This window comes from Bos taurus, chromosome 27, assembly GCF_002263795.3.
Source record: "Bos taurus isolate L1 Dominette 01449 registration number 42190680 breed Hereford chromosome 27, ARS-UCD2.0, whole genome shotgun sequence".
In the NCBI taxonomy this organism is placed as follows: Eukaryota; Metazoa; Chordata; class Mammalia; order Artiodactyla; family Bovidae; genus Bos; species Bos taurus.
The window spans coordinates 7,988,771-8,132,949 of NC_037354.1; the positions used below are offsets into that span (position 1 = coordinate 7,988,771).

Consider the following 144,179-nt stretch of genomic DNA (forward strand, 5'->3'; position numbering starts at 1 on the left):
GGGCAGAGGAGAATGACATGCTGTAGTCCATGGGGTCGCAAAGAGGTAGACACAACTTAGTGACTAAACAGCAAGAAAATGTGTTTTTCGTTTCTGGCATGTCTGGTATCTCCACCCTCCCCAGCACCTTCTCAAATTCAGGAAGCAGTAGGGAAATGGTGATTTATCTCACTGCCCTTGGGTAGAAATTCTTATAGTAGTGATACAAGCAATCTGATTAACTTTTCTGTCTTTTTTTCTTTTAAATAGACTTCGGAACCTCAAGGCAGAGTACATGTCCTTGAGAAAAGGCTTTTTTTTTTTTTTTTTTTTTTTTAGTTTCAATCTGTATTAATTTGGGCTTCCCAATGCAGGAGAACCAGGTTCAATCCCTAGGTCGGGAAGATCTCCTGGAGAAGGAAATGGCAACCCACTCCAGTATTCTTGCCTGGAAGACCCCATGGACAGAGAATCCTGGTGGGCTACAGTCCATGGGGTTGCAGAGTCGGACATGACTGAGCAACGTCACTTCTCAATCTGTATCCATGGAATAGCAAGAGCCAAGATTTCCTATCTAGACAATAGCAAAGAATATGCAATAAGAGCTGGGGATTTTCCCCCCAAATATGATTTTTCGATCATATTTAAGATTCCATGTGCTGGAAAAAGGAAGAAAAATTGGAGAGAGAAGAGGAGTCCAGGAAATGTATCTGTGTAGGGACTATCTCCAGAGTAACCTTTGGTGATTTAGCCTTAGGTTGAGAAACTGAGCTTTGAATAAAAATTTCAATTAAGAAAATAAATATGGAATTTAGAAAGATGGTAATAAAAACCCTGTGTATGAGACAGCAAAAGAGACACTGATGTATAGATCAGTCTTATGGACTCTGTGGGAGAGGGAGAGGGTGGGGAGATTTGGGAGAATGGCATTGAAACATATATAATATCTGTATGAAACGAGTCGCCAGTCCAGGTTCGATGCACGATGCTGGATGCTTGGGGCTGGTGCACTGGGATGGCCCAGAGGGAGGGTATGGGGAAGGAGGAGGGAGGAGGGTTCAGGATGGGGAACACAGGTATACCTGTGGCAGATTCATTTCAATATTTGGCAAAACTAATACAATATCATAAAGTTTAAAAATAAAATAAAATTAAAAAAAAAGAAAATAAATCTATGCAGAATTAATTAAACTGAAGAATTCTGAGTAAAACTAAAGTGAATATATCAATGTCTTAGCTTAATGTTAAATTAACTAGAATAGATTAAAGATAAGAATAGATTTTCCTGATTTGTTAAGAATCCATTTCATAACTTCCATAGTAAGTGAGAAAACTATATAAACATTTAACTCAGTCTCAGAATTAAAATGTATTATTATATCATAACATTGGGAATAATTTCATTATCTTATATTTTGTTGTTTAGTCGCTAAGTCATGTCCAACTTTTTTGCAACCCCATGGATTATAGCCTGCCAGGCTCCTCTGTCCATGGGATTCTCCAGGCAAGAATATTGGAGCAGGTTCTAATTCCTTCTCCAGGGGAGCTTCCCAAACCAAGGATAGAACCTGCATCTCCTCCTGCACTGCAGGCAGATTCTTTACCACTGAGCCACCTGGAAAGCCCATCTTTGTTATATATGTGGCTATTTTTCTTAAATTATTAATATTTTATATTATCTAGCAATGTTAACACGGAAACCTAGAGAAAGCAAAACGTGTGAATTAATATCTGCAGACTTGTAATAATTGAGTTACAATTTACTGAATGAATTTACAGTTTTTGTCCCTCTCCCCCAGCACAATGGTCTCCATGAGATTGAAACAGAAGAGTGCCAGGGCAGAGAATGAGGAAGGAATGTTGTCGACTGAACTGGTAAATGAAGCCTAAGACTAGAGGGAAAAGGAAAGAGATTTGTGTTCTCTATTCACGGTGAACATAACAGCCACCTGTGTACAGTTATGTCATCTCCAGTTTAAATTACGGTCTATCCTGGGGCCATCCTTGCAAATACCATGTGGCTTTGTCACGTCTCCATCCCCCTGCAATGGAGAAGTTATTTTTTATTCCCAGTTGACCTAGAAATCACACAGTTCTATCACGCAAAAAGGGTTTAAGAAATTTACTCATGTGTGTGTAGTCGTTGTTCTACAAGAAGCTGGTGGCGAGAACACACCAGGTGCTTCTGAGAGGTTTCTGCTTTGTGGCTGCACACTTAAAAATCAGAGCCAGTTTCCCGAACTTTGAAGCAGAGGCCATGAATCCATACCTGCAGCATCATGTCCAAGGGATTCCCATACCCTTTAAAAAAAATAATTTTGGGCTGTGTGGGGGTCTTTGTTGCTGTGCAGGCTTTCTCTAGCTGCGGCAAGCAAAGGCTGCCCTAGGTGCAGTGCGGGGGCTTCTCACGGCGGGGGCTTCTCTTGCTGAGGAGCACGGGCTGTAGGGTCCGTGGGCTTCAATATTTGCAGCACGTGGGCTCAGTAATTGGGTTCCTGGCTATAGAGCACAACCTCAACAGCAGTGACACATGGGCTTGATTGATCCAAGGCAAGTGGGATGGTCCCAGGGCAGGGATCAAATCCATGTCTCTGGCATTAGCAGGCAGATTCTTGTCCACCGTGCCACCAGGGAAGTCCTCCCATGCGCTTCTTTAATGTGGATCCATCCACTGCTCAGGTTTGAAACATGCTAGTCAGTGCCCATTCAGAGATTTGCCCATCAGCTAGCCCATCAGCTAGCTTTGATGTCTTGCCCCCATCTTTTGGGTCATATGGATCCTTTTAAAGATGTTATCCTTTTAAAGATGTTAAAGTTTTAGAGAAACTTCTGTCTCTCAAACTATCTTCCTTTTTAGAGTCTTTTCTGATTCAGAGTCTTTTAAAAATATTTGAGTATTATTATTATTATATGATAAATTAAATATGTTCTTATTTGGTAATTGTTAATTGTAAATTAATTATATACTAATACTGTAATTAATAAATTATTAATTATTAAATACATGGTTTAGGTGACAGGTTTTCTTATCTGTTTTTCTTACACAAAACAAAATGTCATATAAGATTTAACTAAGTCACTGAACATCAAGTGAATTTGCTTTTATCCCAATAGTTGTAAACAGACAAAAGTTGCAAAACCAAAGTATATTGCTAAGTGTAGACTGATCTCTGTGATTGCATGTTGCACTCCTTGTTCAGTGCTGAAGGGAACACAGAGATGCATGATATGCAGAGAGATAGTCAAGGAATGAGAAGTGAAAAGATATATATTAGCTTGTCTATAATGTGGTATTTAATGGAAATAAAGCTTATGCTATATTATATATAACATGATTTATTTTCAAAGTTTATATCACAGCAAAATTTACTCTGTCAAGGATGTTACATCAAAATATTAACCATGAGTATCTCATGATGACAGGATTAGAATGAATTTAAATTTTATTCCCATGTTCATTTATTTCTGAGTGTTTTAGAATGCAGTTATATTCTTGTTATAACCTGGTTTTATGTGAAAATAGTTTTTGAGAAGTTGTGGTGTTGCTAGGAAAGATAGTGACGTCACTCAGTCGTGTCCGACTCTTTGTGACCCCATGGGCTGTAGCCTACCAGGCTCCTCAGTCCATGGGATTTTCCAGGCAAGAATACTGGACTGGGCTGCCCTTAAAGATAAGCTATCACTAAGGTAAGCAAGAATCCCCAAACAGGAATGTGTAATGGTGGGAAAAGTGAAGGATACTGAGGAGAGTTGAGGTCCAGTCCAAACTTATCAAAATCTGGAAAGTAGTGGAAAAATGCTCTGGGGATTTTTGTGGAGCACTCTGAATGCTAAAGAAATGATTCTGCTTCTGATCTGGTAGGCAACATGGTAAATGCTTAGCAGGTAATATATTCAGAGTAGGGTTTTAGGAATATCAGTCCTAAAACATGGTATGAAATACAGTGAAAAATGTGGGAGAGGAGACTGATCAAATGATGCTAAGTTATTTGTTCTTATAAGGAGAAAAGATATTTAATTATGTGCAAAAACTAATTTGAGAGATCAGTTTTACAGAGGGTTTTGTTGTGTTCAGTTGCTTTGTCGTTTCCGACTATTTGTGACCCCATGGACTGCAGCACACCAGGCTTCCCAGTCCTTCACCGTCTCCCAGAGCTTGCTCAAACTCATGTCCATTGAGTCAGTGATGCCATCCAACCATCTCATCCGCTGAAGTCTCCTTCTCCTCCTGCCTTCACTCTTTCCCAGCATCAGGGTCTTTACTGATGAGTCAGCTATTTGCATCAGGTGGCCAAAGTATTGGAGCTTCACCATCAGTCCTTCCAATGAATATTCAGGACTGATTTCCTTTAGATTGACTGGTTTGACTCCTTGCAGTCCAAGGGACTCTTAAGGGTCTTCTCCAACACCACAGCTCAAAAGCATCAATTCTTCAGTGTTCAGCCTTCTTTATAGTCCAAATCTTACATCCATACATGACTACTGGAAAAACCATAGTTTTAACTATATGGACCTTTGTTGGCAAAGTAATGTCTCTGCTTTTTAATATGCTATCTAGCTCTGTCATAGCTTTCCTTCCAAAGAGCATGCACATTTTCATTTTGTGGCTGCAGTCACCATCTGCAGTGATTTTGGAGCCCAAGAAAATAAAGTCTCTCACTGTTTCCACTGTTTCCCCATCTATTTGCCATGAAGTGATAGAACTGGATGCCATCATCTTCTTTTTTTGAATGTTGAGTTTTAAGTCAGCTTTTTCACTCTTCTCTTTTACCTTCATCAAGAGGCTCTTTAGTTCCTCATCTCTGCCATTAACATGGTGTCATCTGCATACCTGAGGTTATTGATATTTCTCCCAGCAATCTTGATTCTGGCTTGTGGTTCAGCCATCCTGGCACTTCGCATGATGTACCCTGCATAGAAGTTAATAAGCAGGGTGACAGTATACAGTCTTGATGTACTCCTTTCCCAATTTGGAACCAGTCTGTTGTTCCATGTCCAGTTCTAACTGTTGCTTCTTGACCTGCATATAGGTTTCTCAGGAGGCAGGTAAGGTGGTCTGGTATTCCCATCTCTTTAAGAATTTTCCACAGTTTGTTGTGATTCACATAGCCAAAGGCTTTAGTGTAGTCAATGAAGCAGAAGTAAGGAGGGTAAGGAAGACAAATAATATAACATGTAACATCTAATCATACTATATTCTCCCTGAATTAGAGACTTGCCTGTTTCTCTGTGTGCACATGTGTGCTCAGTCATGTCCGACTCTTTGAGACCCCATAGACTGTAGCCTGCCAGCCTCCTCTGTTCATGGAATCATCCCAACAAGAATACTGGAGTGGGTTGCTTCCAGGGAACCTGCCTGACCCAGGGATCGGACCCCTGTCTCTGTGGCTGCTGCACGGGCAGGCGGGTTCTTTACCGCTGAGCCACTTGGGAAGCCCATGCCTGTTTTTCTGTAGACCCTAGGAAGACCACCTTACTTACACAGGAGTTAGTTTCTATCCTCTCAGTTTTCCTTAATAAAGGCTTTGTCAGGTAGAACTAGTTCTAGTTATAAAAAACTAGTAAAACTTCTGTCTTAACTTGTTAATTGACAAAGCATTTGTGACTGTTACTTTGGATTACTAGTGACTTGGAAATTGAAATACAGCTCTCAGACCAGCAGGTCTTATGTAGCTTGAGTTCTTTTACTGAAAATAAACTGGCCAATAAAAAGGAATGAGCAAAGAATCAAAGAGAATTTAGACAAAACATCTAAATAGGAAAATAATTTGCATTTATCTCTTAAAAGCTGATTTAAAATTTTATCTTAACATGTGTGAATCCTCAATCATTTATTTATTCATAATCATAACTCTAATTTTTAAATTCACCTATGTTTCCAAAAGTTAGAAAATTTCCAAAAATTAAAAAAAAACTTTAATTGGGAAATCAAATTTTAGTTTTCCTCAGTAATCTAATTCCAAATCCTTTCAGCTTTTTTTTTTTCCTTTCCAAACTCCAGTGACAGAAACTAGCTCTGTGCTTCCAAATTTCTGGAATAGTTGCAGATGAGTTGCTATAAATGCCAACTTTCTGGTCTGGTCTAGTATGATAATTTTGGTGGTAGTTTTTCATAGCTGGTGTTTTTGAATCCATTTACAGGAGAAATGTAGCTTTTTTTTTTTGGAGGAAATTGCACTTAAGCAAGGCATGTTTTTCTAAGCATTTTTTTTTTTTTCAGTATCTGTGGAAAAAAAAAACCAAAAAACCAAAATCTAGAAACATCTGTTTTCCTTCAAATCTCTGTGACTTTCCATGTCCATTCCTTAGTTATTACCAACAACTGAGTGTAAAGTGGGTGATTTCTCTAGGATGCTCTGTACAGAAAAACAGGAAAAAATAAACAGGAAGATAATATTTCTGAACCCATAAGATATGCACTTTGGATTGGCAAGCAGCTCTCAGTTCTTAAACCAAATTGTGATCTAGGTTAACTTGCTATTTGAATTTGTTTGGTTCCTATCTCATTTCAACAAAATCTCCATGCATTTTAGGGTAGAAAATTTTGGAAGAGGTGAGACTGACCCTGAAGGTAGTATTATGGCTCATGGATTTGTGTATGCCTTGGGGCTTGCTCTACAATAGGAGATGACTCTTCTGAAATTTTTCATATCCCGCCATTAACTTATTTAGTAATCCTGGAGAAGCTACTTAAATCATTCTCTTAATTTCATCAACAAAATGCGAGTAATTAGACTTATGTACATCATTGAAATTTTCTGAACTATGAAAAATACAGGAATTAGTAACTTACTTGGTGGCTCAAATGGTAAAGAATCTGCCTGCCAAGCAGGAGACCTGGGTTTGATCCCTAGGTCAGGAAGATACCTGGTGAAGGAATGGCTACCCACTCCAGTATTCTTGCCTGAAGAATCCCATGGACAGAGGAGCCTGGTGGGCTCCACTCCATGGGATTGCAAAGAGTCAGACACAACTGAGCGAAAACACTTTGTGATTAAAACCAGAGTCTACTTTCCAAAAAATAAGATTGTTCTATAAGTATAGTCATAGCTCATATGTAGTTTTATAGAAGAAGGGCAGACAGAGCTTGGGGATTTCTTTTGAGTGCTTGTTAGGGAAAAAACATAGGATGAGATCCATTTTACACTTAATTCTCACTTAATTCTCACACAAACCCTATGGAATATGTAGTATTTCCTCCTTTCGCCCCCAAATGGAGTGTGATAAATGGATACATCTGCCACTGCAGAGTTGGTCAGAGACAGAAGTGGAACTCAAAGTATGCTTTGACTCTGAAACTCAGAGCCTGTTGACAGGTCACAGTGCCTAAGAGCTGATATTGATAGTCGTACAGGGAGGGCTGAAAGTCAGTTTGAGACCTCTTCCTTTTTTTAGCAATGTGGTTCCACTGATGTTAGGATGACTAATTAGTTCACCTGGAGATAGGGAGATGGTGAAGGTGGCTGAATAGTCACATAAGCTTTCTCAACCTTCTCCAACTGGTTGTAAAAGAGAAAGTCACAGTGATTCTAAATGTGAAAGGGATGCTGTGTGAGGGGAGTTCACCACCCCTGAGAGGAGAGTCCTCTAGAAGGAAGCAAATGCTGCTAGCAACATGAACAGGCTTAGAAGCAGATTCTTCCCCAGGAGCCCTGATGGAGTCCAGCCCAGCCAGCCTTAGGCATCCAACCTGTGGGACCCTGGGTAGGGGACTCAGCCCCTCTGGACTTCTGGCCTTTGGAGTGTAAGTTAATAAGTGGGTGTTGTTTGAAGCTGCTTGCATTCTGATAATTTGTCTTTAAGTAACAGAGACCCAGTGTGCACTTGGTGACATGCTAGTGTTCCTCTCGATACAATTCCTTATTATGAACCTGGCTGCCTCCTTGGATAATTGCATCCATTTGTTATTATTCCTTAGGATAAGGAGGCTTGCTCACCTGGAAATCTTGTTCCCCTTAATTTGAGCAGGTACACATGTGTCAAGTCAGAATAATACACTGATTCTGTCACCTTTTAAAATGCTGTTTATAAAGAGGATATAGTTTGGTCTAAGACCTTGTATTTCTTATGCACAAAGAGTGCACCAAGTTTGCAGCAAAAGATGCGAAGACCTAGTCAGTAGTAGCACACTGTCTGCAAAGGGCGTCCATGTTTTTGTGAAGGAAACATATTATCACAGAAAAAGCATCTTGTGTGCTGTTAGGAATTTAAAATGCTGTGAGTCCATTGGAATATCTGGCAACTTTGCTATGAAGTCTTGTTTTCATTAAAATGGTTTGGGCTGAACCTTTCTTTGATAGTTTAAGATTCCTTTCCATTCTCCCCTCTCCCCACCTCCAACCCCCTCTCTTAAAAATCACTGGTATTTTGGCAAATCAGGCAGACTTAAAAACAAACTTGCTTAACATTTTGCCAAGCATCTCTCTAATAATGACACAGAACATTGGAGGGCATGCTTCCTCCATGCCGCTGTTGTGCATGTGTTTGGTTTTCGCATGTTAATCATGAACTGTGTATATTGCATGGAGAACTAATGGCCTCATTTATCCATTTCCAGGGCCTTTATATGTCACGAAAGCCCACTTGCTGATGTTGCTGAGGCATGTAAACAAACTCAGTTGTAGTATTAATATTTGTTTACCTCTCCAGCATTTCTTTAGTCACTTCTTCCTTGATTTTGTCCTCTTTGATCTATTCTTGTTTTGGTTACTGTGTAATAAAATATCTGTATTTATTACTGTAAAACTACAATACTTGTATTAAGGTCACTGATTCTACTGGTCAGGAATTCAGATGGGGCAGAGCAGGGATGGCTTGTGACTGCCACATAATGTCTGGGGCCTCCGCTGAGGGAGTTTCAAATATCTGAGGGCCAGAGTCATCTGGAGGGTTCCTCACTCAGATGTCTGGTGTCTGGCCTGGGGTGACTCAAAGGCTGGACTCAGCTGGGACTCTTGATGAGGGGCATCTACCCGATCCTCCTCCATGTGGGGTGGGAGACACATGGCACAGTGGGGAGGTTCTGGAGGAGGACACCGCGGAGGCAGAATCCAGAGAATGAGTCTCAGATGACCTGGACCAAAAGAGAAGCTGGATGAATGAGCCAGCCTCAAGGTCAGGTGGCCGCACCTGCGCTGTACTTGATGGACTGAAACCAGCACAGGCCCATCCAGACCGAAGGAAGAAGAACAGATTGCACTTCTGTTTTCTTTTTCTTTATTGACTTGGCTTAGTTATGGCACGTGGACTCTTTCGTTGTGGCATGGGAACTCTTAGTTGTGGCGTGTGGTGTCTAGGACCCCAACAAGGGATGGAACCTGGGTCCCCTGCGTTGGGAGTTTGGAGTCTTAGCCACTGGACCATGAGGGATGTACTTAGACTGCATTTCTTGATGGGAGTGTCACAAAGCACATTTCAGAAACACATTCTGTGTGGGATACATTTGGTGCCCATCCTCAGGAAATAGAATATGCTACATTCACTGTCAGGCTACAAGAGTTCAAATCTCACAGTCTGCAAATACAGTCACTGTCTTCTGAGACTCCAAAGCCTCACTCTATTTTGGCTTCTATCTCGGGCTCAAGCTCCAGATTCTTGTCATCTAAATCAGGTGACATGTAGATAAGACACCTTGGATGCAATTCCTCAAGTGTGGTTTCTCTCAATCTGATCTGAGAGTGAAAGAGTCAGGTTATCTGACTCCAGAGAGCAAACATGTGATGGTCAAACAGATTTAGGATAACACTAATAGACTGTCCTATTCAAAAACAGAATCTCCTGTCCCTAGCAATTCTGAAATCCAGCAGGGCCATGTTACTGGTTCCTTGATGAAGGCTCAGACCCACAACCTAAGAGATGCTCTCTGTGGCTTTTGGATTCATCCTGGGCCCTTCATTCCTCTCCCAGGACATTCTTCTTTTTCATAAGTGGTAGCCCACATTTATAGCTGAGCAGATGTTTGTTTATTTTGCTTTCATCCTGTATTTTGTCTGTAGAAGCTTGAGGAGTCAAAGACTCTTCATTTTGTGCTATCTCTGTTGCTTTCAGTTTCAGTGAACACATTTCCTTAAAACCCTGTGGGTTTGCTATATGTCAACTTACGAACCTAACCCTTTAGATGAAAATCTATATCCACACATCTCTTCTAAATAAGCCCATTTCTGCACTGGGCCACTTGTGCAACTTCTGTGGAATCCTTAAGACTGAAAAAAAAAAAAACAAACCTACTTTTCCCCTTAACGGAGGCAGACCCTGAAGAGCATTAGGAAGCTGTCTGCCCATCTGAATGCATCCGCAGATTATGAACGTAAATCTTTTTGAGGCCTTCACGAAGGCTTCCCAGTCACACATAAAGTTTCATCTTGACATCTCGACTCTGTGACAGTGTTTTTCTGTTAGCACTCTGTTTGATATTTGAACCGAAGATCCTTTCTTATTTAAGGTTTTTCTGTTGTGAACTGCTTTCCTACGGTCTCTACAGTTGCTCTTGAAAACCGAATATAGTTAGTTTTTCAGGTCATTGCTCTGCTGTGACCTTCTACCACAAGCTGCGAGAGAAGCCACGGGCACCAGCTCCTCTTCCAAAGCCTCGTTACCCAGCTTGCTGAGTTCATCAGTGTTTTCCTGATTTCCCCCAGGACTGTTTCCTTTCCTCTAGCTTCCAACAGCAATCTCCCCAGGCCTTCATGGATTGTCTGAGGGCCACCTGCATTCCGATGACTGTGCTAACAAAATACCACAAGCTGAGTATTTAAAACAGAGGTCCATTCTTTCACGGTTCTGGAGAACCAACCTAAAACTGGGTTTTACTGGCAAAACCAAGGTGTCAGTGGGGCTCAGTTCCCTCTGAAATCTCTCGTGGAGAATCTCTTCTTTGCCTCTCTCTCTTCTGTGGCCCTGCCTGCCTCACTTGCATCTCTGCTCGGGTTTCACATGGCCTCCTCTCTCTGTGTACAGCCTTCCTCCTTCTCCCTCTAATAGGACACTGTGACAGGCCTGGATAAGCTGTAAATGACCGGTCACAAGATCTTTCATCTTTTCTTCTGCAAGATTACACAAGGTTATATTGACAGGTGTCTCCTCAGGAATGGGGATGTGGGTGTCTCTTGGTGCTCATTTTTTAGTTTACCACAGGCTTTTCAGAGTTCTTGAAGAAGGAAACGGCACCCCACTCCAGTACTCTTGCCTGGAAAATCCCATGGACGGAGGAGCCTGGCGGGCTGCAGTCCATGGGGTTGCAAAGAGTCGGACAGGACAGAGAGACTTCACTTTCACTTTAGGGTTGGTTTTTGACAGTGTTTCATTTCATGGCATCCAGTTCTATTTAAATTACTATTATTGCCTAAACGCAGCACCTAAGACTTTGCACCCGTACCCCCCTCCCCCCCAAGAAAAATTCCCAGTAGACGCCTAATTTCTACTCGGTGGTATCGGGGGCCTCTGCTGGGGCTGGTCGGAAGGACCGCCGTTTGGAATCAGGCATGTGTCCGCTGCTGGGCTGCGCGCAGTGAAGGCGGGCTCAGCGGGAAAGCGGACGGATCACACGTGCGAGGCTTCTCCGTGTCGCTCAGGCTTCCCGTAGCGTGAGTGCCCTGGGGAGCTGTTCAGCTCACTGTGCTTCACTGACTCAACACAGTCACAGCCCAACCAGGCAGAAGCGGGTGGGACCCTCAACGGGGGTGATCGCACAGCACGGTATGGAGGACGTGGGAGGAGAGAGATTCCCACAGCCGTCTGTGAAAAATGCACACAGGACAAAATAAGAAATAGCAAGTACTGAATACACAGGTTATGTTATTAACTCAATTTTATTATTATTATTTTTAATTTTATTTTTTAAATTTTATTTTATTTTTAAACTTTACATAATTGTATTAGTTTTGCCAAATATCAAAATGAATCCGCCACAGGAAAAAATATGGAACGCTTCACGAATTTGCGTGTCATCCTTGCGCAGGGGCCATGCTAATCTTCTCTGTATCGTTCCAATTTTAGTATATGTGCTGCCGAAGCGAGCACTAATTTTATTTTATTTTTAAACTTTACATAATTGTATTAGTTTTGCCAAATATCAAAATGAATCCGCCACAGGTATACATGTGTTCCCTATCCTGAACCCTCCTCCCTCCTCCCTCCCTATACCATCCCTCTGGGTCGTCCCAGTGCACTAGCCCCAAGCATCCAGTATCGTGCATCGAACCTGGACTGGCATCTCGTTTCATACATGATATTTTACATGTTCAATTTTAAACTTACCTACTCCATGGCTAAGAGGACGCACATCCACACACACAGACACACACACAGTATGTGAGACCTTGAATCACGGTCTCATCAATTCCTTATGAAACAAAGATCTGAGGAACAGCTTGGTGCTGCTAGGTAGAAATGTGTGAGGGCTGTGCATTCATAAGAGGGTGACTTGAAAAGCCACTGAGGAACAAAAAGGAAATATTTTAAGAATACCTGAGTCATAAGTATTTTTTATTTTTTTGTCTCAATAATTCTCTGGAAGCTGGACTGTTTGGGAGGCGGAAACAACTCCCCAAGATGCCTGGAAGAATTCCTTCCACTTCGTTTATTCCTCAGGGTTAACTTTTTAATGACTTTGATGAGTAGAATTATTTCAACCTGGTGTTTTTCAATTGCAACTTTTAGAGAGGGTTTGGATAGTGTCCTCTGTCTTTATTTCCCCTGTGAGTAGTTGCTGGCAGAGAGCAGAGGGGCTTCTTCCATCACTTGGCATATTGTTTCTCTTTGCAAATAGGAAGGAATACTCTTATCATGGAATCAAACTAGAACAAGGCTTCCAACCACTCTAAAAATAGAGTGAAAATTATGATACTGTGAAAACTATTATATTAATGGGATTGAAGAAAAAAGTGCAGAGGGGGAAATATTGGGAAGAGCCATTTTCAGAATTTCCAAATGCAAGGCTTTACACTTTCTGAAGACTTAGATTAAATTTTTCATTTCATAGGAAGCTGGCCTCAAGCTTTGGCACTTGTCACACCTTTATTTCGGCTGGCATCGCTCTCCCTGTGGGTCACTTGGTTGTTTCACCTGTGTGCTTTCTTCATGCAGCCAGAGTCTCTTAGTTTGTTTGGTTTGTTTCCTTCCGTTGACATGTCTGAGTATCCTGATAGCCCTAGTTCTGCTGGGTGGTATGTGACTCTCAAAATGCTATTCGTGTACTTTGCGGCCAAAACGCCATGGAGCTGAAACGGAACATTGTTTTTCATGATTTATAACAACATGGGAGGAAGATTAGATATCTCACATAATTATTTTGGATTTGGCAGGTTCTTGAACTGGGTTTTAAATGATTAGAAGAAAAAAAAAGCCCCCTTTGAGCAAAATACTGCTTTGTCATCTTGATTTTAGAGTGTTCTTGCACTCAAAGCAGCGAAATGTGTGGAAATGTAAAAAGGAATACATATTTCTGAGCTTTAAGAAATTGCCTCATTTTTTTTTTTTTTTTCATTTCTATGGCACATTATTGGTAGGTAGGAAGTTGTCTGTTTCTGTAAAAACACCTGGAGGAATTCTACCTTCCCTGGACTCAAGGAAGATTCAGCTTTTCTTTTTTTCACTTTGGGTCAGATCAGTAGTACAGGACTCGGGCAGATTGCCCCACAGGCCTCCATAGAGCCCAGAAATCCAGGCTATTCTCAACATACTCTGTTTTTCAGTATTTGTCTCCAAAGTAGGATGCTACTCTCCAATTTCATGAGTAGTTAAGTGAGAACCCCACCTCTCTACCATTTCTCTCTGCCAGAACCTCCAGAGAGCCAAAGCCTTAATTCCATTCTATTTCATGTAGATCACTGTTTTCAGTTCAGTAGAGGCAAAGAACTTCGAGTTGGAAACAGTCAGAGAAAAGTGATTTTAGATCATCAATTTTGCAGCTAGATGTTAGAGAAAAAAAAATATCTGACCCTTCAATCTTGGAAATAGAAAGTTATAAAATATGCAACATATTGCTCAGCAAAAGGCACTAACCTATTGGTATCACAGCATCTCCACATAAAGGATAGCAGTCTAATTCCCGCTGAAAACAATTCTGAATTAAAGAGATTAAAACTGGAATTTTGTTGGCTTTTCAAAACCTAACATGTAAGGGGCAAGTCAATTATTTCATGTAAATTCCATGATATGGAAAATACTCAATCTGGAGACCTTTTCATCTCAATAAAGTTTTTAATAGCTTTTTAAAAAATGAGGCACCTGTTACATCCTAGGCATTACACTAGGTATTTTACAAAATTAAAAAAATAATTTCTCCCAATTCCTAACATTTTAGTTATAATTGTTCCCATTTCAAGATTTCTCAATTTATGCATAAAACTGCAAGAAAGGACAACCACCTTTGAAGCTTGAATTCTTTGATTGGAAGATCAAGTGCACAAATATTTCAAGACCCAGAAGAAAGAAAATATTAAAAAGTTGAAAATCAGGATAGAAAGGATAAGGACTTGAAAGGATAAACTTATGAAGCCAAACATGTGACTAATAGGAATTGTAAAGAAGAAAATGTAAAATGGTGAAAATACAATAAGTAACAATATTGTGTTAATTATCTATAATTCCTAAACTAACTTGTCACTCCAGTGATAAAAGATGCTACACGTCAATGCAAGATATTCACACCTCCCAAATAAGAATGGTATCCACTCTCTTTTTCCAGTAGTTGAACTTTCTTATATTCTTTTCTGTGGCTTGAGCTGATATTCAGTTGTGAGAATTTCATTTCTAGCTAAATCAGAATCTGTTACATGCAATAGCTCTATCAAGCAATGTACTGAAAATGTGAAACATTTCAATGAAATCCATCCTTTAGTCAAACAGCTGAGATTTTCATCTTAGATATTATCTCAAAAGTTAACTTATTGAGTTTTCTTGGCTATGGAGAAAACATTACAGAGAATATGCAGTTACATGGACATGTCCGGTTTAATATAAATATAAATAGACCTTTGTGGCACCGAAGCTCATGAGACCATGGGGGCTGAAAGTTATTCTAGAAAAGGAGGCTTGGTCAGACTGCACACAGGAAAGAACAAAGTCAGCCAGAAAAATGTGAGGATTGACAGTCTGGAAATATCCTTGCTGGGCCTGACAGGACACAAGATGGAAAAGGTGCTGTCTGAAATCCTGAAATGGCATTTCATCTGCAATAAACTTACAGACAGAATGAATAATCACATTCCTTTGGTATAAAGGAAAAATTGGCAAAATGTACTAAATATTTGTTAATTGAATAGATAAAATTAACCTTTGAATATTTCAGTTTACAGGACAAGCACAAAAATAAAATAGTGATTAGAGATTTATTAAAAATTATATCTGAAATCAAGCTTGTCTTTGAAATCAAGCTTAAGACTACTTTAAGCAATGGCGCCCCAGCAAATGGATGCACTCTGAGGTGGCTGCTTCTGAAGTTTTCTCAGAAGGTGAAAATGAAAAAAGAGGAAGACAGGCGGGCAGGAGAGAAAATTAAAATTTGAGGTGATTTGTGCTAAGTTTCTTCCTTTCAAATATGACCATTGTTTATAACATTATGTGAAGAAAAACACATGTCAGTCTACCATGTATAGTGTTTTAAATTTACTCTGTTACTTACAACTTATTTGACCTCTGTTTGGAAAAGGTATATTCATTGTTACTGGAAAAACCATTTCCTGGTTCAGAGAGGTCAGAGGTTACATTCCTGTTCCTTTATTATTTTTTATCCTGGGTAGCATTAGCTTTTAACAGGCATCACTCAGCTTTTAAGCAGGCACTTTATTTTGTAGTCTCCTAGGTTTGATAAGCTTAGAGCTGCCACTTAGGAGTTGAGGTGAGAGAGTAGGGTGCAGGACATAAAAGACTTGGGAACTAGAGGTTTGAGAGAAAGTAAACATGTTAATCCAGAGCATGCTCCGGGCACTAGAAGTCACCAGAAAGATATAAAATGAGAAAATACAGAAAGACCACTAGCACTTTCAAATTTAAAATGTTAGTTTTATGTTCTCTGCTTACAGGTGCTTGACTTGATGTTCTTGTTTGTATTTCCTTAGGGGCAATCTTTTTGAAGACTGAAAGAGTAATTATTTGAAGCTTCACAGTCCATAGTTCAAAATCTTTTAATCACACAAGTGTCTATTTTAGTTATAAAGGGAATGGCTTTTCTCAAGTTTATGTAATTATATGATCTAAACTTGGTCATCTCCTTATGGTGAATTACTCCATGAAATGAATGAATGTTTATTCAGTGTTTCCAATTAAAAACCATAATATAGGGAAAAATTGTTATGAATTATTAAAAAAAACTGAATGCTTTGGAAAGGCTCAGCCAAGGAGAGTCAGTAAAAAAACAATGTGTCCGTTTAGGTCTGGGAATGCCAACAACGGTCAATGTTTAGGGCAAATGTACCAGAAGAATTTTTTTTTCAGATTGCTTTGCAATTGACTTTCTCAATTCTTTTAATGAAATAAAAACTGCCAAACATACAAAGCATTTAAGGATTTGTATATAAAACTGATATCCAGCTCCAAAGACAAGCTCTTGTTTTTACACCAAAAGCCTAGTGAATCCATGTACATGCATAAAAAAAAAGAAATTATATTTAAGGCATGATTATATTATACTTAATTATCCTCATTCTAACTTTGTAGGTTAGCCAACCACCAACTGTGAGTTATGATTAACTGTGGTCAAATCTTTCCTTCCAATAGATTTCAACCTTGAGGCACAAATTACACCACAGGCAGAATCTAAAAAACTTCCTATTTAATGTCTTTAATTTGTACAATAAAAATTAAGCACCTCATGAATTCCATACCTATTGCTAAAGTTAATGCCAGGGAGGGTGTATAATTTGACAAAAAAGTCTCCGTTGAGATTCTGTTAACATTTTCATCCAGTGAAGTGAAATTTGCTCAGTCATGTCTGATTCTTTGTGACCCCATAGGGTCAGTGTTTGAATTCTCCATGGAGTGGGTAGCCTTTCCCTTCTCCAGGGGATATTCTCAATGCAGGGATTGAACCCAGGTCTCCTGAATTGCAGAAGGATTCTTTACCAGATGAGCCACCAGGGAAGCCCAATTCATCCAGAGGGTGCCATTTTTCTCACTCTAATTCTCCTCCCACCCAAATTGTTTTTTGCTTTAGCATAAAGATTTTATATATTTATCTAAAGATCGACAACCCAAAATGCCATTAGAGAGGAAGAAGTAATCTTACACATTTCTTAGGAGAAAATGTGTTCACAAGGATTCCTTGACTATTACCTGATTGGTGATGACAAGTGCGGGTTCTGGTCCTGCAACCATCTCTGAGTGTCCCTCCCATTCAGAAGTTGTAAGGCCATCTCCAAGTTCAAGTGTGCTCATCCTCAGCATGACAAGAGGACAGATTGTAAGATGTGACTTCCTCCAATAATCGTGTTCCATAACCATGGTCTGAAGAGGCAGTGGGACTTGGGGTTTAAATGTCACCTGTCCTCTTGGAGTCCATCACTCTTCTCAACTTTGTAATCAAGTTCCTATGAAGACCACTAATGAACGACACATGATAGGCAGTGTCTGGGAAGAAGTTACCCCAACTAGAGGGTTGAATAGTTAGATTTTTTTAAAAAGCTGGTGATCGGCCCAGTCTTTCACCTTCTGAGATAACACAGGCAGGTGGACCTAAATAAAATAGAAAGTCATGCTGTAATTCCTCCATAGAGTGACAGTTAGTTTGAGAGTTTGCTAAGGCACCAGGTAACTCTCCTCTTCTGTCTTGATGCTAATTTTGAAGTGAGTAGGCCAATATTCTCCCCTTGCTCCACCTTCATACATCCTTCTGAGATTATAATTTCCAGGAAATGCCAGTCAGGGAGGTTGTGGGATGACTGATAGTATGTCTTAGGAGACAGAATCCCTGTGGTTTTCAGGAGCTAAGAAAATTAGGCAAAAGAAGAGAAAGAAGGAACATTGTTGTACCTGCTGCTGCTGCTGCTAAGTCGATTTAGTCGTGTCTGACTCTGTGCAACCCCATAGACGGAAGCCCACCAGGATCCCCTGTCCTTGGGATTCTCCAGGCAAGAACACTGGAGTGGGTTGCCATTTCCTTCTCCAATGCATGAAAGTGAAAAGTGAAAGTGAAGTCGCTCAGTCCTGTCCGACTCTTAGCGACCCCATGGACTGAAGCCCACCAGGCTCCTCCATTCATGGGATTTTCCAGGCAAGAGTACTGGAGTGGGGTGCCACTGCCTTCTCCAATTGTTGTACCTAACAGAGATTAAAAATGTTTCAGGCTAAAATTTCACAGCACTGATGAAAGAATAAAAAATAAGTGGGTAAAAAAATAGACAGCCTTGGAAGCAACCAACAGTACATAAGAAAATAATACAAGGACTTCCCGGGCAATCCAGTGGTTAAGACACTGTGCTTCCAATGCAGGCGGTTGGGTTCCATCCCTGGTCGGGGAACTAGGATCCCACATGCTGCATCCCCCCCAAAAAAAACCCCACATAATTGATACATAGAATAAGAACACATACACACACACTCATTCACCCCACATGAGGAAATAATTATTCAAAAATATCAGTAGGGCAATTGACTAAATTATTGGGGCAAAAGTTAAATTAAGCCATACAGTAAAATAAGTTTTTGATGACTTAAAAAGTTAAATATTGCAAATTCTACCATTAAGGAACCATTAATTTTTTATAGGACATTCTTTTTTCTAACGTGAAATAATTAACATTTTATGTCACAGATTCTCTGGCAAATTTATTTGTAAGTTGTTTTTCTCCTTTGAATAGTTTTATTTTCTTATACAGATATTCTACAACTCTAGGGATTTTATATCTTAGGAACAAAGGAGGTTCAATGAAATTATCATTGGGATTACAATTCAAAGAAGCATCTGATTGCTTGACCAGGGCAGTCAAATGACTTCCTTGTAAAACCACGGAAGGAAAAGAGACTTGAAGTTAGACTTGCCTGTAACAAGTTTCCCCTCTCTGAGAAGTAATGACCTAGTTCATGTCCCAGGTTCATTGTTGTAGATGTTCCTTAGTGATACCATTTTCTCCATCATCTTCATAATCGTGAAAAATCTTCTGACTACTGTAAAGGGAAGGAGGCTTAACATAAATGACATGAAAAGAGCAGATAGAAAAAGTGGTTAGACTCCATAATATTTTTGGACAGAGAGACAACATAAACTCCATGACCAGTCCAACAGCAAACAAGGAGAGATATACGTGAACAAGTAGAAACATCAAAATTTAAATAACTCTTTAAAAGTTCATACAATTTGATAAGTAGAGGAACCTGATAAAAATTGATGAAGACTGAAGAGGATTGTCACAGAGAAATCATTTGTTAATATAGGAAAGTATATCCCACCTCACCATTACCCAGCCACCTTCAAACTGAAATATTATCTGCAAGTTTTTGTGGTTGTCTAATCAAAATTTTTTAGATGAGTGTTTTATTTCAAGTCCAGCTTAGTTCCCTGATGTGTGCAGACTAGAACAGTTTACACACATGGCTACATTTTACTGGCTACAGTAAAATAAAAGTATCATCCAAAACTTGAATCTTATTGATAACATTTAGGTTTTCTGAAGATTTGCAGTATTGAATACATGGAGGATTATCTATATTTTTATTAATATTATAGTAGGAGAAGGCAATGGCACCCCACTCCAGTACTCTTGCCTGGAAAATCCCATGGACGGAAGGGCCTGGTGGGCTGCAGTCCCTGGGGTCGCTAGGAGTCAGACACGACTGAGCGACTTCACTTTATTTTTTCACTTTCATGCATTGGAGAAGGAAATGGCAACCCATTCCAGTGTTCTTGCCTGGAGAATCCCAGGGACGGGGGAGCCTGGTGGGCTGTCGTCTATGGGGTCATACAGAGTCGGACACGACTGAAGCGACGCAGCAGCAGCAGCAGCAGAGTCCTATTTTACCTTTTATCACCGGAGAAGGAAATGGCAACCCACTCCAGTATTCTTGCCTGGAGAATCCCATGGACAGAGCTGCCTGGTGGGCCATGGTCCATGGGGTTGCATAGAGTCAGACAGGACTGAAGTGACTGAGCACATTTTTACCTTTTAATTTGCCTATTGGTATTTTTTTTTTAATCTTAACTTTTTAAAAAAATTATTATTTTTTTTTACTTTACAATATTGTATTGGTTTTGCCATACATCAACATGCATCCACCACGGGTGTACACGTGTTACCCATCCTGAACCCCCCCTCCCAGCTCCCTCCCCATACCATCCCTCTGGTAAAATTATATATCACACACTCTTTTTGGTCTGGTGATTTTTATAGTTTTATTTTAAAATTATTACCTCCCTTCCTCCAAACTCTCATAATTCTACACTTTAACCTTTCACCCTTTTCAACAAACTATGCTTTCAACAACCTTGATTGAGACTTCTGTTGTTCATCTTTTAGAAGAGGTACTTAGGATTTCTATAGATCTCTATAAATTTATTTTCTTTTGAGGGAAGAAAAAGTAAAAAAAAAAAAATTCCAATATGCTAGAAATGGATGAGAACTCCCAATATAGTTATTTCTGAGTTTTGGTATTTTTTTCTCCAACAACTGTTTAATAGCTACATTCAATCTTATAAGCAAGTTATATATTAAGGACACATTTTTGCCTCCTTTGTTCAATTTAAAGGACAGGAATTTTATGCATTTCTCAGTGACATTTTCCAGAGCATGTTCCCTTTAACAATGCAGTAAGAATTCTCTAGTTAATGTTTGAGAAGTGCTGATTTAAACTGAATTTCTAAGGTTTATGACTAAGGTTGTTGTTGTTCAGTCACCATGTCATGTCTAACTATTGTGGGAGAAGGCAATGGCACCCCACTCCAGTACTCTTGCCTGGAAAATCCCATGGATGGAGGAGCCTGGTAGGCTGCAGTCCATGAGGTTGCTAAGAGTCAGACACGACTGAGCGACTTCACTTTATTTTTTCACTTTCATGCATTGGAGAAGGAAATGGCAACCCACTCCAGTGTTCTTGCCTGGAGAATCCCAGGGACAGAGGAGCCTGGTAGGAGGCCTTCTATGGGGTCATACAGAGTCGGACACGACTGAAGCGACTTAGCAGCAGCAGCAGCAGCAGCAACTGTTTGTGACCCCCTGAACTGCAGCACTCCGTGTTCCTCTGTCCCCCACTATCACCCAGAGTTTGCTCAGTTTCATGACCGTTGAATTGATGACGCCATCCAACCACCTCATCCTCTGCTTTCCCCTTCTCCTTTTGCCTTCAATCTGTCCCAGCATCAGGGTCTTTTCCAGTGAGTCAACTCTTTGCAGCAGGTAGCCAAAGAATTGGAGCTTCAGCTTTAGCCCTTCAGGGTTGATTTCCTTTAGGATTGGCTGGTTTGATCTCTTTGTAGTCCAAGGGACTCTCAAGAGTCTTCTCCAGCACTACAATTCGAAAGCATCTGATTCTTTGGTGCTCAGCCTTCTTTATGCTCCGATTCTCATATCTGTACATGACTAACAAGGAAACCATAGCTTTGACTATATGGACCTTTGTTGGCAAAGTGATGTCTCTGCTTTTTAACATGCTGTCTAGGTTTGTCATAGCTTTTCTTCCAAGGAGCAGACAACTTTTAATTTCATGTCTGCAGTCATGGTCTGCAGTGACTTTGGAGCCCAAGAAAATAAAATCTCTGTAACTGCTTTCATTTTTCCCCTTCTGTTTGCCATGAAGTGATATGACTGGATGTCATGATCTTAGTTTTTTAATGTTGAGTTTCAAGCCAGTTTTTTCATTCTCCTTTCACGAAAGTGCATTTTATTAAAAATGAAGGAAATTCCTATCTCAATGATACAGGAAATGCTTAATCAAGTAGACATTTGAGTATAAAATTTATTTCCAATGTAATGTCATTAATATTCAGATGACTTTGAATTATTTCTTCTCATTTGTTTCCTTTTTCTTTCTATCTGTATGTTTTACAAAAACTCCCACATTTTAAAATTAAAAATGACCATTTCTCAGAACATTTATCTTGATCTCTCAAAGCTAGCCTCCAGTAAACTCTTTTACATGTTAAAGAGTGAAGGGTTGGAATTGATATATTTAAAGTACAAAGTTTAATAACCTAATTTGACAAGATATATGATTGAATTCTGTATTACAACATTCTTTTGTCACAGTCACAAGTCGTGATAAATTCAGATCCGAAAAGTTTATGCTTGGCTGAATCCTGACATTCTCTCAAGTTTTTGCTCTCTCAGAACTTTGCTGTGATTTTAAAATAAGGTTGAGGGAGGAGGGGGAGGGAGGAGGGAGGAGGGGGAGGGATGGGGAACACATGTATACCTGTGATGGATTCATTTTGATATTTGGCAAAACTAATACAATTATGTAAAGTTTAAAAATAAAATAAAATTAGAAAAAAAAAATAAAATAAGGTTGAAGTCTTGGATATTTTAATACTGGTTAAAAAGAGAATTTGACATTGAAAACTACCAAAGACTATATAAATTACTTATTGAGGGCTTACTGTGCTATTCTAAACACAAACATATCTGATGATTTTTCCATCAGCTGGAACCAAGGAATGAAGGAATGTCCCCTTGAAATCACGATTGTCTTGAAATCAGCTTGTGTCTTGTTTGGAAACACCTTTTCTGGATTTGTCACAGTTACCTCCAGATTTCATCTGACAAATTAAGGATGCATGGTGATTCCTGAAAGCAGCACACAGTTGTTCAGAACAAACCCATTACAGTACAAGGTATCTTGATGTTATCAACTCCAGAGGCAGGTGAATTTAAGACCCAAGTTGGGAGCAAAATCCAGCTGATTTCATTATTTTTACTTACACCTCAGTTGCTGCTGCTGCTGCTAAATCGCTTCAGTCGTGTCCGACTCTGTGCGACCCCACAGATGGCAGCCGACCAGGCTCCCCCATCTCTGGGATTCTCCAGGCAAGAACACCGGAGTGGGTTGCCATTTCCTTCTCCAATGCATGAAAGTGAAAAGTGAAAGTCGTGTCTGACTCTTTGCGACCCCATGGACTGCAGCCTACCAGGCTCCTCCATCCATGGGATTTTCCAGGCAAGAGTACTGGAGTGGGGTGCCATTGCCTTCTCCGACACCTCAGTTAGGTAGGCTATTTTTCACAAACTCTCTCAGGTTGAGTTTTAGGTGTAGCTTGAGGGTTCTTGAATTAGTTATTTTCTCTGCCGATCTCCTTTGCTCTCACACCAGCTCCCAACACTGTTAAGGCACTCTATCTGCCTTGAAATAAATTTCTTTGGTGTCAAAATGTTTGATTCACATCCAACTTTTTCTTGCCAATTAAAATTTGCAAGAGAGGCTGCTATGGACTGCACTGTGTCCCCTTCAAATTCCTATGTCAAAATCCTAAGCCCCAATGTGATTACATCAGAAAATAGGGCTGTTAGGGAGGAAATCGGGGTTAAATGAGATCCTAAGGCTGGAGTGCTGATCTGCTTGGTTTGGTGTCCTTATATGAAGAGACCAGAGAGTTCATTCCTTCCACAGGTACCTCGAGGAAAGACCACATAGGAATACAGTGACGACACATGGTGGCAGTGAGGAGCTAGGGAGAGAGATTGCATCAGAACCAACTCTGCTGGCCCCTTGATCTTGGACTTCTAGCCTCCAGAATGGTGAGAAATAACTTTCTGTCATTTAAGCCACCAAGCCTGTGGTATTCTGTTATGGCAGCTGACCAGATTGAGAGGGCAAAGTGTAAAAAATGAGCTGAGTTCATACCAACCTTCTGACAAAAATTGAGCATATCAGATGAGGGATGCTCCATATTTTTGTTTACAGATTCAAAGTCGTTGGTACAACAACTCTTCATAAGGTAAGAGAGAATCAAGCATGTGGACCTGGGCAAAGAATAATGCCTCACAGTTGAAGGTGTGTGTGTGGAGGGGGGCATTGCTTATAAATCCAACCCGGGGATGCTCCAGCCTACCTTTGGTCAAAGGCTGTCCAATAGGTGTAATTATTTTAAAAGCCTGAATGAAAGCCTACCCAGTTTTTCTCATAAATTCTCTCTTGTAAGCTTTATTCAAGCTGGGGCACTTTGCATGGGGGTTGCGAACTCTTTTCCTCTCCTGATAAGAGCACAGTGACCTTTCTTGGTGTCAGCAATCTGTTGGTTGAAGAGGGTTTTCAGAGCTACAGGGTTTTGACCAAAACTTTGGCCACAGCTGCTCCTCTGGAAGGTGATGTCTTTTGCAGAGAGCAAGAAGTTGTTAAAGTAATTCAATAAGGTAAATGTCATATTTCAGAGCAGTAATTTGAAGGAAGAATTTGCAAGGACTTTTATAAAAATTAAAATTCCCAAATGTCTTGACATAAAACAGATAGAAGCAGAGTTGCTCTGTGCAATGAGGCCTGGGGGTCTGGTGTCCAGCCTACGACTTTGTGGAGCACACACTGATTGCTACCGTAGAAGTGAGAAAACCGGTACACTAATGGTCACTTGCCCTGTGCTTTCACATGGACTCAAGAGAACTCTGCAACCTCTAGGACCTCCTCAGCTCCTTGAAGGTCTGGGTACCCCCAGCACAGGAGATGTGGGTCCTTACCACGTGGTACGGATGAAGTAAAATTCTCTTTCCCGCTAGCTCTGTCACTGCCTACTCTCATGAGACAGGGGTCACAGAGCTTGTCATTTCCTCACACAGCACAAACCTGTCATGTAACTTGTTATGAAACAATCATGATGGAATTCTCATGTGATAGGACATTAAGTGCAAAACCATCTGCTTTAAATCCAGAGATGAAGAGATTCTTTCTGTTTCTTCACTGTCTTCTTGAAAGCAAATTCGTCATGATATGATCGCTGGTGAATGATGTGACTTTCAGCATCCATGCCCATAAACAGAGATGGAAGTTATTTCCAGCCAAATGTATTTTAAGTTTTTTTTTTTTTTAATTAAAAAACTTCAGGGAAGCCCCATTCCTCTGATTAGTGCCCTCATTACGAGTAACTATTAATCATTAACAAAATCACAACAAAATTCTCATGTGATTGTTTGAAATGTTTCATGTCAGAAATTGTAAATGAAAATCTTTTATACTATAATTCTAATTCTTAATTACAACTACTTTAGACAACTTAAAGCGTTGCATTTCCTGATTTCTTCATATCAAAGGGGATCACACATGGAGACTCTGGAAATTTTCTTTCAACTGTTGGAAAAGTAAATATCTCAAAAAACAAACAAACAAAAAAACCAAACAAACCCAAAACAAAACCAAGCAACTTTCACAAGAAAGCAAAAATTGAGATTTCCTGTGCACTGCTTCCAAACCTCAGTCAGAGGCACACATACTGTATTTCATCCAGGCAAGGCTGTTGAAGCGAAACTGACTTCTGACAGTGTTTCCATCTGGGATTCTGATGATAGGATTTGATTAGGAACTGGGCCTGTAGTATCAGGATCTGGCATCTACATGTTCGTAAGTCCAGAAGTCAAAACACTTGGTGCTGCCCATGGATTGTCTACAGAGGCAACTGTAAATGTTTTGAGTTGAAAGAAATGGTTGTCTCACTAATCATAGGCGTGGTGCTTCCCTGAAGTTCTTAAAAGTTGTTCTTTTTACCTCCCCTCTGAAGGTAGCTTAGTACAGTGTCTGTAACCCTAGAGTTGGACATAATGCACAATTTCATTCAACTTACTACTTTCACAGATTAAGAAACTGAGACTCAGATTTTGGTGATTTGCTCAAGGACAAAGCAGAAAATCAGGATTAAAAACCTGGCTCACAATTCCCAGTCTAGTCCTCTTTCTGTTATGACATTTCTTTTTTTTTTTTTAAGCAATGGGTTGTTGGCTATAGAATGAAGAAAAAAGAGCATGTGAAACTTTTTTTTTTGTTTCAAACCATCAAACTCCACCTATTAGTACATGTCTATAAGTTAACAGATAGCTATTCTCTGCCTACAAAATAGCCAATATCTTAAAAATTCAAACACAAACAGATAGAGCAGTACTTACTTTATAACATATGTGCCATGGACTTTCCTAAGCAGTTCTCTGGGTGGACTCTCTGCTTCTTTAGGATACAAACATTGCATTTATTCACAACTTTTTACAGTTCATCTAAAAAATCAGACACATCAACACACTCTTCTACTGCAGTGAAGGGAAATACTATTTTTATGTTATACTCTGTTCTAAAGGTAAAATCACTAAAAAGCATCCTTTGAAAAGCCTGCTATTGGGAGCTCAGACCTTGGGGGATGGCACAGAATTGCAGATGAAGTGGAGTCAAGGGAGCTTGGTTCAGTGCTTTGCCCCAGCATTTCCTGGGAAGGCGAATATAGAAATTTGGTTACTTAAGGAGATGTGTAAACCTTAACAAAATACCAAAACAAGTGCTTCGGTATGACCTCCCTCACCTGTTGAATCTGCTGCTTCTCTCTCCTTCACTGAGTAAAATTCCTGCTGAGCAGGGTACCCCTGGAGGAAGCCTGGACTGTGTGGTCAGTGAGTGATGTTCTCCCTTCTCTGAAAGAAGTGCACACAGGGCTCACCACTAATGCTCACTTCTGCTTTGAGCAGTGTGGAAGTGGAGGGCAGAGTTGATTTTTAGAAATCCTAATAATGGAATCTGTTTCCCCCAAGAAGTTAGCAAATGTCAAAAGGTCAAAACCTCCTTCTAAAAAAAAAAAAAATATGTGGAAGCTAAATCTTGTAACTGCTCACCAAAATACTTTGTTCCTTGAGTCTTTTAAACAGAGCATATACAGTGTTACAGAGAAGGTGATAGCACCCCACTCCAGTACTCTTGCCTGGAAAACCCCATGGACGGAGGAGCCTGGTAGGCTGCAGTCCATGGGGTCATGAAGAGTCGGACACGACTGAGCGACTTAACTTTCACTTTTCACTTTCATGCATTGGAGAAGGAAATGGCACCCACTCCAGTGTTCTTGCCTGGAGAATCCCAGGGACGGGGGAGCCTGGTGGGCTGCAGTCTATGGGGTCGCACAGACTCGGACACGACTGAAGCGACTTAGCAGCAGCAGCAGCAGCATACAGTGTAGGTTTCTAGACATGAAGTTCTGTTTATAAACTTTCCAAGATTTGGATATAGTATTTGTTGCTTCAAGCTTCCAGTGTTCACTCATCTTTATTCTTAAGAGTTGACTGATTGGTAGTTGGAGACTCTTGTAGAATTTATGAACATCTTCACTGTATATTTTAGCTTCTTACTGAATCCTGTTTGTTAATATTAATATTTTAAATGACTGTTTAGCTTGATCTCTAGTCCACTTAACCACCACCACAAAATCTCAATTATTATAATGTAAGGAAGTGAGATTTTTATGGTCTACATAAAATTGTTTGCAAGAATCTCTGGCTAAGTATTGCTTTGTTGATGTTGTTTTTGCTTTTCATCAAAATTATTACACCTCCAGGGACAAATTAAATGTTATTTTTTCTGGCATGCCTTATACTTTATATTTTGGTCTAGTGATTTCTTTTTTTTTTTGACATACTCATATATTCTGAGGAACTAATTGTCAACACATAGTTTAGATTTTTTTAAACTGATAATTTGTAAGGGTCATTATATCAGATTCTAAGATTCTCTCCATGGCTTCAAGGGATTCATTGGAAACTTAGGTTTTTTTTTTTTTTTAAATTAGCTAAATAAATTAACATATTTAAATATATCAGGACTAAAAATGATGAATACCACATCAACATAACAGATTGTATCATGTTGGCTTATATTCTTGGCTGAAATGTGATGAAAAATTATTGAAACTGAATCTCGGATGAATTGTATAGACAGTGACCATGTTATGCACCAAGGGCTGTGGCTCTCTTTCAGGTGGAAGGATGTTATTTATTGTGATTCCATATTTCCTTTTGGTAATGACCCCTGAATTTGTTCTCTTGGGGAAGTTTTGATAAAACTATAGCTGTTGTCAAATTTACTTATATTTTACTTTTGTTTTACTATTATTATTAGTTTGGTTGCTGTTCTCAACTTTGAAAATTACCTACATCTTAGCTGCTTCACAGATGTACAGAACACGTATTTTCTGTCTACAGGCTCCAGATCCATCTTTACTTAAAAAATATAAAGATGATCCATAAATATATAATAAGAGAATTTCAGAAGACTGCCTTTTCTTCCCAATAGATAAAAAAAAGATTTGACTTTATGAACGAGATGTTAGAGTTGTCCAGAATATGTACATGTAATTCAATAAATTTTGGATATAATAGTGTTTTAAAAGTCAGTATTGAAAACAGTGTTTCAATATATTTAGGACATCAACATTTTAATAAAGTATTATAAAAAATAAATTATTTTGTAGCAAAACATATAGATACTAATGTTTTTATTGTACTCAGTAGTCACCTATACCTTTTCATTGTATTATATTTGCAAGTTTTAAAAGACTTATTTTTATGTTCACATAACTCTATAGATTCTTTTTTCTCCTTTTAGGACTACTTATTTTTATGTATTTGCTAGTAGTTATGTGGTTTTTTATTTTTGTTAGGAACCATGTCATACAAGCAAATAATCAATTCTCTTTCAACAAGCAAACCACTTATGTGGTTGTATTTATGTAAGCAAATATTTGTTCTCAGAAAAAAATATCTTAGTGTGTTGCCTTTAAAAAAAAATGAAATAAGTACTCTGTGTGACTGTTGCTTTTTAACATATGAGCATTTAAATGTCACTTCCAACTTATATGTGTTGGATAGAAGCACTTCAGCTTATAAAAAGTATTTAGCTAGTCACAAGGAATTAAATATTTGGAAAAGATTATTTTTGAGTAAAATATTTTAAAGCCATTTTAATATTAATACATAGTGATAGCTATTATACCAGGTTAAGTCTGAATGCTCCTGGGGCACTGAATAACTTTCAGTGATATAACCATGCTAAGCAGACTATCTAATAAGATGATATGTTTTCTGTTGATTCATTTGGCTATAAATTCAAAAGTACCATGTGCTAAAACATTTATACTCATTAAATATATTGAGATTAAAAATAAAATGTAATAGCAACTGCTATCTATCTTAAACTTTCTTTTACAGGAACATACTTTTTCTCAGCAATCATAATCTGATACCCAGAGACAAAAAAAAAACAGGGAGGACAGGGGGAGATGACTTTTCACAATATCAGGTTTTGCTGATAGCATAAGATGGTAACAGATTCAACTTACAGCTTATAATACAGTTTTCATTTTATTTTAAACATATTTTGCATGATATAAAAATATTGATCACAGTGAGCTTTACCAGTTGTTATTGCTATAAAAATGAATGCAGAAACAATATTTTTAGTGGAAATAAATTATATAGTCATTATTCTTTTTAAAAAACAATCACAAGAGAAAACCTCAGCTTTTGGTCATTGGCAGAAAACCAGTCTTTTAAAGAGGTCTTTTGCAGATGAGCTCCAGTCCATTTCTGTAACATTCTCCAGGTGGTTCAGGAAACTGACTTTTGTCTTTGTTACCCGGTCCACAAAGTCTCTGTGTTCATAGTTCTAACATGGCAGCATGGTTTCCCATGAAAGAACAATGACGAACTAGAAAAGATACAATCTTAGTTCACATGTGGTCTTTTCCAATATGAAGGGACACAGCGACATACTTCTTCACTAAATGAAAGTCCCTGTTCACAATGCTTGACTCGATTTGTACATGGTCGTCTGTAACAACTAGAGGAACAAAGAAGGACAGACTTCTGTTAAAGACCACGAGATGAATTTGTTATGCTACAAACGCACGTTCGTTTTTCTAAGTTTCAGACTGGAACAAAGTTACTCATTTTATCATAAAACGGTTGTCCAGTTTATAAATTGCTAAAGTTTGTGCCTGGAATTTCCAAATTTAAGAGGGATGGAAAAAGCCTAAAAAAAAAAGTCTTGCTTGCAGAAGTAACAAATGGAAGAATGGGGTGTTGTTAGCACTCATTCTTTTGAAGTGTCTGTGCTCTGTAGTTGAAAGTAACATAAAACAGAAATTTTGAAAGTGAGTATTTACGGTCTGCCGATTTAGCATGATCACATAAGCGTGGCAGAATTCTCAAGAATCTGGGATTTGGTTGGAACCCAGACTTCAGGGAGATTAAACCCAGCCATTCTGGCAGGGCTGTGGTCCACAGGAGGGCCCCACCCTTACTCTTAACTTGGGCTGGCACCTGGCTGCTGCACAAGGGTGGCCAGCCTCCCTCGTCCACCTGGACGCCATGCAAAAGCAGTGTGGGCTGGGAGAAGGGGCAGGGAGGGACAGTATTCACTGTGGGGGAGGTTCCTCTCCCCCCACCCTCAATGTCCAGTTTCTAGCGGTGGTGAAAGGACAAATGACTCAGCAGTCAATAACATCCACAGCCCTGTTGCTCCTGTGAACAGAACATCTTTGAAGGACTTTCTGAGGGATGAGTATACATAATGTACCATGGAGAAAAATGCAAGGGCACCTGGAAATCAGAAATGTACCACAGAAAAACTACAAAGAGGGTTTTGAAATATCATTTCTTTTGCTCCTGAAAGCATATCTAGTTAAAATTTTATTTATTTACTTTCATTTCTAAACACAAATGCATTAGTATAGGGATACTGGTAATCCTTTACTAAAAAGATATGATTTTCAGTAATCAATGAAAGTTGTTGACTAAGGTAATGAATCACAGAATAGGTACTCTGCCCAGTACACTTTTAGAATAAATATGATGAGAAAGTGAGGAGTATGTATTTTTTCAAAATATCAAACTATCTTTTTTTTGTTTCAGTATATGCATAAAATCTGGAATTACATGCTTAGAAAAATGAACATAGAAAGAAATTCAGTAAATAGAAAGCCGTTAAGAAACAATGTATTCTGTGAGGAGAAATACAATGATAGGGACGTTTTTTCTAAGTTAATGTAAGAACTGTGTAGAAAAATATAGTAACTGGTTAGTTTTATGTAAACAAAAATTTCAGGCTTTTCACTGTAAACTGGGTTCACTTGGATTCAATGTGCAAAATGGTTTAATGATCTTTAAAAAGATTTAGTATCTATATTTTTCTATAGTTTTGGTATATCCTTTTGGTAATTAGAATAGGATATGCAAGTAAAATTGGAATATCATTGCTAAAAAATACTCTAAAGAGGAAACATAAGGATTCCTATAAGGTTTTCTGAAATGGTAATGGAAGAAGAGATACCTAGGTTCATGGAAGTCTCCTCATGCAGTAGCTAACATGTTAGTGTGGCTGGATCATCAGAAAGATGAACTGAAATGGTAACACAAGCTCTTGAGAATCAAAAGAAGGACACTGTTTACTGAAGACAAAAGTAACGATTAACATTCATATAGACACTATATTGTAAATAATGGAAGGTAAGTGTTAAGTCCTGTGGGGGTTATCACCATCTGTAAAGAGTTGGTGGAAGAAGAGAACCCAGTGATGGTGACGGAGAACAGGTGGAGAGAAGACTAAAAGGACCACCAGGAAAGCACAGCGTTCTCTCGGCCCAAACAGAAAGCCCAAAGAGAAACTGCAGTAAGACCGGATTGTTTGTGAAATCTGACCATGAAGGGGCTACTGAAACCTTAAACAAAGCTGAATCATGGAGTCCTCAGGGCATAACAGGATTACAGCTGGGTGAATACAAGAGATGAAAGAGGTGAACAGATAAATGCAAAATGACCCATCATGGAGCAACTCAGAAGACAAGGACAGAGCTAGTTGCTGAAGAAAGTTCAACATTGCAGTAAGATGCCAATAAAGAAATTTGAGAACGTTTTTAAATTGGAGGGAGAAGACTACAGAGTTGAGGACATTAAAGGTGTGGAAGAGAAGGGGTGTGATTGGTGGAGCGATGCTGAAGCAAAGTGGGAGGCTGTGTCAAACACCTAGAGCTGGCTTATTCTTGGATCAGAGGGAGAAGGTCAGGGATGAACACTGAAAGGGTCTGAGTCCAGGAGACTTTTTTTTTTTTTTCTGTGATGAAGGAAGCCAAATCAGGTTTAAGGAATGCCTTGAGTAACCTTTAACAATATGTTAATATATTTCTCTAATTCTCATTAAATACTTAGCCTTACTATTTTCATTTCTAGATACAATTCCACAGTAAATGGTATTATCCTGTCCTTTGTGAACTTCGCACAACATTTTCTGCACTTAGAACATTTGTCCAAAATTACATCTGACTGCACTGTCATTTTTGGTGGGGGTAGGTGTGTGCTGCCTGGGTGTATGTTGAAGATGCTCCAGAAATGACTGTCCTATGCATCTGTCATCTAACTCCTGTTGCGAGCTGCTCTCTTAGCCTCTGGGACAAGGACTTAGTGCAGTCTGAGCTTGGATCTCATTTTGGTTTCCAGGGATCTCATCTTGCTTTTTCAGGAGCAAACAGTCTCCCCCAAATTTAGCATTGTTTACAAAATATCATAATTCATCTTACAGAACTTAAATGGTCCCATTCTAATAAACCAGTATTTTGGCTGAGAAAATTGCTTTGAATTGAGAAAACTATCCCCAATATAAGATAAATTAATACTCTTTATGAAGGTTTCTCACCTGCATGTTTGATGCTGAAACTTCTTTCCTTTTAAGAAGCATTTCTGTGGATTTTCTGTACATTCACAGGCACATTTTCCAGGGTTTAAGGGCTGATTTCTTGGGCAGGTTTTTTTACATATGCACTGGCATGTGTTTTCATCAAATTCTCTGTTGGCCCCACATGAGCTGGGGAAAAGTTTGTTTTTACAGACACACTGGCATGAGTCTCTGTCTAGTTCCTTGTGGGGTCCACAGCTGGAAGCCTGAAGTCCCCCTTTGCAGACGCATTGACAGGTCTCTTCATCCAGCTCCTTGTTGGGCCCACAGATGTCATGGAATCCGTCTGCAGAGTCTAGACAAACACAGTCAGGACAGCTTTACTATCCCTTACTCGGTTCTGGGTGTGGAGTGAAACAATGAAGAGCACTTAGAAGTGTCTTCCTTTCCACAGGTAGCTTCCTTTACAGAGAAGTTCAAAACAATACCAGAAGCAGAAAGTGAAGCAGAAAGTGTCCTATTTTGTAGTGACTTATTTCAAAGCTTGAGGATGAATATTGTATGTGTGATTTTAATATTAGGTATTTGTTAATCAACAGAGAGACCCTTGGCATTTAGTCTTAAAGCATCATTTGGCTTACCATCTCCAGCACTGGGGGAAAAAATAAAATCATGCTGAGCCAGGCATCTGCAGACGTGGTTATTCCAAATGTAATCTGCGGGGCAAGTCTTGTTTGCAGCCTGGCACCTGTGGAGAGACAGGTTAACAATAAGTGGTACACGGAAGGGATCATCTCTTTTCTTACCTGTGTATTACAGAATCAGTGATGCTTATGAAAAAGCATTAAGATGATATAAGAATACATAAAATAAAATGCAAACATTCCCTCTCAAACTACTCCCACCCACAGGTGCTGTCCAATTCTAATGGTTTTATATAATTTCAGATTCATTTTTTTAAGGCAAATACATTTGTATGATCACATACAGTTTTAGTTGATGAGAAAATGGGATAAAGCCTTTCAGACCATTCTGAAATTTCCTTTTTCCATTAAACAATCTATTATGGACATCTTTATATGTCACTTCATAAAATTTGCTCCATTATCTTTATTAGTCCACAAGTGGGTACACTATTACTTATTAATCTCCTGTTGGTAGCCATTGGGGTTTCTTCCAGATTTTGGGTTTCTAAACAATCCTACAGGAAACGTCCTTATACATGCACTTTACTGACTTATTTCTGAAGCACAGATGGCCATAACTGTAAAGGGTCCATTAACACAGAGTTCCCACTCCATACTCCCCAGAAAGGAGTCAAAGATCATGGTTTTTACTGTTACCTGTAAACAGGTATTCCCTTTTTGAATATCATCCATGCAGTTTCATCCTCAACTTTGTCATCCCCGACACAGTCCCCAAGTCACACGCTTTCTTATATTTCTTAAAATATCTTTCCACACCCATTTCTACTGTCTTGGTTCCCACTCATGATTTCTCTCTTGGATTTTTTCAGAAGCTTCCTCTCCACTTTTTCCAACTCCTGTTTTGCTTCTCTGATCCACCTACTATATTGCCACCAGGCCGTTCTTTCTTTCTCTCTCCATAGCCTAGCACTACAGTGGTACCTAGAAGGCACACAATAACTTTTTCATTAAATGACTGAATGAAGCAGAGCATAGTGTATTATATGCTTCTTATACTAGATATATATGTCTTTATTTGCACTCTGGTACATGAGTTACTTTAGTTGAGAAATTATATACCATTAAAAATATCCTACATTTCCGAGCACAATGCTATGCACATAGAAGACTCAACATAAATATTCATAAATGAATAAACACTGAGTAGAAAAATCTAGGGTATCACTTTTTAATCATAAATGGCTCCCTCCATTAAAAGAGAGTGTCTATCATTAAAGGGACCCTAGAAATACATGGAATTCAACCTGAAGGAAAATAGAAGAGGAAATAATTGGAAAAAAGAGAATATGAAAACACCAATATAAATATTGATATTTAACCATTTCTGTTAGAGATAATCTCTTCTACCTGTGGAACTTATAATATTTTTTGGTGCTGCTGATATTGAGACTTGAGATCTTTTCGTAAATACTAGAAATGATGCACACTATTGAGGAAAGCACAGAGGTAAGAAAAAGAGACACTTGGCTTTTTATCTCTCTCTGGCACTTCTTTTAAAGCTGTTTAGCTTTGTATATGCAAATTAACATTTCCCAGACTCGATTTTTCCACTTGTAAAATGTTAGTAAAAATAGAAGCCAGTGTTTATTGAATGCTTACTGTATGTCAGGAATTGGGCTAATATTTAATGCAAATACTGATTATAAACATCACTACACATCTATGAAGTAGATCTGTCATCATTATCATCACTGTTATTTTAGTATGCTATGCTATTATAATCTTAGATTAACATGCAATATAGTATCATGTTGTTGAATAGATTGTGAGGATTTGATCATAAATGTTATGCTATATGAACATTTCAATTTAATTTTAAAAGTGAGGAAAATCTGTCACAAAAGTTTTTAGAACTTAGCAAAACTCAGAGAGCTAGTGAGCAGAGAATGAATTTTCAAACCAGGAAGCCACCTGCAGGAAGCACCCTCTTCTTTGGTGTCTGCCATCATGGCAGCCACCTGGTGTCAGGAGTTAGGAGCATGGGCCATGGGTGGCAGATACATGGTGCATGGTAACATTTGGTAAAATTAAAAAAATATCAATGTAACATGCATTGCCCTTTGACTCTGAATGCTCAGAGGTTAGAGGCAGTCAAGCTCATCTTTGTCCTTCTCTCACAGTACCCAGAAGAAACATTCTTTGTCCATTCCAGAGACTCCATAATTATATTATGAATGACTCATTTTGCAAAAGATTCTTTTAATTAGTTATACTTGTTCACAGATAATGTAAAAAAAAATCTGCTACTTAGTTAACATCATAGTAATGTAAATGTAACACCAAACATTTAGGAAAGACAAGACTTGTTATCTTGCTGGCAGTGGTGGGTGGGAGCCAGGGTGGAGCAGAAACAGGACATTGTTGCATCTGAGCGAAATTTCAGTCTCTGTAGAAAGGAATGCTGGGAAGCCCTCCCTGGAAGGAATCATATAATCTTGACTTAAAGTGTCACCAGAAAGGTTTGAAGACATCTACCACTAATTTAAAAATTATAGTTAATGAAAGGGTCTTTTTCATTTGGCATTAGAAAGAATCAATTTTACTGAGGAATAATTTGCCCATAATAAAATGCCTACATAGCTCCTATTTTAAATTCATGGCCTTTTCCCAAATTTATACACCTGTGTAACTCTCATTAGGGTTTCCCTGGTGGCTCAGTGGTAAAGAATCTGCCTGCCAATGCAGGAGACGTGGGTTTGATCCCTAGAAAGATCCCCTGGAGAAAGAAATGGCAACCTGCTCCAGTATTCTTGCCTGGGAAATCCCATGGACAGAGGAGCCTGGTAGGCTGCAGGCCATGGGTTGCAAAGAGTTGGACGTGACTTAGTGACTAAACAACGATATTCCTTCCTCTGAGTCTAGATTATATTCATTTTTTCTAGGGTTTCATGTAAAATGAATCCTATAGTATGCATTTTTTTTAGCCTAGCTTCTTTCACCCAATTGAATGTTTTTGAGATCGGTTTATGTTGTTATGTGCATCCACAGGTCATTCTTTTTAGACTGCTCAGTAATATTCTACTTTATGGATATAATGCAATTTGTTTGTTCATTCACCTTTGATTGATGTTGGTTTGTTCCCAGTTATTGGTTACAGAGCTTATATGAACATTTGTCTACAAGTTATGATATGGAAATATATTTATAGTTCTCTTGGGTAAATACCTAGAAGGGGAAGTTATTAATCATATTGTAAGTGTGTATTTAAGCTCATAAGCATCAGCCAATATATTTTACAAAGCAGTTGCACAATTTTACATATTTATCTGTGATTCCCATTGTACTACATCAACTCAAACACTTAGTTTTCTCTGCCTTTTTATTTTAGCCATTGTGGTGGTGGTTCCTCTTAACTCTTGTTAACAAAGGTAATGATTTCAAAACATAGTTATGTATTCATCATATATCCATGATCACTGTGGTAGTTTTCCAGTTAAATTGTGGGTCACAACTTATAATAGGTTGAGACCAACATTAAAAAAAAGAGAGAACAATAGGAAAAAAGTATTTAAGTGCACCACACGTAATAAGACATGCATTCATAATGAGAAAAATATCATCTGTAAGAGGGTAAAAATTAGGTATTGAGGAGGAGGAATCTTGGATCTGATAACAGTTTCTGGCTCTCCAAAACCAACAAAGTCTCATTCCTTATTATTTAATTTCTATTAGGTTTTATTGGCTACCACACAAGCCTTGGCATGGGTAACATATCTAAAGTGTATACAAAATAAGACTACAAAAGTACAGTGAGTAAATGGCTGTAACTGAAAGAATTCCTCTTGACCTTATCTCAAAGTCATACACTGAGCGGTACCCTGTGGGCTGCTCTGTGGCTTCTGCTTGATCTGTTTTGTGTGAAACCTGAGCTTTGAGAATTAAAGAGTTTACATTTATTAGTTAATTCTACAAAAGTTAATCAAAACATTAGCATGTCAGATGCCAAGAAGAAACATTGTTGACACCCTCTACGTGAGTATCTGGTAGTTATACAGGTTATTATTGTTTTCTCATAGAAAGCAGAAGTTCAAAAAAATTAATTTCTCAAAAAATTTTTTAAAACTTATTTTTAAAAATATTTTACTTTTGCTGGAAAATTATTATTTTAAATGTTTGAAAATTTTTATTTGTATTGTACATTTATATCAGTTGCTACTTTCCACATGTAATTTGATATATTACCATTTATAAGTAAATGTATTACTTTATATGTTTCCCAGCACATAGTTATAAAGTTATATTCAGTTTTAACAGATTTTACATTGTTTTTTAACTTTTCACTATAAAATTTTTATTTTGTCCTTTTTAATCCTATACTGAATAAAAAAACAAACCTTTATATTTCCTCTTTAATGTATAAAGGCCAGACATATTTAAGATATATAAAGAGATGTAAATATGTCTGCGGCATTAAAATTTCATGGGGTAGGTAATTAGGAAAAAACGTCTATAAAAGGATCCTTAAGGGATGATAATAAAAAAAAGAAGGTTGAATAATAAAGGAAATAATTTAAAACAAAACTTTGTTTTATTTTTATAGTTTTATATGGCTGCATAACTATAGGTAAAGTAATACAGACATCTACTTTAAAATTTTATATATATTATGAATATCACAAACATATATACACAGCTCAGTTCAGTTCAGTCTCTCAGTCGTGTCTGACTCTTTGTCCCCATGGACTGCAGCACGCCAGGCCTCCCTGTCTATCACCAACTCCCAGAGCGAACTTATGTCCATGTAGTCGGTGATGACATATACATAATTAGATATTGCTATACACACAGTTTTGTGTGTACTGGCTTGGAATATAAAATACAATTCTTAATTTTATGCAGTAAAACTCACTGAAAAACACAGAGACAAGGAAATGAATTCAACATGAATCTTCATGATGATAATAAATCTGCCCCTTAATGACTATCTCTCAGATGCTAGACACCATTCTCAGCACAGTAGAAGTATGCCGCATTTCCTTCAACCCTTTTTATATCTTTACATTTTATATATAAGCAAACTGAAATTCAGAGACATGAAATGCCCAATCTTAAAACGCTAATTAGTGGCAGACCTCATTCAGCTCTGGTTTACCCCAAGACCCAAGATCTTTTTGCTCTTTTTCTCTCTTCTTGACCTTGAACAGCATGCAGTGTGCAAGTAATGATGAAGAAATGAGTAAAATACACAAATGCTATGAGATATATACAGATGAGTAAGTTATTTAGCAAGCATTTGTTGATGAGTGTAGTATATGTGTTTACAGTCCCCAAGTTTGGGGTGTGATTATCTGCTTCATCGGTAAAATAAGGCTAATCCTACCACCAGCTTCATAGATGTTTTGGTGAGCATTAAGCGAGACAATGTCTGCTCGGACCTGAAGTAGGCATGGCTCAGTGATTCTTAAGTGTTATGAGCTGGACATTATAGAACACATAAACCTGCCTAAAATAATCTCACAAACCAGTTTCACATGCAACTTTTACAGAGCCCTAAAAATCTGTGCAAGGACAGAGTAAATACAGTCATTGCTGTGGGTATTCAAGAAGCAAAAGGTACCTGTGATGCTTGGACAAGACAGGGGCAGGAGAAAGACCACCACCTGAACTCTGAGAAATGGATAGGACTTTGGAAAGGCAGAAAAGAAAGGACATTTATTTTAAGCTAGGCCAGAATAGAAACAAGATACAGAGCAGGAAATGAGCTTGGTCTTCAGGGAATCAGACTTTGTGAAACACAGACTTGGAGAAGAATGGGAAGCAAAACAAGAAAGGAAGGCTGATGCCAGATGACAGAGGTGGAAAATCGGTGTCCAGTTCTTTGGGAAGTTGAAAGTCACCAAAGGATTCTGGTCAGGTGAATGAAATGATGCCTTTTAAAGCTAACTTGTGACATTACTCAGCAACTGGAGACATATTTGGTACAAGAAAGACAGTACTTAAACCACTTCATTAAATCAGAAATCCATGCAGAAAGAAGTAGATGGGATGGCAATGATGGAAATGAAATGGTCAGTTTAGGCTGGAGTGGCTGTCTCCCCTCTCCCCCAAAATAATCAATAGCATTTGGATATGATACAAGGAAAAGAAGTAATTAGTGACAACTGTGTGATTCCAAGGCCTCAAAGAATGTGAAAGATCATTACTATGAATAATGTAGAGGTAAATAAACAGACATAATAAATCTTTGATTCTGTACCTATTACATCTAATATGATTATAAATAAACACAGTTATATAAAAGGGTGGCACTGGAGAAGGAAATGGCAACCCACTCCAGTATTCTTGCCTGGAGAATCCCAGGGACAGAGGAGCCTAGTGGGCTGCCGTCTATGGGGTTGCACAGTCAGACACGACTGAAGCAACTTAGCAGCAGCAGCAGCAGTGGTAAAGAACCTGCCTACCAATGCAGGGGATGTACGAGATGTGGGTTCAATTCTTGGGTGGGGAAGATCCCCTGAAGAGGAAATGGCAACCCACTCTAGTACTCTTGCTTGGAGAATCCCATGGACAGAGGGGCCTGGTGGGCTATAGTCCATGGGGTTGCAGAGTCAGACAGGAGTGAAGTGCATGCATGCATATAAAAGGGACTTCGATAAAATATTAACTATAATTAATATAATCAGAAAAATGCTCAGATCTTGCATTGTAATTCTTGAAACCATTAGCACAGAAATTATGACTGAAGTGCTTAGATTAGATGACTTGCCAAGGGATACAAGTGACTAGAATTCCCAGGACTGTGTGAATGAAATCTCTCTACTACTTCAGGGAGCCATTGTCTGTACTTGCATCAGTGTGAATTTATTCACAGATGCCTGTAAGATCTTTTCCTTTCTGTCAGTCAAAGTAGGCTACCCAAGAGTTTTACCTAAAGTGTCTCTGGAAAGGTAAGGACTTCCACCTCTCACACTAAGTAAAGCAGCACAAAGAGATGCAGCAGGGGATGCCATTAGCACATCACGCTTATGGTCAAGTCCCCTAAAAGGGAAGGTTCCTAGAAAAGTTTTTGGTGATGCATATGTTTACTCATCAATTTATTTATACTTTTATTATAAATGTTGGAGTTATACAAGGTTTCTTTACATGCCTGTGCTATATGCCCTGGCCGTCCTAAAGAACAAAGTTCTGGGTTCTCATTTGGGGATAGAAAGTTCCTAGGCCTCAGGTGGCAATGCGTAACAATTCGTTATAAACTGTTCACAGTGTCAATCCATTATGCTCTATCCAGGCTCTTTATAAGATCTAATGAAGCATATAGTGCCGTATATGCTAAACCATAAAACCAACTAAAAAATAGGATGGGAAATTATGTTGAATAACAAATGTTTCTTTGAGAGTGAATATGAAATAATATTAAGAAAAAATTTTTAAAGTATTAATATTTCAATATCCAATCCTTGCTGAAATAATATGAATTGATATGTTGTGAAAAACTAATTGAGATGGAAGAAAGGCAACTGAATTTGCTATAAAAGATATAAAATAATATATTCATGTTTACTTTTTGTTTTGGGCCAAAAATCTTAAGACTCAAATGTTTTTAGTTTTGACATCCATCTATGAATTTGCACACCTGATTGTATGAGTGTTAAATGTTGGTGGCATCTGTGTCTTTCCACAGACAAATACTTACTTTATATGGTAAGCTATTTTGTCTATAACATAGGTTTTCCTGTTTCAGTTTAATTTTATGTTCACAGTGCATTTTCAAATTTGTCTTGTTTTATTTGATAGAGAAATATAGCACATTTCACAAAAATTCTTTTAATCACCTGTGTTTACTTGCAAGTAATTTTATGTTAGTAGAGGATGCAGAAAAAAGCAGATCAAAGTCATACTCACTGTGGTAGTGCTGCTGGCAGGGAGCGTCTAATAATTGAATGGACTTGTCTGTAAACATCCAGCTTAGACATGCATCGGCAGGAGGTGTGATTGGCAAAACTGATTGTTACTGGTTTGGGGCCTTGAGAGAGAGGCACTGTAATTTCAAACAACTACAAAGAAGGGACAAAAAGAAGAAAAATTATATAGATACTGTAAAGCATTTCTGTGGTAAGTGTTGGAGCCCAAAAAGAGCGAGCTTAACTCTTCATGATTAGGGAGTGCCATGTAATGTATGCAGGATGCTAAAGTTTTTTATGATTACAAGTAAAAACTGTTTTGTGTCGAATCAATATCCTGTATCAGAACAGTAAACAGTCCATGTGCTTATCTCATGCCCCTATTATTAAGCATATTAGAATTTTGATAACCAACTAATGATTACAGAGATGTGACAGACCAATGTGTTCAAGGAAGAAAGGATTGTTTCAGTCTTTGATTATTCCAGGGGGTTAAAAAATGGCACAGATATAAATATCTTTGTGGTGTAAGAGCAAAGCTAATGGCCACAAAACCTGGAAATGTTTGGTTAAGTCTTATTTTCTATAACCTGAGTACACACACATAAAATACCTAGGTGTAAAATTGATTTTCATTCCAAATGAAATTTCAACTTCAAACTAGCTTTATATTTTCTGATATATCTAATGAGTTTATTATGTTTAAAAGAAAGATACATTCATTAATAGATAAAGTATCATTTCTGCTGTTTTTACAAAAGCATTATGAAAATATAAGTGTAGAATAGGGTAGGACATCATACATGAGGGTGGATTAGAGTCTCAAATTTTGTTTAAAATCTTTTCTGAATGCCTTATTAATGGAGAAGTTCAGTTTTTCTCTTCCTTCCACAAAAACAATGTTTTAAGTTGAATATACAAGTAAATTAGAGATTAATTAAAACTAAGGATTTAAATCCCAAAGTTTCTTAAAATCTAAATTATGATCAGTAATAATACAGACTGGTTCCAAATAGGAAAAGGAGTACGTCAAGGCTGTATATTGTCACCCTGCATATTTAACTTATATGCAGAGTACATCATGAGAAACGCTGGACTGGAAGAAGCACAAGCTGGAATCAAGATTGCTGGGAGAAATATCAGTAACCTCAGATATGCAGATGACACCACCCTTATGGCAGAAAGTGAAGAGGAACTAAAAACCCTCTTGATGAAAGTGAAAGAGGAGAGTGAAAAAGTTGCCTTAAAGCTCAACATTCAGAAAACGAAGATCACAGCATCTGGTCCCATCACTTCAGGGGAAATAGATGGGGAAACAGTGGAAACAGTGTCAGACTTTATTTTTTGGGGCTCCAAAATTACTGCAGATGGTGACTGCAGCCATGAAATTAAAAGACGCTTACTCCTTGGAAGAAAAGTTATGACCAACCTAGATAGCATATTGAAAAGCAGAGACATTACTTTGCTAACAAAGGTCCGTTTAGTCAAGGCTATGGTTTTTCCAGTGGTCATGTATGGATGCGAGAGTTGGACTGTAAAGAAAGCTGAGCGCTGAAGAATTGATGCTTTTGAACTGTGGTGTTGGAGAAGACTCCTGAGAGTCTCTTGGACTGCAAGGAGATCCAACCAGTCCATTCTAAAGGAGATCAGCCCTGGGTGTTCTTTGGAAGGAGTGATGCTAAAGCTGAAATTCAGTACTTTGGCCACCTCATGCGAAGAGTTGATTCATTGGAAAAGACTCTGATGCTGGGAGTGATTGGGGGCAGGAGGAGAAAGGGACGACAGAGGATGAGATGGCTGGATGGCATCACTGACTTGATGGACGTGAGTCTGAGTGAACTCCGGGAGTTGGTGATGGACAGGTAGGCCTGGTGTGCTGCGATTCATGGGGTCGCAAAGAGTCAGACACGATTGAGCGACTGAACTGAACTGAATAATGGTAAAAGCGAAATCCTGGCCATTACCTGCTTGAAACTATCAGTTTATAGTATTTTAAGTACAGTTACACCATGTGTTACTTGGTATCTTTATGGATGTTTGAGTAGTGCTAAAAAAGACAACACTCTAGAGCCTTGTGAATCCATCTTCTGCTGTAATTTCATGGCAACCATTAAAGATCATGGCAAATATTTAGGGAATAGAATTAGTTGTCCGTTTTGTTCATGCCTAGAGGGAGATTTATTGAAATGAAGTTTGAAGAATGAAATACAGAAATACCTAAATAATAAATGTACATTTTCTTCACTTGAAATGTACTTATTATATATTCATGTAAAACTTCAGCTACTTTCTTAGCATCAGTGCCTTGGGAGGAGTTTGGGCACAGGCTCACATACAGAGAGGGCACTTTATCAGCAACCACACTTATAAGTTGTGTGATCTTGGAAAAGTCATTTAAGCTTCTCGAAGCTGAGTATTTCTTTTAAAATCAGTCAATACAGGACAACATTTCACCCATTAATTCATGGGACTGTTTTAAAAATTATATAAGCTCATGTACATGATTGTGATACATATTTTGATTGCTCTGTAGATGGGAGTTATTTCCACACATTCTCAAGAATTTAGATATTTTCCAGAGTACTTTCTATTCTGCAGAGAAATCTCAACATACGATCTCAACATATCCTAGTATTATAATTTTGACCAGTTTCTTCTCTAAAAAGACATTTGTCTATGTAGTTTGGAGGAAACCTCTTTTTTTTTTGGTAAAATACCACATTGGCAGAAATCTTTTGCACTATGCCTAATTATTTTAAGAGAATATAATTCTGTACTATCTATATATACTATAGTTTTTCTACTTCTTATAACGTCTCTGGATCCTACATTAGGAAACAGCATCATAGAAAAAATATAAAGTGGTTTAGAAAATAAGCATTTTCTAAACTCATTTAATTTTATTTAATTTTTATATTTACAAATTAATTAAACCCTGTCATAGTGGAAATGATAGGAAGATGTATAGGTCAGCTCACAGAAACCTAAGAATTTATGTCTAATTCTTCTGTACCCAGATATATGTACCCAGAGCTTAGGAGAGCCACTTAAAGGCCATTGGTATTAAGACTGGAATTAAAGTCTTGGACACTGATGACATTACTTGGTGAGATCATTCTGAATGAAAACAGAACATGTCTAATAATAGAAACCTGGGCAACAGGGAACATGTAAAAGATGAAGAAAGATACATGAACTAGTAAACACACCTGGGAAGAATTATGACCTGACGTGGAGAACCAGGATAGGGTACTGTTGAGTGGAGGGAAGAGGACCCTGTGTGGTCACAGGGTCACACGTCCTCAAGTGTGATAAGGACTGAGTGGAGATAACTGGGTAACAAGGCAGCTCTGTGGGCTGTAGCAGGCAGGGGTCAAAGGGCAGGATCAGGTGGGGATGGAGAAACAATAAAGGTTGCCTCATATGATTGGGGCGGGAGGGATCAGACATTTCAGACCACAAGGGCATTTCTGCATATAAAAAACACTGCAAGATCTGGCATTATCTCAAGTGACACAAGGCAGAACAAGGCCTGACAGTGAAGGATAAGGCCCCATTTGAGATAACAGCTATTGCAGAAGAGTGCATGATGGTTTCCCACCCCCAGAGCTCAGCTGCATCCTTCTTCCATTCAATGATTATTGCAAAACCAGGTTCCACCCTGGCATGACCTCCAAAGGGGAGACGGCACAGTAAAGGAGCATGATCAGTGATCACGTACAGACTTCAGCCATTCCTGGGTGGATAATGTCCACAATCAGGACCCACCCCAAAGCACCAGGTGTGTACCAGGGAACAGAAGTCTGTTCTGGTGAGACAGAGATCAGTAAAATGCACATTGAGAAGCATATTCCCAGTGAAGTAAGCCTGGCCCTATACTTTCAAAGGGTGGAAGGGATTCTGGTTGGTGAATAGACTAGCTAGCTATAAGGATAAAAGGACAGGTGAAGGGGCACTAAAAAAAAAGTCACTACAGAGAACTGTGTATTTCCTGTAAATTAAACATTTTCATAAGCATTAGAACTGTGGAGGAGTTTAGGAGAAGAAATTATTTATAAATAAGGGAAATAAAAATTTAATTATTGATATTATAGGAATGTTTCTTGTTTGAGTCTACATAGGTAATTGGCCAGGTGAATTAAGTTAATTTGATCAAAAGGAAGAAATAGGCTGAAAATTAAAGTAAAACACCTTTTCTTCTCTTGAAACACATTTTCCACCTCCAAATTTTGACCTGAGAGTTTTCAAGTGGTTTCCTTAATTCTCTACTTGACTGTGCCAGCGTGGAAACAATTTAAGGGCCCAGAGAAAGATGGCTCTGACCAATATTAAAAGGAGAAAGATTTTTGATAATTAGTTTTAATCATCCATCAACTTTAGAAAAATTAGAAACATTCACTGAGATGTGCTGTAGGTGTGGGCATTAATGAGTAATTGTACCTATGTCAGCTGAAGATAACAGTTTCATCAATCAATGACTGAAAACCATAGTTAAGTAAAACTAACAATAAGAGCGAATTTGGAAAATAAATCTCTGTATATGTATAATGAGATTAGGTTAGAATTATAAACATACCAAATAATTTACCACAAATGCTGCTGGTAAACATGAACCTGCAGTTTAATTCCTTTATGGACTCTTTGCCTGCTATTTACATAACGGCTGAAACCCACACAGTGACTATAATTTTCTTTCAAAAGAGTTAAGGTGTAGCCAAACATATTAGTGTTTCAAACAATAGATTCTTTATACTTTAATACAATAAAAATCTTTGTACTATCGTCAGATTGTTTAATGTGTGCACAACAGTACTTTCTACTTTAAATTTAAACTCATAGAGTGCAAAGTTTATGCACTGTGTTCAGTTTTAGCTAATAATTCTATGAATATACATATACCTAGTAAATACTAATTGATGATGATAATTATAATTTGATATTTTGGACATGAGTTTCCCAAAATAGTTTGATGTCATACAGTGAATTGTTCTTGAACAATGGATGTTTAGCTTGTATATAATTTCACATCTAAATAATAATAAAACTCACCATGGGGATTGATGCTATACTATCAGTATATGCCTTTCATTAAGAGTCACGGGTTTGAGAAGATGAAAAGAATTTACATAAAGATGGCATTTAAACATGGATGGAAATTGAAAAAACTTTTTTGATTGCGTATTCAGTAAAACTGTAATAGGAGGAAATGACAAACATTTCCAACTGAGAGGTCCTCATTTGTTATCAACTGGAATTCTTTAATAAGAATATTTAATGGTCCATTCCCACCAACAAGAATGGACTTCAAATAAAGCTTTAAACAATAGGTTGTTTACCCCAGCGTAGCAACAGTTGTAAAGCAACAATTCCTTTTTCTACTTCTCTTGCAGGCTATGTAAGATAAAGGTATGCTGCTGCTGCTAAGTCGCTTCAGTCGTGTCCAACTCTGTGTGACCCCATACACGGCAGCCTACTAGGCTCCCCTGTCCCTGGGACTCTCCAGGCAAGAACACTGGAGTGGGTTGCCATTTCCTTCTCCAATGCAGAAAAGTGAAAAGTGAAAGGGAAGTGCTCAGTCGTGTCTGACTCTTAGCGACCCCATGGACTGCAGCCTACCAGGCTCCTCCGTCTATGGGATTTTCCAGGCAAGAGTACTGGAGTGGGGTGCCATTGTATAGGATTTCCTTTTTTGAGAAGATCCTGGATTACAGGTTAGTACCAAATTCTAAAGAATGTTTGAATATTTAGCTACAGATATGACACACACAAAAAATGCCTTTCTTTACAACATCCTTTTATCTCAAAATATGACCAGTTTTTCTTCAGAGACTAGTATCTCACTACCGGATTTAATTTAAATATTCCAACTTTGAGCCTGTTAATTAAACGTAGACACAATGTGTAGCCCCAGAAAGCATGGCTAATAACTGCAGAGAAAGTGAAATGAAGTTGCTCAGTCATGTCCGACTCTTTGTGACCCCATGAACTGTAGCCCACCAGGCTCCTCTGTCCATGGGATTCTCCAGGCAAGAGTACTGGAGTGGGTTGCCATTTCCTTCTCCAGGGATCTTCCCCACCCAGGGATCAAACCTAGGTCTCCCGCATTGTAGGCAGACGCTTTACCGCCTGAGCCACTAACACGGCTTAAAGACTAATAACTGCAAAATCCAATAGAAAAATGACACAACATTTAAACAAATCATCCTCCAAATGGGAAAGAGGAAAATTGAGGGTTTATTTTTAACCTTTCAACTGAGTATATTAACCATATGGCCAGGTATCAAGAGGTTATGGAACTTAAGTTAGGTCTGGGAAGACAGCAGGTCCTTATTAGGACATCTGATATTGAATTCATTTTACATGTTTTTATACATAAAATGTACATACAGTAATACAGTTAAAATAAAAATGCCAATTCAGGAGTTTTAGAATTAATGAATAAAACTTGTGGACATGATCAGTACCTTAAGTCGGAAAAAAGTGTTATGTCTAATAGATGCATTAATTTTCTTCTGAAGGCAAATGTTATTCTTAAAGAAACTTCTGATAACTGGTATTGGTCTAGAGTTCTTTTCCCACATCTGGAAAAAACCTGATTTCCAACAACTGTTCTTGCCAAATACTACTTAGCTAAAGATTCAAAACAAATTGCGTTCCACTTGTTAAATGCATATGAATGTAATAAATGAATCCTTCAGACTGCTAGTGTTCTGTTTAATTAATGGAAGAACTATCCCTGTCAGCAGTGCAAAATAATCCTCCTAAGTTTCACTCCACTGCTGCAGTTTACTTAGGATTAAGTGCCTTTTGCAGTGAAAGACAATTTTAGGAAACATTTACTTGAACTCCAACATATCTGTAGCAGTTTTGCTAATCTGTATGCTTAATTTCCTTATAAAATAACAAAAAAATAGAATGGCTGTTTCTTTTTAAGATGGCAATATGGAATTTTAAATAATGTGGTTCTTGTACACAAGAATGAGGAAAGGAAGTTTAGCGCCCAGACTGAGCCGCTTCTTCTGTCAGCATGAATGAACATGCACTGTTTCTTTGGTTCTAACTCCAAGATGTCCACGGGAAACCCATGGATTTAGCAATTCTTTTTTCATTCCCATCTTCAGTGAAGCTGCTTAATGGCAATACCAACATTTAAATAACTTTTTATTCAAATGTTGGCTCGAAAGCAGATGCCTTCTGTTTCTGCCATCAAATAATTTACATTCCTCAAAACCTACTTTCTGCTTTTTGGTTATCTGTCTTAAACATACAACTTCTCATGAGAAAATACACTTGAAGCATATGTTTAGGAACGAGGTCAGGAGGACATCCGATCTGTGTGACTTTTCAAAGTTGCTTAGATATTGTTTGGGGAGGACTTTGAAGCAGTTGTTGTCGATTAGCTCACTCTGGAATGCTTAGTGCATGTGGTTTTACTTTGCAGCTCACGGCTGGCTTCCTCACATATGCTGATAACCTGCCCCCTTCGTGAAGCACCATAAAAATGCTCTGTAAATTTCTACTAAAAACTTGGGTTGTACATTACTTAAGGTACATTGTCCTTACAGTTTATATGATTCTAGTTGGTGATTTGGTGCCAAAAGATGTCTGGAATTCCTGTAACGAAACAAAACCTTTTTTTTTTCTTCTTCAGAAAATATCAGTAAGAAACTTCCTTTTATGTTTGAAAACAATCATCACATGCTCCCATTTATACTACTCTGAAAATAAAACAGATAATTATATTAGGTCAAATGTCAAAGACAGAAACAGTGCCTTCAGCAGTTTCATGTCTTGCTCTCCTTGGTTTGTGAACCTTCTTGATAGGCACTGCATAGTAGGTGCTTCGCCACACTTGCTTAATTGAATTCAAATTCAAATTCTCCCTTTTCCTATAAAAAAAAATCTGAGTGGATTCTTCAGGTTGGAGAAGGGCATGAAGTTACAAAACCAAAGAGAGAAACAGATGGGACTATCAACGACTGAATGTTGGCCATCCCTCAGCATTGGCTTTCAATCGTCCCTCCTGATATGAGAATTCTCTAAGCAGTAACAACCACATCAAGGCTCCAAAAAACCATTCATCAATGTGAGGTTTCTTCCCAGATCTATAGCTGAAGATCCAATCACTGCTGTAGGATTCTAAAATTATGTGCCCAATATTCCTCTGGTTGGAGAAGGAAATGGCAACCCACTCCAGTGTTCTTGCCTGGAGAATCCCATGGACGGAGAAGCCTGGTAGGCTGCAGTCCATGGGGTCGCACAGAGTCGGACATGACTGAAGCGACTTGGCAGCATTCCTCTGGTATCTCCACCTACTTACCACTCAGATGATTCAAAATCAGCCTATTTAAAACTCTACCTTTGACCTCAAATCTGTTCCTTTTAATCTAAGGATTCATTCTATTTAGTGCCCAGTGTTTACTGTGTACCAACTACTGCACTGTTATGCCCCATAGTGATAACCAAACACAGTCTTTGCTTTCTTAGGGTTTAGAGCATGGGAAGTAAAATGATCTGACTGGTAAGGTGATGATGCTATGTTGGATGAGCAATAAAGACTGCTACTGAAGCATAGGACAGGATGCTGTGAAGATGACATTTATGTCCAGGCTTGAGGACGAGTAGAAATTAGCTAGACAAGTGGGGATATGGAGTGGTGTGTAAGGAGATGTTTCAAACACAAAGACAAGTTTACCTACACATTTGCTGTATGCTGGCTCAGTGTCAATAGGCAATGTTACTGGAGAGTTTTGAGCAGTGTCAGATTTATCATTTAGAAAGAAGAAACACTGCTATAATGTGGCAAAGAGATTGAAGGGAAGAAGGAAGGGGGCTTTGACATCAGTTTGCAGCTGGTCCATGCGTAATGGTCCTGGTAATGGATGGATGTGGTCCAGACCAGGGTGAGGTCAGCAGATTAAAGGCACTGACGGATCCCAGAGATGTTGGAAAGGTATTGGGCTTTTAGTGAAAGGAAGAAAAATCAGATCAATGGACTAATAAAAGAATGGCATTATTTACTAAGACTGAGAATACTGAAGAAAGAAAAAGATTTATTTACTTATTTGTGAGGATGTGATTGGGGGCAGGGATAGGATGGGATCTAGTGTGTGAGGGATGGGATAGGATGGGATCAGACTGACTCTGACTGTCTGGGGGAAGCCCAGTCAGGAGGTTGAGTAGGTTGTGGGGAAACCACGAGAGAAGTCTGAGGTGGAGATGAAGACTTGGGGGAGGGATCCCCAGAAGAGCAGAGAGAGAAGTTGAGGAAGGAGAGCATGTGCAATCAGAGGAGGGTGCCCAGGGCAGGACCTAGAAGACTAAGTGCCTCCTTCCCAACTGACTTCAAATTTTTAATTGTAAACTCCTGAAAATCTTTTAAAAATTGAAGTACTAAAATGAAAACTACCCTACTATTTATAGTTACACAGTTAAAAACTGCTGCTTTCAGATCAGAATTTATAAGAACTGTGAAAAGTGATTATTGTAAGTATCAAGTCTATTGAAAAGGATCCAAACAAAATGGGAAAACAACATAAACCAACAACAATAAACCAGACAGACATCTAAAATGGTGCAGCAAATTCCGATTGTTTTTCTTGTGAGCAGATAATAGGGAGGAAGCAGGTAAAATGAATAGTAACATCATCATAAATGTATTGTAAAATAATCCTAAATTCTGTGGTCTTGAGGTGAAAGAAGGTGAAATACAGCCAGAACTATTTCCATATGATATAAAGTAGACTTAATTTTCTTCCAGGAAAAAGATACCACATTTGATGTTTAAGTACTGAGGCTACTGGATCAAATTCTGTTTTACTTAAACATAGCACTTAAACTGGAGAAGGCAATGGCACCCACTCCAGTGTTCTTGCCTGGAAAATCCCATGGACAGAGGAGCCTGGTGGGCTGCCATCTATGGGGTCGCACAGAGTCGGACAGGACTCAAGCGACTTAGCAGCAGCAGCACTTAAACTTAGCACTAAATGCTCTTAGCCCTGGAGACTTAGAATTTCTGAAGCCTAAACCCCTTTAGCAATGGAACCCCACTCCAGTACTTTTGCCTGGAAAACCCCATGGATGGAGAAGCCTGGTGGACTGCAGTCCATGGGGTCACGAAGAGTTGGACACGACTGAGCGACTTCACTTTCATTTTTCACTTTCCTGCATTGGAGAAGGAAATGGCAACCCACTCCAGTGTTCTTGCCTGGAGAATCCCAGGGACGGGGGAGCTTGGTGGGCTGCCATCTATGGGGTCAAACAGAGTTGGACACGACTGAAGTGACTTAGCAGCAAACCCCTTTAAGGCCTCCAACATGGCAGAGCAGTTTGTATGCTGTGTTAATACTTGTCCGTACATAAAAACCTTCACTCTGATACCAATTAGGTGAATATGTGACCTAATTAGACCAGTGACCTAATTAGAGAATAAATATGCAGCGGTCACAGAAAACTACTAATGGTTTGTTGAAGACTAAATATGTTTGTTTTGCTTACTAACAAAGAACTGATTTTTTGTTTCTCAAATTCAGACTTTTACCTAAGGGACTCCAACTTAGCACACATGTAAACACATATTTAGTAAGCTGATAGTAAGAGAAATAGAATGTTGACTTTTGCTTGTATTAAATATAAATGGGAAAAAAAGGAAAAATTTATTTTCAATTTGTTAAAGAAATATATCTTTTTAAAAGATGGAACTGCGGAAAAAAAAAAAAAGATGGAGCTGCACTTTATAGTATACACTTTTGGTTGGTAAAAGAATCACTTAAAAATTACACAAGTGAGTTAATCAACTGTTTTAATATTATTAAACATTAAGAAATTGTTTTAAAGTCTGATTGAACACTTAAGGATTAAGGGTCAGAGAACCAACTCCCTAAAACTGTAGGGCAAATGCTGTGGGTGTGTCTGTATTTTCATTTCTTTTCTGGTGAGAGGGTCCATGGTTTTTTGGGGCTCCTATAAGGGGGTGTGCACTCCTTCTGTGGCGGGCACCTGGATGATTAGTGCTGTGGACGTGTCTATATCTTCATCTTTTTTCTGGTGAGAGGGTCCACGGTTTTTGGGGGTCCTATAGGGGGGTATGCACTCCCTCTGTGGTGGGCACCCGGATGATCAATGCATGAAACAGACCTGTTCTTCCCTTTGTGGAGGTGATAGACATTAATCAAATAATAATGACCCTATATTATGAACTCAATTATTATAAGGTATAGTTGTTGCTTTGAAAGAAAAATATTAGAAACCACAAAGAATTTTCAAGAATACTGAGTGTAAACCAGTCATAAAAATCTCCCCCAGGACTTCCTGGAGCCACGCGATACTTGAGTTGAGGTCTGAGGAGCTGGATCTTAGCAGGAGGAGACTAGAAGGCCAGGACGGCTCAGAGGTGTGTGCAAAGGTCTGGGGTGGAGGGGGAACTGAAGGAAGCCGAGAACACAGGGACTAGAAAGAGGGAGGTCAAGGGAGAGTCGTGTTAGAGGATGCGGTGGAGGAAGGCAGAGGTAATGATAGAGAATTTGGTCTCATTGTAGGAGCAACTGGGAATCGCTGAAGGCCTCTTACTCTGGAAACCGATAGCATCAGTCTTATGTGTTTGAAAATATCCTCGGGGGCGGTGTAGAGGATGGTTACGAAGCAGGGACGGGGAAGCCGGGAGAGCAAGGAGGATGGTGTTTCCTAAGTCGGAAAGTGCATCAGAAGCGTTTTGGATGAGAGACATGGTGCTGGACATGGGGATTCGAGACACTTAGGGGATAAAATTAACAAATTAACATCTGATTTGGTGACAGTCCCGTTAGAGACGATTTCCTTCTTTCTGACTAGAAATGACGTCATGCAGTAAGAGGGAAAACTAGAAGGTGCTTTTTATGGTGGTGGTGGTGTTTGGGCTTTGTTTGATGTCTCAGAGAAAAAGCCTGACTGAGGAACTTTACACAAAATGTTGGGCATCGGTATCTAAAGGATATATTTTGAATTACTTAATGTAAATATTAAAGTAATCATTAATGTTACTCTATAAAGCTTGAGACATTGTAAAACCAGATTCATTTAAAACACTCTCTAATTAACACACAGTAGAAGAATTTGTGGGGATTAGTAATGAAACAATAATATGAAACAACAGACTGGTTCCAAATGGGGAAAGGAGTATGTCAAGATTGTATATTGTCACCCTGCTTATTTAGCTTATATATGTGGAGTACACCATGAGAAATGCTGGACTGGATGAAACACAAGCTGGAATCAACATTGCTGGGAGAAATATCAATAACCTCAGATATGCAGATGACATCACCCTTATGCCAGAAAGTGAAGAGGAACTAAAGAGACTCCTGATGAAAGTGAAAGAGGAAAGTCAAAAAGTTTGCTTAAAACTCAACATTCAGAAAACTAAGATAATGGCATCTGGTCCCATCACTTCCTGGCAAATAGATGAGGAAACAATGGAAACAGTGAGAGGTTTTATTTTCTTGGGCTCCAAAGTCACTGTAGATAGAGACTGCAGCCATGAAATTAAAAGACACTTACTCCTTGGAAGAAAAGCTATGACCAACCTAGACAGCATATTAAAAAGCAGAGACATTTCTCTGCCAACAAAGGTCCATCTAGTCAAAGCTATATGGTTTTTCCAGTAGTCATATATGGATGTGAGAGTTGGACTATAAAGAAAGCTGAGTGCCAAAGTATTGATGCTTTTGAACTGTTGTGTTGGAGAAGACTCTTGAGAGTCCCTTGGACTGCAAGGAGATCCAACCAGTCCATCCTAAAGGAAATCAGTCCTGAATATTCACTGGAAGGACTGATGCTGAAGTTGAAACTCCAATACTTTGGCCACCTGATGTGAAGAACTGACTTATTGGAAAAGAATCTGATGCTGGGAAAGATTGAAGGTGGGAGGAGAAGGGGATGACAGAGGCTGAGACGGTTGGATGGCATCACCGACTCAATGGACATGAGTTTGAGTAAGCTCCGGGAGTTGGTGATGGACAGGGAGGCCTGGCATGCTGCAGTCCACGGGGTCGCAAAGAGTCGGACACGACTGAGTGACTGAACTGAACTAAGTAATGAAAAATATCTTTGGATGTTGTCAACCGTTTACTTATTTTCGCCAAGTAAATAAGTGAACTATTGAAAACACAGGAATTTCCAGAAATGAACAATAAAATTCTAATACTACAACAGCTGTCATTCAAATCTATATGATATAAGCACTTAAAAAATAAAATTTCATCAACTAAATCCAATAAGGCAGTTCTAAAATGATAAATTATGAGCTCTTAATACATTTTGTTTTATTTGGTAAAATAATTTTTCAAAAATCTATCCTTTGAGTGTATTGCATATCATCCTAATTTTAAAAGAGACATAGCCCTTTATTCTTTGGAAAACTCAATTGGTATATCTATGCCTTTAAAAAAAAATCAATGCAAGTTGATATTTCATTGAAATGAAGTACCACAGTAATAAACAATATTGTCTAGGACGCATATCACACCACTTGACTGAAATATTTTTAAATATACACAACTAAAGATATTAAAAAAATGTATTTTACAATAATTCCTAAATTCCTCATGTTTATTTTCTGTAACTTTAAAAAAAGTCAACGTTTTTTTCATCAGACTCAGAATACCAAAATTCCTTTTAAATAAGAGTTTAACTTGAATATAAAAACAGCATTATTTTTAATCTTAGTATCTTTTAAAAATCAATACTACCTTTTGGAGAATATGATACTGTCATTAAGTTTTTCCATTTGATTTTTAAAACGTGGCTTTGATGCCACTATATAAACAGAGTTCACAAAGTATCAGTTACTTTTTTGGTGATAGTCTCTCATCAAAAACACAACTATTGAAAAATTAACTTCATTCTTCACAGACAATAGAAGCAGCTCTGAATTGAGCTAATTTATTTTAAAAATCTTTTTCTTTTGATGTGGACCATTTTTAAAGTCTTAATTGAGTTTGTTACAATATTGCTTCTTTTTTTTTTAATGTTTTAGTTCTTTGGCTGCAAGGCATGTAGGGTCTTAGGTCTTCGACCAGGGACAGAACCCACGCCCCCAGTATTGGAAGGCGGAGAGTTGCAACCACTGGACTTCTGGGAAGTCCCTGAACCAGGGCTCCTTGAAAGGGAGCAGAGGTGAAGCCGGGCCGGGGAGCGCCCTGCCGGAGCCGCGCACCTACCGTCTTGCTGAGGTAACTTGTGCTGGTGTTCATGCACTGTTGCCCCTCGCTGTTGCAGCAGCCCCCACATCTGTAGACGGACACACATGGAGGTTTAAAGAAGGTGTTTGTTGCTGCTCCAAACTCCTTCCCCACATCTATACACACCTCCCGTGGCATGCATTGAGTCTTTCTCCACTCATTATCAATACCTGTCGGGTCACAGGGAAGGCCGTAAGTTACTCAGATGCCAAAGTGGAAAAACCCACAGCAGTTGGAAGTCACTCACAATGGATTGCAGAGTTAAGATTTAGATATATAATACTTTAAAGAAATAGTTGACGGGATCCTACATTGCCTTGTGAGCTGGAATAGGATATGGTCTTTAACAGAGCAGCTAAAGGTATTTTCTATTAAAAAAAAAACAAACAAACACTAATGTCTAGTACCATGTAACAAGCTACATTAGTGTTATGCTTCCTTACAATTAGAATAATTCTACCCTACAAATATCGTAGATTCTACAAGACAATTAGAATAGATTCTACAGTACTTTACTTGTCCATGTGTGCTCAGTCATGTCCGACTCTTTATGAATCCATGGACTTAGCCTCCAGGCTCCTCTGTCCATGGGTTTTTTTCCAGGAAAGAATACTGGAGTGGGTTACTATTTCCTCCTCCAGGGATCCTCCCAACTCAGGGATCGAACCCTTGTCTCTTGGCTCCTGCACTGGCAGGTGGATTCTTTACCACTGAGTCACCTGGGAGATCCCTGAAAATTTAACATGTAGATGCTTATAAAACCCATGGAGATAGAATCATGCTCATTTGCTATTATATGTAGTATTTTTAATGTTGCAAAACAAATATAAACAACATGTTTAATTTCTCTTTTTAAACTGAGTTGTGAATGAGATGATGGCTTTGGTTTGGAAACTCATTTTTAGGCTGGTGACCATGTCTTGGTGATAGCTACTTGAAATGAGAAGGTATTTTCTAGCAACTGGGACATGTATCCTGAACAAAGTTTTTTTTCAGGGAAGTCAAAACTTCCTATTCCTTTCATGCTTTCTCTTGGAATTCTGTTTCCAGTGAGTTGGTGTTTTACCTATGGCACTGTTGACTCTTTAAAGACCTCATTACAGATGATGTACTTCTTACATGTTCTAGTTTATTTTTCTCCTATTTCCCCTAATATAAAGTTTCTAGGAAAAAAAGATATAAACTGTGGGTTATTCAGTCATGAAGCCATTTTGTTTGTTTGCTTTTGTTTTCAAAATAATTTGCAATCTCAAACCGTTATATCAGTTAATATCTAACAACTGAAAGGAGTTATTTTTTAAGTAGCCCAACAACAGACCACCAGGGGGTCTATGCCACTTTGTGCAACACCATAATTTTTTGTGACTGCTGCTTAGAGATGTCTCATTAACTTTACCAAAGTCTAGCTCTCAAGTTAAGTTCCATCCAAAGCAACAAGAAACAAATAGCAGTTGACAAGATGATTTTGGATGATGTGGAAAGTAAACATTTCTATATCCAAAGCAAAAGAAAAGTTATGTGCAATTATTTTTTGTGATATAGAATGTTTAAGTGATTGAAGTGTTATAGTGTATAAAATTTGTTTGTATGTTTTAAAATTTTTCTGATGGGGTATCATCTCAATTAAAAAAAAATTAGTGTGCTGATATGCATGCACTTGTCTTTATTTTTTAAGAAACCACTTTAACCACTCACAGTGAAATCTTAAAGTTCTGTATTTGGAAAATAATTCTTTATTTTCTGTTTTACTTTTGGCCTTAAAGGTATTCAATAGTACTACAAATGCTGAAATTAAAGGATCAGAACGGCAATTTGCACTGGGTTGACATATGAAGCTTATTATATATTTTCTTTTCCCATACTTACTTCTTAAGATCTCTGTATTATAATGTGCTGCAGCAAATTTTAGAGTCTCTCCTGTCCTTATGTTGGTGTTAGCCTGTTCTGTACTATGTTGCCAGCCTCCTTTCCTTAACTGACACTTGTACATTTTCCAATATTCAGGGTAGAGCACAGTCATGAGTTCATCCACACTGGACACTGACCGCAGCTGCTCCTCCATTTCTTTGCCTGCATAAGCCTGTGGAAGAAGAATGCAACATAGTACTTCTCAGATTAAGGAAACAGATGCACTAGAAAACCTTCAGGCTTGTTTGATATAAATATGTATATGTGCATATATATATAAATACATGATAGATTTCTATTAAAATATTATTTTCCCCAAATTGCTTAACTTTTCTTGGTAAAATTATATTCATCTTTTGATTTGAATCAATAACACAATTTAAATTAAATATCACAATTAAAATATAAAATACACATTTGGTCATTAGGATAGAAAATTTTGAGACACAATTTTTAAAATAATTTCTAAAGTAGCTTATTTTATTTCTCATTGTTTTACAAAGTTGATGAATGTGTAAGTTTAAAAGTTATCTAAGCTTCTATTACCCTCCAACATAAATAAGATTAGATAAAAATCCAGTCTATGATAATTCTTTGTTTCACTTTTAGTAATTAACACCAATAAAATATAATTAAGCAGGATGCTTGAAATTAGGAATTTTAGTTTATGAAAACTATTTTAGAACAAAAGATCCCATTGATTTTAATAACAGAATCACAATAAGGTTTACATTTTGGTGGAGCCTTCCAGTATTTCCAAAAAGTCTGATCATCAAGATTTATTCTGCCAGTAAAAAGACATGCTACAATAGCTCAGAGAACATGAATTCTGCTAATTAGTTAACGGTCTATATTGGTGTATTCAATTAAGTAGAACATTCCAAGTTATACTGAAGTAGTTACCATATCTAAAAAAAATACATTTTTTTTTCTAAATTATACCTCGAAACTATGGTAAATGGGACATTGTTTAACTTTATATGCAAAGTGAAATACATCATCAAATGTTTATTTTTATATTTCCATGATTATCCCATCTTAAGTCTAACTATAGAAATAAATACTTTGGACATTAAGTCTCAAAGAGGTGTTAAAAATGCAGATACTTGCCCCCTACCTCCCCTGCCAGGTATCTTGTATGACATCAGGAATCTACATTCCAACAATTTACAGATTTCCCTTTCTAATTTCTGAAGTACAAAATTCATTCATTTGCTTTAAAAATCAAAATACAGTTAAAATGAAAGTCTTTCCACCACACTCCAAGTCATTCTGATGTAGGTGATTTTTGTACTACATTTTGAGAAACATAATCTAAGATAGTTTTCTTACATTATCACAGAGCCTCCTAGGCAGTAGCTTATGAAACGGGTTCCTTCCTATTAGATAATAAAACTGGCCGTGCAGTTCAGCATTTCCCTCTTCCTCACTGTTGTGTGAATTGAGCATATGGATTCATCTCTTCAAGCCTGGTGTTGATAGTAATCCATGGTTTTCTTGAAGATTACAGGATGATACACCAGGCAGTTATACAAAATACTACTCTACTGAATACATCAAGAGTCAGGTGGACAAGAGATCTTAGCTTACACAAAAGTGACAAAAAAAAAAAAAAAAGTGACAAAATATCCTCTCACAGTCTCCCAATTAAATGTGTATGAAATATCTTTCTCAGGAAAATGGCACATGAGACACAAGATTCAAGAATCATCAACACTTCAGAATCTGAAAGGATTACTACTGAAGAGAAAGATGGCAAAATGCATAGGTGTATCTGTGTCACTGCCACCTGGAGGAACATGTCATGGGTGGGGTTCTGTTTGCCTGTTTGCATGACTAGCCCTTGAATACCAGAGTAATGCGAGACTGTGTAACTGGTGGGTCCCTGGGCCCTGGGGTACTACTTTCCCCCATGACTCAGCTGGAATCAAAGCCAGGTTTTGACCTAACCTGATCACATGAGTCTCACAAGAAACAGGCAGGAATGTTCTCTTTACCAAAAGGAGCAATACAACACCAACATTGTGTGACACGGTGAAAGGTACACACCAAACTATTGCTTGAGAAGGCTGTTGGTGAAGAGGGCTTTCAGTTAAGTATTATGTGAAGTTTCATGGCAAATCACTTTTGTACTTTAAAATTTAAAAAGGAAAATAACTCTAACAATAATTACATCTGTAAGAGAAAACAATTGATTACCCAGTAGAGAAACAGAAGAAAAACATAAGCATATAAACTCACAACAGAGAAAATGCAGTATAAAAAATGAAAAAGATACTAGAAAATAAGTTACGCTATTTATACTCTTAGATTGAAAAAAGGCCTTTCTAGAAGTGAACAGGAAAACAAAATGTAAACTATTTTTATGGTAGAAAACACTAAACAAAAGACAGACAATAAAGTAGAAAAATCACTGGCAATACACATGACAGATAGAAAAGGGCTAATATTCTTAAAATATTATATGAACATATTAAGAAGATATAAGCAGACACTTCAATAGAAAACTAGACAAAGTGCTTGAACTGCATATTCACAGAGAGTAAATACAATTCATGTGTACTTGACAGCAGAAATGAAGGAAACTAGCGTCCCTTTCAGTCCTGGTGAGAGTATAAATTTGTATAGCTATTCAAGGAAAATGTGCTATTTCAACTTAGAAGGCCTTAGAAACAAGCTCCATTTTAGACAGTGAATGCACTTTGGAATTAAATTCCCTATCTAACAGGAGTGATAATATAATTATGCCAGAAATATGTACATATTTATCATGAGGCTGTCTATGATAATGAATATAAAAAACAGCTTTACATACAATAATTAGGAATTGATTGAATAACGTACAATACAGAAACTAGCGCAGAAAGTAATGTCACTATAAACTGATGATATGAATATGTAATCTAGATGTGAACAGAGGCTCATAATACAGTCTATGAAAATGGAGAAAACACAGCTTATATATAATATACCTCTATACACACTGTTCATATATGTACATATAGGTACAATTTTTATTTCAGAAAACAATATATCTAGACAGATTGCATGCATGTGTGTATGTATTCTCAAGAGTAAAATATATGTGGCAAAAAAGTTATCTTCTTCAAGTTGTAAGATTAAGTTAATTATTATGTTCTTTATCTATTTCTATGGCTTCCCAGGTGGCTCGGTGGTAAAGAATACGCCTGCAACGCAAGAGACATGAGTTCAATCCCTGGGTCGGGACGATCCCCTGAAGTAGAAAACGGCAATCCACTCCAGTATTCTTGCCTGGGAAATCTCATGGTCAGAGGAGTCTGGCTAGAGTCTGTGGGGTCACAAAGAGTCAGACATGATTTAGGGACTAAACAACAACAAAAATATTTCTATATCTTAAAATTTAAATGTAAAGCTTTATTATCTGAATAAATATGTAACAGTAATCATCTCTAAGCATGTTGGAAGGCTACAGTATTTGCTCTCATTTCAGCCTTTCATTTACTTCACTCTTCTTATATCTGCACAGACCATGCCTTTGATATACTATTTGATTTAAAACAAATCCACTTCTGGGACTAGAGCCCCTGAATAAATAATATAATTTTATAAGACCAAAAAACCATTGGCAAAAGCAGAAGCTATCACAGGCAAATGTTATAAAAAAGCTTGATACTGAGTAATTTACTTATTCCCACTAGATTTTAGTTGCCATATTTGCATGGAAGAAAAATAAGCTGTAGTATCAAAAGATCCAGATATTCATGTTGGCTGCAGACCTTTTTGTTATTGTAAGTTAAAAAAAAATAATACATATATATATAGTTAATTGATTGATGACTGCTTTACAACGTTGGTTTGCTTTCTGTCATACCTAACATAAATTAACCATAGGTGTACACATGTCCCCTCCTTCTTGAATCTCCCTCCCACCTCCTGCCCTTTCCCACCTCTCTGGGTTATTACAGAGCCCCAGTTTGAGTTCCCTGAGTCATACAGTAAATTTCCATTGGCTACCTCTTTACATATGTTAGCGTATATGCTTCCATGCTGCTCTGTCCATTCAGCTTACCCTCACCCTCCTCTCCCCTACCACTGTCCATCAGTCAGTTCCCTATGTCTGCATCTCCACTGCAAATAGGTTTGTCAGTACCATCTTTCTAGATTTCATATATATCCATTAATACATGGTATTTGTTTTTCTCTTTCTGACTTACTTCATTCTGTATAATAGGTTCTAGGTTCATCCACCTCATTAGAACTGCCTCAAATGTGTTCCTTTTTATTGGCTGAGTAGTATTCCATTGTGTATATGTAACACAGCTTCTTTATCCAGTCACCTGTCAATGGACATCTAGGTTGCTTCCATGTCCTAGCTATTATAAATAGTGCTGCAATGAACATTGGGGTACATGTGTCTTTTTCAGTTTTGGTTTCTTCAGGGTATATGCCTAGAAGTGGTATTGCTGGGTCATATGGTGGTTTTATTCCTAGTTTCTTTTTTTTTTTTTAAAGAATCTCCATACTGTTTTCCATAGTGACTATATCAATTTACATTCCCACCAACAGTGCAAGAATGTTCCCTTTTCTCCACACCCTCTCCAGAATTTATTGTTTGTGGATTTTTTGATGATGGCCATTCTAACCAGTGTAAAGTGATATCTCACTGTAGTTTTGATTTGCATTTCTCTAATAATGAGTGATGTTGATCATCTCTTCATGTGTTTATTAGCCATCCATATGTTTTCTTTGGAGAAATGTCTGTTTAGGTCTTTTGCCCACTTTTTGATTGGGTTGCTTGTTTTTCACTATTGAGTTCTATAAGCTGCTTGTATATTTTGGAAATTAATTCTTTGTCAGTTGTTTCATTTACTATTCTTTTCTCCCATTCTGAGGGTAGTCTTTTCACCTTGTTTATATTTTCCTTTGCTTTGCAAAAGCTTTTAAGTTTAATTAGGTCCCACTTACTTTTGTTTTTATTTACATTATTCTAGGAGGTGGGTCACAAAGCATCTTGCTATGATTTATGTCATACAGTGTTCTGCCTATGTTTTCTTCTAAAAGAGTTTTATATTTTCTGGTCTTACATTTAGGTCTTTAGTCCATTTTGGATTTATCTTTGTACATGGTGTTAGGAAGTGTTCTAATTTCATTCTTTTACATGTGGTTGTCCAGTTCTTCCAGCACCACTCATTGAAGACACGATCTTTTACCCACTGTATATTCTTGCCTCCTTTGTCACAGATAAGGTGCCCATAGGTGTGTGCGTGTATCTCTAGGCTTTCTATTTTTTTCCATTGGTCTATATTTCTGTTTTTGTTCCAGTACCATATTGTCTTGATGACCGTAGCTTTGTAGTATAGTCTACAGACTTAACTGAGTAACATCAGATTTCATTCCTCTGAACCTCATTTTACCCCATAAATGCCAATAATGGTATCTTCCTCATGGAGTTTTTGTGATGATTCAAATAGACCTTTAATATGAATGTATATTATACATTTCATAGTTGGGAGTGGGATTACTTGTCATTTTACCATCTTTGGGGAACAGAAGCACAGTACGGAGACTACGGTTTTAGATAAACTGTTTCAAACTGTAACTCTGAGTATTGTGCCAGCTCTAGGGCAGAACTTCTTTAGATCTGCCTTCTGCAATTTTGTTCTAAATGAGCAGTGATCTAGATACTGAGTTGTTAAGCATTATAGTGCTTTCTGTAAATCCAGGAAGAACAAAATCTTGAGAATAGGTATTACCTGCTAACCATGGCACATTCACATTGATAGTTTATTTTCAAGAAGTAAAAGAGGCTGCAGCAACCTAGAATGAGTTCTGAACCAAGGAAACACTAAATTCCTTCAAGCAGAAGTTCTATCCATATGAAAAGCTGGTCCTTTGTCAATCCTTTCTTGAATCTTTACTTCACCAGTGTTTTCCAGAATGCTGAGGTCATTTTCTTGAATATTAATATATTCCTTTTATTTTCCAAAGGGATTTGGTGTGTCTTAAAATAGTGTCTTACTAATGGATATTCAACTGTAATGGAAAGCCTAACATAATCTAAGAATGAATCCAACTTTGCATTCTGTCTTGGAGGGATCAATTAGGAGAATACTGTAATTACTCCTTTGTATCATCAGCAAGTATACATTTGTAGACTATAACCCATGTGACAGTTTTTGGAAGATTTTGAGATGCTGTGGCAATAAAACCTGAGAGTGCAGTGTTGAAAGCAGAGCTACAACCAAGCATAAACTCCTTTGGTGATTCCTACAGCCAAAACACACCTCCTTCTTACTCTGCCAAGAGCCAGATGAAGCAAGATCTCTGATTCTAGAAGTTACATGATGAGAAAGAGCTTTGGGATTTTACCCACACTCTACAATTCTCTGTAACATAAGAATCATAACATGAAATGAACACCTGAGATGATATTGAAAGTAGGCTCTGATCAACTATATACACATAGTTGGTAAAAACTAGTTTTCCTCTTGCTGCTCTGTGATCACTAGGAGTTATTCAGAGGTAGGAAGAAGACCCAAGTGCATGTAGGTTGCCCTTCCTCCAAGACCTGAGTGATTCCAGAGAGTCAATGAGAGGTGAAAGCCATGGCATTCATCTAGGATTGTTGGCAGTGGTCCTAGATTTGCCAGTGAGTAGAAATTAGCTGTTAATAAAACTACAGTCCCTTTGAACAACAATCTTAAGTTAATTACTATGCTGTATATAAAGTAGGCATTTATTTAATACTTTTATGAAGTTAAAAATTCATGGGGAAATGCACATAATTAAATTATGGAAAATTTCCTTTCACCTAAAAGCATATACTCTTATCAGATATTCACAATCAGAATCAAAAGAATGGCAAGAGTCCATCAAAGAAAGTTTTGACCATACTACTGGATTTTCATGAAGTGACCATAAAAGGATCATAGGTAAATCTGATTAGCTGTTTAATATATCTATATTGGGAAGACAGGGAGAAAAATTCCTTAATGTTCAAACTAGAAAATAAGGGACACACATTATTTCTTAAACTGTCCATATGTCATTTTTAAAAGTCTGGCTCAAGTAAAATTTTATATTTGAAATAAGTGTATGTTTTCATAGACAAATTCATAAGATAAAGCAAAGGGAGGATGATATGATTAAATTATCAGTTTAATAAGAAACCAACTAAAAAGTTTGGAAAGGAATTATTTGTCATATTAGTAATCATATACAATCATGTTTGTCCTATGAAACCAAAATAGCAAAAAAACATAAAGCAGTTACCAAGATAAAGAGCTTTACACTATTATTCGGTTTTCTTCCTTTCTTTGAAAATAGGGTATAATCAAATCAGTTGAATAAGTGCTTGCATGGTGCATGCTAAGTCGTTTCAGTCGTGTCCGACTCTTTGGGACTGCTAGGCTCCTCTGTCCATGGAATTCTCCAGGCAAGAATACTAGAGGAGGTTGCCATGCCTTCCTCCAGGGGATCTTCCCAACCCAGGGATCAAACTGGAGTCTCTTATGTCTCCTGCAGTGGCAGGCGGGTTCTTTATGACTAGTGCCATCTGGGAAGCTCTAGAATAATCTGTTACTGAAGTTATTTATTTTGCCCCTAAAATAGCAAAGGAACTTGCTTATGCAATCTTTCTTATCTAATTATGGCATTTATTAGGACAGGTGAACGTGTGGATCATTCTGTTTCCTTCAGGTAACCACCCACTGTGGTCAAATTTATAAACTGTAAAAGTATGTTCTAATTATTTAAAGGCTTTAAAAACAAAATTTGGGCTAAGTGGCATCCTGGAGAGAGTTTAGATTTGAGAAATTGTCCAATACATAGTTATATAAATCACTTTAAAAATCATCCTTTGGTAAAAATCACAAATAATTCCGGAAAATCAAATGGCATCCTTCTAAGGAATAAAAGTTTATAGATGTTTTACATAACCTTAGCAAATCATGTTACCTAATGTCTCAGTGAAGGTGTCAGGTTGGGATTCTCTTTCCCACGGGTCACCCATCATCCATGTCTACACCAACCTGATGTGCCACAGATAGGTAACCCTGGAAGCAGGTATTTAAATTTGAGTTTAATACTAGAAGTTACTAATTGGAAGTTTTAAATTTTGCCTAATCCTCTGACCTTTTTATTGTAAGTGCTGAAAAACAGTGCCATAAAAAGAATGCATGCATGTCTGCTCAGTCATGTCCAACTCTTTTGAAACTCCATGGACTGTAGCCTGCCAGTTCCTCTGTCCATGGAGTTTTCCAGGCAAGAATACTGGAGTGGGTTGCCATTTCCTTCTCTAATAATAAAGAATGGATTCTTTAAAATCCATTACAAGTAGCATAAGCTTTTTTTAAAAATAAAAATTACTTTTCTGGTTTACCAAATATATGAATTAAATAAAAAGTCAAATATGTTTCATTAAAATCTAAGTTAGACTCTTAGAAAATATTTTAAACATTCATTTTTAATCATGTTATTTTTGAGACAACTTTCTCATGTCAGTGTAGACTGACAAGTCTGCATTATCAGCGCAATGGGTATGATACTCTGTACACAGATCCTTGCACTGAACACTGAAAACCTCTTACTTGTCTTTTGTTCTCAAATGAAATTGACTTTTCCCCCCTTAGGATAGTGAAAAGATTGCAAAAATATTAATTCCAACACTAATAGCAACAGGTAGTTCACGTGAAGCCATAAATAGTGAATGCATTTACTGACTACTAAAGAAATGCCAAAAAACTAAAACTTACTATTCAAATAGGGCTTCCCCGGTGGCTCAGAGGTAAAGAATCCACCTTCAATGCAGGAGACACCGGAGACATGAGTTCAATCCCTGGGTTGGGAAGATCCCAAGGAGGGGGTCCTGGCAACCGACTCCAGTATTCTTGCCTGGAGAATCCCATGGACAGAGAAGCCTGGCAGGTTACCAGCCAGTGGATCACAAAGAGTTGGACATGACTGAAGTGACTGAGCACACACCTTATTCAAATATTCTTATATACATACTATAGAGAGTAGCTTTCAGCCAGGAATGATCTCCCCTACCCCAGCGTTATTTGGCAGAGCCTGAAGATTTCTTCAGGTTTTGGTAAATAGGCCAGTGTTTGTTTATAGTAAGTTTTTAATAAGTGTAGAAAATGATATTAATAATATCCCAAGCCTGTGGTTTCCCATTTATAAATGTAGATAATAAAATGTGTTGTGCAAAGCTTCTCTGTGTTAAGAAGACAGTACTTAGAAAGGTGAAGTACAAAGGAAGAAGGCTGGTATACTAAGCAGTTGCTTGTCCCTAATAAAATATTTTAAATAAATAGCAAAGAAGGGAAAATTTTTATGATTTTAAAAACTTTTATTGAATGACTCCTATGTGCCAAAGAACTGTTCTAGGCATGCTATTTATAACCAAGATTTCTTCTTTTTTTGAGTCTACATGCTAGAGATTATAATTTTTAAGAGATGAGCATATTAATTGTAAGATTCTCAAATTTGTTTTTGCCCAAAGAATTTGCTAATGTTAAGGCGTACCTATTTTGTATGTTGCAATTAATTCCAGACGAATTTCTTGTTCCTTATGTACTTCTATGTCTAAAAGATTCCAGATTATTTACCAAAGTGTCAGGGAGGGGAATTTGTTGCTATGAAACAATGTTGAGTAAAGTAAAGTTGAATTATTTAACCAGAAGTACTGTGTCTGAAAAACACAAAAATTTCATTTTGCATTTTCACTAACCCTTGAGCTGCTAAATTCTTTATAATTAAAACCTATTCAAGGATTTTTTTTTAAATAGCAAAAGCATAAATTCTATGCATTCTTTTATTTATAAATTCATTTACTCAACTACTTATCTCCTTTGGTACTGATTTTGGACCACAATTGAATTCTGGCTCTGGAAGGGGGTACATGTATGTGTTTGTGGTGGGTGGTTAGAGTATGCAAAGGATATACACTCAGTAAATAACCAAGTTAGAGAAATGATGACAGTCTGTTGCCAAATCTAATGCAATAGGATTTGGAATGTTTTTCTGAGGGCAGTATCTCTGAGCTTTGGGGAAACCACAGCCACTTCTTATCAAGACTTACAGATCCCTCACTGCTTAGTTCAGGAACAACTTGGCTTGACCCTGATCAAGTCCTGAAGAATAATCTTCCTTCCTATGCATTTTAACAAGTGTGAGAATAATTTTTTCTTTATCAATGCTCACCACCGGTCCATTTATCACATGCCAATTTATTTCCATGCTAATTTCAAACCGTTTTCTCAATCTCGCATCCAGTGGACAAACAGCAATTTATATACAAAATGAATAAAGCGCTTCTCCTCATCCTCTGCAAAGCCAGTAACTCTGCAGGGCCTTGGGTTCATCTTTGTCTAGGAACGCATCTCCTCATGTTAAGTCTTCCTCTGTCTCTCTCTCCTGTAGTGTTCCTATTAGCTTAGGCAACTGTATACAAAGAAAGCTATCAAAAGTAGACGAAAATGCTTTTTAGGCCCACATCCCTGCCTAGCTGCTGTCATTTTTCTGCCCTCGGTCACGGCTTCCACGTTGGAGAGCGCTGTCTATATCTGTGCTATTCTTTGTCTCACCTGTCAGTTCAGTTCAGTTGCTCAGTTGTGTCCGATTCTTTGCCACCCCATGGACCACAGCACGCCAGGCCTCCTTGTCCATCGTCAACTCCCACAGTTTACCCAAACTCATGTCCATTGAGTCAGTGATGCCATCCATCCAATCATCTCATCCTCTGTCGTCCCCTTCTCCTCCCACCTTCAATCTTTCCCAACATCAGGGTCTTTTCAAATGAGTCAGCTCTTCGCATCAAGTGGCCAAAGTATTGGAGTTTCAGATTCAGCATCAGTCCTTCCAATGAATACCCAGGACTGGTCTCTTTTAGGATGGACTGGTTGGATCTCCTTGCAGTCCAAGGGACTCTCAAGAGTCTTCTCCAACACCACAGTTCAAAAGCATCAATTCTTCAGTGCTCAGCTTTCTTTATGGTTCAACTCTCACATCCATACATGACTACTGGAAAAAACCATAGCCTTGACTAGATGGACCTTTGTTGGCAAAGTAATGTCTCTGCTTTTTAATATGCCGTCTAGGTTGGTCAAAAATTTCCTTCCGAGGAGTAAGCATCTTCTAATTTCATGGCTGCAGTCACCATCTGCAATGATTTTGGAGCCCCCCAAAATAAAGTCAGCCACTATTTCCACTGTTTCCCCATCTATTTGCCATGAAGAGATGGGACCAGATGCCATGATCTTAGTTTTCTGAATGTTGAGTTTTAAGCCAACTTTTTCACTCTCCTCTTTCACTTTCATCAAGAGGCTTTTTAGTTCCTCTTCACTTTCTGCCATAAGAGTGGTGTCATTTGCATATTTGAGGTAATTGATATTTCTCCCAGCAATCTTGATTCCAGCTTGTGCTTCATCCAACCCAGTGTTTCTCAACTGTCAAGGCCCCCACAGTCACTACACTGGAACTGAGTCCCCACAACTTCTGTGTGAGCCCTTGTGACCTGTCACACTTCACTTCTGTCTTGGGGATCACCCTGCTCTTATTCCATCAAATGTGTTCTTCTCCTCCCTGAGCCATGCTCTTCTGCTATTCCTTCTCCCTTACTGGCAGTTATTATCGGTGACCTTTGCTGACTTATCTTGTACATTATCCTGAATGTCTGAATTCTCAGGGCTCAGAAATAGTTTTCCTGACATTCTCCTTATACTTCTTTCCAAGTATCCTCATCTCTCCCCAACCCTGAAAAACATGATCAGATTTCTCAAGGTCTCATTCTTAACATAAGTAAAATGGAACTGGGCTTCCCTGGTGGCTCAGTAATAAAGAATCTGCCTGCAAAGGCAGGAGGTGTGGGTTTGATCCCTGAATTGGGAAGATCCCCTGGAGGAGGAAATGGCAACCCACTCCAGTATTCTTGCTGGGAAAATCCAATGGACAGAGCATCCTGGCAGGCTACAGTCCATGGAGTCACAAAGAGTTGGACAGGACTGAATGACTGAGCACACGCAAAACGGAACTGATGAATTTCCTCTCCAAATGCATTTCCTCTTGGGCTTTTCCCAGTTCATTAAAACTTACTAACCTGTTGTTTAGTTAGGAGTCTGGGAATTAACCCTTATTTTCATTCCTTCCCTTACTTATATCATATTAAATATGGTCTATCAGCAAGTACTAATAATTTTCCTCTAAAATACAGTAGTTTTTCTCCATGTTCACTGCTGACCTCCAAATTTAAGCTGCCAGTATCTCTCACCTGATTTATTGCATTACCTTCATAACTGATCTGTTCCACTCCTCTGTTTACCCCTCCAATTGACTCTTCATCCACAAATCACAAGAATCCTCGATAAACACCTATTGATTGAATGATCCCATACACCTGTGTTTCAGTGGCTTAGACTTCAAATAAAATCCAACTCTCCTTCAGATAAAATCCAGTCTAAGGCGATGAGTGATATGACTCCCATCAATGCTCCAATCTTATACCCTTGCCACCTTAAGTCATAGAACATAGATATCTTCACAATGTCATGATGTGTTCAAGTTTAAAACCTTAGACAACTTTATTCCATTCCTAGAATTGTATGTCTCGGCACTATACACAGCTGGTGCTTTCTCTTTATTAAGACATCAGCTGAAAGGTCACGTAATCACTGCAGCTTTCTATCCACTGTAGTTAAATAACCTGATTGACATATGCTTAGCAACTTTTTGTTTCCTTCATATTTATTTCAGACATTGTAAACACTAGCATATTTATTCTTATTTACTCCCTATCATGCTTATTTTATTGCCTACCTTTTGCAGAATATCTGGTATATGGTATTTAGTCAAAGAATAAATGAAAGAGGATGGAATAAAAGCAGTTTCCTATCATTTTTCATGTCATGGAAGAACTCTACAAATAAGACTTGCCTAAAACCAAAGAGAAACATTAGAAAAATATTTAAAGGTAATTCAATTGAAATCTTATTAAAATAGTCCCAATGTAATTATTGACAATGATATATATTTTTTCTTAAGTGACTAAGGTATCATTTAGGAAAATGTTCCTGTTTAGTCTAAATCAAGGAATAAGAAAAAAACCACAATTTTCTTTTAAAAGTAATATTGAAAAACAGTACATTTTAACTATTTAAACATGCTGACAAGGTTAAGTCAATGGTTAGACAGTAATATAAGAAATCCATACCCTTTTAATCTGAATTATTTTCCTCTATTTTATTTTCACATTCAAAAATCAAATACAATCAGTGCTTAGGGAAAAATTTAAAAATCCAGAAATAAGAAAGAAAGAAGGAAAAAAGAAAGTCTGATTCACACAGATCTCATAAAAAGTTACAAAAGAAGTGATTATTCATGCAAAGATTAATAAGTGAAAATTGGATTAATGAAGATCCCATTCATTTTATATTTTAAGTGGAAAGTTTTTTAGCACTTGATTGCATTTCTCCCTTGAGGTGATGTAAGGTGAATTAAACCACATAGCCTCAAAAATACATTCTGAAGTCAGTAGCTTGGGGCATGAATAGGAAAGACAGAATTATGTTGCAACTGAAATATTACACCTGTAGCTCCTTTTCCCCCCCACATTACCAGTTCAGTTCAGTCGCTCAGTCGTGTCTGACTCTTTGCAACCCCATGAATCACAGCACGCCAGGCATCCCTGTCCATCACCAACTCCCGGAGTTCACTCAAACTCACATCCATCGAGTCAGTGATGGCATCCAGCCATCTCATCCTCTGTCATCCCCTTCTCCTCCTGCCCCCAATCCCTCCCAGCATCAGAGTCTTTTCCAATGAGTCAACTCTTCGCGTGAGGTGGCCAAAGGACTGGAGTTTCAGCTTTAGCATCATTCCTTCCTTCCAAAGAACACTCAGGACCGATCTCCTTTAGAATGGACTGGTTGGATCTCCTTGCAGTCCAAGCGACTCTCAAGAGTCTTCTCCAACACCACAGTTCAAAACCATCAATTCTTCGGCGCTCAGCCTTCTTCACAGTCCAACTCTCACATCCATACATGACCACTGGAAAAACCATAGCCTTGACTAGATGGACCTTTGTTGGCAAAGTAATGTCTCTGCTTCTGAATATGCTATCTAGGTTGGTCATAACTTTTCTTCCAAGGAGTAAGTGTGTTTTAATTTCATGGCTGCAATCACCATCTGCAGTGATTTTCGAGCCCCCAAAAATAAAGTCTGCCACTGTTTCCCCATCTATTACCCATGAATGATGGGACCAGATGCCATGATCTTAGTTTTCTGAATGTTGAGCTTTAAGCCAACTTTTTCACTCTCTTCTTTCACTTTCATCAAGAGTCTCTTTAGTTCCTCTTCACTTTCTGCCAAAGGGTGGTATCATCTGCATATCTGAGGTTATTGATATTTCTCCTGGCAATCTTGATTCCAGCTTGTGCTTCTTCCAGCCCAGCGTTTCTCATGATGTACTCTGCATATAAGTTAAATAAGCAGGGTGACAATATACAGCCTTGATGTACCCCTTTTCCTATTTGGAACCAGTCTGTTGTTCCATGTCCAGTGCTAACTGTTGCTTCCCCACATCATAAAGGTTATCAAATGCAGACTCTGTAAGACTACCATTGATTTACTGCATTTCCCTGAAACTCAGGAATTAAAAGTCCAGGATCTTGGAGAATCATCTCCTTTCCCTGCCTTGATGTCTCTAGTACACAGAGCCTGACTGGACCGTCACGTTTCCTGTCTGGCCCCAACCTCTTATTAGCTAGTAAAAGTAACTATCCCCATTTCATCAGAATGGAAGTCTTGCCACACCACAAAATAAAGGTGAAAAGGACATAAAGATAGAGGTGGCTACAAAAAACTCAAAGCAAAAGGGTACCAAATGAGAAAGCAAAATCAACAACCACAGGGTTCACAGAAAATTTGGGGGTAACAATCATGAGTTCAATATCAGTGAGAATTAAATATTTAATTTATCATCCTTCCCTTTGTGATGATACATCATGATGGACATAACATTTCTAGTGTGTCAATTTTTAGATCAGTTGATGAGCAAAAGCAATCAGGGGTCATGACAAATGTATGCTGCTGCTGCTAAGTCGCTTCAGTTGTGTCTGACTCCATGTGACCCCATAGATGGCAGCCCACCAGGGTCCTCCGTCCCTGGGATTCTCTAGGCAAGAATACTGGAGTGGGTTTCCATTTCCTTCTCCAGTGCATGCATGCATGCTAAGTCACCTCAGTCGTGTCTGACTCTGTGCAACCCTATGGACAGCAGCCCACCAGGCTCCTCCATCCACAGGATTCTCCAGGCAAGAATGCTGGAGTGGGCCGCCATTTCCTTCTCCAAATGTATGATGAGGTACTAACAATATAAAAATCAGGTGTCTAGTTGCTTTTACTTTTTCCTATAGAACAGATGCTTCTACATGCATTTTTTTCAGTTTATTAACAATATTCATTGGAAACAGAGCTACAACCAAGTCAGTCATGAATGAAAAATTAATCTTTCAACTTCAGTTAAATTTGGCAAATTTAAGTCAAGTGTATAGCTCTGCTTCCTCCCAGAACTTCGCTAAAATAGGGGTAATGTATCATTGCCACAGAGGTAAAAAGAACAGGATAGGAGAGAATAAGAGATGAAAGAAAGATACTGTTTTTTTTTTTTTAAGAAATACATAGAGGTGTTATCAGAGGAGACAGAGCTGAAAACCATGCTGGGAATAGCTGGGGATGGCTAGAAGAAGCAAGTCATTTTATGCCTCAGATCCTCAAATAGAGCTACGCACGGGTACTATGCAAAATGGAGGTGAAGAAACAGATAAAATGGACAGACGGGTTTTAAACATAAAGACCAAATTTAACCCTCAGATTCTCCATTTACGAAGTGTATCCAGTTAAGCAACTAACCTTTGAAACCCTAGCCTGATCCAGAGGCTCATTCCAGGGTCACCAAGTACAGCAAAGAGCAGGACAAGACTTATGAAAGCATAAGGGGATGAAGAAAAAGCCTGCACTGAAAAAAGTAAATTTTCACGTTTCTTACTTTGCTTGGTACCATGCTAGCTAGGACCTCAACGGCCCTCCACCACTACTCACGCATACCTACTTCCCTCCCCGAGTCATAGAATGCTTTTTCTCTGTAGAGTCTTTGTGGCCACAGGGAAAAGATATATATATATATATATATACAGAGATGTTTCCTCCAGTGGGAAATTAAAATTAAATTAAATTAAATAAAATTAAAAAAAAACAAAACAAAAAACCAAAACCAGATCTCTATCCACTTGCTCTGTATTAAATCCTATCTATTGACTAGTTCTACAATCCAGAATGAACTTCTATTGATTTCTTTCAGTGATTCAACCTTAAGAATAAACAAAAACAACAACAAAGGATGATAAGAAATTTGAGGAAAATCTCTGAAGTAAAAAAGAGAAAAATCAAACAAACAGAATCTAACAAAAACAGGAAATATGGGAAGTAAAACTCTTAGAGAAAAACCCTACAGTATTATTAGAAATTGTTAGAGAAGAATTACACTTATGAAACATTAACATCAGAAGAAATAATACCAAACGTACACAAACACTTTGAAGAAATAGTGTTTTTTTTTTTTTCTAATTTTATTTTATTTTTAAATTTTACATAATTGTATTAGTTTTGCCAAATATAAAAATGAATCCGCCACAGGTATACACGTGTTCCCCATCCTGAACCCTCCTCCCTCCTCCCTCCCCATACCATCCCTCTGGGTCGTCCCAGTGCACTAGCCCCAAGCATCCAGTATCGTGCATCGAACCTGGACTGGCAACTCGTTTCTTACATGATATTTTACATGTTTCAATGCCATTCTCCCAAATCTTCCCACCCTCTCCCTCTCCCACAGAGTCCATAAGACTGTTCTATACATCAGTGTCTCTTTTGCTGTCTCGTACACAGGGTTATTGTTACCATCTTTCTAAATTCCATATATATGCGTTAGTATACTGTATTTATGTTTTTCCTTCTAGCCACTATGGAGAACAGTGTGGAGATTCCTTAAAAAACTGGAAATAGAACTGCCTTATGATCCAGCAATCCCACTGCTGGGCATACACACTGAGGAAACCAGAAGGGAAAGAGACACATGTACCCCAATGTTCATCGCAGCACTGTTTATAATAGCCAGGACATGGAAGCAACCTAGATGTCCATCAGCAGAGGAATGGATAAGAAAGCTGTGGTACATATACACAATGGAGTATTACTCAGCCATTAAAAAGTGGTTTTTTTTTTAATTTTTAAAAAATACAGTACGAAAAATACATGACCTACTTTATTCAATGAGACCATTATTACTGATACCAAAGTGAGATTAAACACATACAAGCAATTTCTTAGAGGCATTTTTGTTTTCTCTAGCTATTTAAGCAATATTTTTAAGTTCATCACTTGGCTCTTGCTTATCCACTTTTAACAAGGGATCAAATTGTAGTCATCATCGTTCAACAAGTACTTAACGTCGCCTTGTGTGTGACAGACTGTTCTCTGTGTGGACGTGGAGTCTGGTAAACTGTGGCAAACCTCAAAAAAGTTTGAGGGCTACTGGGTACTAAGACCTAGAGTATTTGGTTTATATTTGCACAGTGAGAAAGAGGGGAAAATGTCCCTGTGAATACCAGTTTCTGGTGTGCGTGACACAGGATGACTAGAGAACACTATGGGGGGATGCGTTTTGACTAGGGGAAAATGATTTATTTTAGACATGTGAGAGTTGGGGGCATTTAAGGCATCCATGTGGAAGTGAGGAAGCAGGATATGTGGTTCTACTGATCAGGAAAAACCTACTTGACAGTTGTCTGTGTGTCTGGTTGGAAAATGAAGCCACGTGTGCAGTTAAGAAGGCACAGCGTGAGCAGAGGGCAGCACAGAACCTAGGCTGGGGAACTATAAAACCTGACACTCAGAGTCCTGGGGGTGAACCAGCGACACAGCCAAGTGAGAGGCAGAAACAGGCATTGTCATGAAATCTGCAGGTAACAGAGTGTTTCTGAAAGGAAGGAGTGGTTTGAAGTCTAGTTCTTCTGCACACCCTGTAAAATGAAACTGGAAAGTCTGGTCACTGGGCACCTGAGCAAGGGCAGTGACTGATCCAGGAGGGTGCAGTGCAGGTAACAAAAAGGTGGTGACTCACTGACAGGTGACTTACCCGAGAGATGAGGATTTTCCTAACCAGTTCTTGCTAATTTGCCGAAAGAATGAACTTGGGTTTGGGGATTTCAAAGACATAGGTTTGAGGAATCCTAACTAGAAAGAGACTACTAAAAACACAGCAGCAGGAGGTTTTCGAGGGAGCGAATGACTAATAACAATCACAAAATCCAAGATCTGAGACTCTCCAGTTATTGAGAATAGATTTCAAAACCATCTGGCCTTTTAGCGGAATCCATGAAAGTGGATGAAAAAGGCATGAACAGCTAACTTAAAACATATCTGATAAAACTTGTTTCCAAAATATAAAGGAACCTTGGTAAAATAGGTGATTGCATGTTTTATGTTAACAATTTAAATTTCAACATTATAGAATAACTTACATTATTCAGAACAGTGTAAATCTGTCCAGATTTGGGGGATAAAAAGAGAATTCTGACTCACAGGTATTCGACCCAGTTCTATTTTTTACATATGATAATACAGAAAGGAAAAGAAAAAGAAAAAAGATATTCGTTGATATATATAAGACCTAAATCAAATCCCTTATGATTATACAGTGGAAGTGCCAAATAGATTCAAGGGACTAGATCTGATTCAGTCCTGAAGAACTGTAGACTTAGGTTCGTGACATTGTACAGGAGGCAGTGATCAAGACTACCCCCAAGAAAAAGAAATGCATAAAGGCAAAATGGTTGTCTGAGGAGGCCTTACAAATAGCTGAAAAAAGAAGAGAAGCTAAAGCCAAAGGAGAAAAGGAAAATTATACCCATTTGAATGCAGAGTACCAAAGAATAGCACAGAGAGATAAGAAAGCTTTCCTCAGTGATCAGTGCAAAGAAATAGAGGAAAACAATAGAATGAGAAAGACTAGAGATCTCTTCAAGAAAATTAGAGATACCAAGAGAACATTTCATGCAAAGATGGGCTCAATAAAGGACAGAAATGGTATGGACCTAACAGAAGCAGAAGATATTAAGAGGAGGTGACAAGAATACACAGAAGAACTGTACAAAAAAGATCTTTGTGACCCATATAACCACTATGGTGTGATCACTCACCTAGAGCCAGACATCCTGGAGGCCGAAGTTAAGTGGGCCTTTAGGAAGCATTGCTATGAATAATGCTAGTGGATGTGATGGAATTCCAGTTGAGCTATTTCAAATCCTAAAAGATGATGCTGTGAAAATGCTGTACTCAATATGCCAGCAAATTTGGAAAATTCAGTAGTGGCCCCAGGACTGGAAAAGCTCAGTTTTCATTCCAATCCCAAAGAAAGGCAATGCCAATAGCGCACAACTGCACTCATCTCACACGCTAGTCAAGTAATGCTCAAAATTCTCCAAGCTAGGCTTCAACAGTACGTGAACCAAGAATTTCCAGATGTTCAAGCTGGATTCAGAAAAGGCAGAGGAACTAGAGATCAACATTCCTTGGATCACAGAAAAAAGCAAGAGAGTTCCAGAAAAACATCTACTTTTGCTTTGCTGACTACTCTAAAGCCTTTGAATATGTGGATCACAACAAACTGTGGAAAATTCTTCAAGAGATGGGATTACCAGACCACCTGACCTGCCTCCTGAGAAATCTGTATGCAGATCAAGAAGCAACAGTTAGAACCAGACATGGAACAATGAACTAATTCCAAATTGAGAAAGGAGTACATTGAGGCTGTATATTGTCACCCCACTTATTTAACTTATATGGAGAGTACATCATGTGAAATGCCAGAATGGATGAAGCACAAGCTGGAATCAAGATTGCTGGGAGAAATATGAATAACCTCAGATATGCAGATGACACTACCCTTATGGCAGAAGTGAAGGGGAACTAAAAAGCCTGTTGATGAAAGTGAAAGAGGAGAGTGAAAAAGCTGGCTTAAAACTCAACATTCAAAAAACTTAAGATCATGGCATCCGGTCCCATCACTTCATGGCAAATAGATGAGGAAACAATGGAAACAGTGACATGCTTTAATTTCTTGGGCTCCAAAATCACTGCAGATGGTGCGTGCAGCCATGAAATTAAAAGGCACTTGCTCCTTGGAAGAAAAGCTATGACCGACCTAGACAACATATTAAAAAGCAGAGACATTACTTTGCTGACAAAGTTTCATCTAGTCAATGCTATATGGTTTTTCAGTAGTCATGTATGGATGTAAGAGTTGGACCATAAAGAAAGCTGAGCGCCAAAGAATGATGTTTCTCAGCTGCGGTGTTAGAGTGCCTTGGACTGCAAGGAGACCAACCAATCCATCCTAAAGGAGACCAGTCCTGAATATTAATTGGAAGGACTGATGCTGAAGCTGAAGCTCCAATACTTTGGCCACCTGATGATGCAAGGAACTGACTCATTGGAAAAGACCCTGATGCTGGGAAAGACTGAAGGTGGGAGGAAAAGGGGACAACAGAGCATGAGATAGTTGGCTTCACTGACTCAATGGACATGAGTGTGAGCAAGCTGTGGGCACTGGTGAGGGACAGGGAAGCCTGGCATGCTGCATCCATGGGGTTGCAAAGAGCTGGACATGACTGAGTGACTAAACTGAACTGAACCACTACCACCTTTTCTTTTTGTCAGCACTGGATGCATTGGACAGAGGCACTTAGAGGAAATCTTCCAAGAAACTAAATTCTTATCTTTGCCTATTCAGTGCATAGGAACTCAATGGAGCAAGAGATTGTGAAACATGTAAGAGCTTGTAAATGCTTTCTTACAACTGCTGATGGTTTGAATAGAATACTGCAAGGTTTAATCTTGGAGGACCTAATACTGACCTGAAAGTGTGAAGGGACCTTGGATCAACTAGCATCACAGGTACTCTTCAGGAGCTGCTTGCCATTTGGCTCAGTTCCAAAATTATTATTTGAAAGGACTATAAAATTGTTTCTGTGAGGTATGTAAAACTCTTTCTCATAATCTTTTGAAATCTATCTTATATAACTGGCACATTTAAATAGCTTTCTGTAATATCTAAAATAGCAAAGGCTTTGGAAACTAATTGGCCTTATTTGAAAAAGGTGTACTTGTTTATTCAAAAATGAATTTACTTTACTTATTTTCTGCTAGAGAAGAGGCACTAGCTCTACCCCAAGCAATATCTCCCCAAAGAAGATTTACACCTTTATTTTTGTAAGCAGAGAATTTTCTAAGGGGTCCAGTGCTGAAAATCATTTCTTGAATAAGAAGAAAACTATTGGAATAATTTGCACCTAAATTGCTAATACAAAAATAAAAGGTTGCATGCTTTTGGACAATGGATAGGTTTTATTATTTGTTAACGTTCACCCATATTTCAAGCAAACTTTTCAAATAAAGTGACTATATTTTGTTTAATGAGCCAATAGTTAGATTTTCTGTTGTTTTTCTTGAATTGTAACTGCCAATAACCATTAGTCTGTCTATTCACTCAATATATAAAAGCCTAGAGTTTTAGATCTAGCCTCAAAAATTAAAAACTTAGTTGCATCTACATTATTTAGTCTTTCTGTGCCTCAAAGTAGTTTGAAATTGCGTCAGCATTTTTCATATTCCTAAATAGGGTAATGTTCACCAAGTTAAAAACAATTCTTAGCTAAACACATAGAGATAGAAGAAAACTATAGACTAAATATTTATCAATGAACTACATAGTGAAGCATAACTCATTTTATTTTTAAAGATGCATTTTAAAATGATTCTTCTAGCTCAACAAATGATAATTGTTTCTTAAAAAACTATTTTTAAAATATCTAATGTATCAGTATACAAATTCTAGTTACACAAAACATGCCCTATTTACAAATGTAGTAGTATTAATTAAAAGACCACCCACTTTGTCACATTAACTACTAAACACCCTTACATAAAATGTAATTAACATAGAAAAACAAAGGTAAATGAACCTAAAAAACGCACTAAGGAGGTGGGAATTATTATAAAAGAAATGTGTTTGAAAATACTCTGTGATTGTTAGTGTAACACAAAAATGTTAAATTTCAAATGTTTTTCAGATCACTAAGATATAGACTAATTCAGGATTTATTCAAATTAAAAAATCTTTTAGTATTCATGTAATGCTAATAATTAAAAAATATTTGAAAAGGAGTAATGTCTTTTTTTACCTCATAAAAAAAGACCACAAGTAGCAATATAAATTAGTGTTCTAAACAGAATAATCATAAAGATAGTTTGGTTATAAAACTTTTGCAGGATAACTTCACTTTTTTTCCCCAATAAAACACACTCTAGAAAATCATACCAATTCCTCATAATTTATTTTTTCACATTTCTTAGTGACTATATAAAAATAATCTATATTTCCCATGATATGAAATTAGAGCCTTTTACCAAATTTAGTTCAAAATACATTACTGTATCTTTATGAGCTGCAGATGCATAAAGCAAAAAATGAGCAGAATGTTTTGCAAACTTTGAAACTGTTCCATATTCTGTCGTTGCTGAATAAGTTTCTTGGTTATGAGGATGATAACAAAGTCTCTCTAATGTCTACTTGCACTTGGCAGAATAAGATGCTAGTTTCACAGGAGTTTTCACCAGTTCAGTTCAGTTCAGTTGCTCAGTCGTGTCTGACTCTTTGCGACCCCATGAATCGCAGCACGCCAGGCCTCCCTGTCCATCACCAACTCTTGGAGTTCACTGAGACTCATGTCCATCGAGTCAGTGATGCCATCCAGCCATCTCATCCTCTGTCGTTCCCTTCTCCTCCTGCCCTCAATCCCTCCCAGCATCAGAGTCTGTTCCAATAGCACAATTAACTACATGGTGACTTGGTAGTTTCCACACCGATTTATAACACTATCCATTTGTTTATAGCTTGATGATGAAGAATCAGTTCCTCAAATAAATTAACCCCACGGTCCCTTAATCTTGTGCAAGAAAATGTAAGAAAGCTTTAGGCTAGGAATAGTGTTCCTCCACAAGAAAATTAGAGATACCAAGGGAACATTTCATGCAAAGATGGGCTCAATAAAGGACAGAAATAGTATGGACCTAACAGAAGCAGAGGATATTAAGAGGAGGTGACAAGAATACACAGAAGAACTGTACAAAAATGATCTTCATGACCCATTTAACCATGATGGTGTGATTACTCACTTAGAGCCAGACATCCCGGAGGCCGAAGTTAAGTGGGCCTTAGGAAGCACTGCTAAGAACAAAGCTAGTGGAGGTGATGGAACTCCAGCTGAGCTATTTCAAATCCCAAAAGATGATGCTTGAAAGTGCTGCACTCAATATGCCAACAAATTTGGAAAACTCAGCAGCGGCCCCAGGACTGGAAAAGGTCAGTTTTTATTCCAATCCCAAAGAAAGGAAATGCCAAAAAATGTTCAAACTACTGCACAATTGCACTCATCTCACATGCTAGTAAAGTAATGTTCAAAATCCTCCCAAGTTTGGCTTCAACAGTACATGAACCAAGAATTTCCAGATGTCCAAGCTGGATTTAGAAAAGGCAGAGGAATGAGAGATCAAATTGCCAACATCCACTGGATTATAGAAAAAGCAAGAGAGTTCTAGAAAAACATCTACTTTTGCTTCGCTGACTACTCTAAAGCCTTTGACTGTGTGGATCACAACAAACTGTGGAAAATTCTTCAAGAGATGGGAATACCAGACCACCTGACCTGCCTCTTGAGAAATCTGTATGAAAGTCAAGAAGCAACAGTTAGAACTGGACATGGAACAATAGACTGGTTCCAAATTGAGAAAGGAGTACGTCAAGGGTGTATATTGTCACCTTGCTTATTTAACTTATATGCAGAGTACATCATGTGAAATACTGGGCTGGATGAAGCATAAGCTGGAATCAAGATTGCTGGGAGAAATATCAATAATCTCAGATATGCAGATGACACCACCCTTATGGCAGAAAGTGAAGAGGAAATAAAGAGCCTGTTGATGAAAGTGAAAGAGGAGAGTGAAAAAGCTGGCTTAAAACTCAACATTCAAAAAACTAAGATCATGGCATCCACTCCCATCATTTCATGACAAATAGATGAGGAAACAATGGAAACAGTGACATGCTTTAATTTCTTGGGCTCCAAAATCAGTGCAGATGGTGCCTACAGCCATGAAATTAAAGACGCTTGCTGGAAGAAAAGCTATGACGAAGCTAGATAACATATTAAAAAGCAGAGATGTTACTTTGCTGACAAAGTTTCATCTAGTCAATGCTATATGGTTTTTCAGTCGCCATGTATAGATGTGAGAGTTGGACCATAAAGAAAGCTGAGCACCAAAGAATGATGTTTCTCAGCTACAGTGTTGGGGAAGACGCTTGAGAGTCCCTTGAACTGCAAGGAGATCCAACCAATCCATCCTAAATGAGATCAGTCCTGAATATTCATTGGAAGGACTGACGCTGAAGCTGAAGCTCCAATACTTTGGCCACCTGATGCAAAGAACTGACTCATTGGAAAAGACCCTGATGCTGGGAAAGATTTAAGGCTGGAGGAAAAGGGGACACAGAGCATGAGATAGTTTGTTGGCTTCATCAACTCGATGGACATGAGTGTGAGGAAGCTATGGGAGTTGCTGATGGACAGGAAAGCCTGGCATGCTGCAGTCCACAGGGTCGCAAAGAGTCAGACACAATGAACGACAGAACTGAACTGAGTGTTCCTGCTCTTATAATTTGTCTGGGGAATTTCCCTCAGAGTCTGAAAAGGGCTAGGAACAAGTGACAACCATCGATGTGAAAATGTTTTCAGAACGCAAATGAAAAAATTATCTCATCACTTTATAGTTACAGAGGTACTTTGATCAAACCTGTAGTAATTGGCATACTCACAGTATTTAACACCCTTGGCTCCAAATAACCTGGCAGTTATTGTATATGGTATCATTTAGATTACTGAAAAGAAATAAACTGCTATAGGCATTGGAGACATTTTCAAAAGTAAATGCTCCAAAAATGCCTTAAGCAAAAGAAAACATCTCATTTGTTCCAATTGCAGGTAATTTTTTTTTACTGCCCCTTAAATAGTTCTTTATATACAGTAGGGCCTCATTTAAGTAGGACTTACTCATTTAAATAACTCAATGACTGATAACTGAACAGCAAGTGCTCAACAAATGTTTGCTGTATCCAGTTATTAATCCATTAATTAATCTCAATCAGAACTCCCTGAATTTGGCAGATAAACCAAAAACATACAAAGAGCTAATAAATATTTTGTTTTTCATTCTTAATTTCTCACTGTCACTATCCAATATCTTTCATAATTTGATGTTTTTGACACATGGAAAAGTCTTCATTTTTAGACCAGAATCTTCATATGTTGTACTATCTATGTCAAATCATCATCTTACAGTAAATTGGAAAGTTATAGAACATAGGGAAGGATGTATTCATTTGACTTCAATCCTAAATCTGTAGCATGAAAGCATTCATAATATAAGAAACAGAAAAAATTCTTATACTAAGTCCAGCTGTTTTAATTGTTGGAATAATGACTTAGTTTATGTAAATCACTTTAGTGCCCAGGACTGCACCAGCTGAACAATCAGTGTGGATCAAGATCATACTGGGACCCTCTGCAGGCACATTAAAATGTGAGAAATCCAGGCTGTCTACTCTGGGGCTTGATTTATCTGGCATGGTTATCTTTAGTATCACAGCAAACTGGGAAACTGCCAAATTGCTACTGAATTATGCTGTGCATGTGATGACTTAGACCTCTAGCTCCTAATTTTAAACTAATAAGAATGTGCACTGTCCCAGACATCTTAAAACACACTATGCTGTGAAGAATAAAAAAGATAAAGTGTAACCTTTACTTGAAAAGTTGTTCAATGTGTATTTTAAACTGAAATGTTGAGTGCAACTGTTACTGATCATACTGTTCATTCAGTTCAGTTCAGTTCAGGCACTTAGTCGTGTCCGACTCTTTGTGACCTCATGAATCACAGCACGCCAGGCCTCCCTGTCCATCACCAACTCCTGGAGTTCACTCAAACTCATGTCCATCGAGTCAGTGATGCCATCCAGCCATCTCATCCTCTGTCGTCCCCTTTTCCTCCTACCCCCAATCCCTCCCAGCATCATTAGAGGATAAAAATTATGGACTGTACCCAAGATCTCCATAATGGGAAAAAAAGGTGAGCCAGAGTGATCATTATGTTTTTCCTTGACATAAAACCACCACATTTAGGAACAAAATCTATACATGATGTAGGATCAAATTGATTCTCTTATTTAGTGAAGTGTTCCTTCTGTTTTCTTCTCTTTCTTCCTTATCTTTAAGTGCATGATGTAGGGGAAGATCATGAGTTTGGGATCAGATATATCTCAGTTCAAATACCAGTTTTCCTACTTACTTTTTGATTTATCTCCAAATCACTATTAATAACCATCCTGAGTCTTACAGTTTTATTATGTCTAAATGTTTCATAATAACTATCATCTGGGCTGTTCTGAAGATTAAATGCTTAGTGTGTTCCATAACTGCATGTCATCATCCTCATGCATTTTCTTGGCACTAATTATTGTTGCAAAATTTTAAAAACAACTCTACTCTTAGGAAGTTCTATTCAAATTCTTCCATGATAGGCAGCATAAGTTTTGCCTATAAAGATGTGAAGGGCCAAACATTAAAATTTGTTCCAATAAATATTTATTTGGCAAGAATGGGGCCAGGTGCTAGAAATGGCAGGTGGTGAATGTCTCTTAATTTGAGACCGCAGTAATACCAGCATAAGAGCAATGAAGTCAGCTAACCCATGATCCACCCGTACGATCACCCTTCTAGGAATTCCAAACTTATAAAGAAAATATGGAGGAGGACAGTCTTTGGAACTGAACAACTGGAATGTCAATATATCAGAGAAAGACATGACATTCTACTGCTGAGACCAAAAAGCAGGCAGGAACCTTCCAGAATCTTGATCGTGCAGTTTTTACTTGGTCCTCTGCAGTACACCAGTCACAGGTTTTTTAAGGGGGGGAAAAATCCCTTTTAACTAAGTTTAAGTTAGCAGTTAGTAAGATTCAGTTTCTGTTACTTGTTGAATGATATCTTTTTGAAAACTTCTCTCTCCTCATCATCATTCTTATATTTCATTGACTTGTTTTCCCTCTTGGTGCTAATATTTTGGAAAGTTGTGCAAGGTAGAGTATCTGTGTTAAAACTGAAGGCTTCACAGATGCTGTGATTTCCAGCACGAGTAAAGTGCCAAGAGAATGCTGATTACAATATCAAAATCCACAACAGCACACCAACACTATGGATCCACTACTGAAATTTTAAGCAATCCCTCAATTATTAAAGGTCACCAGGCATCAGTTATTCATATAAAGTCAGTAAAGTAAGGCAGACACCAGATGCTGACAAGCTCCTGTTTGCTTAATTTATGAACCAGACACAGACATTTACTCTCTGCTTGAGCGCTTAGCTTCCAGGGAGACATGCACTTTGAGAACATGTAGATGGGGGACACACGGCATCACCTCCCTGTGCAGCACGCTGCACAGCACACATGCAGAGTAAGGCATATGCTTCTGCCTCATGGTTCCCGGTTCATAACTCAAGGCTTTGGCATCATGAAAATGTATCGTGGGACTGTATCCTGTGACAGTGTGTGTGAAATTCGACACCATGTTTGTGTATGCTTTGAAAGTGGAAGCATAGGGACGTGTGATGCACTTTTTAAAAACTAATCAAGATGGATTCAAATTGAAGTTTTGAGTCGAATAGGATCTTCATGAGGGCAGTGCACTAAAATAGACTGATTTGAGTGACACACACAGGAATGATGACAACAGTCTTATTTTCAATAATTAATGACAGCAAAAATAAAAGGAGAGATAAATTAGCTAAAAACAAATCCACCATTTTTTAAAGAAATATCATAACCCAGTCTTCCTTCAAAAACTTTCTGCCAGCCTGTTCAGTGAATGGGTTAGTTACATTTATTGATGAAGGGCTGGGACTAAACACATGGAAACAGGTCCAACACAGCTGACTGATACTGACTGCAATGAACTCAAATCCATAAGAAGGAAAATTTTCTACATACCCTGGCCTTCTCCGCCTCTTGCTGCTGCCTCCAGCCCATCCTGCTGAAACACTAAGTGACAGGTGTGAAGCTGTGGGTCACTAAGGGCTGTCTGATGGTCCTGCTGTCTAAAACTCAAATAGCAAGTTGTTTATTATTGTTTTGTTTCGGGCGTGCTTTTGGTAGGGGTGGGAAAAGGCAAGACATGTCAAAGAATAATGATGCGTCGCCTACAGGGTGAGAAAAGCTGAGCACCAATGCTCTCTGTCTAGGACTGAAGAAGCGAGAAGCCAGCAACCGCCCCTCTGCTGTCCGCTGGTGTGTGTGTGTTCCTCACCTCTGGGTCCCTGTCTGTCTGGAGTCTGTGTGAAGCTGCTCAGCAGGCAGCTCTGTTGGTCTGGCAGCGAGGATGACCCTTTCATCAAAGACAGTTTGTTCTTTCTGTGTCCCCAAAGAATTTCTGCTAATGTTAGGATAGATGCAAAGGAAGACTCAGAATCTGATTTTGCCAAAGTTTTAGAAAAGCTATGAATCAGAACCCAGTCTTATAACCCCTCCAAAGTAGATGATGCAGAGCTCAGTGTCTGATAGACTGCTGAGATGCTTTTATTCCTACGTTAATGAATTGGTCTGAAACGTTTCTAATGAAGGGATGGAAAAAATGCAATTTTAAAATGTATAATAGAAAAATACGTGATTTTTCACTCTCCTTAAATAGCCAATCTTTTAACATAGTCATTGCTTATTCAGTGTAAATATAATATACACTTGCCATAGTTGTTCAGAAACACTAAAATCATGTATCTTAACTTGTATTTTTTGTATTTTTGATTTCTGAGATTCTCTTTGGCACTACCATTTGGAGTAAAGACAATTAAGACTGCATGCACTATTTTGTGGTCTAGTACGTACTTTCATGTCAATTGTCTAAAGTGATTCTTACAACAAACTCCTGAGAGATGCAAGAATATTACTGTCACCAGTTTCCAGATGATGAACTTAAAGCGAAGAGATATTAAACATTAACGGAGATCAAATAAGAGAGTAATTAGGCAGAATTCCAAACCAGTTCTGCTTTCTTAAAATCCAAATTCTTTCCAATATTCAAAACTCAGTATTTACCACCACAGATATATTTGGAAATTGATCTGATTTTTGAAATGCAGGTCAAATTTTCTTTACTCAAGGTGACACAAGCAGCCATGTGTTAGATTAGGTAGCACGTGATTTTCCCATTGCTGCTGGGGTAAATCACTGCTCATTTTAGTGCATGTTCTACACTGTTTCCCAGAGTTCCCCAATGGAGTTAAACCCCAGACGCTCATAGCAGTAGCTTCCTTGATAAAGGGCCATTTATTGGACCCTCTCCTATCTTGTCTCTTCTTATCATTTCCTTATCAGTGTGCCCTGGGATGATCTCCCAAATAAACTCCTTGCCTCAAATCCCCTTCTCAAAGTCTACTTCTCTGGAAGCCCAAATTAAGACAGTTAGAAATAATGTGATTCCATGGATATACACATATTCATAGTCATGTAACTATGAAAAATCCATAAAAGTGAAAGCTTAATTTCCCTGGACATTGTATTTCATAAATCTGAAATTATGTATTCCACGTCTTGGCACTATCACATGGCCATTGCTAGAAGAGATCCTGGGTCTTGCATGCATTAGTCTTGACTGGCATTTTCTGGGTGCTGTCCCAACCTTTGTAAGGTCATCCCACAGTTGTCCAAACCCAGTGATAGGACAGCCAAGATACCTCCTGTTCAAATTCATTGTTACCGAATTATATTTTAAATTCGCTAGAAGAATTTCCTATTGAAATGATTAAGAGGCTTTCTGAAATGCTAAGGAACTCCCTCTGAAAGGACAGTTTTCAATGTTATGAAAATTATCCACCTTTCTGAAAGAGAAAGCCAGTTCACAGTTTACAGCTGAACTGAAAAACTTTATAAATACAGAAAAGCTAAAATAATATCTCATCCAAGTAAAAACTCAATAACTATAATGTTTTTTGAATTTTAGAACTGTCAGGATAAATATTTCTCAATTTATATTTAGATATTAAATTTAATAGGCTTCTCTTTGGGAAGATTTATTACATCTGGTATTTTGGGGGTTGAGCCAATTCACTTAGTAGAGTAAGGGAATAAAAGATATTTGTGGAAAAATCTAACCGCTAGGATATTTTATTTTAAAATGAGTGAAGCGTTTGAAACAGTTCATACATAGATATGTTTTATTTTCACATTATAATCTTATATATGACATATACAGATGTGACTTGAGTATATATTTTTAACTCCATTCCTCTAAGATTCTCACTGAATGTAAATATAGAGAGAGGGAGTTTTAATTGTATAAAACAAGGGACAGAAGCTGAAAGAATTTAAAGCTCTTACAGCTATGTTCTTGTTTAACCGGGCCTAAAATGTTCTGTTTAACAGGAACTCATATATCCTCTAACAAAAGCCACCTCAACTTCCATTATGGGTTAATTTTCATTCATTTATACGCTGAAGATTAGAGAAAATGATCAGCTGTGAAATTACAAAACAGCTTCAAAAAATTCATTTTGAAAATCACACTAAATGACTTTTTTATAAAGCTATACAACACAGGAGATTATTTCAAAATATCACACTGTCTCCACAAAAAGGGCCCAAAGTAAGATAACTGTCGAATTGCTTAATTCAAAATCACTAATGAGGCATTCTGTGGGGGGAAAAAAAAATCAGTGAAGTAAAAATAATCCTTGCAAAGTCTTTCAAAATTAAGAGGAAAATGGTGAATTATAAAAATAAGGAAAAAAAATAGAAATATTATAAACAATTCTAGGAGAATTGGGAATTCCATAGAAAAAGAGGAGTTGGAGACGAGGCATCACTTGAGGAACTAATATTAAAGTTAATAATAATATCATAAACAAAACATTTAAGTAGAAATGAGGTAATGCAGTCATTAAAATTCTTATTCTTAAGGAATAGTTCAGGATATGGATAATAGTGAATATTATACTTTAAAAGTGGGCTATGAATTAATACTTTAAGCATGAGTTTATTTTCTCTGAATACAGCTTGAGAATATGTAGGCGCTAATGGTAATGTTACAGGTAGTTATTTTAATATATTTCTGCTTTTAAAAAATTACCTACAAAGCCCTTATATATTTTCTATATTTAGGAAAACCATTTAAAGTGAAGGCTATTTTTAATTGAATTGTATGCTGACATTTCAACTAAGTTACTAAGCACTGGGCTTTCTCCAATAGCTACTTCCAAAGAATAAAAAATTTCTCCAGACCAAACCAGATTTTAATGCCTGGTAGGATTAATCTGATTAAAACTAGCTAACTGTCTTCTGATGATTATAGGTTACACTGTCTATACATTTTTAATAAACATTTATAAGCCAACGCACTTTTAAAGGGTACTCAGAGTAGTGCGTCAGAAGGAGCTGTAACAAGAATTCCACACTATAGCAAGTTTTACTGTGTCCTTTTCTTATCCAGCACTTGAAAACAAGTCTACTTTGGAAGTTTTTCCATATAACCTAAAGTTTCTGGATGAATATGGAATGAAAGAAATATTTCTTTCTCTGGACAACATTTTTCCCATGCATGAGCTTTCAAAAAGTTCTATTTATTACCCAGAAACATGCCATTCATTAATAATCTGCTGATTTCAAAACAAAGAATTATATTTTATTTATTATATATTTATTTTTAAATAAATTTATTCATTTTAATTGGAGGCTAATTACTTTACAATATTGTAGTGGTTTTGCCATACATTGACATGAATCTGCCACAGGAGTACATGTGTCCCCATCCTGAATCCCCCTCCCACCTCCCTCCGCATCCCATCCCCCTGGGTCATCCCAGTGCACTAGACCCTAGCACCCTGTCCCATGCATCGAACCTGGACTGGTGATCCGTTTCACACATGATAATAATATACGTTTCAATGCTGTTTTCCCAAATCATCACACCCTCGCCCTAGAGTTATATTTTACAGCATTGAACAAATGCCACATTGAGGCAGCTGCAAGCAGCATCTATCTTGGTTGAGATGTCATTTAAGCTTAATATTACAGGACCAGTACCAGTACCAGTGGTTTGCATATGACAAAAATCACTCAAGGTCAGTATAAACAAGGTTGGAATTGTGTAAGTCCAGCCCAATGAGCAAGGTCAGGGATCCTAGGAATTTAGGATGATTTGTTCCCTAAAGTGAAAGTATCCTGCTATTGATCTAACAAAAGCAAATGACAATTAAAAACAATAAAGAAAGAAGTCTTATGACTACTGACCTATGGAATTGTCCTATAATTGCTTGCAAATTAATACAATTGATAAGCAAACATACTTCTTCTTGTTATACCTTTTCCCTCAAATATCAGTGGACATTCTAATATAAGTATCTTTAATCTACTGTCAGTGAATATGATGATATCACATAAACTCTTTAGTAACATATGCATATGTTAGTTTTCTGGGAAACAAATATACAGTTTCTACAGGTGTTAACTAAAAAATGAAAAAGCAACCCCCAAAACTCTCACAGATTTATGAAGATTTCAGGATTTGTAATGTTGAATATTGCATCAAGGACAATAATGAAAATCACTGTGTGTGTGCGTGCAGTCTCTGCCTTGGTCAATCAGCTCCTCCATGAACATTATATACAGCATATGTACCAGTAAAAAAATAAACATACTTAGCACCAATGTTACTTACATATTACAGGACACAAAAGGAAGAACTTGCAAGCTTCTCTTGGACAGATGAGAAGATCGAAGCAGAAGGGCATGGAGTATAAAATAAGATGACTGTGGGTACTAGAATTCAGTCCGAATTGGAAGAAATAATTGGGAAGAAAATCTGGTCAGAGGAAGATAAAGTTGAGAAAGTGATAGGGAGTAGACTCAGCTGTCTCTGACCTGTCTATTAGTTTTATTTAGCATAAATTTATTCACCACAACTAAGCAATCTCCCACATTTCCCGTGCATTTGGGCCAACCAAGCTCAGAGAGGAAGTGAGAATCTTCTATTTCACACTATGTCTATGATTAAAGATGCTCAAAGCTGTGCAGTTGGCATCTGCACACTACAGTTGATGTCAGAGGCAGGCTCTGGGTCTTAAAGTCAGCAGATCATAGGAACAATCCTAAAATCTCTTGTAAATTGGTTACTTATGTTTCTGACAGATTGGTAGAACAGATTATTTCTGAAAAAGTAGATCCATCCATCTTTCTGTCTTCACATACATATACACATATATACATATATGTGTATATGTATGTGTCTCCTTAAATAGTGAATATCTAGTAAGAAAGTGAGTGTTTTTAGGAAGCAAAAATTGAAATTAAAGAGGGAAATCACAGACTACATAAGCACGCAAGTCATACTCACCTTGGACAAAAAATTATGTCCATTTTTTCCCAATTTAGTCTCACAAAAATCTAAAAAGGTCGGTTTTTTAAATTACAGATGATAAAATTGAACTTTCAATGGGTAAACATCTCAAACACAGTAAGTAGAATTTAAACCATGAACCTATCAAAAACCTTGTTCCTTTAGTCATTAAGCCATACTAACCTCACGATAATTATTAAGATGGTTTACTGAGTGAATTCCACTTCTAACCATGGTCAAAACCCTTGTTCCCTTAGTCATTAAGCCATACTAACCTCAAGATAATTATCAAGACGGCTTACTGAGTGAATTCCACTTCTAACCATGGTGGAACAGCTTGTGACAAAATGAAAACTAGAAAATGTGAGATAAAATTAAAAACTACATATACCTACTTGAAGATAAAACTGTGAAGGCACTTGGGCTTTAGTGGCCAAGATTTTCAGGGGGGAAAAATAGCTGAGAGGGGTGAATGGACATTTTAAGGGCTACTTTCTCCCTCAGGTAACATGCGGTCCATGAATGCGAAAAAGTTTGAGAATCCAGGCAAAGAACAAAGACATTATTTAAAAAAAAGTGAGACTTGTGGCATTCTGTCTGTCTGGCACAATATCTACTTTGACTAGAGAGACAGAACAGTGACATTTGAGGCTGCAGTCAGGATTTGAGGGGCTCAGATCCTGGAGAGAAGGTGAGATAAGAGATGTAAGTCTGAAACTTATGGTCTTTTCTCTTGAGGCACTGGCTTAATTTTTGAACTGCTTATGGAAAGAAGCAAAGTAGCCATGTAAAAATCTGAAAAGAATAAGAATGTTTTCATCAGTATCACTGTGCTGAGGAAACCAAAATCGAAGCTTAGGACTTAGCCAGGAAGAGGGAGTGTATAAACCCATGGGCTCTCACGTGGTTCTTCTGCATGACAGCTCCCTAGGATGTGGGGAAATGGGAGCAGAATGACCCCTGCAAAGACTAGAGACGAGCCTCCAGCCACATCACACTCTGACTGGAGTTGTCTGTCCCTAACCTACCTGATGATCAGTGCGCCCAGTGAAAGTCTCTCAGTTGAGTCCGACTCTTGGTGACCCCACGGACTCGACAGTCCATGGAATTCTCCAGGCTAGAACACTGGAGTGGGTAGCAGTTCCCTTCTCCAGGGGGTCTTCCCAACCCAGGGATCAAACCCAGGTCTCCCATATCGCAGGAGGATTCTTTACCAGCTGAGCCACAAGGGAAGCCAACCTGATGATCAGAGGATGCAGTAAACCCTCTGTGGGATAAAAACACTATTTTATGACCGTTAAAACTTTTCATGTACAATGTGAGACACTTAGTAAAAATTTCAACCATACTACAAACAAGACTAAGAGGAAAGAAACCTAGAAAAAAAAAGACAGTACAAATCAAAACACAGATAAGTCAGATATTGAAACAGGTACTGTAAAACATGGTGACTAGTGTGCTTAAGAAAACGGATGACAAAATGAAGAATGTTATCAAAAAAACTGAATTTACTGAAAAAACTGACATTTGAAAACTGTAAGATGCAATAACTGAAAGTAGATCTCAACAGATTGGATTGATAGTATTAGAGGAAAAGAGAGGATTAGTGAACTGGTATGTAGATCAGTAGAGAACATCCTGAGAAAACTAGAGAAAAAGCGCAACAGACACAGACCACACAGAACAGGGCACAGAGGGGACAGTGGAGAGGACCAATGGACATTCAATTGGAGGGTAGAGACTGGAGGGCAGAAGAGATATCGGAAGAAATAATGGCATTTCTGTCCCAGTAAAGGCTGCGGTCTCAGCTTTCCCCTCACCCCTGCTTTCTGCCTCTTCACCAGAACCTCCCCAGGACCCCTTCCTACTGGGAGGACAGACTTTGTCTTCCTGTGCCTCTCATGTGACTCCTCTTGTGGCCCCACACCTGGTGGACCATTGTGTAAACCAACATGGAATGTGGAGTTCTGATCACTGTACGCTGGCTTTGGCAATGGGGAGGTCAGTGCTATGTTGAAAAGAACAATGTGTTATTCATATGTAATTAAATAGGTATTGAGCTAGCAGATAGTACATTAATAAACGGATATTCACATGAACTTTATTCCATCTGTGGACATGATTCACCAAACCTTAGATGAAGACCCTGAAGGTAAGAGTGGGGATCACACTGAGGGATTTAATAATTTTGACAGGCCCCGGATAGAGAACTAATACTTTACCAGTAGCTAATATGAGGCAGTGTTTCACCTGAGTTTACAAAGCTAGATGGTATACACTCTTTCCCCCAGTTTATAGGTGAGAAACTGACTCAGAAGTGTTGGTATCATACACCTCCTAGTGCAGTGCTAGTTCAAATCCTATACTGACCCCAAAGTCCATGATGGCTCAACTACCCTATGCTCTCTCTAAAGATAAAATAAAGTAGGATAATCAAAGCAGGCATACCATCTGGGAAGAAAATATGGGCCCTACACTCCCTGGAAATACTGTTTCATGATAACCCTAAATATTGAAAGTTCCAATATTTGTAGGTGAGTCTTATTCCTCTTCTCCCATTAAACTGGAAATGGTTAGAAATGTTAACATGAACAACACCAAATTAACTTCTCTTACAGCTACCGAAGCTACCTAATGATTTCGATCAGTAGTATTGCTTAAAATTAATAAGCTATGTTTAAAAAAAACTTTATATTAGTAAAAATCTTTTCTAACCACACTTAGCAAGTACATTTGGCTGCCCACAGAGTCTCTTTTCAGACTTGACAAGTCACTTCCAATGCAAAATGGTAAATCCTAACATGACCAACATTGTTATTGTGGAAACAGTTTAAAGTATTAGTCACCAGATTTTCTAAATTTATTTAGCAGTTTTTTGGCTACAAATGAAGTCTCTCTTCAAATCTGACATGTTATTTCCAATGACCTGAACAGGCTATTTCCCTGAGGAAGCAGAATGGAATAAAGTCTCAATGCAGGCTTTCCAAAAAGAGGATAAAATAGTATCTAATATATAGTCAATGTTGACATTATCTATTTCGATTATCGTGCTTTCTGGCCCATGGCCCCTGAAAAATAACTGAGTTCCTCTTTTAGCAACAGATGCTCCCTGAGTTGGTTTAAAGTGATCATCCTGAACCCCTCTCCCCGTACCATCCTTCTAGGTCGTCCCAGTGCACCAGCCCCAAGAATCCTGTATCATGCATTGAACCTGGACTGGCCATTCATTTCATATATGATATTATACATGTTTCAATGCCATTCTCCCAAATCATCCCACCCTCTCCCTCTCCCACAGAGTCCAAAAGACTTCTATACATCTGTGTCTCTTTTGCTGTCTCGAGTACAGGGTTATCGTTACCATCTTTCTAAATTCCATATATATGCGTTAGTATACTGTATTGGTGTTTTTCTTTCTGGCTTACTTCACTCTGTATAATAGGCTCCAGTTTCATCCACCTCATTAGAACTGATTCAAATGTATTCTTCTTAATGGCTGAGTAATACTCCATTGTGTATATGTACCACAGCTTTCTTATCCAGTCATCTGTTGATAGACATTTAGGTTGCTTCCATGTCCTGGCTATTATAAACAATGCTGCGATGAACACTGGCTTTTTCAAATGATCATCTTCTCCACACCCCTCCTCCACCCTCAGAGTGGCTGAGGATGACGGGCTTCTGAGGCACCCATGAGAATACCCCTTCCTTCATCCCCTCTGCCCTAGTGCAACACACTTTCATCTTTCATCCAAATGAAAGTGCAAATAACCAAGGAATTTGCAAAACTTACTTCTCTCAAGGAAATTTAGTAAAAAACCCCCAAAAACAAGAATCAGTGCTTGGAATGAAACAATTAAATTCTAATATGGACTACTTTGAAACATCATCATGTATGATGATTGCCCCTAAGGCAGATTAAGAAGAATAATTCAAAACATTAAGGATAAATAATCCAGTTGCAGGGGGAAAAGTTTAAAATAATACAAACTTGTCCAATATTGTTATCAGATGTATCAGATGTATCTTATTATCAGTGTATCAGATGATGATTTATGGAAATTAAACAAGGTAAATACTCAAACTTCAAACATTCTTATAATAGTTGTTTTCTTCTCTGTTTGAAATATCTTTTCGTGTCAAATTCCCATTACATTTGATACATGGTCTGCTTATGAAAAAAAAAATGTGTTTAACACTTAAAGAATTACAAATTTGAATAACAAAATCAGTGGGGTGAACTATTAAAGCTAAAGAGAAAAAAACAGAGAAATGCACCCTAAGTTTTCATTAGCATCAGAAATGCACTAAATACGTGCTTATGACCTTATGTTTCCTGTTCTCCTTCTTAGTAAATGTGTAAGACACATGAAGAAGGGCAGGCAGAAACTAGACCACACATGAAGAAGATTCTTGTACCTTGGTCATGACACTGTGGACACTCCACCAGGGAGAAGTGATCCCTGTGTTCCTTTGTGAGGACAACACAGCTGAATCTGTGCCTGGTGTTTTATTGATAATGTGAAGACATTTTAAACTTGCTAATTTTCTCAAGTTTTCCCTTTCTGTTACTACATCTACTTTTGATACAAGAAAATTAGCAAGTTTAAATTCTCATTTTCTATAAATGTTTCGTGTAAGAAGTCTTTCTCCAAATTAAACTTTAAATGTTTTGCACGGTTGAAAGGTCTTATATGATAACACTCATATAACTTAAAATTCAATCCTTCAAAAACAGTAGTCATTCACATGAGTATGTACAAGGAAGCCACCAAGTTTGCAAGCATGAGAAAAAAAGTGAGATAGTATGGGAAAAAGAAATCAAAATTAGAAATTATGCTGATACAATGTTACAAACCAAACAATGCTACTCAAAATCCATTTTCCTTTTCTTCCATAAAATGGGATTTCAATCTTGTTTGAAGTTGCCTATGTTTTACTTTTTGGTTTCTCTTGCAGCTAGGGATGCCCATAAGGCAGTTTTGTCCAATAAGAGTAAGTGCAAATCTTCTAGATTTAAGAAAGCTTCGTTATTAAGGCACCAGACTTCTATCTCCTAGTTCCTCCTTCCTCAAGATCTGACATAATGTGATAGAGGAATCAGTCTTGTTGCAACTTTGGGGGAGAAAATGTGGGAGAGCCTGGGACACTGATAACCTAAGAGAGTTGCACGTGGCACCAGCCCTTAACTGCCCATTGGCATGAAAAATAAACTCAAACTTGCTTAAGCACTGAGGTTAGATTCTTGTTTCATACAGTTAAACCCCATTTTAAATGATATTCTCTAAGTAGTTGGTGAGATCACCAATGCTGAAATGACATTATTTTATGATGAGGCCATAGCTATAAAAAACAAACATTTCTCTAGCATCAAAGGACAAAAGTATAGGAGAAGCCTTGGGGAAAGGGGACAAAAGAGAGAAGAATAAATGCAAATTTGTAAAAAGTGCAAAAGCAATTTCACATAGCAGAGGTGGTAAACAATGGTGGCAGGAAGAGAAGAGGCAACATGCAATAAATTTTGTTTGATTATAAATGAGTCATTAAGATGAAGTTATGTATAATTTTATCAACACAATAAACTTGACTTACTATACTTATGCTAACTTTCAGGAGTCCAGAAAATTCACTTATGAAGACATAATTTATTTGGACTACTGAATAAATGTCAGTGCCTTTTAAAATAAAATTGATAACATATTATATACAGGTGATTTAAGACATGCCATTATTTGCAATTCTTGGATAATTTAGTATATAAGTTTGAATAGAATGAAATTGCATATTAAGTAACAATTCTGATATTCTGAATTATCAAACAGCAATAATTGTGAAAAATTAGCTAAATGCATGTTAGATTTTATTTTTAAATTTTGTATTCAGGTATAGTTGATTTACAATGTTGTGTTAGTTTCAGATGTACAACAAAGTGGTTCAGTTATATACACACATATATATCCATTATTTTTCAGATTCTTTTCCCATATAGGTTATTACAGAATATTGAGTAGAGTTCCCTCTGCCAAACAGTAGGTCCTTGTTTATTTATCTGTTTTATATCTAGGAGTGTGTGTATGGTAATCCCAAATTCCTAATTTATCCTTCCCCTCTACCACCTTTCCCATTTGGTAACCATAAGTTTGTTTTCAAAGTCTGTGAGTCTGTTCCTGTTTTGTAAATCAGTTAATTTATATCATCTTTTTAGATTCCACATATAAGTTATATCATGCTATTTGTCTTTCTCTGGCTTACTTCATTTCATAATCTCTAGGTACATCCATGTTGCTGCAAATGGCATTATGCCATTCCTTTTATCGCTGGGTAATATTTCATTGTATATATATGTGTGTGTGTGTTAGATTTTAAAATATGATAGAAAATTATACATAGGTACTAATAACTTCAGAAGCTGAAGTCAAAGAATTATTTCAGAAGAGTGCTTATGACTTAACTGTATTTGGTTATACCCAGTAGCCTACATGTGAGGAGTTTACGGAACACTTACTTTCATTGCAAAAAAATTATCTTTGCTTATGTAAAATGGCTACAGCATGTAAAACACAATATGAAACAGAAAATTTAAATATCAGAGTCCAAAAATGAAAAAAATATGACCAATTTTAGAAATCAAAATGATCTCACATAAATGCTGTATATAAAATTATATATACTTCACAGTCCAGATTATGTCTTAAAGGAATACATTAGGACATATTGTTTTACTTAACATTACTTCTTGCACATGACATGTCTTGATTTGTATTCTCTAGATTGCTCAGTGCCTCAGTACCAAACCATGATTGATCAGGTTTCAAGAACCGATATGGTCAAAGACAACCTCAGATGTGCAGATGACATCACCCTTACAGCAGAAAGCGAAGAAGAACTAAAGAGCCTCTTGATAAAAGTTAAAGAGGAGAGTTAAAAAGCTGGCTTAAAACTCAACATTCAGAAAACTAAGCTCAAGGCATCCGGTCCCAACACTTCATAGCAAATAGATGAGGAAACAGTAGAAACAGTGACAGATTTTATTTTGGGGGGCTCCAAAATCACTGCAGATGGTGACTGCAGCCATGAAATTAAAAGATGCTTGCTCTTTGGAAGAAAAGTTATGACCAACCTAGACAGCATATTAAAAAGCAGACATTACTTTGCCAACAAAAGTTCATCTAGTCAAAGCTATGGTTTTTCCAGTGGTCATGTATGGATATGAGAGTTGAACCATGAAGAAAGCTGAGCACCAAAGAATTGATGCTTTTGAACTGTGGTGTTGGAGAAGACTCTTGAGAGTCCCTTGGATCTCAAGGAGATCCAACCAGTCCATCCTAAAGATCAGTCCTGGGTGTTCACTTGAAAGACTGATGCTGAATCTGAAACTCCAATACTTTGGCCACCTGATGCAAAGAGCCGACTCATTGGAGAAGACCCTGATGATGGGAAAGATTGAAGGCAGGAGGAGAAGGGGATGACAGAGGATGAGATGGTTTGAAGGCATCACAGACTCAATGGACATGAGTTTGAGTAAAACTTCTGGAGTTGGCAATGGACAGGGAGGCCTGGAGCGTTGCAGTCCATGGGGTCACAAAGAGTTGGACACGACTGAGCGACTGAACTGATTGATTGACTGATAGTCAAAGAGCCTTGGGCAGGAGGAGTGTACTGTAGGAATACTGTTGACCAACAGAGAATCTAACAATCCACCATATGGAAAATAATGTGGCAGAAGAGAATTTAAGACATTTATCCTGGGGTTGAGCATGATAAATCCACAGCTCTGAGGGAAGCAAGTAACCCTCGGGGAGAAGACTTGTCAAGTATAAAATCTTTAATCATTCCAGATTACTACAGCTCCAAAATCTTGTAGCTGAGGAAAAAAAGATATATCTAACTGAAAGAAAACTGTGTTTATAAATAAACTATTAAGATAAGCAACTTAAAATAAGGTTGCTGCTGCTGCTGCTGCTAAGTCGCTTTAGTCGTGTCTGACTCTGTGTGACCCTATAGACAGCAGCCCACCAGGCTTCCCCGTCCCTGGGATTTTCCAGGCAAGAACACTGGAGTGGGTTGCCATTTCCTTCTCCAATGCACGAAAGTGAAAGGGAAGTCACTCAGTCGTGTCCAACTCACAGCAACCCCATGGATGGCAGCCCACCAGGCTCCTCCATCCATGGAATTCTCCAGGCAAGAGTACTGGAGTGGGGTGCCACTGCCTTCTCCTAAAATAAGGTTATATATGCCTTGTTTATTATTTGATGGTGAATTTTCCTCCCAAAGGTTAACGTGAAACTCTTCATTAGTATTAAAGGGGCTGCATCAATTAAAGTTTGTGTTGGACAGAGTATTTAAGAACCAGTACTCTGTTAGCCAATCACCTCTACACATTCCACTGAGATTTATAATTGCAGTTAAAATAGCTCATGTGGCATCAGTAAGCACTTGTTGCTAGATGAGAAGATTATCATACATACCATGTATTGTATTTCCAGCTGTTTTAAATTTAAATTAGCATTCTTTCTTAATTTCCCATCTTGATGCTATGATGACAAATTCAGGCTTGTAAAAGCCTAGAATTAAATACAACTTTTAAATAGTCTAGGTGTTTATTCATTAATCTGAAGACAGGAAAATACATTCTTGGTTGCACATTTTTTTCTGTCAGTTCTGAGACTTCTCATCTCTAACTTCCTCTCTCTCTAGATCTTTTGAGAATCCTCTTTCTCCCTGTGTTTCCTCCAGTTACCACTATCCAAACACTTAGTGTTGGTCTGTGGTCATTCTCAACGTATTACACTTTTAACAGCAAGAAGGGACAAAAGATAAAGCCTTCTTAACAGAATGTTTTTTTATTTGGAATGTGGTTAATAAATACGGCTTCTTAAACTTTGTACAAAACATAAGCATAACATTTTAAAAGAACCCATCAGCAAGGCAAAGATTGTTAGATACAAAATACAGATTATTTTGAATCAACAGATTAAGAACACAAGTTGATAACAGCAACTAAACAACAAGAAATTTATAAAGTCCCTCCATAGCCACAAGCTCATATTAATAATTATAAAAATTTCAGTCCACTTGAAAGTGTTCTTTTGATAAATATAATTTTTTAATTATAAGGGATTTTCTGATTTCCAGGGGAGAAAATAAAACGGGAAGACAGGCAGTACCTTATTACAAAAGCGAAAGTTTTCCCTTAAATCCGCACTAGCTTCTGTCTTCTGGATTTCATTGGCCAATTGGCTAGGGTGTGCCAGCTGCAAAGAGAGCTGGGGAAAAAAACTTTTTTAAACTGGATACAGGAGACCTCAAACGCAGTTGGGTCACAACTACATTTAAAATTTCCAGTTAAGCATTTGAATGACACGAAGAAAATGAATAAGCAGGAGCAGGGCCTAGGCATAATGATCAAGTCTGAGAGGAGAAAAGAGCTGTACTTATGCCCCCTGCCATGTTTCATAGATACTGTGGAGGCCACGTACAGACCAGTCTTCCAAGAGCTGCAGCAAGAGGGAAAGGAAAGAAGCAAGACAGAGAAGATCACCCCTGCCTGATCCTGAGCCCCTGAATCAAGCCCTGGATAAAGGACTGGTAGTAAGTAAAACTCGATGCTATGATCCAGTGATTAGTACTGTCATTAGGTTATTTTTATCTGGGTTTTATCATATTTTGTTTGACTTTGTCTTTTTTTTAATATATCAAAGTGAACAACTTGGATTTGTTGTTATAAGTTTCATAAAGTGTTACTATTTGGAATTATCAGATTATGTACTTTAATTAGTCTCTAACTGTGGACAACACAGTATTGTTCATTTCATTAAAAAATATGCCATACTTTGCTACTTATTATTTGGCATTACTGGACAGGAGGTGTTTTAAATTCACTGAATTTTAAAAGGCACTGTATGGGCACTGTAATAGATAACTAGTTGTCACTTTTCACAGAAGTCTAATTTCTTGTCTATATTTGTCAAAAAACAAGTCACTATTATACACACATAAAACTTGTAATGATATGAAATAGTTTATACTTTGAAGTTTTATAGAATTGTTTTCCTTAGACTTTATTTAATACACAGAAAGCAATAACTGCTTGATGAACAAATTAATGAATCTTAGAAAGTGACAGATACAGATAAAAGCTACTCTTGGTATACATAAAGTATATATATTTTGTAGTCAAAATGTGCCCAGAAATCTACTTCTTTAGCTCATCTTGCTTTAAGTTATAATCATAGTCTAAATAAGTCTTTAGATCTAAGAACTTGATGTCTTTTCTATTTGTAATTCAAAATGAAATAGATTTTCACTTTGCCTACAATTATAATCAGCAAAATATTGAACTTTAAACAGAATAATGCACGAATAGGCACAAAATGGCGCCTGGGGAACAGAAGACATTGTGTCTTCACGTGTTGATGGTCTGCTGCTGCTGCTAAGTCGCTTCAGTCGTGTCCAACTCTGTGCGACCCCATAGACGGCAGCCCACCAGGCTCCGCTGTCCCTGGGATTCTCCAGGCAAGAACACTGGAGTGGGTTGCCATTTCCTTCTCCAATGCAGGAAAGTGAAAAATGAAAGTGAAGTTGCTCAGTCGTGTCTGACTCTTCGCGACCCCATGGACCGCAGCCTACCAGGCTCCTCCGTCCATGGATTTTCCAGGCAAGAGTACTGGAGTGGGGTGCCGCTGATGGTCTAGTTGTGGCTAACTCAGTTTTCTCACAATACATGCGTTTGCTGGTGAGCGTTGATGACTAAACCAAGCTAGAAGTTACAAAGCATTTCTATTGCAATTTGCTCACAGTCATAATTGGAAGCAATAAAGATAATGCCAAAAGTAAAGAAAAAATATATTTAGGGAAAAAATAAAATAATAAGACCCTCTTCTAAAAAAAAGAAGACAAAAAAAAAAAGACCCTCTTCTGTTATTCTATTATTCAAGAGACAAAAATGCTACTGGAGGGAAAACTGTCCCTTAAGATGGCCTAATAAATGAAAAAATGTATTCTTTCTCCAGCAATAAGAACCTGCAATCCCAAATTATTTAGTCCTATGACATTTATTATAATCAAATGTTGATTAAGCAGGAATTACCTAATTAAATAATTTTGATTAAATCATCTGGCCTCAAGAGCAAGTCATTTTGTTGAACATCTAAAGATTTACAAGGGCTATTATAAACTATGTCCATCTTTTAATTATCAGTCTCACTGCAGTCAGGTTTTGATAACTAAACATAACTCAAATGTATTTTAACCATGCTTCAACTCTCTGCTGCAAAATTTTTCTCTGATCCAAAACACCCTCTTCTCTACACACACAGTAACTCACCTTATCAATTCCCCAAGAGTGCCTCATTTTCACATATTCTTTCTCCTCATAAACTCTAGATCGATCCCCCACAACTTCCTGATTTCAAATTGTAGCAATGAAATGAGTTAGCTTGACAAAATTATTATACATTTTACATGTTGGCAAAGACTGACTTCCCTCCCTACCACCAGAAACATAAACAAAAAAACTGATGAGTATGGAAAAAATTCTGGTTCTTCACACTAAATGCCATAGATATACACACACACCACACACATACACACACACTGTGAATTTCTATATTTATGGGTGCAATATGTTTATCAAGCCATAAGCTAGCAATATTATATTAAAATTGAAACCACCATAATATAAAAGCATAATTTATGCATCAAAATAGTGGGAAGATGTATTGAGGTAAAATGACAATAGAGACTGTAGAATCTGATTTTGAAAAAAAAAATTTAAGTCTACTCTAAGAAAATCTGATGTCACTGTTCTTTGTAGCATGAAATTTATATACTGTACCACAAGGTGGATATATCACAGAGGATGGGATGGTTGGATGGCATCACCAATTCAATGGACATGAACTTGGGCAAACTCTGGGAGATGGTGAGGGACAGGGAAGCCTGGTGAGCCGCAGTCCATGGGATCGCGGAGTCGGACGCAACTTGGTGAATGAATGACACTATCACCACCACCACAAAGTGGTATAAACAATGAATAACTCCTGACAGTGGTGGGCATTTATTTTTGTAATGAGCAATAGTTGTTTACAGTGTGTTCAAAAATATTTATGTGCAAAATATCATATGAGTAAAAATATGGAAGAAATGGAAAAAAAAGAATGTGTAATTTACATTGAAGGGTATGTAACGCAAGTCTGAAACTTTAGTGTTATCATATCTATCAGCACCCAAGGGCATGTCATCAAACTGGATGCTTTGGAGTGAATACTGATTTCTAGATCAGGAGTCTTTTTGACCTTCAAGATCACGATCGTGGAGTTACTGTACATTTTTTTCTACTGTACATAGGACACAACAGATCACATCCTTGGGAAAGGAAAGCACCTAGATAGTTTTAAAAAATGGATTTAATGAACAAAGTGATAATAGTTTAGTTTTAGCAAAACAGAAACTGTTCTGAAAAAAGACTGAACCTAAATATGATTAGATTGCAATGTTCCAGTGAACTATGGTAAAAATCATATAGCTTCAGAGATTTATATACCATTAGGTCCCAATGAAACTCATAGTAGCACACACTGAAATCCATAATCATGTCTTGGTGAGAATTTATTAAAAACTGAAAAGTTTTAAACATAAGTATATTTAATGGGAACTCTTGATGTGCAGACTAATGGCACCTGACAGGCTGGCAGTTTTCGGAGCTGCCTATTAAAACTCAATTATAACCCATTCACTAAGCACATGCCACACAGCAATGCACATGGTGGAGCGTACGCTTCATCTGAGTGTCACAGATTTAATGTTTGATTTAATATCACGTTAGCACATCCCTTGGCTTCCCTGACAGTGCAGTTGGTAAAGAATCTGCCTGCAATACAGGAGACCCATGTTCGATTCTTGGGTTGGGAAGATCTGCTGGAGAAGGAATAGGCTACCCACTCCAGTATTCTTGGGTTTCCCCTGTGGCTCAGATGGTAAAGAATTTGCCTGCAATGCGGGAGGCCTGGGTTCAATTCCTGGGTTGGGAAAATCCCCTGGAGAAAGTAAAGGCTACCCACTCCAGTATTCTGACCTGGTGATTTCCATGGACTGTATAGTCCACGGGGTTGCAAAAAGTCAGACATAACTGAGCCCCTTTCACTTCACTAGCACATCTCTTAGTTTATGAGTTACCATTCCAATGTTGAAGAGAAAATTAAATTTATGCCAGTCTGAGTTTCAGTCCTGGGAGGAGGAAACCCACATTCAGCCCTAAGAGGAGGAGAGCAAATCAGGTACATGAATCTCCTCCTCTTGTCACTACAGAGGTGTCAGAAAGTGAACATCAACATTAAGGGAAACTGTAATTTTAAAAAACTGACATGTGAAGGCAAAATTAAAATCTCAGTGTTTTCTGATAGAGGAAGCTTGAGGGTCCCTAGTGTGACTATCCCCATTGATTACAGAAGAGCCTGTACTGTCAAGAAGCATGATACAAAAAGTTAACCCCGATTCCAAATGCCTTCATCCTGAATTCAGTAAGTTACGCGCCATGGTATGCCATGTGACAGTAATGTAACTACCCATAGCCATCCCCTGGTATCTGGGGGCGTGGCTCCAGCTCCCTCACAAACACCAAAATCCACAGGTGCTCAAGTCCTTATTCTATAAACAGCATAGAACAGTTGGCTCTCCTGTATCCAACCACCTAGTGGGACTGACTCCTCAACTGTGATTCAGACGCCGGGGGTCAGATGCAGGGGTCCAACTGTATGCTATGCTCATGTCGCTGTGACCCAAGAGCCTGTATTCCTAAAGCAACACTGAATAGGTCTCCAACAAGTAGGCCTCACTGCTACCAATGTTTAGGGGGGGAAATCATTTGCACTAATTTATGACATCATTATTTGCTTAATCTGTGTATCTAAAGCAACTTCCAATTACCCAACTTTAAGTGTAGTGGTTATGACTCATGAATAATCTTGACCTTGATAAAATTCTAATTTGGAATGGATGGACATCCAAATTAAAAGACTTAGGATTCAAAGAGAACAAACAGTGAATCACTATCAGCCCAAAACTAAAATTTTGGCTCTGAGACACAAGAATTAGTTTGTTTTTTAGGGAAGTCATAAATGTCATGACCCATAAGCAAACATGTATCTACATAAGTGCTCCATTTTTCCAAACATAAACTGGGAAGAAGACTTTCAAAAGGATAAAGTAACTAAATACAAACAACAGACACAAACAAAAAAGAAGGAATTAAAAATATTCCATGTGGGCAATGCTATTGTAGTAAAGTAAACCACAGTGGTTTGAAACAGCTTCACATTTGGTATTTGATATTAACGATTTCCAAGGAACTTTGAGTAAGAGGAAATAATCTGTTTTACAGGTTATAGGAATTTAATCATATAATTCATGGCACCTGGGTGGTCATTCCAATTAAAAGAAAATCAAGATCCTTTTCTTTACTATTTTGGTCTAATGTAATTTGCCAATCTCATCCATTTTTGTTCGGACTTGTAGAGGAGATGGTTTGATATTGGGAGGAAGAAAAGACTCCATTTAAACATAAACAAGGAAGAGAAAAAATGCACTATTTTCTTGAGGAAAGGTTACAGGGCTATCACCAACACTTCTTTTTAAATAAGGTAATTATTTTTGTCATCTCCGAAAAAGGTATTAAACCTCTGAGCGCCAGTTGGCTGAAGAGGTGATAAATGGCCTACTTGTCCTTCTCCCAGTCAGTCCCAGGAGGGAGTAAGCATTGCCTGTCTCCAAGTGGCACCAACTCATATTGGAGAATCTTTCTAAAACACCACGTTTTTTTTGTTTGTTTTTTTGAAAGAAAATTTTCACCCATTTCAAGTATTTAAGCAGACTGGAAGCAAAAATATTATTAATTTCATGAACACTGCCTCTCCTTATAAAAGAATATCTAAAAAGTAATGTTATTTTAATCTTGTTTCTGACCCCCTAAAATAAGCATAGCCCTTTTACTAGAAAAATAAATTAGAATGAGAATGGAAAACTGCTGTGAAGAAAATTATATTAAATTTTAAAATTGCATCCTATAACTGAAGAAATATATCAGCACTTAAATATAGCTTCATTTTCTATAATTACAGTTTTTCAAGTCCTGAGATAGAAATATGAAAATCACTTTAAAAATAGATCATCTCAGTACCTGCATGTAGATTTGTATGGATAATGTACCTGGATATGTGTAGATATGTTTAGATAATGTATTCTCTAATTCTTTATTCATGTACATATTGGTTGAGTTATCTATTTAGTGTTAAATCCTTCCTTCCAGATTTAGTCAGCAAAACTTCCTCTGCTTTGAAATATGGTATCTGATCAAAAGTTCCTAAAATATTCCAACTAACATCTGTACTGGAATCCTAAGGAAGTGGATACTTTCAAAATGTTATTAAGTAAAAACATGTTACTATCTCTTGAAGAGCTGGGAGCTGTATCCACCACTTACTCTGAATTTCCTCTTTCCGTCTGTTTACCACTTCCAGTGGCACCCCCATCACCATCAAGTGTTCAGTGCCAGAAATCCATAGTTTCCTCAGTGTCTGGAACTGGCAGACAGAACCATCAGACAAAATCCACTCTCTTGAGCCAATCAGGGAACTGAGATAACCCAGCCTCACCCTAGGAGAAGGAAGGTATTTACTCTGAGATTCATCTCAGTGACAGCACAGACTGGATGCTTTGCGGTTGTCATTTCAGAAAAGCACCCCCAAAGAGGCAAGGCAATCATACTTTCTGAACAAATTTACACAAATTTAACTCTTTTTAATGCTTTTTTATGTATACCATTTTTAAAGTCTTTATTTAATTTGTTGCAATGTTGCTCTTGCAGGGTGTTAGTTTGCTTGTTTTAGCTGTGATGTATGAAGGTTCTTAGCTCCTTGATCAGGGATCAAACTTGCTTCCATCACACACTGGAAGGTGAAGTCGTAACTACTGGACCACCAGGGAAGTCCCTTAACTCTTGCACATAAGCTTCTACCATTGTCTTTTCATTAATTTGGTGAAAGTATATTTTCATCTTTTAGCTATTCTGGGATGATTTCACTATCATGTAGAATGCATATTTCTATCTTGTGCAAATTAATAACATAAAGATGAGATGTCTGCACATTAAAGTAGCAACAATAGTATGTTTCTTTAATAAACATCAAAGTATTTGAGCTTTGAAAGTATTCAGGATGAGTTCATGTGATATTATATGGCATTTTACCCAGTGACTTAGGTATGGAGTTTAGGGAACGACCATCATGCCTTGGTGGTCTACGGCTAGATATGTCCCCTCCAGGGACAGACACAAACTTGGCACACAGGACAGGTGGAAGCGTATTATAAGCAGGTCTACAATACATAATCTTCCTACACAGAATGATCAAATACCTTGGATTTCCCCCAACTGTCTCAAAATCAAACATCCATGTAACATCCTGTTCCCATACTACAGAAATCAGGACAATTGCTAGTAAGCTTATAAAAAGAAAACATGTAGTAAATTAGGTGGGAAAGAGCTGAAGAATCACGCTAAAGAATATCACTGTTTCTTCATATGCCGAGGTATTTTGAGGACCAAGTTTTAAGGTGAAATAAATTACAAAATAAATGGCTAATTACAATCTTTACAAGTATAGAAATGGTAAATTACATCTTCCTGGTTTACTCTAAAATATTCATCTCCTCCCAATCTATCCAAACCAGGACAGTACTGAAGTTGACCTTGCTGAGAAGTCTGACTTTTAAACTCTGAAGCATTGCTATTTACAGAAGGGTATGCATCTGAATACCTCTTTCATTACATCCATTTTATAATAACTGACTTTTGGGTTTGAGTAAATTTTCTGCTGCACTAAAAAATTAAAACAGCAAGTACAAAGTAATTGTGTTATTTACGTGATAGTTCATTGCTGCCCCTATTCTGGTCTTACTTTTAATAGGGATACTTGTAAACAGATTGAAATGAAGGAATTGCTAGGACACTTTAGGATTCTCTCTCTCTCTCTCTTTTAATTGCTAGCTTATTTGAGAATAAGTGTATAAACAATGGAAAATCCAATCTTATATAAGTTTTTTATATATTATTTCAACAGACTGTCTAAAAATATTTAACTTGGTAAGAAAGAACATCTAAGCCATTGATGGCAGCTTGAAGAACCATTAAGAGGTGAATGTGTACGTCTGTGTGTGTGTATCTGTGTATCTAAGCATGACCACTGTTTACACTGCTTGTTCTGCTTGGAATCTAAGCCAGAAGAGCCAAGATGACTGTTATTAGTGTATTTTATAAATGCTTCTGAGTAGAACAGTGATGAGCGCTTACATAAGTTAAGTGGTCATCACTATCATCGTAAGTCCAGCGCATATAGAGGAACTCAGACAACATGTATGGGTGGTCAACAAATGAGGACAGCAGGTACTCTGAGGAAGTCTGAAGTTTCTACAATATTTCTGTTTCTCATGAAGTTCTGGACTCTCCAGCCAAATGGGTCTGCTCCCAGTTGCCCAAACACCTACTGACTGCATTGGCATTACTAGCCTCTGTCCTCTGCTCTCACACTTCAATATCCAAAATATCCCTCCCACTCTCCTTTCTGTAACCAGCATTTAACCATTTTTCACAGCTGACTCAACATCACCCCATCTTTCCCGTGACTGCCAATGCATCCCCCAGAAGCCTAGCCACTGACTTCTGGTAAAGCAAGAGACTCTTACAAAATGTCTTATAATTGTCTACATTTATAGATTAACTCATTTCTGGTATTTTTAATGAGTAAGTTTCTGGTTTCTTAAAAACGATGATATACTTGTTATAGACAGGAATCACTCACTCTACATTTTTTCCATCACTCACTGCACAGTAATTTCCTGTTTATAACTGAAGCTGCCACTAGTGAGGATTAATTAAAACATCCCTGAATTGAAGTAGATTTAAATATGAGACTTTGGAGTAAAAAGTATATAAACCTGGTTCTAATGGGTAAAGTAAGAGGTAGGGGTGTCCATAGGGCCTTCTTCTTGAGTCTTTCAATTTTCCTTCTAGGCTGTTATGAGGCAACAGGTGACTGAGGAAGAAAGCCCTTTGGAAGAAAATAGTTCTCCATTCCAATCTTTTACCACAAGCCCTGCGGATTACATAAATGCAGATTCCAAAATTTTTCAAGAAACCCAGTACATATGTATTTTAATTCTCCCTCCACACCCAGCACGGTCTGTGGCAGCATCTCATAAATAAATATATTACTGTTTCTTCAATGAAGCTTAGATATATTCAAACTTAGAGGGTAAGTAAAGACTATATGTAGCTTTTTGTCAGATCAGGTCAAGGTTATAGAACGAAATAAATGTATGAAAATGAGCTCTGGGGTTTCAGAAATGCAGAAAAGGAATCATCAGGGATCCCTTCTAACACTTGACAGCTACTGGAGTGCTATCAGTACCAGGAAGGGGTGAGAGCCCACAACAAAAGGTATTTTAAGGCACCTATTTGATTCTGTGATGGATGCCCAATAAAGCAAATTAAATGAATGCAATTTTTCTCTAACAGTTAAACTACAAATTAAGTAAATCAATTGTGGATAGGAGCCTCCTGAATAATTTGCATTTGAGTAAATTTCAGAAGAAAGGATGACACTGACAAATCTAAAATATTTACAGTAAATTTTAGCAATATAAATCAATCATTATCTCTTACTGTTTAAAGTTCTCTGCTACATTTATACTTCCAATGTGAAAAATCAATGATACCTTAATTCACAACTATTAAAATTGGTGTTCTGCAACAAAAAGTAGACCTTTGAAGTATTTAGAGAATGTAGCAGGAATAATGTTAACAGGTAAAAGGGGCTACAATGTAATGTTTAGAAGTTGGAGGACATATCATTCCTCTGCAACTAAAGTCTGTTCTTTCAAACCCTATTATTCCTGAAAGGTCACATAGGTAAGATCCCTGTATTTCACTGAAGTTATATTAGTGGAACTTAGAAACAGGAATTATTTCTAAGTTGTACAGTTAGTGCAACTTAGAAATAGTAATTGTCAGAAATTGTTGTTAGGCCTCTAGCTCTGCAGCCATTCTTTTGACAGTACTATGGATTAGGCCATTATGATCCACCTTTAATCAGAGAGCATCTTGGGATGAACCCTGGAAGAAAGTCCCAGTTTCTTTCAGATTGTTCCATTGTGGGGAATGTAAGAGGGGATCCTGGCTGCAGAGCAATGCTTCCTCTGCCTCCTTGCATACTGGTCCACTTACAAGAGGAAGAGAGTAATAGGCCTTTAGCAACCCTGAAGGCTCTAACCCATTACCACGCTTTTCTAAACTATATGCTGCAAAAGTTTTTTTTTTTTTTTTTTTTAAAGGAAAAAGCTCTATTCTTGCTCCTGGTTAAATCATTTGAGTCTTAGATTCATCATCTTTAATAAAAAATATAACACCCATCTCACGAAGATGTAGTGGAAAACAAAATGAAATAAATGTATAGGTAATCACAACATTGCAGATATAACCTAAACACGTGTTATTTAAACACCTACTCTCAGTGTAGGTATGCATGGTATCCAGGGGGTGATCTGAACTTGTGAAGACCTCTATGGTCACCAAAAAAGACAGCAGTGCTGAGACACAGCAAGTCCTCATTCTCTCACACCTGCATTTATTGAACTCAAAAATATATATAAGGATCTAGGTATTTAAACTGTCTAACCCAATAAAATACTTCTATTTTTTGAAATGAAAGTGGAATTTCATGATATGAAGTAATTCTTCCTTTTGTTAATCATAAATCAATTTTTATTTATTTATTTTTTAAATTATTTTAAATTTTATTTTTAACTTTACAAATTGTGTTAGTTTTGCCAAATATCAAAATGAATCCGCCACAGGTATACATGTGTTCCCCATCCTGAACCCTCCTCCCTCCTCCCTCCCCATACCATCCCTCTGGGTTGTCCCAGTGCACTAGCCCCAAGCATCCAGTATCGTACATCGAACCTGGACTGGCAACTCGTTTTCATACATGATATTATACATGTTTCAATGCCATTCTCCCAAATCTTCCCACCCTCTCCCTCTGCAACAGAGTCCATAAGACTGTTCTATACATCAATGTCTCTTTTGCTGTCTCGTACACAGGGTTATTGTTACCATCTTTCTAAATTCCATATATATGCGTTAGTATACTGTATTGGTGCTTTTCCTTCTGGTTTACTTCACTCTGTATAATAGGCTCCAGTTTCATCCACCTCATTAGAACTGATTCAAATGTATTCTTTTTAATGGCTGAGTAATACTCCATTGTGTATATGTACCACTGCTTTCTTATCCATTCATCTGCTGATGGACATCTAGGCTGTTTCCATGTCCTGGCTATTATAAACAGTGCTGCGATGAACATTGGGGTACACGTGTCTCTTTCCCTTCTGGTTTCCTCAGTGTGTATGCCCAGCAGTGGGATTGCTGGATCATAAGGCAGTTCTATTTCCAGTTCTTTAAGGAGTCTCCACACTGTTCTCCATAGTGGCTGTACTAGTTTGCATTCCCACCAACAGTGTAAGAGGGGTCCCTCTTCTCCACACCCTCTCCCGCATTTATTGCTTATAGACTTTTGGATCGCAGCCATTCTGACTGGTGTGAAATGGTACCTCATACTCAACTCCATAAATCAATTTTTAAAAACAAACTCAACTTCAACTACAGTGAACTCTTATCTAATCTCATGTTGGCAAATAATTGTAGTTAGTAATCTAGTGCTTTTTTTAGGTTTTGCAGGTTTTTTTTTTTTTTAGTTTGCTTGTAATTTTAAATATTTCCTTATTTTACCCCAACATGTCTAGTTAATTTAAATTACATAATTAGGTAAAACTACCTGCCTTACTTTTCTGACATTGACTTGCTTGTACTCACATCCTTGGGAAAAACAATTTAGAAGTTTTTAGTAAATCATACAACCATACATGGGCTTCCCTTGTAGCTCAGCTGGTAAAGAATCCGCCTGTAGTGCCAGAGACCTGGGTTCGATCCCTGGATTGGGAAGATCCCCTGGAAAAGGGAAAGGCTACCCACTCCTGTACTCTGGCCTGGAGCATTCCATGTATATTCCATGGAGTCACAAAGAGTCAGACATGACTGAGAGACTATCACTTCACTCACAACCATAAATAATTAGAAAAGGAACCTAAGTCTAGGAACAAAGAGATCTTCTTTCCATTTGTGATTTTACCTCCCAATTTTTTGTGAAGATCCCCTGGAGAAGGGAAAGGCTACCCACTCCAGTATTCTGGCCTGGAGAACTGCATGGACTATATAGGCCATGGGGTCGCAAAGAGTTGGACATGACTGAGTAACTTTCACTTTGGGGCTTTGGGGGTGAGGTGAAGGATGGGATAGTTAAACATGATTCACACCTTGTGAGCTGTCTTCTATTTTAATATTAAAAAAATAATTCTGAAGTGTAAATTAACAAAAATCTGCATTTCTTGGGGATTATGTATATGTAGAGTCTTCTATTAACCTTCTGAATTCTCTTCTTAAGGTTTATGTAGAGCACAGAAAATTAACAGTTAGCTCCTGATTGTTATCAAGGCTTATATCCAAATAAGGCACTTGTTTTGTCCACTAGGGAGAGACATGGAGTCTTTGGACCATGTCTCTTGGCATTTTCACGGCAAGGATACAGCAGCTCCGCTGAAGGCTCTCTCAAGCTTATACTCAACCGCTGGGGAACACTTCAGTGAGGGAATAATACTCTGCTTTATGGATGGTCAACCATGAAAAGCCAACAAAACTCATAAAGGTTTTCACAGCAAAGGGAAAATTTAATTAAATCACCAATGAAGACAGTTTTGAAAATTAAGAATAAATTAACTCCAACCAACAGAGAAGTATATAAATACATGCACATGCACACATATGGTCCCCTCCACTCAAGATCCATCCAACAGAGTTAGTGACTCTTACACAGGCTCTTGGCTTATCAGGATAGGCTTCTAACTGGACCTGCTATTTCACAGTTTCTTAACTGTAAACCAAAGTAAGTTATCCTAGGCAGTAGAGAGGAATTCTCTTCCTAAGTCATACTTTTAAGAAATAGTTTAACTCTGAGGAAACAGAAACTGAATCAATATCATGAAATCCAAGGCATTTAAGCTGCAGGAAGCATTAGTGGGTCTAAGACCACATTTTCTTGTGGCATCTGAGGACAGGAAGACATTCTTATGGCAGTAATTTTACCAATGTAAAGATCTGTGTTGAAAATTATTTTACAAGTCACATAAAACACCCTTTTCTGCACTTTAGTGTATATGTTTTTACTCCATAGTTTTTTTCCTTGACCCCACTGAATGACAAATTCCAACATTTAATTTTTTCCCCCAAATTTAAGTACAAAGGTATTTTTTTTTAAATCAGTCTTCTCAATCTTAAAAGTGTGTTTCAAAATAAAACTGGGGAGGCAATTTAATTTGTACACATTCAATATATGCTAAACAGTAAAGCAAACTCAAGGTTAGCAGTTACACAAGCCCAGCACTACTCCTGCCATCAGATGAAATAAATTGCTGCAATGTAGTTCCAGCCACGGAGAAGGCAATGGCACCCTACTCCAGTACTCTCGCCTGGAAAATCCATGGACGGAGGAGCCTGGTAGGCTGCAGTCCATGGGGTCGCACAGAGTAGGACACGACTGAAGCGACTTAGCAACAGCAGCAGCAGCAGTTCCAGCCAGGGGATACAGCAAAGTGTGTGAAGTGAGACTTCCCATCTTATGTGGAATAGGAAATTTTTTCATGAATTCAAGAACTTTATTAAACATATTCTCCATCCTTATGTCAGATCTGAGCTCTTAAGGTAAACATACATTTTTTTTTAGAAGAGCAGACACAAATAATATATGACATTTGGGAATCAGATTGTCCCCAAAGCATCTTGGCAACATTTTTCAGGCAAAGAGTTAAACATCTCATTGACAAACAAACAAGAAAATCCACCTTACTTTTCACAGTTCTTGACCACATTTCAGAAATGCAGCGTTTACTAAGTCGAAAAGCCATGCCTGATGGTGATTTGAGATGCTCTTGTATCTCAAGTTTGACCAACTTCTCCAGGTGAATCTGAAGTCTGATGCCCTCAAGCCCAATTACTAATCCCACAGAAGACGAACTCTCCAGAAAAAGCAGCCTCGGATGACTGGTCATCCAAGCCCTGGGAGCTGCTGAGGTCCCAACTCACTTGCTAGGGAAGAAAAGAACCCTCCCGGCGGGTTAACCCGGGCTCCAGCACAGCTCGGCTCCCCGGCGGGGACCGCTCTCCAGCCGGTAGGTTATTGGAGCGCGGTCACCAGCCACCTTCCAAGCCCTGCACTCGGCGTAAATTGCTTTCCTATCTAGTAACAACTTTCTGTGGAAAAAAAGGAGAAAACTTTTCTCTCAGAAACTCTACACTCAGCTCAGCAACTTTGGATCCAACGCACACAAGGTGAAACACAAGCCCATCCTTTGCACAGGTTCTGGGTCCTTTGAGACCCGAACCCCACCCCCTCCCCGGGGTCCCTACGGTCCCCGAGGCCCCCACGGTCCCCGCAGAGCGCACCCACCTTGTTCTCGCCCGCGTCCGGCTCCGTGTCCGAGAAGCCCAGTCCCGACTCGAAGGCGGCGGCGGCGGCGGCGGGCGCCCGGCGCGGACCGGGGAGCAGCGCAGCGGCCAGCAGAGAACACGCCACAGAGCAGAAGCCCAGCAAGTGCATGGTGGCCGGGCCACGGGCGCGGGGGCCGGGCGCCCCGGCGAGGCTGCCTCGCGGCTCGGCCCTGTCCCCGAGGGCCGCCCGGGACCCCGCGGAGCCGGGGCGGCGGCAGCGGGTCCGGGCTCGGTGCTCGCGACGCTGCGAGCCGCTCTACCGCCTGCGCCCGCGAGCCGAGGGGTCAGGGCAGCGCCTCACAGGAAACCGGACATCCGAGCGCCCGCGACCGTGGCCCGCGAGGTGAGGCGAGGGCGCGGGAGGACGGCGCCCCGCTCGGCTGCTCGGGGAGCGAGGGATAGCCGAGCCCAGACGCCCCGCGAGGCTCGCGCCCTGCGGCGCCCCCGGGGCCCGCGAGCCCCCGCCTCCCCCTCCCCGCGGCGGGGCGAGCCGGGTGGCCGGGCGGCGAGAGCGGCGGCGGCGCCGGGCGGCGAGGCCGGGGAACGCGGGGCTGCGCGGCGGCGGCGGCGGGCGCAGGGGCAGGGCATGGCTGACGCGCCCTCTGCCTGCGCTTATGTGAGAGAAAGCGGCCGAGGGAGGGCGCGTGCCGAGCCCGGCCGCCCTCCCCGCGCGCCGGCCTTGGCGGCGTCTCCCGGCGCCCGCGCCGCCCCTCCCCCGCCCCCCGCGGCGCGAGCCCCCCGCGGGGTTGGGGGGGGCGGCCGGCGCGCGGGCTCCGAGGCGCCGGGCTCAGGGGGCGTAGGCGCCCCGGCTCCGGCCCGAGTTCCCCTTAGACTGGCCCCCAGCGTCCCCGCTCGAGGGGCAGGGGAGCTCCAGATTCTAGAAGGTGCGAGAAAGTCGGCCCGGGGCAGAGAGCCCGCCGGGCTCCCTGTTTCCCCTCGTTGGGCGACTCGGGGCTCCCCACCCCCCCGGGGGATGGGAATGTGGGCGGACTATGGGGCGAAGGCTCTGGAGCGGTTGGAAGCTCGGGCCTGTGGCCTGTGAGGCCGCCGGGCCGGGCGCCTCAGGAGCGTGGGGGAGTGGGTTTGAAGGAGGAAGCAGGAGGCGGGAGACATGTGTGAAGCTCGTTGTCGGACGTGAAGTCTGCAGAAGCCAACGGCTTCTCCCAGTCGGAAAAGTCAGCACGGGCAGAGCGCCCTGCCGGCCAGCGCTCACCTTAGCTCGGGTGGCCTGAGTGCAGACGCCCCCCGCGCTCAGGGTTTCCTTAGCGCCCCCAAAGTGGGAAAGCCCCACATTTACCTGGGGCGACGTTTCAATACACAGATCATAAAATCTCAGGTGATGAGACTTTGAGTCCACCCATAAGTTCTGAAACTCCCCTCAAGTAAATCCCTGATTTACTTGAAGCCTCAAATCTCAGTGACCAGGAGTGACCCACCCCACCACCACCCCGCCCTGCGTGGCCGCCCATCGTCGTTAACATTTTTGATGGTCAACGTCACTGAAAAGTGTTTTCTTCCACCTATCCATTGCTTTGACTTCTGGACTTGGCTCCATAAATCAAGTCTAACTTACTTCTGTGAGCTCTTCAAACCATTGATAAATGTCTGTCATAGTAACCCTCCCTGCACGCCTCTTTTTAAAGACCCCTTAAAGTTCCCTCTTCAACTACAACCTCATTTTGCATGTTCTTCAGCTAGTATACTCCCCAGAACGTGACTCAGTACTTAAAAGTATTCCAGCAAGCTTGAGAAAATGGCCTTCCTTGCCCAGATATCCTACATGTGTTGATGCCGCCTTGGATGGAGTTTACTTTCTGGCAGTCAAATCAGTGTTGAGTCACGTTACACTGAAAATCAACTAAATTTCTCAAGTTTTTTTTTTTATCCGTGTACTGCTGTGTAGTCATGTTCACGGTTCCCTACATTTGTGAAGTCGGTAGACGGTGCCCAAGATTTGAGCTTTGTTGTTTCTCTTATTAGACGCTGTCCTCTCAGACTTAGTCCATCATTGTAGCTTGTTGAGATATTTGGGAGAGCTGAGCCCACCGGCGTAGTAGTTCTTTCATTATGTTCCTGCTCTTTGCCTTTTTGATTAATTTGCTATGTTTGTCTTCAGATAAAATATCTGAAAGGGAAGAGCTAAGGACAGACCTGGGTAGGATTTAAGTAGATACTGGAGCTTCCTTTTAACCATTCTAGTAATTCTTAACTTTGACTGCACCTAGAATACCAAAAGATTTCAAAACCACACCTGAGTGTGTTTGCGCCTGTGTGCACCATCATGAGACTCTACTTAATTGGTCTAGGTTAAGACGTGAGCCTCAGGATCCTGTTAGGCAACCAAGTTGAGAATCTCTGGCATCTCCAGCTGGAGCCCGGCTTACCCCTGAGGACTGTGAAATCAACAGAATTGAAATATAGTAAGTATATTATTTGTTTTATTTGAAATAGAGCAATAATCACCGGATTCCCCCCCCCCCCACCTTGGAAAATACTATCTTCCTGCTATGGTTATTAAGTACAGGAAATGCTGGCAAAATGTATACTTGAGTGAAAAAGAAAAACAAAATCGATGATTTCAGAAAACAATCCCGCATTAATCATTTCAGGGCTTATCTGTTTCCCTGTTTGTATGTTTCGGTTTTGCTTGCTTACCGTATGGAAAATTCTTTCTACCACCAGCCCACTTTGAAGTGTAAGAAGTGCATTTTTCCTGGCTTGTGAGTCCTTTATTAGTTTCAGACAGCACCTGTTTAATAACAGGGCTTCTAAATAATGATTTTCCAAAAAGTGCCCCCCAGGGGGAAGAAATTGAGAAGGGGAGTTAGGGAGCAGTGTTCCTGTTGCCCTCTCCCTAGAGCCCAGCTGGAGTGACACCTCTTGTCTGATTTAAATATTGGGTTTCTGTTTTGTTTGAAGGCATATAATGATTATAGTATCTTCATTCTGTGTTCTCCAGTATCCATTCTGACCATCTTTATTTCTGATTTCAGTTTTTCTTCATTTTTGCTTCTTTAATTTTACTTTGCTGATCTATTTCAAACGTCTTTAGCTGAATGCTTAGACTAAAGTTTGTCTTTTGTCTATTTTCTGATGAACTTATTTAAAAAACGTTTCCATCTAAATTTTGCTTTACATATATATTTGCCACTTTTGTTGTGCGTTCTTTGTTGAGCAGTTGTAAATTTATCTTAATTTCCCTATGACCCTTTTTCTTTACCTGAAAAATTATTTCATTTTTGTACTTTATAGGCTTATGGAATTTTTGTTATTAATTTTAATTTTATTTAATTGTACTATAAATGATATTGATTTTAGAAACTCACTTAAGCTTACTTTGTGTCTTTGTACATGGTTGATTACTGGAGCTAATTCTTTGTGTGCTCTCTTTTCTTGGATATCAAGTTTGAGCTTATTAATTTTAGTATTCAAATCTTGGTTGGAAGTGAGTTGTTAAAATCTCATTAGAATTATTGACTTTATTTTCTGTTTCTGACTGTAATTCTTTCAGTTTTTCTTTATATAATTTGATGCTGTATTGCTAGTCTGAGATGTTCATGATGATATATTTTTAAATCTAATTTTCCTTTAGTGTATAATGTCCAGTTTTGTAACTTCTAATGATTTTATTTGAAATTCTGCTTTCTCTAATATTAAAATCTTAGTCTTTGAGAATTGAGACCATTTGTGATTATGACTTAGATAAAATGATGGACTTATGTCAATGTAATTTAATTGTTCCTTCTAGAAAGCTTTAAAGCTTTAGCCTGAGAAAGATAAGATTGTAAACTAATAATTAAGTCCACTCATGCTTCAGGAAATGCCCACAAATCTATATATTGAAGACAGCAATCTCACGCTGCCAAACAGCCTGCTTATCAATGACAGTTTGCTGATCAAGACCCTCACTCCCCTATGTCAGCCAACCCTAAACTACTGCCTCATGGACTTTGCCAGCCCTACTTAGTTCTGCACTTTTGCAGACCTACTTTATCCTACTTGAGTCCCCAAATCCTACAATTATTCTGTTTCTGACTTAACTCTCTTGAGACACCTTTTTAGGCTCTGTCAGATAGTATTCTCTCCTACTGCTGTAAGTTCTACTAAATGAAATGTAACTTTTGTTTGTTTAAAGGTTTGCTGATGATATTTTGAGAAGTTCAACAACCTGGATGTCCTACCAAGATCCTGTTGATAGTTCTGTGGCTCCTGAAGCCCAGGACCCTTAATTCAGAAACAGGGAAAACAACTGAGGCCTTCGGTGATGGGGTAAGTCTCACAGTGAATCTCAGTTCCAATTTCTCTTCATTAGGCTTCCAGATGCTAAGTGTATTGTGTCCCTTAATATCCCTTTTCAGGAATGCTTTGATCAAATTTGAAAGCAGTGTATCCCTGGTGGAAAGCTGCCTGTTACTAACAACATTGCTTTTTGTCACTGCTCTTCATTATTTCCTGTTGTTGGTTGACAGCAGGCAGTTCATGTTCAGACCGTGTGTTCCACCCCAAGGAGGACAAACTGAACACTGTGCTGTATCAGCATTGTTGAGAAAATTGCCCTGTATAAGCATAACCTCAAAAGTTCTTGGCGGGGGTGGGGGTTGAGTCGAGTTCAGTCCAGTCCAGTCGAGATGGGTTGAGTTGAGTTGCATAGCCATCATTGCTGCTGTGTCAGCCAGTAGAGAGTAAAGCATGTCTGCCTTGCTGCTGCGAATGAAGAATATTTGCGTTCTTAACTGCTCTCCACATTTTATTCCAGCCTGACTGCTTGTCTGTCTTGGGTTCAGCGAACAGTTTGCACAGTGAAATACAGCTAGACAATTGGCGTAGTTGGGAATGAACAGCAGGACAGTAGGGTTCTGAGGGTAGCAAAAAGTTGCGTGACTTTGTGTTTCCAACCTGGAGAATTTCAACCTCCCTTTGCATGAACGGAGGCACTCATTGTCCTGGGATAGTTCCTGGAGGACTTTGTGTATCCTTGATGTTTACTCAGAAGTCCTATCGTCCTTGTCAGTTCCAATCCTCATGAAAAGCAGAGAAAGTCAGTGGTATTTTTAAGTTCAAATGAGGACTCACTGACTCTCATCATAAAAGCACGTCACAGGTCTTTGTTTAAGGTGGTGTATTTCTCCCCCAGTTTTGGGGCTCCACCTTGAAGATGTGACAAAACTCTGCAAGGGCTTCCTGCAGTATAACTAGTTTTATCACCATCAGGTATGAGTTGCATTTCCTTCATATTCTCGAAGTAGCTTCTACATGCCCTAAGAAACAGAGACTTTGTCATCTGGGAAAGACACCATGAAAAGAAAAAAAAAGGCCTAGGACCCACAATGGAAGGGAACTGTCAGGTAATTTTGACTGCTACAATAGTAGATAAACTTGAGAAAGTGAAAACCTACATTCGTGTGTCCCAGCTATAAAAGACACAGGGTTTAACTCACTGACAACAGAATTAACATACCTTTAGGACATTTAAAATGAGAAATTCTTAAGAACTTTTTAGAAACAGGTGGTCTTTGGATGGAAAGAACTTCCACCAGTGAGCTTTGTGTCAAGATGGAGTTTGCAAGATATGACCAGCTTCCACCCAAGCCTACAGAATTAGAATTAGATGACTGTGGCCCTGCTTGCATCTGCATGCTTGCTTTCTTAACCTGTTTTTCCTTAACTATTTTCTTACATGATTGTAGCCTTAAGGTTCTGAGTAGTTAACCAGCCATTGTTATTTCTTAGGGCTTCCCTGGTGGCTCAGATAGTAAAGAATCTGCCTGTAATGTGGATGACCAGTGGAATATCATAGTCTCTAACTTTAATATTATTTCCTCTCTCTTTAGTTCTTCCTTGCTATGACTCACATACCGGAGAACGTGCATGCATGTTTTGTCCAAAACAACAACAACAAAAATAAAATTCTATGTTTTTTAAAAAACTTTTCTGGTGGCTCAACAGTAAAGAATCTACCTGTAGTGCAGGAGACCTGAGTTCGATCCCTAGGTCAGGAAGATCCCCTGGAGAAGGAAATGGCATCCTGTTCCAGTATTCTTGCCTAGGAAATCCCATGAACAGAGAAACCTGGCAGGCTACAGTCCATGGAGTTGCAAAGAGTTGGACATGACTAAGCGACTAAGCAACAACATAGTTGATTTACAATGCTGTGTTAGTTTCTGCTGGACAACAAAGTGAATCAGTTATACATATACTTACTCTTCTGAACTTTCTTTTTCCATTTAGGCCATTACAGAGTACTGAGTAGAGTTCCTGGTGCTATACAATAGGTCCTTATTAGTTACTAAAGCTCTGTGCTTTGCACACATTTCCCTGTGAGGGCTAGCCAGCTAGTGGCAATCTTTTGTTAGGAAGTATTTGGTTTTATCCATAATTGTACTCAACCACAAATTTGCTTTTTGTGTGAAAGAGAACACTACAGCACAGGTAACCAAAATTAAAAACTCCTTAGAAAGAAAGGTTTCTGCCTCCATTGAAAGCGCACTCAGGGTCCATTTCTCAGAGATAACGTCTATAAACAAACTTTCATGGAAGAAAGACTCAGAAAGGGAATCAGTAACAGATGGTTTATATTTAAGACCTGCCTCACATTTACAGATCTTACACAGAAGGCTTACTGTGGAGGTAACCCTTGACTGCCTGACAGTCTACCCTGAGTGACCCTTGGTGAATCTCTCTTTTCCACATGGGGCTAATATGAATAGTATATTAGTTAATACATATATAAAGAGGGGCTTCCCAGGTGGCACTAATGGTAAGGACTCCACTGAGCAAGGCAGTAGACATGAGATGAGTCGGACACTACTGAAGCAACTTAGCATGCACGTGTGCATAAAGAACTTAGTAATAGTTGGCATTTAATAATCCCTCACTAAATTTTGGATGGAGCATGAATAATAGTTAAAATTAATGTATAAATTATTATGTCATGTCTGATATATTTATCTTGATTTCTTTTTATATTTATTATATTTTTTTCTGTTCTTCCACCCATGTGTTAAGATGATTGTTAAAATAGATACAAAATTCTAACAAGCACCATTGTTTCTTAAGCAATTTGAAAATGTTCTTCTGTGGTACTCCTCCATCAAATATTGCTACCAAGAAGTCTGAGAATAATAATTTTTTATAGCTGTAAAATGCCTGCTAACATGCCTGATTGTATTTTTATGTGTCTCACATATTTTAGTATATTTAGTACTTCTAATAATCTTATTACATAGAAATTATTATTATGATATTTATATAGATGAGGAAACTGAGCTGTGGAGAAGTTACATATCTTGTCTAATTTTAGAGCTAGAGCTAGTGTTGGCCAGACCCTGGATTCAAAGACCTGTGGCTCTAGCATCTAGAATATCGAGCACTACATCCTACTGCCTCCTAAAGAATGTTGTTCGAAGTTTTAACTGGTAACATGATCTGCCATTTATTGTTGTGGAATTTTAAAATGCTTTCTTTGTCTTTGATGTGACTCAGTCCAGTTCAGTTTGTCACTCAGTTGTGTCTGATTCTTTGCAAGCCCGTGGACTGAACACACCAGGCCTCCCTGTCCATCATCAACTCCTGGAGCTTGCTCAAACTCATGTCCATCGAGTTGGTGATGGCATTCAACCACCTCATCTTCTGGCATGCCCTTCTCTTCCCGCCTTCAATCTTTCCCAGCATCAGGGTCTTTTGCAATGATTCTAAGTTCTTTGCATCAGGTGGCCAAAGTATTGGAGCTTCAGCTTCAGCATCAGTCCTTCCAATGAATATTCAGGACTGATTTCTTTTGGATGGACTGGTTGGATCTCCTTGCAGTCCAAAGAACTCTCAAGAGTCTTCTCCAACACCACAGTTCAAAAGCATCAATTCTTCTGTGCTCAGCTTTCTTTATATATAGTCCAACTCTCACATCTATACGTGACTGCTGGAAAAACCATAGCTCTGACTAGAGAGACCCTTGTCAGCAAAGTAATGTCTCTGCTTCTTAATATGCTCTCTAGATTGGTCATAGCTTTTGTTCCAAGGGGCAAGAATCTTTTAATTTCATGGCTGCAGTCACCATCTGCAGTGGTTTTGGAGCCCAAGAAAATAAAGCCTGTCACTGTTTACATTGTTTCCTCATCTGTTTGCCATGAAGTGATGGGACCAGATGCCATGATCTTCGCTTTTTGAATGTTGAGTTTTAAGCCAGCTTTTTCACTCTGCTCTTTAACGTTCAACAAGAGGCTCTTTAGTTCCTCTTCACTTTCTGCCATAAGGGTGGTGTCATCTGCATATCTAAGGTTATTGATATTTCTCCCAGCAATCCTGATTCTAGTTTATGTTTCATCCAGTCCAGCATTTCGCATAATGTACTCTGTGTATAAGTTAAATAAGCAGGGTGACAGTATATAGCCTTGACATAATCCTTTCCCAATTTGGAACCAGTCTGTTGTTCTGTTTTCAGTTCTAACTGTTGCTTCTTGACCTGCATACAGATTTCTGAGGAGGCAGGTCAGGTGGTCTGGTATTCCCATATCTTGAAGAATTTTCCAGTTTGTTGTAATCCACCAAGTCAAAGCCTTTGGCATAGTCAATAAAGCAGAAGTAGATGTTTTTCTGGAACTCAGTTGCTTTTACAATGATCCAGTAGTTGCTGGCAGTTTGATCTCTGGTTCCTCTGCCTTTTCTAAATCCAACTTGAACATCTGGAAGTTCTCAGTCCACATACTGTTGAAGCCTGGCTTGGAGAATTTTGAGCGCTACTTTGCTAGTGTGTAAGATGATGGTAATTGTGCTATAGTTTGAACATTCTTTGGCATTGCCTTTCTTTGGGACTGGAATGAAAACTGACCTTTTTCAGTCCTGTGACCACTGCTGAGTTTTCCAAATTTGCTGGCATATTGAATGCAGCACTTTCATAGCATCATCTTTTAGGATTTGAAATAGCTCATCTGGAATTCCATCACCTCCACTACCTTTGTCCCTAATGATGCTTCCTAAGGCCCACTTGACTTTCCATTTCAGGATGTCTGGCTCTAGGTGAGTGATCACACCATCATGATTATCTGGGTCATGAAGTTCTTTTTTTGTACAGTTCTTCTGTGTATTCTTGCCATCTCTTCTTAATATCTTCTGCTTCTGTTAGGTCCATACCATTTCTGTCCTTTATCGAGCCCATCTTTGCATGAAATGTTCCCTTGGTATCTCTGATTTTCTTGAAGAGATCTCTAATCTTTCCCATTCAATTGTTTTCCTCTATTTCTTTGCATTGATCACTGAGGAAGGCTTTCTTATCTCCTCTTGCTATTCTTTGGAACTCTGCATTTAGATGCTTATATCTTTCCGTTTCTTCTTTGCCTTTAGCTTCTCTTCTTTTCTCAGATATTTTTAAGGTGTCCTCAGACAACCATTTTGCCTTTTTGCATTTCTTTTTCTTGGGGATGATCTTGATCACTGCCTCCTGTACAGTGTCACAAAGCTCCATGCATAGTTCTTCAGGCACTCTGTCTATCAGATCTAATCCCTTGAATCTATTTCTCACTTCTACTGTATAGTCATAAGGGATTTAATTTGGTCATACCTGAATGGTCTAATGATTTTCCCTTCTTTCTTCAATTTAAGTCTGAATTTTGCAAGAAGGAGTTCATGATCTGAGCCATAGTCAGACCCCGGTTTTCTTTTTGCTGACTATATAGAGCTTCTCCATCTTCAGCTGCAAAGAATATAATCTGTCTGATTTCAGTAGTGACCATCTAGTGATGTACATGTGTAGACATTGGGCATAGACTTGGAATTACTGTGATACTGACTTGTTTGCCTTGGAAACGAACAGAGATCATTCTGTCATTTTTGGGATTGCACCCAAGTACTGCATTTCAGACTCTTGGTGACTATGAGGCCTACTCCATTTCTTCTAAGGGATTCTTGCCCACAGTAGTAGATATAATGGTCATCTGAATTAAATTCACCCATTCAGGTTTTTTTTTAGTTCACTGATTCCTAAAATGTGGATGTTCACTCTTGCCATCTCCTGTTTGACTACTTCCAGTTTACCTTGATTAATGGACCTAACATTCCAGGTTCCTATGCAGCGTTGTTCTTTACAGCATTGGAGTTTACTTCCATCACCAGTCACATCCACAATAGGTGTTGTTTTTCCTTTGGCTCAGTCTCTTCATTCTTTCTGGAGCTGTTTCTCCACTCTTCAGTAGCAGAGTGGGCACTTACTGACCTGGGGAGTTCATCTTTTAATGTCATATCTTTTTGCCTTTTCATACTGTTCATCGGGTTGATGTGACTAGAATTTTGCAATAATATGTCCATTGTGATTTATTTATCACTTCTTTGCACACTTTGGGATCTTTCAGTCTGAGTTCATGTTTGCTTATGTGTGTTTGTGTGTGATTATTGATGTTATTCAGTGACTTAGTTGTGTCCAACTCTTTTTGATCCTTTGGACTGTAGCACTCCAGGTTTCCCTGTCCTTCACCATCTCCTGGAGCTTGCTCAAACTCATGTCTGTTGAGTTGGTGATGCCATCTAACCATCTCATCCTCTGTTGTCCCCTTCTCCTCCTGCCTTCAGTCTTGCCCAGCATCAGGGTCTTCTTCAGTGTGTGATATAGCTGTGAAATTATAGGTCACATGTCTTCAAATACCTTATGAAAACTGATACATTGTCTCCATATATTTTTCTAGAACTTATTGCCTATAGACATTGATATTTTTACCTTTATTTTCATATGTGTTAACTTTTCTTGTATTCATTCCACCTATTCATCCTGTCCTCATGCATTCTAGAACTTTTCATATGATTTGAAACACCTCACATTGTTTATATCAATGATTCTTCTCTTTCTATGTATATATACATACATAATTTTTCTGCCATAGTATATGTTTTATAATTCACTTTTTTGACAGCTTTCTGTGCTTATTAAAGTATTTTGAAATTCCACCTCTCACCAATTGTGATTGTATACATCCTACTTTCACACTCATTAGCGAATATTGGAAAATCAGTTATTGAATATCATGTTATGATAGAGAACATTTTGATTGACTTTTTAAAAGCATAGTTTATAAGCATGAATAATGTAATCATTATAATTAGCACATTATTGGGTTTAATTATTAAATAATTAATTTTATTAATTATTATAAATATTATTTAAATAATTAAATTATTATTATTAAACCCAATAATTATTAAACCCACAACTGATTAGAACAGTTGTTGGTCATGCTACTGTTTTAAAATATCCATGTTCTTATTTAATTGGTTTCAAACTGCTTCCTGTGGGAGGCAGTTTCTTTCACAATATTATCACCGCCCCACCTTTCAAGCTTTATTTCCAGTTACTTTCCTTTTATGTGTCCTATTTGCCAACACTGGTTTAAGAATTTTCATTCTCCAATCACAATAGATAAACTATCTCAGATATGGGAATTTTTTTTTAATGCCATTTCCATGGTAGGAAGAATTCTTTCCAGTCTTGATGTTCATTGAAATACTTTTGTTAAGGTCATGGTCAAATGTTCCTTTCTAATCCGTCAATGAATTCTTTTCTCCTTTTGTCTCTGAGCACTCAAATATAAATCTTAACTTTTGTTTTGTATTTTGTCACCTACATGCATGTTTATCTCTTTGTGTGCTTACTTCTTAGGGGTATTTTCTCACTGATGAGCATATGGCCTGGGCTATTATAAACATTTCATAAATGCTTGAACAATGAGTATGTCTCTTATTTTTCTGATTAACAAAAGCACAGTTGTTTCTTCTCATTGTCTTTCTTCTTTGCTCTTCCTCCTCCTTCCCATCATTATTCTCCACCTTCTTCTCCAAATCACACTCTGATAAAAATTATATTTGCCCCTGTCTTACTTAGTCCTTGTGTTTAATTTTAACCAGTTTAAATGTAGAACTGAATCTCACTCATCATTTTCTTCCTTGTAGCATTAGTGCAGTGGTGTGTTGAATGTAATTAAAAGTAAGCAAGTAATTTTAAATAAAAACTTATTTATCTGTTAATGTATCTATCACTTGATTGATTCATTCATTTATTATTTTGACAGGTTTTTTGAAATATAAGTAACATACTATAAATGGCACATCTAAACTATGCACGTAATGGAAACCATGCAGTGTGTACTCTTTGGGGTCTGATCTCAGCATGGTTATTCTGAGATTCATCCATGTTGTTGAATACATGTAAAGTTCACTCCTTTCATTACTGATTAGTATTCTGTGGTGTGGACAGAGACACCACTCCTTTGTCCCTTCACCTGCTGATGACATTTGTGTTCCAGTTTTTGGCTGTTACAAGCTAAGTTTTTACAAACATTCATATTCAGATCTTAGTATGACAAGAGGACAAAGCTCTCATGAGATGATCAATATGGTTTTTCTTTTTTAGCTGCTTAATATGGTGAGTAACACTGATTAGTTTTTAGGTGTTAAACTCACTTTTTGCTGCTGAATAACCCCAAGAGTTTGTATAGAATTGGTATTTTTTTTTCTTTATTTAATGTTTGGTAGAATTAACAGTTGAAGCATCTGGACCTTGAGTGTTCTTTGTGGTAAGATTTTTAACTATAAATTCAATTTCTTTAGTAGATGTAGGTCTATTCAGATTATTGATTTATTTTTGAATGAGTTTTGGTAATTTTTACCTTTCAAGGATTTCTTTCATTTCACTTAAGTTGTAACACATACACTGACATAACATTTTTAATGTCATATTTTTCCTTTTTAAATATGTATCATCTATCATGATGGACTCATTCCTGATATTAATAGCTTACACTTTTCTTTTTCCTGATCTGGCTGGCTAGAGGCTAATCAATTTCATTGATTGTTTCAAAGAACAACCTTTTATTTCATTGATTTCTCTCAATTTTTTGTATTCTATTCCATAGATAACTACTCTTCATTATTTTCTTCCATCTAGGTTGGGTTTAATGCATTAAAAAAAATTTCCTAAGGTAACAGATGTCCTTAATTTGAGATTTGTCTTTCATAATATAAAATTTTAGTGCTATAATTTTCTAAGTACTATGTTAACCATCTACCACAAATTTTAATAGGTAGGGCTTTAATTTTCATACAGTGAAAGTTACTTTCTAATTTGTCTTTTGATTTCTTCTTTGACACATATTATTTATAATTGTGTTTTATAATTTCCAAATTTTCAGATATTCTGGAGTTCCTTCTATTATATCTAATTTACATTATGAACAGAGAACATATTATGACTTGAATCTTTTTAAATTTATTAAGCCTTGTTCCTCTGGCTCAGAATGTGATCTACTCAGGTAAATGCTCCATATGCACTTGAAAAGAATACATATATAATTTTTTGTGGTAGGGTGGAATTGTCTGTAAGTGTCAATTCAGTCAAGTTGATTGATGGTGTTGTTCAGTTGTTCTGTATCACTTCTGATTTTTGGTCTACATGTTCTATCAGTTATTGAGAGAGGAGCACTAGTACCTCCAGATGGGTTTGTCCATTTCTCCTTTGCAGTTGCATCAGTTTTTTTCATATATTTTTAATCTCTCTTGTGTATGTTATATTTTATTCAAAAAAAGGATCTTTTTGAGAGTGAAAAGGGGCTCTGATAATAATTACACTGTAACAATAGACATAAATCTCACTTGTCCTGGAAATACTGGTACATTTATTCAATCTACTTAAAAAGTGGCAGAGATCTGTTTTTTCTGATGTAATATGAGTCTGTAGGTAAGAAGTACTGGACTCATGTAGTGGCTGCACTTCCACCAAGGTCAGAGCTGCTCTGTCTCTCTGCTTTGCTCTCTGTCTCAAGGCTCCTATCTCAAGGTTGTCCTTTTGCTCTTAAGATAAGAGCTTGAATTTCATGCTCAAAGCCCTGGATTTCTCATTCTCACTGGTCATTAAATTACAAAGTTCTGCATATTTTCTTTATCCAAACTAGTGCACTGAACAAGAAAGATTCACAGTGTATAATTAGAAATCCCTATTATTTTTTTCACTAGTACCTGCTTAAACTTATTGCTGGCAGTTGCATAAAAATTAAGCCAGTGTCAACGAGTTTTCTGATCATTGTTAGACAATAGTCTTTTAATTTCTTCTAGACATAGAAACAGTCTGAATTTTGTAATTTATTACTCTAATTCAGTTTCATAATCATATCTGAAAAAGAGTTCCTGTCTTTGTTAAAATTGCAGCCTTCCTCCACTACTGGTCCTGTTGCAGTCTCACTACCAGTGGCAGGAAAGGGGTGGATAGAGTTGCTCTGTGTTGCTGCTCCTCAGCCCCTGTCTTGCTAGCTGCAGTTTTTGATACTTTGAAGTCAAGATAGGGAAAGGGAAAGGAAAAGAAGAGGGGTATGGGGAGCGAAGGAAGAAAATCAGCTCTTGATTTTTACTAGCCTGATAGCCTACCTGCAGTATTCTCTGAGCTTGGCCGATGTGCAGAGCAGATCCCTTGTACCGATGCAGGTGTTACACCTGCAGTTTGCCTGAACGGCATGAATTTATTACCTTTCCAGCTGACAGCTTTAACTTAGTTCTCAGCCAGATTCTGTAGTGCCCCGTAGGAATTCACAGTGATGCAATAACAGCATTATATTTCTGCTTTTAAATCTGTACTACAGTGCTGAAAATGGAATGGAAGAGTTTATGAGCAAATAAGAGTCAGGATACGATAATGAGAGTTCAGATAGGCTATAAGTCGAACCGTGATGGTAGAAACAGAAATGGAAATAGCTGGATTCATTCAAAAAAGTTAAAGTTTATAGAACTTTGTATTTTCTTGGACATAAGAATGAGCAACAAGAAAGTTTTAGAGCTAAATCTCAGGTTTGGGCTTTTATGATTGGATTGATGATGGTACATACAGCAAAATATGAAAAGCTGAGTAGGGTCTGGTATATGCAGGAAGATTACAAGTTCCATGTTGGATCCATGGAATTTTGGTTACCCATGATTCATCCACGTGGAAATGATGAATATTAGTGAGAATGCGAGATGAGATCCCAGAAGAGAAGCTTGGGCTGGAAATATACATTTGTGAGTCAGCAGTGTGTGATCATTAACACTGGGAGGTGAAAGTGACCACCTCCAGAGAAAGTATTACATGTGAATGGAACAGTCTGCGACCAGGTGCAGGTGGTCAGATCAGATCAGTTGCTCAGTCATGTCCGACTCTTTGCGACTCCATGAATCGCAGCACGCCAGGCCTCCCTGTCCATCACCAATTCCCGGAGTTCACTCAGACTCACATCCGCTGAGTCAGTGATGCCATCCAGCCATCTCATCCTCTGTCGTCCCCTTCTCCTCCTGCCCCCAATCCCTCCCAGCATCAGAGTCTTTTCCAATGAGTCAACTCTTCGCATGAGGTGGCCAAAGTACTGGAGTTTCAGCTTTAGCATCATTCCTTCCAAAGAAATCCCAGGGCTGATCTCCTTCAGAATGGACTGGTTGGATCTCCTTGCAGTCCAAGGGACTCTCAAGAGTCTTCTCCGACACCACAGTTCAAAAAGTGCAGGTGGACGCTATGGTAAAAAATCAAGAGGAGGAGGAGCCTACAAAGGAGCACAGGGAGTGGCCTCTGAGTTGGACGGAGAGCTAGGAGATGGGGTTGTCAAAGAGGTCAAGAAAAGAGAGTGTATTAAGATAGAGGTATCCACTGGCAGTCAAAGGCTGGCAGGAGAGTAAGTAAGGTAGGCTCTGAGCATCGTGCACTGGAACCCTCTGCTGACTAATGGAAATTTTGGTGTAAAGTTGGAAGTCCAAGGCTTGTTCCAGTAGGTTGAGAAGACGGAAGGAAACAAGGAGATAGACACAGTGAGTGTAGAAGATGTTTCGAAAAATGTGCAGAGGAAGGGTAAGAGAGAATTCAGGGGTAACCAGAGTAGGAACTAAGGTCAAATTTTGCTACATTAGTCTTAAATGAAATATTATGTATGTGTTAGAATCATGTTGTCAATGAATCTGGAATTTTTATGGACAAATTTTCAGGATAAAATAGAAATAAAATAAGACTGTCATATATACAGTCATATACCACACAATCAACAGTTTGTTGAGTCTAAAGAGGGAGGGCCTCACATGCGGAGGAACCTCAGATAGAAAGGGCCGACTGTAAAGTTATAGGACTGCTCTGCAGGCTGGCATCCCAACCACCACATCGTTCAAGGGTGAGGACTGTGTAACTAACGTGGAGATGACTTAAAGTATATGGGAAGGTGTGTGTAGGCTGTGTGCAAATACGAAGTTCCTTTATTTAATATATAAGGGTCTGGAGCATCCATGGATTTTGGGACCTCAGCTTCCTGGAACCAATCTCCTTCAGCTACTCGGGGATGACTGCAATTTTTAAATGGCATTTCTTGAATCCAGTCCCAAGATTTTATTACCCAAAATTATTAATGAAAATTCCTTCTTTCTTTTCATCTTTCCTTTTCCCTTCCTCCCTCCTTCTTATCTTCTTTCTTCTATAACTTGTCTCTTATCTATCTCTGTATTCCACACATTTAGATAAACATTCATCTATCCATCTATTATCTGTTTTTCTCCCAGGGGAAAGGGTAGGGGATAGATTGGGAGTTTGGGGTTGATGTGTGTATACTAATATACAATATTGAAAATAGGTAATCAACAAGGACCTACTGTAGAATACAGGGAACTCTGCTCTATATTCCGTAATAACCTGAATGAGAAAAAAATTTTAAAAAGGAAGGAAACGTTTATATGTATAAGTGAATCACTTTGCTGTACACCTGAAACTAAAACAACATTGTTAATCAACTATGCTCCTATATAAAAAAAAAAATTTTTTTTCATTTCTCTTTTTTGCTACAGAATTTATGTCAGTTTGTAGTAGTGCAACAGTATATAATTTAAGTCAATTAACAGGTTAATAAGCTTAGGAAAATATAATGAAGAAGGACTAAAGAGTAAAGAATAAAAATACGTGAATAAGTGTCACATATAGCTGAATTGCTCTGTCAGTGATCATTATTTGTAGTCAGTCAAATAGTCAAGTGGCTGTTTATGTATAAATACAACCTTAAATTCATTACAGAATATATTTAACTATTCATTTTTTCACAGGTTATTTTTGAGGTTTTGTTTTAAAGAAAACAAGATTATTTTAGGAATTTCAATATAACAAAATGGCATGCACACAAATATATAGTTGTTTTAGAATTGGAATGATTTCATCCATAGTTGTTATGTTTTAGGATACAGATAAGGTGCAAAGGAAATAACAGGAAATGCCTCTTTTCTGAACGAACACTGTAAAATACTACAGATAACATCACTTGCCATTTGCGTTGAATAGGTCCTTTAGAGTTGACAGCGTACATGAACAATTACAGTGTACTTTATTTTTCCTACAGTAATCTATTGTTTAGTAAAATAACATTTATTTTGAGAGAAATTCACATAACATTGTCATGTTTAAAAATGATCATATCTAAGAAGACATTAATAATTCTGCATTCGGAATATCTATAAACTAGTTTAAGCAAGTCATGCTGGCAAATGAAAATCCCTTTCAGATTATTGATTGGCAGAAAATATGGCATGAGTTTCTTAATTTTGAATTAATCTTTTAAGCTTGTGCCTTTTCATTTCTTTTCCGTGTATAATCCGAGCTCCTAAACTCATCTAGATAGAACGAAAGAACACGTTGTGGACAGAAGTACAGGTGGAAACTATAGATGTCACAGGCACAGAGTCTGGGAAAGCCTATATTCAAATCATTTTGAAATTAAGATACATAAATACTTTGCCTCAGAAACAACCTTGATAAGCTTTTTTCATCACCATCTTTGAGAAAAATTGTTTCTTACATTTGTCTAAAATAGTTTATCAACATCTCAAAGTAAATTTCACCTTGAATCTTCACTCACAGACACTCCTTTAAAGAAAGTTTACTCAACTTACTCTTAATCACCAGGATAGCTTATATTCAGCTTCTTGTTAATTATAGTCTCTTGAATGTATTATTTTAGTTGATCCTTCTATATCTTTATTGGGTCTTTATTTTTTATTTTTTGTATTTATGGCTTATATCACTTAAACTTTTACAAGTTAATTCAAAACTGATCCTACTATTTTCATACTGACCAGAGCAACTTTTATTTCTAATAAGACAGTAACTATAGCATTATTTAACTCTGTTGAGACTTTAAGTCTCTCTAGGACAGTGGATTTCAAAGTAGAGTCCCCAGACCAACAGCAACAGCATCACCTGAAATCTTAGAGAAGATTTCTTCTTAGAAGTAGATCTTCTCAGCCCAGCTCCAGAAGTCTACTAACTCAGAAACTCCTGGAGTGGGGCCCAGCAGTCTTGAACAAATCTCAGAGGTGAATCTGATGGACAGTGAAGTTTGAGAACCACTGATTTAAAAATCCCAACATTCAAGATGAACCCCAGACCAGTTATATCAGAAACTCTAGGGGTGGGGATTGAATATCAATGTTCCTTAAAATACTCCCTTGTCATTTATGTGCAGCTTTGATTAAGAATCACTACTCCAGGAGGTAATTCCCTAAGTCTGAGATACTGCAGTTCTGATCATATGATGTATCTGTGTTCCTGTTTGCTCAATATCCTCTGTACCCAGCGAATGACAGGAGCTCTTGTTATATAGGTCAAGGAAATGTACTAGCATGTTCAGACAGTTGAAACAGTAAAGCTTAGAAGGAACAAATACTCAGAACCTGTTAATTTTAATGATCACTTTGGGATCAGTACCTGTCATCAGATCACTTTTGCTTTTGATACCCAAATCAGTCCCCAGATTCTACCTCCTACTTCTCTGATTTCCTCTTCTCCTTTCCAAAACCTGTATGAATTCTATTCCTGCTTATCTTTTTACCCGTAGGTTTTACTCTATAAATTCCTTTATCCATACTATTAGTCTTTCAAAAATTCATATCAGCTTATGTTTCTGTTTTGCTTAAATCCCATCAGCAGCTCTTCGTCGGAGATAAAAATGCATGTGTATCTGTTTTTCCATAGATTGCTCTCCAGCATGGCCAGTCTTCTAATGATATTAAATCACTTGCAATTCTTTGAATAAGCTTTGCCTTTGATAATGTATAACACATTTTTTATTTCTAATAGGTATTTCTTTAATGAATGGGTAAGGCCACCATTTAGTGTATTACAATATAAACATGGGGGTTTTAGCTTCTGGTAACTATGGACTAAGCCAGCTGCAGATAACAATTATACAATCTGTCTCATTCCCTTACTCCCTCAAAACTTCCAACTATTTGAAGTCACTGAGCACCCTGCCAAAATAAAGTGGAAACTGGAGGAGTATCTACTTTCCAAAGACAAAATGAAACAAACCTACACTATAAGAAATGCTAATAGAAGCTTGTTAGGCTAGAAGGAAATTAAACAACAGATAGAACTTGGCTCTGGAAACGAATGGCAATCACCAGAACTATAAGTATGTAATTAAGTATTTTTTTAAAATTAAAAATCTGTAAATGCTCACCCATATTCATATTCTTAGAGAAAACAATAATTGTAATATATTGAGGCATTTATAATGTGGATAGTTGTAGCATATTTAACAAGGAAAACACAAAGAGTAAATGAAAATATAACTGTACTATAGCAAGCTTCCTTTATTTTATATGAAGTAGTACAATATTAACACTAGGTAGATTGTGTTCATTTAAAGATGTATACTGTAAACTCTAGAGCAACTACTTTTAAAAATGCAAGTTCAGTTCAGTCGCTCAGTCATGTCCGACTCTTTGCGACCCCATGAATCGCAGCACACCAGGCCTCCCTGTCCATCGCCAACTCCCGGAGATCACTCAGACTCACGTCCATCGAGTCAGTGATGCCATCCAGCCATCTCATTCTCTGTCGTCCCCTTCTCCTCCTGCCCCTAATCCCTCCCAGCATCAGAGTCTTTTCCAATGAGTCAACTCTTCTCATGAGGTGGCCAAAGTACTGGAGTTTCAGCTTTAGCATCATTCCTTCCAAAGAAATCCCAGGGCTGATCTCCTTCAGAATGGACTGGTTGGATCTCCTTGCAGTCCAAGGGACTCTCAAGAGTCTTCTCCAACACCACAGTTCAAAAGCATCAATTCTTCAGTGCTCAGCCTTCTTCACAGTCCAACTCTCACATCCATACATGACCAGTGGAAAAACCATAGCCTTGACTAGACAGACCTTTGTTGGCAAAGTACTGTCTCTGCTTTTGAATATGCTGTCTAGGTTGGTCATAACTTTTCTTCCAAAGAGTAAGCGTCTTTTAATTTCATGGCTGCAGTCACCATTTGCAGTGATTTTGGAGCCCCAAAAAATAGTCTGACACTGTTTCCACTGTTTCCCCGTCTATTTCCCATGAAGTGATGGGACCAAGTGCAAAGGTGCACTGAAATACCAATGTAGAAATCAAAATGAAATACTAAAAAATAATTTAATTATCACAAAAGAAGCCAGAAAATGAGGAACTGAGGAGCAGAAATCAAATAAGATCAAAAGAAAACAAATAGTAAAATGGCAGATCTAAATCAAATCAGAATAATAATTATATTAAAAGTAAATGATTAAATATTTTAGTTAAAAGGCAACAATTTTCTGACTGATTAAAGAAGCAAGACCCAACTGTACATTGTCTATAAGAGACATACTTTAATTATAAAAACACAAACAGGTTAAAATTAGAATTTAAAAGAAAAAATGTCATGCAGAATCTAATAATAAGAAATCCAGAGTGATTGTATTGTATTAAATGTGGGAGAAAAACACTTCTAAACAACAAGTTTTGCCAAAAGTAAAGAGGGATATTGATAAAATTATCGATATATCAGGAAAACACATGTTATACATATGTGTGATACTAATAACAGAGATTCAAAATACATGCAGGAAAAACTAACAAGATGAAATACAAATAGATGAATCCACAGCTATTGTTGGGAACTCCAACACCACCTTTTTAGTAGAACAAGGAAACAAAAAAATTCCATAATGATATATAGGATGTGAATTACACCATTACTCATATTGGCCTAATTGATGCTACTAATCATGTTTATTAATCATGTATGTGTGTGTATGTGTGTGTGTGTATATATATATATATATATATATATATATATATGTATATATATACACCAAGCCCTAAAATTTGCCCTAATACATTTCAGTTAATTCTCAAAAATTGAAACCTTCCAGGGTATATTTTTTGGCTGTGATAGAATTAGATTAGAAATCATTAACAGTCTGATATCTTAAAGTAAAAAAAGCCAAACTATCTGGTTATTTTAAAAGGAATACATTTCAGAATAACTCATGAGTCAAAGAGAAAATTAAAGGAGTAATTAGGAAATTATTTGTTGTTAGGAGAATGGATAAAAAAATTTTTAGTATGTTTGTATGATAAGATTCTACTTATTAAAAATGAGCTACTGATAAATGGAACAGTATGCGTCATTACTATGGAAAATTCTGAGAGAGATGGGAATACCAGACCACCTGACCTGCCTCTTTAGAAACCTGTATACAGGTCAGGAAGCAACAGTTAGAACTGGACGTGGAACAACAGACTGGTTCCAAATAGGAAAAGGAGTACCTCAAGGCTGTCTGTTGTCACCCTGCTTATTTAACTTATATGCAGAGTATATCATGAGAAACGCTGGGCTGGATGAAGCAAAAGCTGCAATCAAGATTACCAGGAGAAATATCAAAATAACTTCAGACATGCAGATGACACCACACTTATGGCAGGAAGCCAACAGGAACTAAAAAACCTCTTGATGAAAGTGAAAGTGGAGAGTGAACAAGTTGGCTTAAAGCTCAACATTAAGAAAAATAAGATCATGGCATCCGGTCCCATCACTTCATGGCAAATAGATGGGGAAACAGTGAAAACAGTGTCAGACTTTATTTTTCTGGACTCCAAAATCACTGCAGATGGTGATTGCAGCCATGAAATTAAAAGATGCTTACTCCTTGGAAGGAAAGTTATAACCAACCTAGATGGCATATTAAAAAGCAGAGACATTACTTTGTGAACAAAGGTCTGTCTAGTCAAGGCTATGGTTTTTCCAGTGGTCATGTATGGATGTGAGAGTTGGACTATAAAGAAAGCTGAGTGCTCAAGAATTGATGCTTTTGAACTGTGGTGTTGGAGAAGACTCTTGAGAGTCCCTTGAGAGATCCAATCAGTCCATCCTAAAGGAGATCAGTCCTGGGTGTTCACTGGAAGGACTGATGTTGAAGCTGAAACCCCAATACTTTGGCCACCTGATGCGAAGAGCTGACTCATTTGAAAAGACCCTGGTGCTGGGAAAGATTGAGAGCAGGAGGAGAAGGGGACAACAGAGGATGAGATGATTGGATGGCATCACTGACTCAATGGACATGGTTTTGGGTGAACTCTGGGAGTTGGTGATGGACAGGGAGGCCTGGCATGCTGCCAGGGGTTGCAAAGAGCAATTGAACAACTGAACTGAACTGAATCAGTCATTATCTTGAGCACTCTAACCTAGTGTGAAATAATTTTGAAAAAAATTATATTTCATTTATATGAAATTCTAGAACAAATAAAACTAATTTAAGCAGAAAAATTTTAGAACAATGTCCTTGGCAGTGGGAGCAAGGAAATAAGAACATTTTATTGACAAATGGAATGTTCTGTATCATGTTGGGTCTGGGTTGCATAGCTGTATTCATTTGTCAAATCTTACTGCAAAGATTCCAGTGCCTTTTTGTGTATCTTATGCCCAAATTAGACCTATAATCATAATATGAATATGAATAGTCCTTATTCACACCCACAAAGTGATTGTCATTATCATTATTATTGTTGTTGATAGTATGAGTGGAAAGTAGGAAATCAATCAAGGTATAGATGTAAGAAAGACAGTTCTGTAATTATTGCAGCTGAGTAATGGAAGGTGGAAATTCACTACATTTTTTTTTGTATGCATATGATATTTTCTGTAATTTAAAGTAAGATAAAACATGAACAGTGATCATCTCAGATGTTTTGAACACCATTCAGTAATTAGATCATGAGAAAGGTATTCTCAAAATCAACACGAGGAAGCATTAATGGTCCTTTTCCTCTAAATTTCTTCTGTGAATATTTTTCTGTTTTGTTTCAGGAAGCTGTTTTGTTACTAGGGATTTGAAGTAAAATTCTAAGTGGTAACAATAAAAAATAAAATTAATAACCTAAGGATTAGCTGTCCATAATTATTATGTTGATATAGTCCAGAATAGACCACATACGTATTGTATATAGATCCATCTTTGCTTCACTCAACATTTTATAAAGTTAATCTGACCCTTGGGGATGTTCTGGAGTAAACTTTTTTTCCCATTTTTGTGGAGACTAGTATATGATACAGAAACATTACATTGTGAATGGTTATGTAAGAATTACTAAATTTATATCCATCAGTCAAGCTGGGGGCTTCATTCTATTATAAAAGTGAATTAGATTACACTGACTTTGTTGTTCCTCACAATTTATAATGATTGCTGCCCAGTATATAATTCTATTAAAGATCATGTAAAATTGAATCTATAATTTCTGTTTGTAAAATTTGAGAGTATATTTTATGGTTTTTGATTTCTAGTGTTTTAGCCACAATCACTATTTGATACCTTTTAACTCAGGGATTGAATTGTAAAGTTACCTGTCAATGACCCGCCTTAGGCACAGGATGGAATCAAAAAATAAATTGGCATGAAATAGTACCACAGAAGACCAATGGGTCCTCATTTCATGACACAATGAGTCATGATCATTATTTGTCACTTTCCCCTTTTCTCTGCACTTTGTATTTCTTTTGCCCTCAGGTAGCATGCCAGCTGGTCAGAATTTGTTCAGTTCAGTTCCGTCTCTCAATGGTGTCTGACTCTTTGTGACCCCATGGACTGCAGCACACCAGGCCTCCCTGTCCATCACCAACTCCTGGAGTTTACTCAAACTCATATCCATTGAGTTGGTGATGCCACCCAACCATTTCATCCTCTGTCATCCCCTTTTCCTCCCGCCTTCAATCTTTATAACCTAAACTTTTATTCCCGCAAATCCTGAGCCCGTTTTGGTTCTGCCTCTGTGTGTTGCAGTAGCCTTTAATAAACTTTTTCTTTTTGAAAAAGTACTTTATTTTTAAAAAAGAGTATTTTTGGGGTATGTAGTAAAATTGAGAAGAAGTAGATAGATACATTCCCCATATACATCCTGCCCCCACACATGTATAGCATTTCCTGTTATTAACCTCATTCATCAGAGTGGTAATTTTTTTTTTTTTTTTTACTAAGGATGAATGAACTCAATTGACACATCATAGTCACCCAAAGTCCATAGTTTACTTTAAGGTTCAGTTTTGGTGTTATCACTTTATGGGTTTAGGCAAAATATATAATAGCATATGTCCATCATTGTAATACTGTACAGAGTATTTTCACTGACTTAAAAACCCTCTGTGCTCTGCGTGTTCATCCTTATCCCCTCCCTACTCCTGACAACTGCTGAACTTTTTACTGTCTTCTTAGCTTTGCATTTTCCCAGAGTGTCATATAGCTGGAATCATACAGTATGTTACCTTCTCAGATTGTCTTCTTTCATTTAATGTTATGTATTTAAAATGCCTCCACATCTTCTTAGCTTGATAGCCTACTTCTTTTTCACACTGAATAATATTCCACTGCCTGGATGGACCACAGTTTGTTTATTCGTTCACCTACTGAAGGGCATCTTAGTTGCTTCCCAGGTTTGGAAATTATGAATAAAGGTACTATGAAGATCTGTGGCAAATATCTGTGTAGATATAAGTTTTCAGCTCCTTTGGGTAAATACCAAGAAGTGTGATTATAGATTGTATTATAAGAGTATGTTTCAGTAAACTTCTTACCACTAGATAAGGCATTATCAGGAGATGCCTTGCTAATCAAAGGGTGGTCTTCCAACCAATAACCTGAGCATCACTGGAAACTTACTAGAATTTTGGGGTCCAGGGCCCAACTGCAGACTCACTCAGTCTAAATCTGCATTTTAACCAGATCCCCCAGATGATTCATACCATGTTAACTGTTTCTTAAAAGCCCCCTAGAGAATCATGAGAGCTCTTGATGAGTTGCCTGGCTCCCCTATGATGCACACCCCTCTCTCCCCTTCATCATCCTTATGTATCCTCACCAACATGATACCTCCCAGTGATGGCATTGAGTTCATATGTCTGAGATACTTTATACAGCATTGGAATTAGGGGTGCTTCTAGTCAGAGTAACAGCTCTCCAAGTGGAGGGGATTGAGGGGTTAATAAGCCCCAGATGTCTCCACTACCATTATTGGAGTTTGGCATCCCTTTTATTTAAACAGTGGTGTTGAAACCATGCTCTGTAGGTGCTGGTGTCCTACTGAGGGTCACAGGCATAGCTGAGGCAGGCGGCTCCCTGCTTCACCCTGGGCAGCTCCTTCTGTGCCCATCTGATATATTAGAGTTCCACTTATGCTTTTTTTGGGGAAAAAATACTAGTTTCTGCTAAATAAAGGAAAAGGTTAAAAATCTCTAGTGTGGCAAGTAACCAAAAGCTGTTAAATTACATATAGTTCTCAGGAGAGGTAACATATTAACCTATTATCCCTTATTGCTTCCAGGAAATAGTCAGTTTTTCAGATTCACCTCTTAGATCAGGGTGCTGAAAAATTAGTTTAGAAAGTTAATTTTTAATAGGAAAAACCATGATAAGACTGGCCCAACTCTGATATGTAGTAGAGAAACCTGAACCATCAGAGAATTATCTATGGGGCCAGGTAAGGATAAGGAAAAGGTTAAGGGAGACGTGTGTGTGTCTGTGTGTACGCATAAATACAGAGATTCCATTACAGAATTTTTAAAAACTAAATTTCCTCTTGGACTCAATAAACAACATCACATAGTATGTTCCTTTTAGAGAACCACAGCCGGAAGTTTTCTTCAGGCTCACTCTTACTAACAGACACGGTTTGCCAAAGTAACTGGCTGATTCTTACCCTTTGGTCACTATGACTAGTTCATCAGATTATCTTTCTCCCTTTTCTCTGTCTAACATAAAGCTCATTGCCAAATGTTTAGCCTACCTCCTGCAATGATGAAGTAAATTAAATAGTATTGACCCAGCTTTTCCTTAACTGCATATTATTTCATTATTATTGTTTTCTCTGTGGCCATTGGTCCTTCTTGACCTGCTCTCAAAGTCACACTATATGTTACTTTAGATTTTTACCATGTCTTATTTTTGTCAATATTTGTCTCTAAAGAGTAACTATGTCTAAAAGTTTTTTTTTAAAAAAGGTGACTGCTTCTAAGAAAATATTCTGTGAAATTATTATTTTTACAAACTATACTTTCATGCAAAGATGGGCTCGATAAAGGACAGAAATGGTATGGACCTAACAGAAGCAGAAGATATTAAGAAGAGATGGCAAGAATACACAGAAGAACTGTGCAAAAAAGATCTTCATGACCCAGATAATCACGATGGTGTGATCACTGACCTAGAGCCAGACATCCTGGAATGTGAAGGCAAGTGGGCCTTAGAAAGCATCACTACGAACAAAGCTAGAGGAGGTGATGGAACTCCAGTTGAGCTATTCCAAATCCCGAAAGGTGATGCTGTGAAAGTGCTGCACTCAATATGCCAGCAAATTTGGAAAACTCAGCAGTGGCCACAGGACTGGAAAAGGTCAGTTTTCATTCCAATCCCAAAGAAAGGCAATGCCAAAGAATGCTCAAACTACCGCACAATTGCACTCATCTCACACACTAGTCAAGTAATGCTCAAAATTCTCCAAGCCAGGCTTCAGCAATATGTAAACTGTGAACTTCCTGATGTTCAAGCTGGTTTTAGAAAAGGCAGAGGAACCAGAGATCAAATTGCCAACATCCGCTGGATCATAGAAAAAGCAAGAGAGTTCCAGAAAAACATCTATTTCTGCTTTATTGACTATGCCAAAGCCTTGGACTGTGTGGATCACAATCAACTGTGGGAAATTCTTCAAGAGATGGGAATACCAGACCACCTGATCTGCCTCTTGAGAAATTTATATGTAGGTCAGGAAGCAACATTTAGAACTGGACATGGAACAACAGACTGGTTCCAAATAGGAAAAGGAGTTCGTCAAGGCTGTATATTGTCTCCCTGTTTATTTAACTTATATGCAGAGTACATCATGAGAAACGCTGGACTGGAAGACAACACAAGCTGGAATCAAGATTTCCAGGAGAAATATCAATAACCTCAGATATGCAGATGACACCACCCTTATGGCAGAAAGTGAAGAGGAACTAAAAAGCCTCTTGATGAAAGTGAAAGAGGAGAGTGAAAAAGTTGGCTTAAAGCTCAACATTCAGAAAATGAAGATCATGGCATCTGGTCCCACCACTTCATGGGAAATAGATGGGGAAACAGTGGAAACAGTGTCAGACTTTATTTTTCTGGGCTCCAAAATCACTCCAGATGGTGACTGCAGCCATGAAATTAAAAGACGCTTACTCCTTGGAAGGAAAGTTATGACCAACCTAGATAGCATATTCAAAAGCAGAGACATTACTTTGCCAACAAAGGTTCGTCTAGTCAAGGCTATGGTTTTTCCTGTGGTCATGTATGGATGTGAAAGTTGGACTGTGAAGAAGGCTGAGCACCAAAGAATTGATGCTTTTGAACTGTGGTGTTGGAGAAGACTCTTGAGAGTCCCTTGGACTACAAGGAGATCCAACCAGTCCATTCTGAAGGAGATGAGCCTTGGGATTTCTTTGGAAGGAATGATGCTAAAGCTGAAACTCCAGTACTTTGGCCACCTCATGCGAAGAGTTGACTCATTGGAAAAGACTCTGATGCTGGGAAGGATTGGGGGCAGGAGGAGAAGGGGTCGACAGAGGATGAGATAGCTGAATGGCGTCACTGACTCGATGGATGCGAGTCTGGGTGAACTCCGAGAGTTGGTGATGGACAGGGAGGCCTGGTGTGCTGCGATTCATGGGGTCGCAAAGAGTCAGACACTATTGAGCGACTGATCTGATCTGATCTGAAACTTAGTAATATATAGTACTTAAAAGTTTAGTTTTTTTTAATGGATATATCAATATTAAAATTATCTGTAACATGTTGTATGACCCAGGTTGACATCCTCTTTCTAGGTAAGAAATAATCAAAGTAGGAACTTATTTGAGGATGGAGAAGCAGGAACAGGATTTGGTACAATAAAGTTAATTATAGTTTTACTCTCTGATTTTATAATACTACCCCAATCCAAACCCTGAATCTGGGACAGAGTGGGCCTGAAATTTATCCCCAACATGCTGCCCTAGCCAGCCCTCATCTACTTTTAATAACTTTTAATTTTCTTAATAAATTATAAGGCTACATATCAAAATTACGTAAATAAACTAACCCTGGCTTTTTCACGTATCAGCACTCAGTGAGAATAAAGAATAAAATGATTACCTGAAGTCATTAAAATTCTATATCAACCCTTGTTCTTAGAAATATAATGTAAGCCACAAGGATAATTTTAGATTTTTCTCATAGCCATCTTATTAAAAAAGCAAAAGTATGTGAAATTAATTTTAATAATATATTTTACTTTATTCAACACATATAAAATATTCTCATTTCAACCTGAAATCTGTAAAAAGTTATTAATCAGATGCTTATTTTACAGGCTTTGTATCACACTAAAGTGAAGTGGAGTCACTCAGTCGTTTCTGACTCTTTGTGACCCCATGGACTGTAGCCTACCAGGCTCCTCTGTCCATGGGATTTTCCAGGCAGTAGTACTGGAGTGGGTTGCCATTTCCTTCTCCTTGTATTGTACTAAGTCTTCAGCATCTGGTGTGTATTTTACAGTTACAGCACATCTCAGTTTGGACTGGCTGCATATCAAGTATTCAGTAGCCACGTGGCTGCCATAACCCAATTCACATTTTTCATCCCTCACTTTAACTCTGAAGTAGCTACAAGATTTCAATGTTTCTATTCCTGAGCAACTCACATTCCAATTTTCGGTTCCTTGGTTTCTTCAAATCCACTCATTTCATCTCTCCTCAGCTTTTCAGTTCTCCCTGAGGGCTGTGCGGTGGACTGCATTCACTGAGACTTCACTCCTCTGAGGTCACGCTTGGCTATGCTCTTCTCAGGCCCATCTTTTCCACTTGGCTGGTGCCTTGTCTTTGCTCTTTGACCACGTGAAGAATACAGCCCTTCAAACCCTCCACTTCCTCCTTTTATTCCCTCTCTTCTGCCTCATCACATTTATTTATCAAGCCTGGGTGGTCCAAGTTCAAAGAACCAGGTCTGAGGATGGTCTAAGGAACAGATGTCTCGCAGGACTAAGAATTGCCTCTCTTAATGTGGCATTCCCTCAGAATGTGTGCTTTGCCTGTATTCTCTTGTTTCCTCTTTACTGACAGACCCTTAATAGACCTGTCTACACTGTTTTACTTCAAAGGTGCTCAGATATCTCCACATGCTAGGATTAGCTCAGCTTCCTTTCAAGCTGCCACACGCCTCCATAACCCTTTCGGGGTGATTTCATCAGCTCCAAGGTTTTAAATATTACACTTTCTGCTAGCTCGAGTGTCATGGTTTCCAGTCCTATCTTATCTCTTTAGCCCACATAGTTTTGTGTCCTCCTTGATTTTTCCAGTTATTATCGCCTTCTCTGTTCCTTGTCTTGCATTTTCTCTCTGGCTTAATGTCTTCCCTATCAGGCTCCCCAAATAGAAAACTGGGAGTTATCCTTTGACAAC

The 144,179-nt window shown here is 38.2% G+C and overlaps 1 protein-coding gene and 1 non-coding gene across 2 annotated transcripts; both read right to left on the reverse strand.

The window, feature by feature from the left end:
- Window positions 1–11,890: 11,890 nt before the first annotated feature.
- Window positions 11,891–11,997, reverse strand: LOC112444657 (U6 spliceosomal RNA). Its single transcript, XR_003033027.1, has one exon. It is a non-coding gene; the product is annotated as a U6 spliceosomal RNA (small nuclear RNA).
- A 17,194-nt stretch (window positions 11,998–29,191) lies between these two features.
- VEGFC (vascular endothelial growth factor C) lies at window positions 29,192–114,657 on the reverse strand. The gene is made up of 7 exons (NM_174488.2): window positions 114,391–114,657; window positions 57,148–57,361; window positions 55,261–55,451; window positions 41,067–41,218; window positions 33,159–33,265; window positions 32,539–32,872; window positions 29,192–29,688 (listed from the first exon to the last, which is right to left on the reverse strand). Exons 1-7 carry the CDS (start codon window positions 114,538–114,540, stop codon window positions 29,574–29,576), a joined length of 1,263 nt encoding a protein of 420 aa, NP_776913.1. The 5' UTR covers window positions 114,541–114,657; the 3' UTR covers window positions 29,192–29,573.
- Window positions 114,658–144,179: the final 29,522 nt, after the last annotated feature.

What these genes read in the sequence shown, in the direction of transcription:
- VEGFC (NM_174488.2), bottom strand. Translation starts at nt 114,540, where the DNA reads ATGCACTTGCTGGGCTTCTGCTCTGTGGCGTGTTCTCTGCTGGCCGCT. An exon ending in CGGACGCGGGCGAGAACAAG is followed by an intron (nt 57,362 to 114,390) that starts GTGGGTGCGCTC and finishes CTTCTTCCACAG; the next exon opens with GCTTATGCAGGCAAAGAAAT. An exon ending in TAATACAGAGATCTTAAGAA is followed by an intron (nt 55,452 to 57,147) that starts GTAAGTATGGGA and finishes GTGACCCGACAG; the next exon opens with GTATTGATAATGAGTGGAGA.